The 144,179-nt window shown below is 39.1% G+C and overlaps 1 long non-coding RNA gene across 1 annotated transcript; it reads left to right on the top strand.

Annotated features, from left to right (window-relative positions):
• Positions 1–4,644: 4,644 nt before the first annotated feature.
• LOC111768598 (uncharacterized) lies at positions 4,645–58,357 on the top strand. The gene is made up of 5 exons (XR_002801041.2): positions 4,645–4,711; positions 32,311–32,553; positions 47,438–47,687; positions 48,939–49,010; positions 58,141–58,357. It is a non-coding gene; the product is annotated as an uncharacterized lncRNA (long non-coding RNA).
• The last annotated feature ends 85,822 nt before the right edge of the window (positions 58,358–144,179 follow it).

Below are 144,179 nucleotides of genomic sequence, written 5' to 3' on the forward strand. Positions count from 1 at the left end.
GAATGGTTATCTTTGAGGGGGCTGAATACTCACTAGAAATAATAGCTAATTGGTATAAAGCTAACTTCAGAAAAGAATCAGGCAACATTGTTTTAGACATCTTTGACTGGCATGGTTTCTAAAAATACTCTAGTTTGCAGAGATTTAAATGCATTATAATGGAAATTGGATGTCTCTGGACTGAGAAATTAGTATTTGTGTCTGGCTTGTAACTTATAAACACAGTGCTGAAAGATTTTTATTTCTTGAGAGGAAATGAGCCAGACATTTAGGATTCTCATGCCTTTCATATTCCAATTTGTTCTTTCAAAAAATTTAAAAAAATTTTTTTTGGAGTTCAAAAAAGATTTTCCAGGGGCAGATGTGTGAAGAGAACTAAATGAGAGTTTTTATTTTAACCTCCCACGTTCCCCTCCTCAGTGATTATTTGAAAACCGTTTATCTCTGTGGTGATAAATAAAATCTGGAAACCTGTCATCTTGCAGCTTAATTAAAAAGTTTAAGAAAAATATTTGGAAGAGCCTGGACCAAATGCCCTCTTGAGGCACCTTCCAGTTTTCTGATGATTTTTCTGCTATAAATACTTAGATTTCAGAATTAGCATCCAAATGATTGAAATAATTTTGCTGGCTTTCAATAGCCTTATACACTGATACAGAGCTGTAATCTCTTATTGAGTGTCAAAAACACAATGGATGGTGTATTGTTGATGTTTCCCAGACTGTGCTCTGGACAAAGGAGTTTAATTAATCTATATAAAAAGAGTCTCTATCAATGGTAATTTTCAAAAGCTATGAAACCGTGTTTAGAGAATACGGTTTTGTCTAGATCCAACTGACTGACTTACAACCAAGTGAAATATCTGGTTGAGTAGCAAGGATAAGAATATTAGAGGCCAATATCCTTCTGAATTTAGAGAAAACATATTCTCTTGAATAATCTGAAACATCATAAACCAGGCTATGTCTAAAAATCAAACAAAACAAGTTTCGAAATGAATTCAATTCAGAAGATCCATGTGGCCGCCAATGCCATTACCACCAGTCAGTGAAATCCATCCTCAAGTGTTGTCAGTCATCATGGTGGCAGCCACATTTATTCTTATACTATTGCCAAACTAATGGGAATCTGTGACTTCTGTGCTGGGTAGTTTTACCTGGATTTTATTTATGTTTTAGACTAGTTCAATTCTAGTTTTAAATTATTGGCTTATTATTTATTTTTTAACTGAAAGAATGCATGCCTACATTAATTATACTAAAAGAATAGGATGCTCTAAGAAGAGACTCAGAGTAACATGGCTTAAAGAACACAACATTTATTCTTTTGTCATGTAACACAACCAGGGTGAGCATTTCTGGCTGTTGAGTGCCTCTGTTCCACACACTTTTTCAGACATGTGGCCTGACCCGTCTGCATCTACAATGCATGCTTTCTAATGCTCGCTTTGGTTACAAGGCAGGAAGGAGAAAGAAAGAAGTCAAAGATCACACCAGGTGCAAGTTGAAAAATACTTCTGCTCATATTCTATTGAAGAGAACTTAGTAACTCTGTCACATGTAGCTGTAAGAGAGGTTGGAAACATGGGTTAGCCAGGGGTGCAGACAGCAAGTAAGAAAAGATTTTGGTGGGCAGCTAGGAATCACACATTGCTTATCAAAAAACACAACTGAGTAGTGTACAAAGAAGAAAGAAAGAATCATCCTAAATTCTACCACTTAAAAATAACTTGGTGAATATCATTTTGTACATCTTTTTCTGGACATATACAGCGTGGACGGACAAATGGTTGAATGGATAAGTAAAAAATAATTTTGAAATAATGCAATCATTCTCTATAAAAATGCTACATTTGATTTTATTTAAATTAAATTTCATTTAAATTTTAGAAGAATAAGAGGCTGACGTGAAGCTTAGGAATTACCAACGTTTCTTAATCAATAAGAGATAGTAAGTCTTATGTTGTTCCACTAATGACATAAAAAGTTGTACAAGATGGCAGTCCTAATTTTTTTGAATTACATATTTCAACTTTAAACAGTATTTGTCAGGCAACCTGGAAGGAAAGATGGGGTAATAAGGACTCTTCTACTTCGTTTTTCCTTCCCTCTCTCTATCTCTTGACTTTTGTTTCAAATTATCGTTCTTTGTCAGCATTGTAGCATTACGTCTTGTTCTGCAAACATAATTCTCTCTGTTAATCACTACGAGTTCTCTATTTAAATGGAAGCAATGCTCAGCACTGGTTCTTTTACCATGACTTTTCTATTACTGAGTTTGCTTTTTAATTTATTACTTGGTTGGTTGGATTTCATTGTCATGTAGTTTTAAAATTTTTATTTACTTTATTTTTTAGCAAAGGGATTATCAGTTCTTCATTCGCAGAGTTCTTTCGTATTTGAGAATGCCGCCTATTGCCTTTCTACTTGAACACTTGGCTGGATGTCTTATTCTTGGTTACACATGCTGCTCCTTAATATGTTGTAGACATTGTTGTGTCAACTTTTGGAATTAAATATTGCTGTGAAAAAGCAAGGCCAGCCTGACTTTGCCCACTGTGGGTAACTTTTTCTACCTACATGCTTGAATGATTTTTTTCTTCATCTTTGAAGCTGGGTAACTTACTTTAGCTGTGCCTTGATATTGATGATAATAATTGTCAATTATTATGTGTAGGCCCTCTTCTAAACATTTCACGTATATTAACATATTACTTATATATTACAGCAGAGATGAATAACTGTGTATCCTGCAAAGCTTAACATATTTACTATTAGACCCTTTACAGAAAAGGTTGAAGATCCCTATTCTAAGTGATTGATTTGATTTTTAATCCTGTGCATTTTCTTTTTTTCTGTTTTTACCTTATTTATTATAGTCCTTTTCATTACATTTTGTTGTTGCTATTTATCACTTTAGTTCGGGCTCTTGTTTTACAGATGTTGTATTCTTACTACTTCTTTGTGTGTGTGTGTGAGGAAGATTGGCCCTGAGCTAACATCTGTGCCAATCTTCCTCTATTTTATATAGGATGCCTCCACAGCGGCTTCATGAATGGTGCGCATGTCTGTGCCAGGGATATGAATCTGCAAATCCCGCGTGGCAGAAGCGGAGCACCATGAATCTAACCACTGTGCCATGGGCAGGCCCCGTTATTACGTTTTTAGTAATGCATTTTATTAACTGCTCTTGTTTTTAGTGCTACTTTTTTTCTTCCAGACTGCCAGTCCCAGTTCTTACTTTGTCTTTGCCTTCTGTGGGCTCTTCTCTTTCTGTCTTTCCTTTTGACTGGAGCACTTTTGCATCGTTGCCATGCTGTTTCTTTCCGCCCTACCCATGTTTGACCCGGCGGCTCCACCCAGATCTTTTCTTTATTCATGATCTCCTCCTCAGAACAGTCAGCCTTCCTTCTCTTAGCTACCGTTTAATGCCTGAGTATTGCTTTCTACCCATTCCTGAGGGTGAAGGGGTGGAACAGGTGGAGAACGCTTGTAAGTCTCAATGAAGCCCTGAATGTGCTCTGCAGGTTTTTTTTAGATTTCATTAAATGTTCTGTACAAAGGCCCTCTCTGTCCAAAGCAGGGCACATCCCATCCTGTGAACTTCAGTGTGTTACCTCCTACTCGGCCCAACTGTTCTGGATAATACTCCCTAACTTTGCTGAGTCCTATCGTGGGACATAGCATCTTCCCCGGATGCCTACTTTCCACCAGGAAGCCTCTCCTCACCCTGGAGGACATTAGCAGGACTCTTCCAATTTGTTGCCAACCTACCTTTCTTCAGAACTGCGTGGAGGTATGAGTGAGATTGAGTCCATTATCTAATTTCTCAGGTAAAGCCCCATAAACAATGCTTTGATGATCAAGCAGTGCTCTGAAATCTAATCATGAATTTTCATTACAACCGCAAGCAAGCGGCTCTGACCCATAATTTTGAATTCTCTCTTTGGTTTGCAAACAATTTTCTCTAGAGTGCATTGCTTTCTACTTCATAGAGATCTTGGATATAAACATGGATCTAAGAAAAATGAAGCAAAACAAAAGACCCTCTTTGAAATGCATGTCTTGTGTCGCATTTAAGACAGTCGCTTACCCTATTTCAACCCTGCAGATCCAGGAGGAAATGAAAGAATGGCCACCTATCAAAAAATAGCAAACACTGAAAAGTTTTGACAAGTGGACTATAATTACCTCAGCTGCTCACTCCATTTTTAAAAATCGCTGTTAAGTAGCGATTAGGAAATACCTATTTTAAGAGTTACAGCCTTTATGAGGCGGCTCTTTCTCTTCCTCTGTCTCATTCCAGGCAGAAGAGATTGGGTAAAACAAATTCCGTTGTCATCTCTCCCACGTTGGAACTAACGGTTGTACTATCTATTAGTGTCAACCGAAACCTAGATTGAACTAATTATGACCTTTACCTTGCTCATTCCAAAACTCCTTATAGCCAACTGTTTCCCAGGAATTGCTGGGAAGAGCGGGAGTGCTACTGTAAACAAAACCAGTTTGGGGTACTTTTTACAGATGAATATTTGGGTCCTCTAACTAGGTATTTGGCGATGGTCATTGTCATCTCCTCAAGTGCACTGCTTGGCTCAGTAGTCCTGGTGTTCACTTCTGCCAGCTTGGCCCAGAGCCAGCCTCAAAATCCAGGAAGCTGCCACCAGTGCCTCAGTGTCAGCACAGGAGCTGAAACTGATCTGCCATCCTTGGTAAGTGTAAATGACTAATTTTAAAAATTAGAATGGATGAAATTAACATTACAGCCCCTTTCCTCTCTTAATTCTGAAAGTGTTGTAGACTCTTGGACTGTCAGGTGTTCCTCTTTATGAGAACAAACTTTGATTGCATCAGAGAAATACAGGGGTAACCATGAATATTCAGTTAGGCATTCACTCTCTCCGCAAATATGCTTTGCATGTCTACGAAGTGCTGAGCAGTGTGATTGCCGTGGGGAAGTTACAGTCTGTCTTTGAAGGTTCTCAGTCTAACAAGGGAGATGAATGCGCACACAAGAATGTTGTCAGAGCCCCAGCTGAGGCTGGATGGATTAGGGGAGCCACTGATTGTACCTCGGAGAATTGGGAGTAAGGAGTCGCACAGTTCCTGGTTCTCCTGAACTGATATTATTATTGATATGTGATTTAAAGACAACTTTAATATCTACTATCTTCTCTTTTTAATACTACTAATTAAAATTCATCAAAAGTAATAGCAAGAGAGCAGTTGGAGATAAATGTCTTTTGGGACTTGCCGTGGCTATAAAGCCTCTCTTAGAACCCTCCAGAGAACCTGCCTCATCTACATACAGCTGCCTTCCCACAAACGCACAGACCTCTCTCTCTCTTCTCAATTCTGTGCATTTTTCATGTCTGCTTTCTTGTTCTTCCTCAGTGGAAGTAAGTAGAGACTTCATCAGACTAGCTCAGGGGCTTTCAAAATTTTTTTGACCACAACCCATAATAAGAAACAAATTTAAAATTTTACCACCCAGTATATATATGTAATTAAAATAAAAATTTCATGAAGTAACAATTGTCCTATGTGCAATGCATTTTAATAATTTTCATTTTTAAAAAGTTATTGGTCATGACCAAAACATTGATTTTTATAACATACTGTTGGTTAATTCAAATTTTGAATAGCACTAGTCTAGACTATGTGGAAAGTAAATTCAGTGGAGAATATAAACCACAAGATACCTTTTAAACCAAATAGAATTAATTTGGGAACTATCAGTCTACTTCTCAGGAATTGTTGTGCTTCTCCTGAACAATGACATCATGAATTAGGTGATGTTTTTCATTGTGTTGATGCCAAGCTCAGTGCCAGATTTAGACTCCGTGGCACACATTTTGTGTGATAATTTCACCTCTGACTTCGTTTTCTTTTTCTTCTTTTTTTCCTGGCATTCTGAAGTTGTTTTGTAAAAATCCTGTGGTGTTACTTGTATTTTGTAAGATGCATTTACAGCTTTTGGATGAAGATGCAAATAAATAAATAAAATCAATATTTCTGGGGCCGGCCCCATGGCCGAGTAGTTGAGTTTGTGCACTCTACTTCAGTGGCCCAGGGTTTTACCGGTTCACATCCTGGATGTGGATGTGGCACTGCTCATCGGGCCATGCTGAGGCAGTGCCCCATGAAGCAGAGCCAGAAGGACCTATAACTAGAATATACAACTACGTACTAGGGGGTTTGGGGGAGAAGAAGAAGAAGGGGAAAAAAAGGAAGATTGACAATAGATGTTAGCTCAGGTGACAATCTTTAAAAGAAAAAATCAATATTGCTATTGCTGCTTTCAGTGCAGACAAGTGAGTCCTAAAAGTCTCTGAATTCTGTATTGTGCTTTGAATTGCTTTGTCTGAATTATGCGGAACGCTCCTTGCTTTTAATGTGTTTGTACCATCATTCCATTGTCACTAGTTCAATTCATGCACTTGAACTTCTTCAGTTACAGTGCAACAGAAATTCAGGAAGATGGCATGAAATCCACACCTGTCTCCCTAGCTAACACTGTGGAGAGGTAGCTCCATATTTCAACATGTTCCTTGGAACACTGTGTTCCAATTACCTTCCTATTGTAATTCACAGGTCGTCATGGTAGTGATTTTGACAAGAACAAAAATCTCTAGTGAAACTTTGATGCATTTATACATTTTTAAAAAACCCTAAGCATGCTAATTACTTCAACGATGACACGTCAAGTGTAGCCCTGAAAAGGGAGTTTGGCGCTTTGGAACATGGGTGGCGCTGTGACTACCCAATGGAAGGGCAGATATCTGCTTACACACAATTACCTATGGTAATTGTGTCCCTTGTGAAAACAGGCTTTATGCAGCCTAGTAGAATAATTAGTGAAGCCAGAGAAAGCACGTTAATATCAAGGTACCGGCTTAGAATAATTCACAGGCAGAAACAAGCACCAGCCTGTCTGGGAGTCTTTGGGGCTTCTGTCTTTCATCCTTGTTGGTTGCCAAACATGCCACAGATATTTTCCAAATGAACAGGTGCCTAAAACCAAAACATTGTATAGGCTATGTTGGGTTTTACCTTGCACAATTCTCATCATATGTGTGGACACCTGTACTGGCTTCAAATTTTTAAGCAGACTTTATAAGTTTTAAAGCATGAGTACTGACAAACAATTCAACAATAAACACTGCCTTTTGATGCCCATCATTGTGTTGATTGATTGCTTAAGAATTTTTCAAAAAATGCACATGTAAATGATTCACAGATTTCCCAGCAGATTATTGACTCCTGGACCAAATTAGGCAAATGTGATGTGTTATTAAACATCAAAGGAAACTTGGGAAATTTATCTGTGTGTTCTCTGAGCTTATGCCACTGTTACTACCGTTATTATCATGAGCTCTTCTTGCAAAAAGAAAGGAGAAAAATCTAAGCAACAGTAACAAAGGGATGAGGATTTATTTCTCTGCATTCTCTTTCTACTCCTCTGTCAAAAGCCTCCTAGTTCTCTGTGGAGGTTTGCTAATCTTGTTCATTTCCTCTGCTTCTTCCTATGCCTAGAAAGAAGTTACGAGAAAAAACTTAACAAATATTTATTGACTACCTCCAGTGTGCTAGCCACTCTACTAACCCTTGGGAAAGAATGATGAACAAGCCAACACTAACATGTTCTTGGAGCTTATGTTTGCAAGGGGATGGCCATTAAATAGAGACTTACAAAGGGGATTTGTACTGCGAAAATCTGTTGTCTGGACTTTGTTCTTATCAACCCCAAGACACTGAAATGCTACAGTTTTCTGTTTTCTAAGTTGATGTTTTCCAGGAGGTTCGATTTCTGATGAGTGGCATTTCGGTTTCATGGCTTAAAGAAATGTTTTAAACAGATGTTTGAATAGTTTCCTGAAGAATCTGCCAGGAGGCCCCTCTAATATATGTCCCATAGATCTTTATATTTTCCTTCTAAATTCCTTAGGAACCTTAGTCAGATCTTTTCTTTCGATATCTATAAAGAAAATGAGGCTTGGTTAATTAGAATTCCACATAAACCCCCCACAGCGACCACAATGACAGTATTGCCTGCTTTTTGTTTCAGCCCAGCGGCTGATGGTCAAACCAAGTTTCTCCTACAAAGTTTCTCATATGTCCTGGTCGGCTGGGTACCTTTGCAATTTTTTTTTTCCTGGAGAATACGATGCTGTAGGAATAGGAATAGACGTTAATATACCTGAGAAGTGTCTTTCCGGACTATTGCAAATAAAGGGGAAAAAAGGAGCATACGTGTTTTTACAGAAGAATCATTTTCCTTTTAGCTAAGGATACACAATGAGATGATTTAATTTTAATGAGTTTTAAACTGTCATTGTCCTTTCTTATTCTTATATTTTCCAAATCAGCATCCCATTGTCTGTACATAAACCTGGAATGTTTTTAATATATTTTTAGAGCCTTATTTTTCAGAGACGTTCTTTTGTTTTGCAAACACCCCTTTCTCCTCTTTTTACCTATCTAGTTACTTTTCAAGAGTCTCAAAGCAGCTGTGGGTTCAACCACCTACAATTTTTAATCAAAAAGCTCAGAGTCTCAAAATAATATTTCATTGGTAGGCTGAGTTTATGCTGCAGTTTTATGAATTACAGTATATTTGGTATATTAAAAACAGTTTCTTATACACACAGATACTTAAAAAATATGTGATACTAGGGCCAGCCCAGTGGTTTAGTGGTTAAGTTCGGGCACTCTGCTTCTGTGGCCCAGGGTTTGCGGGTTTGCAGGTTTGAATCCCAGGCACAGACCCAGCACCACTCATCAAGCCGTGCTGTGGCGGCATCCCACGTAAAAGAGAGGAAGATCGACACAGATCTTAGCTCAGTGACGATCTTCCTCAAGCAAAAAGAGGAAGATTGGCAACAGATGTTAGCTCAGGAACGATCTTGTGCACAAAATATTAAAAAAATCAGTGATACTAAATATTAGTTAGCAGAATTTAAAACTCTTAATATTTTAATCTGATGTTTATTTCTTTATTTTTCGTGTCCTGAGTGATGAAAATAGTAAGAAAGCTGCAATGCCATGGTTTCCTCTTTGCTTTTATTACGCTTCTTTTTACCCACAGATCTTATAAAAAGTGTTTTTTTATATAGTGTGTATATGTGTATGTCCGTAGTAACTATAAACACCTCTCTCACACGTACACATATATTTACACAAAGTTCCCTCTCTTTTATTATGTTTATTAAGAAGAATTAGTAATAATATTATAACAACAAGGCAGTTCAATCATGGGAAATCTCGGATACTTCTAAAATTGAAGAGGTAAGGAAAATATTTTTTTGCCTGTCTCTTTTGTTTATTGAAAAAGTGATTAACAGCACTGATGGTATTAAATAAGGGGTAAAATGTCAATATTTGGTCTGAAGAACAGTTGATTTAGAGGCAGATGGCAACAGAGATTTATTATAGAAATCAGAACAGTCCAAATCAAGCCTTTTATTTACAGACATTTAAGACTGTGTTCATGATTTGCAGAAACAAGTGTAAAGGAATGAAAAGCAACAGATGGGTGCAGAAGGTCAAACTCTTACATATTGATTGATGTTAGGTTTCTTTTTGATTTTGCCATAGATATACTTAAAATGGAGAATAACTTATGAAAAAGTGGGAGGAGAAGGGAGTACGGAACAATGCACTAAGAATATGAGCTGTCAGTTCTAATCTTAACTTTGTTTTCCAACAATTTTGCAGACCTAAGCCCTTTGGCCTTTCTCCTCGGTAACTTGAGAACAATTGAGCCCAAAAACAGTTTTCTTGAGGTTATTTTATACACACTTCCCTTACCCAGGGTCCCCCTGACTGTAGTTTCCTTCTTGGACAGAGCATGGAAGGGCCCTTGTGGGTAGCATGGTGGAGGCAAGTCCATTTGTATTTCCCTCTCCCTTCTAGGTCCACCAAGATTTGGTATGTGTGATCCTGGTTTTGAGAAGTAAGACTTATTTTGTCTGTAAAGCAAAAAGACTTTTCTAATGCATAGAACATGTGTATACTTTTCTAAAGTGTAGACACTTTCTAATGTGTACAGTGATACTTGGGTTTTCCATAGCGGGCTTTAGATTTCTCAGCTGAAGTTAAACATTGCCAGGCTAAGTGTCTACTGTACCAAGCAAGACAGTCTTGTCCCATTTCTTTGGACCACAATACTAGTGAAGGCTCTAAACCCCTGAAGTTTGAGGTCAGGTTCGGCATTGGTCTGGAAGAACATGCTTGCCTAGGAAAACTTGAGTAGAGAGACTTGGCTGGCCTGTCAATCAAGAGAGCCCTTAGAAGGTGTGTGTATGTGTGAGTGTGTGTGTGTGTGTTTGAGAGAGAGAGAGAGAGAGAAGGAAGGAGAGGAGGGGATTTTTTTGGTTCTGGTCCCATTTGAGAGAGAAACTCTGAATTTTTTTGAAAGCTATGGTTTTTAGAGTTACCATCAGAGACCACCTGAAACTAATAAAAATGTTTGGGATGGAAGAGGTATGCAAGAAATAAATGGATGAATACGGGACTAAAAGAATAAAGACATGAAAAAGCCGGAAGTACTCCACTTTATACATAAAACCATCTCTGACAGCATGGATATTTCCCAGAAGCTAGTCGAACAACTCAAAGGTTATGTTAAGTAGGTATTGAGGTATGACTTTAAAGCAATTTCACTACCAGAACTTAAATAAAACAAAATATGGTGACTTTGTTGGAGGAGGTCATCAATGGCACTGAGGGGGCCAGAAAACGTTTGACGTTTACCATGTACTAGAGTACATTCAACCCCAGTGTCAACCAGAGTCATCACCTTTTGTTTATTTCTAGGCAACCAGTGAATAGTGAGCTCAACATGAGGCCTCCCATCACCTCCAATGGCTCTCACCTGGAAGCAATTTTGGCCTGCATCATATACCTGGGGCACGAGAAGCACCCACCCTGAATAGGACTGTATATCTGAGGTTTCTCCTGGAGCAGGTGGAGCATCAGGGATGGTAGGAGCAGATGGAATCCCTGGGAGAGTGAGGAGAGCAAAGAGGAGGATGTTGTGGTGATTGGCAGTGAAACAACAAAATGCCCCAGGACATCTAACCTCTAATACGGAGGAAAGCAAAAGCCTAGCAACAACCACCCCAGTTAGCGAGACAGCCCCCAATTTAGGAGACATTCAAGATGAGACAATATACTCCCACTGAACTTATTGATATAGCTGCCAAGTTCCAGCAAAAGGCCAGAGAAATTATCCAGGCATGGTTAGTGCCACTATTGGGTGGTGGGTGGGAGGATGTGGATGGTACTTCTCTGACCAGGCAAGAGGCAGAGAAAATGAGCAACATCACCATATACCCTGCCCTTCTGCAGCACCTACATGATGCTCAGGGAGTTCGAGGTACTTATTTACTTATAGATGGAATTATTCTATCCTGCAGAGGCTTGGCTCAATGAGGGTGATCTCCCTGGGCATGTGGGACTCTAGAAATCTATAGACGAGGTACAGTAAATTCTTAGTGAGCTGGGAATGAGAAAGGCCATCTACAACCCTGTCTTTGAAGTCCCTGATGAGGCCTCATTCACTGCAAGAATGAAAGCCAAGATGTTCCAGTCCGCCCCCAGCACCTGGTATGGGACACTGTGGGAAAGAAAGACTTCAGACAGAGAGGGAGCTTGAGAAGACAAAAGGTTGTAACGAGCCTGGTAAAAGTAACCCAGAAGCAAACGTGGTTTGTCCTTCTTGCTGCTGGGACCCAACCTGAGAAGATACACTGGCAACCCAATGCTGTGCTGGTTGGCCTGTTGAAATCCTTAAAACCTGAACAACAGTTCAGACCTGCCCCACCTTCCTCCTGCCATCCCTGATTCTCCTCCTGCTCCAGCAGAGGCCTCAGGGATACACTCCTATTTGGGGTGGGCACCTCCTGTGCCCTAGGTATAAGATCAGCCCAAAATTGCCTCCAGATGAGGGCTATTGGAGGTGGTCAGAGGCCGCATGTTGAGCTCACTATTCACTGGCCCCCCCAGAAATAAACAAAAGGTGATGGCTCTGGTTGACACTGGGGTCGAATGTACTCTTGTACATGGTAACCCTCAGAAGTTTTCTGGCCCCCTAAGTGCCACTGACGGTTGCAGAGGGCAAATGGTTATGGTCAGGAAGGTCCCTTTGACACTGCAAATTGGGCATTCTCCCTCACGAGAATACTAGGTCTTTCTCTTTCAAATACCAGAGAACATATTGGGTATTGATATCTTATAAGGCTATCTGCAAACGTCTATTGGTGAATTCTGCCTTCAGGTTAGAGTAATCACACCAGTGCTGAAGGCAAACGCCAACTGGGAACAAGTAAGTCTACTACCCCCATATAGAATGGTAACTGTCAAACAATGTAATTTGCCCAGGGAGTGTAAGGGAGTAGGAGAAACTATCTCAGAACAGCACCAAGTTGTTTTGCATGCCCTGCCCATAGTGCTTTCAACAGCCAGTATCACTAGTACAAAAGCCAGATGGCTTGTTGTGGATGACCACAGACTACTGAGAACTGAACTAGGTAGTGCCCTCCATCCATGCTGTTGTGCCCAACATTGCCACCAACTTAAATACCTTGACCATGGCTCTAGGAGCATACCATGTTGTAGTAGACTTAGCGAATGATTTTTCCAGTATACCCTTGGCCGCTGACTTACAAGATCAATTTGCCTTCATGTGGGAGGGGCAACAATGGACCTTTCAAGTGCTTCTTCAAGGCTACCTGCACAGCTCCAAAATATGTCATGGGATGGTAGCCTGAGATATCTCCCTTTTCTTTTTCCCTGCATCAGTAAAATGGGCCCATTACATTGATGATATAATGTTAACAGTGATGACTGGGGATCAGAGCAGAATACTGCCTTTGAGAACCCCCCCCCAAAAAAAAAATCCCAAAGAAGCAGATTAAAGTTCCGGGCATCTCCCAAGAAGGGCTACCATTTGAATTAGATGTCTCTGTGACTCCAGAAGGTATGGATTGGGCACTGTGGCAGAGACAACAGAAGGAGAGAGTATCCTTAGGATTTTGGTCCCAGCTCTGGAAGGGGGTAGAAAACCTATAAACCCCCACAGAGCAATAGTTCCCAGCAGTGTACACAGCACTCCCCAAGATAGAACCTGTCACGAAGGAACAGCATATCATGGCAAGAACTTGCCTTCCTATCAAGGGGTAAATTGAGACTATGTGCCATCGACCCACCTCTGCCATGGCTCAACTCCCACTTTGACTAAATGGCATGCCTATTTGCAGCAGAGGCTCACCCTGTCCACCAGCCCACTCTCTCTAGAAATGCGGATACTATTAGGCCCTGCAGAGTATGTAGATCCTCCAAATGCCCCCACCCCTATTCCTGTGGCAGCCCTGGCAGTCTATAAAGAGGAAGTGGGGGAAATTCTTGCTGATGCCTGGTACGGAGATGGGTCTAATGGTGGCAATCCGTCCACATGAACTGCAGTCTCTATTCAGCCCAACACTGACACCATCTGAATGGAAATAGAAATGCAGCAGCCAGTGGGCTGAACTCAAAACAATTTCAATGGTGATCACTCATGTACCCTGGTAATTAGTCCTTTGGACTGACAGTTGGGCTGTTCTAAAGGTATTAACCCTATGGCTTGGACAATGGGAAGCTGAGGGGTAGATGATCATGAATAAGCCCTTGTGGGGTCAGAATATGTGGAAAGACATTTGGGTTTGCCTGCAAGAGCCTGAGGCAGTCCTCTCTGTCTCCTATATCCTGGCTCATAAGGCACTGGCACCCCTGGCAATTGGGAAACTGATGCCATAGCTCAGGTATAAGCCCTAGTAGCTGATGGTTCAGTAGATACGGTAGATTGGGTGCCTAGAGAGTGACCACTGTAGCACCGGGTGGGATGGCGTATTGCCAATGATGCCCGATTGCCATTGAAATACAGTGACTTGGTTAATGTAGTAACAGCACATCCTGTGTGTTCTAAACAATGCCCAAGGAAACGGCCAAGAGAATCTTGGGCCATCCACTGAAGTTCTCAACCAGTGAGGGATTGGTAAATTGATTAAATTGGCCCCCTCCCTCCTAGTCAGTGTTTTACATATGCCTTGGTTTGTGTGGACACTGCATCTGGCCTAACCAAACCTTCCCCCTGTTGCCACACAAACCAGGCTGCCACCATTAGGGAATTAGAGAAGCTGAGTACTGTATATGGATATCCTCATCAAATAGATAGTGATCAGGGGTCACATTTCAAAGGCGATGATGTGCAAGACTGGGTAAAAGAACATGTCATTGAATGGAGCTCTCATCTCCCCTATAACCTGCAAGCAGCAGGGTTGGTAAAAAGGAAAAATAAACTATTAAAGCAGCAGATTGAATTACTAATAGGTAAAACCACCTTGGCCCAGTGGACTAAAGTACTGCTCCAGTATTGTCTCTAATGCATTTGAATGATCAACCAGTAGGGCCTATCAGCCCATAAGCCAGGCTAGGGACTCCGGCTGAGACATCCAATACCATAAATCTATGAAAATCGTGGAAAACAGCCATGGCCCCACCTCTCACCGTGGATCAACATGCTATGCTGCTGAGAACACCAAGTCCCATCATGCCTGGCAGAGGTGTTTTTTGCGGAATTGCAGTGGATTGTCCCACTGGGTTCGGTGGGTTACTTCTCATTCCTGGGCGGGGGGATCTACTCAATCTCATTGTCCTCATGCAAGCCAGATCTGTTGAAACACACTATACTTGGAATGGCAGACACAGCATTGAAAGAGGGGAGAAGGTGGGGGTTCTGGTCTGGCATATCCCGCCCCTACTCCATCTTCTTACGCCTGACAGTGATGCCACCCCTGGCCAACATATGTGGTACGAAACCAGGTCAAATTCCTAAAGCTGCAGTCACATTAATACACAAGGATCAGGGCACAGGTGTAATTCTTATAGAAGGGGAAGAACTTACCATACAAGTTCCTGCTAAATATCTGTGTTTTTCATCTTAGACTGTTGCTGCTCTTGTGGTGGCCAGTCAAGAGAGGGGCACCTGATGAAAATACTTTTCGACAGTGGGCCCACTCATATGCCCAGCAAAGGAATCAATCCAACTATTGGGTCTGCAGACAGTTGTCCTCTGTAGCTCATCAGCATTGCCGTAGTGGATGTCACCACTCCAGAGAGAGGATTGAAAGCCCCTAAAGCAGTACATTAAGGAAGAACATGCTAGACCTAGTACTGTTAATTCATTTGGTATTACCAGTACCGATCCAAAAACCTTGCCTGTCACACACAGTATCAATAACCCTGGGCATGGGTATTCTTTTTCTGTCAATCAAATTATACAGGCAGCCCATCAAACCGCTGACCAGAAGGATCCTAAAAATACCACCATCAGAGCCATGGGTGGCTACCCTTAGATTTGGGATGGGTTGATGTAGCTTCTCCGGGTTATGGACATTTGAGTACCCAGCACCCCTATGATGGGAACAGAAAAATCACTCTAAACAGAACCAAACTAATTGCATCAGGGACATGGGATGGATATCACTGGAACTATGTAGTCATTCTGTTACATTAAAGGATAGTGACTAGTTTGGCACTGACTGGTTGTGCCATCCAGGTATTTATTGGGCAGCTCTGAATGGGACCCAGTGGTTGTGTGGCAGAAATCTTTGGCCATGGCTTCTACCTGGGTGGTTGGGCCACCGCACCCTGTGTTTTCCCTGGGCGTGGGGGAGAATCCATCCTGTGGTGACAAAAATTGCCAACTTCCCTCTCCTCAAGACCAGGTGGGCACATTCTGTTTTCCACTGGTGTGATCATTTGGCCACTGTCTTTGTCCCCTCACTTGGCTTGGTGGATGTTATAGCACACGTAGAAGCCCTTACTACCTTCATCCAACAAGCCTTAAATGATAGCCAGTGAAGCCTGTCTTTACTGAACACTGAAATGTCTCTAATGAGAATAGCTGTGCTCCAAAATAGCATGGCCTTGGACATCATTACTGTCTCAGGAGAAGGCACTTGTGCCATTATCCAAACAGAATGTCATGTGTTCATAACGGATGAGTCTGCTAATGTATCATCTTTATTAAATCACATGAGGACATAAGTGAACACGCTGAATGATTCAACCTCTAGTCTAGGGGCTTAATAAATCAGGGAGTCGCATCATGGGGCTCTTGGTGGAAAAAAAGGTTACTTATTTTGGGAAACATTATCCTACCTTGTTTTCTCTTGCATGTAGCTATACTGTCACTCTCATATCTGCCTCCAATGCAGCCAGATAGCCGCCAAACGAGCCGCCTCTGTGCTGATGAAAGCCCTTGCTGACCGCTCAGGGTTCATTGTAGAAAAGGGGCCAGTAAGAAGCAGCCACGAGGGCTGGAGTGTTGGAGGAGGTCATCAGGAGGATGGTACTGACTGTTGACTGGAGCATTAGACCCAGGCAATCAGAGGCTGCTCACCCCCTCCCCTGTCCTTGGAATGTGCGTTCTGTCCGGTGTTCCCACAGTGCGAGCCATTTCAAGGACACAGCCTTGAGAGAGCAATGTGTTGTTGAGACCATCCGGACATGTATGTGACCGAACCCAGGTAAGGCCTCTACCTCAACTTTTAAGATTCTGGCAGACAGATGCAGAGATCTACTTGACTTTAGGCTGCCCAGGACAAGCCTTGTATGAAATACCCTTGCTTATGAAAACTACCACCTACCCATCTGGAGTGGTCTCCATCTTTCTTCTTTGCCCTCTGTGTTTGGGGCCTGGTTTCAGATTTCACTGGGAACTCCTGAGGTTTGGAAACAACAGACTCCTTGAGGTGAAATTTATTCTCTGCTTGATACTGTTCCTATTTAGAATACTGGCTTTCTCCTTCTTGTGGAAAAATGGGAATTAAACAATACAAAATCTTTAAACTCTCCTTCCTATTAATGAGCAGACTCCTCATCAGGACAGACTTCAGTTCCCAAAAGAGAATGCAGAACAAAAATGCTGGCTGAATTTATTGTATGTAGATTAGAAAGTAGTCACCCAAGGGATATGCAGACTAACAGCCAAGTTGGCTTGTCTGCTCTCGTTCTCTCTGGTTTTGCACCTGCTCCTCCCTGAACAGGGACCCAGGGCCACGAGACAGAGTCTTCTGGGAGCAGAAGCAAAGTGAGAATCTGATGCTTGAAAGGAACAAATTCTTAATGAACCTTATCAAACTTATTTACAAGAAACATGAGCTGTGGTTCTTGGGGACTTGGTGAAGAGCTCTGACTTCGCTCAAGAATACTTTTGCTAAGAGAAGTAACTCATAGAAACCAGAGGAGATTTTCTATACAGAAAGTGTAATTTGCAGGGGGGGGGGGGGGGAGGTATGACCACATAAATGGACTCTTCAGGGCATACCACGTGTCAGAATTCCCAGGAGGTGTGGGAATACTGTGGTTTCCGCAGCTCTGCCTACTATGGCCTGGAAGTTATTTTTGTCACTCTTTTGGATTTTCACGACAAATATTTCTAACTACAAGTATTTCTCTGATATCTAGTCCTCTCTGTCATTAGTAGTTATTCCTCCAAATCAAATGAACCCATCACTAAATAAATGTTCTTATTGGCCAAGTTCTGTGTCAGGTCTCACTGCTTTTAGGTTTATTGAGCACCTTACAACCGGTGTGGGCAAACTGAATGGCCCACCAAGCAATCCTCTGGCAAATATAATCGTTATAGCCCCGAGACTGTTTAATTCATTGTAACGGCCCTGGGTTTTCCTCAGCCTGACTGACATTTTCTGTGAATTCTTGAGGTAATTAATTCAATCCTTTATTTGTTTTCCTTTTAACATTGAAAATATATAGATTAGTGAACTACAACAAAGGAGAGAGAATAGTACAATGATTATCAACATCTTTTGCCTGGATTAATCAATTGGTAATATTAATCAATTGTTAATGTGCTTTTGATTACCTTTCTCTCTATATAAATACGTATATTTTTTGATGACTGCTTGAAAGTAAATTACAGATATTATAACATTTCATTCATAAATATTTAGCATCGATCTCTTAAGAATAAAGATGTTTTGCTATTAAGAATAAAGCTGGATTTGCCGACCACTACATCATTACTACACTCGAAGAATTTAATAAAAATCACATGATTCAATATATAGTTCTTTTTCTAATTTCCCTACTTGCCCTAAAAATGTCATTCATAGTTTGTTTGTTTGTTTTTTAATTCCAGAATTCAGTCAAGTTTCAAGTTTTGCCTTTTGTCTTTTTTAATTTAGAAAAACTTCCTTCATCTTTTTATTTTGTTTATTTTCTATGTCAAAGACTTTCTTTTTGATAATCCAGGCTAGATATCTCGTAGAATGTTGTTGATTCTGGATTTGTCTGACTGTTTACTTATGATTAGAATTAAGTTAGGTCTTTGTTTGGAAGGAATATTGCAAAGATGACCGCGGTGAATTAACTTACTGTCCCCAAAAATGTCACTTCACTTTTCCTCCCCTTTCCCACATTCCTTACTGAAGGAGCATATTGCCTACACAAGCCTTAGAGTTTGGCCATGCGATTTGCTAAGGCCAGTGGGGTGTTAGCAGCTATGTCATGAGCAATTGGGCTTGTCCCCTTGTGCTTCTGACATTGACCTGAGAACAACATTTCCTGGATTTCAGAAAAATTGAGTGATAAATAGATGTAACCTCAATTGAAACCACAGCCTGGCCAAGCCTTGACTAGATCAACAGAATCCCAGCCACTCTGCAGATGTGTAAGCAAAAACTTTATTTGTCGTCTGCCACTGAGATTCCATGGTTAAATGTTACACAAGAGAGCTAAATGAGATGGCAAACATGTCTACTTTTTTCTTCTAATTGCGTAAAAAACACATAACGTGAGATCTCCCCTCTTAAATTTTTAAGTGTGTAGTACAGTATTGTTAACTATATTCATAATGTTGTACAACAGATATCTAGAACATTTTATCTTGTATAACTGAAACTCTATACCCGATGAACAGCAACTCCTCATTTCCCCCTTCCTCCTGCCCTTGGCAACCACCATTCTACTTTCTGCTTCTATGAGTTTGGCTACTTTAGATACCTCATATAGGTGGAATAATGCGGTATTTGTCTTTCGGTGACTGGTTCATCTCACTTAGAATGATTTTCTCAAGGTTCATCCATGTTGTAGCATATAAAAGGACTTCCTACTTTTTTAAGGCTGAGTAATATTCCATTGTAAGTATATATCATATTTTATTTACCCATTTATCCATAGATAGACACTGGGTTGCTTCCACATCTTGACTATTGTGAATAATGCTGCAATGAACACGGAAGTACAAATATCTCTTCGAGATCCCATTTCCAATTCTTTTGAATAATTGCCCAGAAGAGAGAGCGTTGGATCATAGAGTAGTTGTGTTTTTAGTTATTTGAAGAAACTCTGTACTGTTTTTCATAGCAGCTGCACCATTTTATATTCCTACCAACAGTGCATAAGGGTTCCAATATTTCCCTATCCTCACAAACACTTGTTATTTTCTGGGTTTTTTGTTTTTTGTGGTTTTTTGATAATGGTCATCCTAACAGGGATGAGGTGATAACTCGTTATTGAAGTTTTGATTTCTACTTCTCTGATGATTTGTAATATTGAGCATCTTTTCATATACCTGTTGTCCATTTGTAAGTCTTCTTTGGAGAAATCCCTATTCAAGTCCTTTGCCTATTTTTTAATGGTGTTATTTGGGTTTTTTTGCTGTTGAGTTGTAGAAGTTCCTTATATATTTTGAGTATTAACCCCTTATCAGATATGTGGTTCACAAATAAGTTCTCACATTTCATAGGTTGTCTTTTCCTTCTATTTATTGTTTCCTTTGCTATGCAGAAGTTTTTAGTTTCACGTTGTACCATTTGTCTATTTTTGCTTTTGTTGCCTGGGCTTTTGGTATTATATCCAAGAAATCATTGCCAAGATCAATGTTATGAAGTATTTTCCCTGTGTTTTCTTGTAGGAGTTTTATTGTTTCAAGTCTTATGTATAAGTCTTTAATCCATTTCGAGTTGATTTTTGCATATGGTGTAAAATAAAGGTCCAATTTAATAGTTTTGCATGTAAATATTTGTTGAAGAAACTACCTTATGCCCATTGTGTAGTCCTGGCACCCTTGTCAAAGATCATCTGGCTGCATTTGCGTAGGTTTATTTGTGGGCTTTCTGTTCTATTCTGCTGGCTTATATGTCTACATTTATGTCAGTACCACACTCTTTTTATTACTGTAACTTTGTAATACGTTTAGAAGTCAGAAAATGCGAGGCCTCCAGCTTCCTTCTTTCTAAAAATTTTTTTTGGCTAATAGAGGTCTCTTGTGGTTCCATATGAATTTGGGGATTGTTTTTTATATTTCTGCAAAAATTGTCATTGGATTTTGATAGGATTGGTTGAATCTGTAGATTGCTTTGGATATTTGTAGTATGGACATTTTAACAGTATTTAGTCCTCTCATCCATGAACATGGGATGTCTTTCCATTTATGCATATCTACTTTAATTTCTTTCAGCAATGTTTTGTTGTTTTCAGTATGTAAGGTTTACACCTTGGTTAAGTTTATTCCTGGGTGTTTTATTCTTTTTGATGTTATTGTAAATGAGATTCTTTTCTTAATTTTGTTTTTGGATTGTGCATTGTTAGTATGTAGAAATACAACAGATTTTTGTATGTTAATTCTGTATCCTGCAACTTTGATGAATTTGTTTTTTAGTTCTAACAGGTTTCTTTCTGTGTGTGAATTTTCAACATTTAAGATCATGTCATTTGCAAATAGAGATAATTTTACTTTTTCTTTTCTGATTTGGATGACTTTTATTTCTTTTTCTTGTCTAATCGCTCTAGAGAGGACTTCCTGTACTATGTTGAACAGAAGTGATCAGAGTAGACATCCTTGCCTTGTTCCTGATCTTAGAAGAAAAGCTTTCAGTTTTCCACGATTGAGTATGATGTTAGCTATGAGATTTTCATTTATGGGCTTTGTTTTGATGAGATAATTTCCTTCTGTTTTCAGTTTGCTGAGTGTTTTTCTTATGAAATTGTGTTGAATTTTGTCAAATGCTTATTATGCATCTATTGAGATGATCATGTGATTGTATACTTCATCCTATTAATGTTATGTATCACATTGATTTTTGTATATTGAAGGATCCTTGCAAGCCCAGAATAGATTCCACTTGGTTGTGGTGTATGGTCCTTATAATATGCTGTTGAATTTGATTTACTAGTATTTTGCTGAGGATTTTTGCATCTATATTCATCAAGGATGTTGGTCTGTAGTTTTCTGGTAGTGTCTTTTTCTGGCTTTGATATCAAAGTAATGCTGTATTCACAAAACGAGTTTGGAAGTGTTCCCTTATTCTTCAGTTTTGGGGAAGAGTTTGAGAAAGATTGATGATAATTCTTCAAATGTTTGATAGAATTCATCTATAAAGCGATCTGATCCTGAGCTTTTCTCCATTGAGAGATTTTTGATTACTGATTCCATCTTCTTACTGGTTATAGGTCTGTTTTATTTTCTAGTTCTTCATGATTCGGTCTTGGTAGGTTGTATATTTCTAAGAGTGTATCCATTTTTTCTAGGTTATCCAATTTGTTGGTATCTAATTGTTCATAGTAGTTTCTTATAATCTTTTTTATTTTGACGGCATCAATTGTCATCTCTTCTCCCATTTCTCATTTCATTTATTTGAGTGTTCTCTTTTTGTTCTATTTAGTGTAAAGATTTCTCAATTTGTTTGATCTTCTCCAAAAGCTAACTCTTACTTTCATTGATTTTTCTATTCTCTATTTTATTTATTTCTTCTCTAGTCTTTATTATTTTCTTCCTTCTAATGACTTTGGGCTTAGTTTGGTCTTCTGTTTATACTTTTTTGAGGTGTAAAATTAGGTTGTTTATTTGAGATCTTTCTTTTTTAATGTAGTTGCTTACCACAATAAACTTCCCTCTTAGAACTGCTTTTACTACATACATCTCATAAGTTTTGGTATGTTCTCTTTTTGTTTTCATTTGTCTTAAGATATTTTCTAAGTCCCCTTTCTATTTCTTCTTTGACAAACTGCTTGCTTAAAAGTGTGTTGTTTAATTTCTATATGTTTGTGAATTTTCAGTTTTCCTCTTGTAATTGATTTCCAGTTTCATTCCTTTTTATTCCAAATATATTTCATAGTGTCTGGAGATTATGCTTGGTATGATTTCAATCCTTTAAAATATGTTAAGACTTATTTTATGACCTATCTTATGATCTATCCTGGAGAATGTTTGATGTCCACTTGAGAAGAATGGGTATTCTACTGCTATTGGATGGAATGTTCTGTATACCCATTTGGTTTATAGTGTTGTTTAAGTCCTCTGTTTTGTTATTGATCTTATGTCTGGATGTTCTATTTATTATTAAAAGTGGGGTGTTGAAATCTCCTACCGTTATTTTGTTGCTGTCTTTCTCTTTAGTTCTTTTAACGTTTGTCTCATATATCTGGGTGCTCTTATCTTGATTCCATATGTATTTATAGCTGCTATATCTTCCTGGTGAATTCACCCTTTTGTCATTATACAATGTCTTTCTTTGTCTCTTGTGACAGTTTTTGACTTAAAGTCTATTTTGTTGATATTCTCGTTTGTTACACGCATCATTCTCCTGAATTCACTGAGCATTTTTATGATGGGTATTTTGAATTATTTGTCAGGTAATCCGTATAACTCTCTTTCTTTATTTTTTTTTTAAACATTGGCACCTGAGCTAACATCTGTTGCCAATCTTCTTTTTTTCCTTCTTCTTCTTCTTCCTCTTCCTCTTCCTCTTCTTCTTCTTCTCCCCAAAGCACCCCAGTACTTAGCTGTACATTCTAGTTGCAGCTCCTTCTGGCCCTGCTATGTGGGATGCCGTCTCAGCATGGCTTGATGAGCAGTGCTAAATCCATGCCCAGGATCCGAACTGGTGAAACCTGGGCTGCTGCAGCAGAGTGTGCAAACTTAACTACTCAGCCACGGGGCTGCCCTGTATAACTCTCTTTATGATCATTTTCTGCAGATTTGTTTTGTTCCTTTGATTGGGCTATGTTTTCCTGTTTCTCCATGTGCGTTGTGCCTTTGTGTTGTGAGCTATGCATTTGGAAAAACAGTCACTTCTCCTGGCCTTTACGGGCTGGCTTTGTACAGGGAAAGACCTCACCAGTCAGCCTGGCTAGAGATTCTGGGGGCCTCTCAAACCTTTTCTGTGGATGTGTCCTCTCTGGACTTGTGCATGTAAATTTCCAGTTGGAGAGGGTTTTGCCATTGTCTTTTTTCCAGGAGTTTGTAATTTCTTGCCTTCCTTGGTTCCTCTTTGCGGTACTGCAGACTTTCTGGAGTTGCTGTAAGCTGCACAGTTCTCTTATGTTGTCAGTGGCCCCCAGGCATGTAGAGTGTACTAGATCTTGTCAGTATTCTGAGACAGGTGAGACAGAATCAAGACCCATGGGCAGCCCCCCAAAATGCCAGAATGTTGGATGCCTGCTCCACTCTTTCCCTCCAAGCAGAAGCCAGGAGTTGGGAGTTTTCACCAACTTGTTCCACCTTGAGCTAGGGGGAGGGACTATACCAAGCGGGTGTGTGTTAGTCCAAACCATTGCCTTTGTTCTCAGTGGCACCCAACCTGAAACCCTTTACTGTCAGTGCTTAGATTTAAGACAGAAAGAAACCAGTCCCTTGCGAAGCCCCCTGGAAAGTCTGAACATCGGACATGCGTTTCAGTCTTTGCTTTCTCTGCCTGAGGAGAAGCTGGGAGCTGGAAATTTTCTCTAATTGAGCTAACTGAGCTAGGGGAGAGACTACGGTAACTAAGTGCCACGGATGTTCCTACTGGCTTTGATGTGGCTGATTCATGCTTTCTTAGTATGTAGGAGCCTCTTAAGTGGTTTCTAGATTTCTCAAAAAGGGAACTGGTCCATGTATTGTTTAGTCTGCTTCTGTCAGAGGAAGGAAGATCTGAGTCTTTCTGTTCTGCCATCTTGCTAAGGTCACTTCTTTCTGATTACTATTTATATGACATGGTATCAGGCTTCTCACTATTGGTGGGGCCAAGTTTAATCATTTGATACAGGTAATGATCAATAGATTTCTACATTATGAAGAGATATTTTCTATTTTATAAATGTTAAGTCATCTGTAGGGTGATATTTTGAGATTGTGTGAACATCCTCTTTCTTAAAAACCTTTCATTCAGTTGTGCTAGCATTTGTTGATGGTCCTTACCTGAACCAATTATTATTTTAGGGCTCTGCTATGACCTGAATGTTTATATTCTACCTACATCATATGTTGAATCCCTAATTTCCAATGTGATGGTATTTGGAGATGGGACCTTTGGGAGATAATTAGGTCATAAGGGTGAGGCCCCCATGATGGGATTAATGGCCTTATAAAAGGAGGAAGAGTTCAAGCTGGCCTGGTGGCGTAGTGATTAAGTTTGCAAGCTCCACTTGGGTGGTCCGAGGTTCACAGGTTTGGATCCCTGGTGTGGACCTGGGCACTGCTCATCAAGGCATGCTGTGGTGGCATGCCATATACAAAATAGAGGAAGATGGGCACAGATGTTAGCTCAGAGCTAATCTTCCTCAGCAAAAAAGAGGAATATTGGTAACAGAAGTTAACTCAGGGTCAATCTTCCTTGCAAAAAAAAAAAAAAAGGGCCAGCTTGGTGGCGTGGAGGTTAAGTTCATGTTCTGCTTCGGCAGCCCAGGGTTCACAGGTTCATATCTCAAGTGTGCACCTCGCACTGCTCATCAAGTCACACTGTGGTGGCATCCCACATAAAATAGAGGAACATTGGCACAGATGTTAGCTCAGCAGCAAACTTCCTCAAGCAAAAAGAGAAAGATTGGCAACAGATGTTGGCTCAGGGCCAATCTTCTTCACCAAGAAAAAAAGAGGAAGAGACAGGAGATCTCTCTCTGTGTGCATGTACCAAGGAAAGGCCACATCAGGACATAATCAGAAAGAAGGCCCTCACCAAGGACCCAACCATGTGACATCCTGATTTTGGACTTCCAGAACCATGAGAAATAAGTGTCTGTTGTTTATGCCACCCAGTCTATGATATTTATTATAGCAGCCTGAAATCACTAAGATAGGCTCCGACTCTCCATCTGACAATGTCCTCTGTAGGTCTTAAAAATGATAATAAGGCTTATGAAATTTATCCCTCTGATTCCTCAAATAAGGAGAGATTAGATTTATGTATATATTTATTCACTCTGGGGAAAAGAAACTACCTCTATCAGGAAGATGAAATGACCTCGAATATAATTAATTTTCCTGTGTTTTCCTGGAGTTGGGTCTCTGAGTCTTGATTCCTGGATGGAGAAGGGAGCTGTGGAGCTGTGGTAATGTTTTCAGAATGATTCCAGGATATTTTCACTCTAACCCTTAGCTGAGTTCACATATTGGTATGTTTAGTAAAATGAGGGTTATTGCTTAAAGACAACTTAATAAGTTCAAAAATAGAGTATTGGTTAAATTATGATACATTCATAGGTAGGAATACTATGCAGCCATTAAAAGAAATTTTGTAAATAAACATTTAATAACATCGAAAGGAGCCTGTATTGTATTATATTAAACCAGTATATCCTTGAATAATACATATTATGTAAAATGTGTATGTGTCCAGTGAAGTTATATTATACAAGATTAAGTCATTTACATAAAATTATGCTTAGAAGTACTTTAATTCACCCATGAAGAATAATACACATGGTTTTATGTATACACAAACCACTTAGTAATTCTGATACATTCTGAAAAATTTGAGAATCATTGGATTAGACTAAAGGAAAGAATTAAAGGAAAGGTCTATATGTAGATGTTTGGGAATTTAAATAATCTTGTCTTTAAAATAACTATCAGATAACTAGAAGTGAATGGGAGATGGGTGAGGAGAGAATGATGAAGTGTGTCTGCTAATCATTAAGCAACATTCCCCACTTTTTATTACTAAGCTTCTAAACATTAATTCAATTAAATAAAATGGTTTGCTGATGCGATAATTTAATGAAGTAGTGAAGATTCATCTTGGGGAAGGCTGTAGATAGTTAGGTCCTAAAATCTGTGCACAAGTTAAATGCGTGAATGATTTAATTCACAGTATGCTGGTGTGTGTGTATATATGTGTGTGTGTGTTAAACCCTGGGAAAATGCACTGAAATTACTAACAATGATTAATTATCTTTAGTCATCATTTTATATGCTTTGTATATTTTTAATAGTATTTTCTACATTGAACATTTATTACTATGTTGATTCTTTGTGTTTCTTTGTGTTTCGTGTGTGTGTGTACATATATATATATATATATATATATTTAATAGACTTTATTTTTTGGAACAGTTTTAGGTTCACACCAAAAGTGCGTGGAAGGTACAAGAGATTTCCCATATATCCTGTGTGTCCATTCATGCGTAGTCTACCCCCTTATCAATATTCCTTAGCAGAGTGGTACATTTGTTACAATTGATGAACTTATTTTAACATGTTATTATCACTCAAAGTTCGTGGTTTGTTGTTAAACATTTTTTTTAAAAAACCCAATGACTGCGATTTCTTTTTATTTTTTTTTCAAATCAAAGTTTCAGTCCTGAGTGAGTTTAGGCAGTCAATAGGCCTTGAGACAAAAATAAATTTTCTCCTGTTGGCTCCCAAGAAGAAGATTTGTGGGTCATGTATTCACAGGCTGTGGGCAGGCTGCTTTGGGTAAAGGGCAGGACAACCCAGGCTGTGGCCACCCTGTGGGTCTTCAGTGATGGCTCTCCTCATCTGTGGCAGTACTTGAGGAAAACACCAAAGACGGTGGTGTTTTCTCCTCTCCAAGCTGACTGTAAATTAATGCTTTCACTATAGCTGAATCAGGAGCTTCTGAGCTCAGATCTAGATTCCCCAAGGTATGTCAAATGCAATATAATTTATCAGGATTTCCAGAATTAACTTTCAACTTGTTGTTATTAAAATAAATACCCCAGTTTCTGGTCCAACTTGTGGGTTGTTTCTTCAAAGTAAAGATCCTGCTTCCTTTTCTACCCTGGCATTATAATTGCAATGATTTTCAACATACATTCAAAAGGTGCATATGGATATAAAATAATATAATGGAGTAATAAAACAATTTTGGGGGAAAATAACAGTATTGAGAATCCTTTCTGTAGATGGAAAATAAGCCATAATTTAAACTCAATGAGAACATGGATTAGATTACAAATAATTGTTAGAAACAATAAATAACGTTGATTGGACGCCAATTATGCACCTGACGTTATGTTAGATGCTTTACGTCTCACGTAATCCTTTCATTAATCCTGTGCAGTAGGGAACTTTTCTTATCCCCTTTTCACAGATGAGGAAGCTGAGGCTGAGAGAGTTTAGGTGACTTGGCCAAGGCTATTAAGCTGAGAAATCATAAGCTGAGAAATCATAAAGTTCATTCTCTTTCTGTTAGTTCTTGAGATAAACTCTTGCATTTTTAGAGGACAAGAAGGACTTGAGGAAATATCAGCATTTGGGGAATTATTTTAATGAAGAGGTGAAACAATGAAAGCCTCTTTGAATATACTAAATACAAAATGAAGAAAACGCCAAGATGGCAGCAAAGAAAGGGGTCAGAAAATGAACTGGAAGTGAGAACAGGATAAACAGAGGACAACAGCATGTTCTTGGGAATAGGACAGGACAGAGCATGAAGGGGAGTTCAAGAAATGCTTACGAAACAGAAGCGAGGGGCAGCCAGAGTGTTATTTAAGGAGGCCGATGATGGAGAGCAGGGAGAAGCTACATAAAATCTAAATTGGTGGTTACAAGAGAATTTATTGATGGAAGTAAAATCTTAAATTGCACGCTTAATGTCAATCTAGTTTACAGTTTTAGGTAATGTAAACTAAGGGTGACAAATTCGGAACAGATGGCAAGAAGCAAGTTTTACAGAGAGCAAATCGCAAATGCCTGTGGAATGGACACCCTGCAGGAACGGCGCTCAAATTCCCTTCCAGGGGACTTCACAGCCCTCATCAGTGATTTACATGTGCAGTCATGGTGGAAAGGACCCGCTAACAAAGTTTACTCCAGTCTCCAGCAAGGAGAGTCTGTTCACTCGTTTGGCGTGATTTGCTGATTGCGTTTTAGGGGAAGCTCAGGAGTCTCCTGATAGGAACATTGTGGCAATGACTTTGAAAAAACAGATGTACTGTGACAATCTAATGGCAAATTCCTTTCCTCAATTTTCTCTCCAAATGTTTGTGTCTGCTTTGGATAACCGTTCGGAAATGTTTAAGCAAGCGCTGTGTCGTGCACACAGTGTTGGGTAACCCACTGTTTGACTGAAATAGGAACTGGAGGGAGATCAGATTTGGAAGTTTTCTCCTCTCACCACAGTTCACATCAAAATTTTAAGGTAACCGTCTGCTTTATAAGACTGAAAGATTTTTTTGATGGTGGGATACAGCACGATGACGCTCGGATAGATGAAAGGCAGAAGACTGTGTAATTTATAGCTCCACAGGAGAGAAGGCCACCACACAGAGACATACAGGGGGTTTACCTGGGGACAGGGTAACAGCAAGTTGGAACTGTAGGAGGTGGCTGATGTGCGGCAAGTCAGGTGGGGATGGCTGTGTTTCCCGGGCTTCTTGAGAATTGGCTATTTTGAATATTCTTTGGAGTCTGGGACACATATGCTGTCCCTAGATGTTTGGTACAACTGGCCCTGGGGAGATTTGCGTCTTTGCCTAGTGGTCTTGGAGAGTGGGAGTATGACAAGGGAAATGGTTGGGTGGAGCTTAGCAAATTGCTGAAAAACAAAAGGAAATTGAGAGCTGTTAGCCACGACTTCAACACGGAGTCAAGATAGCATCTGTGAAACATTATATTGCACTGTTATGGCTATTGAAGTGTTGGCACTTGAACCTGCAGGAACTGCCATTTTTCTAAGCTCTTTCTGCCTTTGAATTCTACACATATGTGGGAGCATCGAGACCTTGGGTGCTAAAGGAGGTATTTACATTCTTTTCTCTTTTGGATTCCAAACTTTTTCCAACTGCTCCTTTTTATCTGTAGTACCTCATTCTTTCAGTCTACCAGGGCACACATTGGTTTTTGAATTGTTCGCCTATCCCTCTTTCTGTAGATGCTTGCCTCTTCTTCTTCAATGTGCCTATGCCTTTCCATTCCTATGGCTGCCATCTTAGCTCAGGCTTATATTCTTTCATAATTAGTTTAACAGCTCTTTAAGCCAGTTTCCTTCCTCCAATCCAGGAGTCAGCCAACTATGACCTACAGGACAAATCCAGGTCATTGCTTGTTTTGGAAAACAAAGTTTTATTGGAACATGGCCATACTCATTTATTTATGTATATCTAACGCTGATTTATGTTATAAGGGTAGAGTAGTTGCAACAGACTCTATGGCCTGCAAAATCGAAAATATTTACTATCTGCCCTTTATGGAAAAAGTTTGTTAACTCCTGTGTCTAGTAGAAGATACTAAATATCCGTTCAAAATTCTGAGTATGTCTATCTAAGAGGCAAGGGGAGAAGAGGAAGAAACTGACATTTGTTGAGCATTCCATGCAAATTCTGAGCTGAGCACTTTGCATAAGTTAAGCCCAGGTCTATAAACTCAGCAGTGTAAGAAATGTAACTTCACTCATTTTTTTCTGAAACTTACTGTAATTTCTGTTATGAAATACCATCTTTTGGATGTCAGAAACTTAATCTCAGTTGATTCAGTCTTCTCCTCTCTTCCTTCCCTGGGATTTTATCTGTGCTCTAGGTGAGGGGAAGTGTTCAGTGCCAAGATGTTGGACAGGTTGTGTTGCATCTTGTCACTGTCCTCAACCTCACTCCTGCCAGGTAATTGTCACTCATTCATGAAGGTCTTGCTACAGTTGCTTCTTGATCCCATTCTGAAGGCCCTTTTGGATATGCCTCTCTTTGTATCTTCTCTGACGCTCTGGGACTTACAGAAAATGTAATGTATCTCTACCTGGTGCTGGGGTTGCAGAACGTTCAAGAGGTTGTGGGAGACTTCATCTGCTTGCGTGTCACTGTAAGTACTTGCGATGCTTCTACTGCTTCTTGGCCACACTGAGTCACAGGAACTTAGTGAGGCTGTGTAAGGCCTTTTCTGCTCTGGACACACTTCTCAGCCATTTCTCCACAGGAGTCTTCTTGCTGCCTGAGAAAGGGGGCACAGGCCTCTGCTGGTCTCAGATCCCATAAGCCTGTTTTTCTCTCCATTCTTTCCAGAGCTCAGCCTTGGATGGGTCCCTGTAAAAGGCTCTACTTTCCAAGCACTGCCACAGCTAGCCCATCTGTGTTCCCCTCTAGCTCTCCCCCATCATCCAACCTGGACATGTGTCTAATCAGGAGTTGAGGCCTTTGAGGTGGGAAAAAGGAAAGTTTGCTCCTACTTCTTTGTATGACGTCTTTCCATGCCTTGTAGAACTTTAGACTCCTAAAACTCAAAACCCAAGAGTAGACTCTTGTTTTGCTCTCTCATGTCTTCCTTGAGGCAATGAACACCTAGTTGATGAGAGTTTAAAGTAATACAGGGAAAATCCATGAGTTAATATCTCATAATCTCCTCCCTTTTTCCCCCACACCATACACACACATTCTCTCATTTGACTTTTAATGTATCACTGACAGATAGAGATTTCTGCTTCTGTTATATAGATGAGGAAATAGATTCAGATGAGTTAAGTGGTTGAGAAGAACATAAATTCAGGTCTGATGGTCCCATTGAGTGTTCTTCCCTTTGTGTGGAACTGTAGCATGAATGTTACACTGAAGTTCAACTCTAATATCTCTGTTCTACTCTCTACTCTGTTCAAAGTCTACTCTGTAGATTACTCATCTTACTGCTCCCTTTGGTTGTAATGATTTTATAGCTTATTGGACTCTATGTGTTAATGAAATTCCAAGTTAAAAATGTAAACTAATCAACCATACATTTTCATTTATTCATTTACTCATGGAACAAATATTCATTGACCCATTGAGTGCAAAGCAGTGTGTTAAGCACTGTGGCTCTAGGACGTGGATCATAACCATAGGGATGTATAATGCTGGAAGGAATTAAGACATTCAAATAGCCTTCACTTACACAAGATACATTGCTAATAGAGTTAAATCAACATGCAAGAATTTTTCTTTTTTTTTTTTTTGGAGAAAGATTGGCCCTGAGCTAACACCTGTTGCGAATCTTCCTCTTTTTCTTGAGGAAGATGGTCTCTGAGCTAACATCTGTGCCAATCTTCCTCTACTTTATATATGGAGTGCCATGACAGCATGGTTTGATGAGCACTATGTAGGTCCACACCCGGGATCCGAACCCTTGAACCCTGGGCCACTGAACTAGAGCACGCAAACTTAACTACTACACCATAGGGCCAGCCCCCACAACATGCAAGAAATCTTCTGTGGTTCCACAGAAGAACATTTAACTTTCCTGGGGCAATCAGAGAAGGCTTTGTAGAAGAGGCAACTGAGTTGAGTCTTAAAAGATGTGTAGAAGTTCGAATGTGTGAGTAAAGTATGGAAGAGCTTTCCAGCTTCAAGATACTGCCTAAGCAGAGACACCAAGTAAAAGAAGAACATGGTCTATTCTTGGTATTTGGGTTGGCAAATAGATTGGTGTGTCAAATCACATAATGAACTGAGGGATGTAGTAGGATACAGGCCTCTAAATATAAATTGGGATGTGAACATGAAGAACTTTTAATGTTTCGCTAAGAAATATGAGCATTATTCCTGGGTAATAGGAAATCACCGATTACTTGTAAAGAGAGGAGTGTCATTGTCCAAACTGAAATCAACATATTTGGTAATTTCGGCATGTGATTTGCAGGGAGAGAGAAGCAAGTGCAAATCTTTGGTTAAAATTCACCATTATAATTGCTTATATAGTCAAGTTCATTGTCCACATTATTCATCTTCTCAGCTAACGTGGGCAAAAGAAAGCTGACTTGTGGTTGTGAGACTGTGATGAAGTAGAGATCTTGACTTTTGCCTGTTTAGATGTCCTCTGTAGACTCTGTGCTCATTAGTCCAGAGGCGTTAGTTCTTCAGTTCCTTTTATAAGTGTTTTGTTATTTTGTCATTGGATAATAATGGATGTGTCAGAGTAAATATGTCTCAACTGTCTGAGAAATGCTTTCCTGCCATAGAATATAGTCACATAATTTTTGAGGTGATGTATACTTTTCTTGTGAAGCCTAAGCTTGTTAGCAAGGTCTGGTCTTTGACTATGTTTTTTTTTTTTTTTTTTCAGGTAAAGGATGGAACACATCCTGTTAACTCCTAATTTGCTCTTCCAGGCAAGACTTTTCAAAACCTTCTGTCATGTTGAGTATACAGCTCAGGAATAGTTGAATAGTTACAAATGGTCAATTTGTTTCATTGTAGAAGTAATATAGGGAAAAAGAAGAGGAGATTAAGTGCAAAAATGATCAATTTCCACCTCTAAACTCAACATTTGAAGTCAGAAGGAGTATATTTCCTTATGCTCAACTGTGTAAGACATTTGGATTTACCTATTGATTCATTTGACTGACTGGTTTATCAAGAAAAACATTAGCCATATGAAGGATTGGAAGGTAAAGTGACGAGGGATTATAAAGCTCAAGCCAAGGGACAGACAATTGAACCTCAAAATCAAAGTTGAACTGTGTACGGCAGATGTAAGCTCATCAACCAAATTTTTTCCCCAAATCTAATTGATATAAAGTTCAGTACTAGGTGCTATGGAGGATACAGAATATGTCAAACAAGGTATATACACTTGAAAGAAAAAACTATCCAGTAAATGTTCATTAATCACATAAGTAGTAACCGACAGTAGACGTAATACTGTATTTAAGAGGTCAGAAGAGGAGAGCGTTTTATGGACTTGGTTGGTCAGGGAATGTCTGTGAAGGAGGTAGTAGGACTTGGCGAGTGTTGACATGACATCCACCACTTTGCTCCCAGGTCTTATCAATCATAAACAATTTCAACCCATTGAAACTTCTTTTTGGACAGTGATCCGAGGTAGTTAAAAATATAAGAAATATTTTGTTTTGTACTGAGTTCTACTCTGATTAGTTACTAAATGAAGACAATTTCCCATAAGTTCTTCTAGAGATGAGAAAATTAGTTATGGGTGAGCATAGTCCATTAATTATTTCATGTACCTGAGGACCTCCAGGGAATGTCATCGCTTCACAACGTAGTCCCAGAGTGTTAAATTTTGCATTTGATTCCCTGCATTTGCTGAAGATGAGCAGAATTGGATGACTCCCTGTTGACTAGGCATCTGAAGCAGCTACTATGCATTGTTTATTTCCCCAGAGAGCAAGAACTCTATAACATCCCTCTTTTAGTCAAATTATGCTTCTTTCTCCCCAAAGATTTTCACATGCAAGTAGAGTGGATAAACTGTAGGAGTTCGTAGTCACAGGCCTCTAGGAATAGAGAAATACCGCTTTATTGCTTTAAAGATTATTTTTAATTATGGGCTATTTTGAACATGCAGGAAAGCATAGAAAATAATGTAACAAAAAGACCATGCACTCTTGACCTTGATTTGATAGATGTTAACGTTTTGCCATATTCTTCTTGCTTCAGATCTCTCTCTCTCCCTCCTTTTAAAGAGAGAGAATAATTATCAATACAGCTAATGCTTCCCTCCTGCATCACTTCCTCTGTCCTGTCTCCAGAAGTGGTTGCTATTCTAAAGTTGGACTGTATCATTTCCCTGAATAAGTAAATTTTTAATGCCTGTGTTGATATCAAGAAACAGAATATACTGGCATTTATGTGTTTTATGATTTTACATAAATGGTATCAGAGGGTATGTATCCCTGGACCTTTCTTTTTACACTCAGCAATTATGTTTTTGAGACTTAACCCTATTGATGCATGTAAATCTAGGATACTCATTTTAACTGTTGTATAGTATTTCATTGTCTGAGTCAGTCATGGTTTGTTTAGACTCTTTCCTTTTGTTTTCTATCACTAAGGCCGCTTTTGCACATGTGCATATTTCTTTGGGGAGAATACTTGAAAGTGGAATTGCTATGTCATGACTTAGTGTAGGCTCTATTGCTGAAAGTCAGCAAATTTGTCATGTCTCTAAGACAGAAGTTTATGTCTTGCTCATGTAACAACCCAGAGCAAGTGCTTATGTCGGTGGGTGGTTCTCCTCAGTGAAGGAACTCAGGGACTTATGCTTCTTCCACTGGTGTCTCCAACTTCCCCTGGGCTCCTCATGGACTACGTGCAGCTGGGAAGAGTGGAAAGACCATGCAGGAGGCACATTCACCCTCCTAAAAGCTCTAGGTTGGAATTGGCACAAACCGCTTCTACTCTTCCCAGAGGGATCACTGATTCGTTGTTTACATATACTCCATGAGCAATATTCTTAGTGTGGAAATCACTCAGAGTAGGAGTTGTCTTTAGCCCTTTACCCTGGAAAACTTTCAGGTCTGCTTCCACACTCTGACCTGGATTATTATGGATGATAAAATTGCCCTAGATTTTCTCCTTGTGGGACAAGGTGGAGTCTGTGCAATAACAAATACATTCCACTGTACCTGGATTAATATCTCAGGCCAAATAGAGAGTCATACCAAAACATAAGGAGAAATGAACCTTGCTTCCTAAGGTAGGCCCTGACAGTTTGCGGTCCTTTTCAGTTGGTTGAGTCTGGACTGGAGGTAGCTGAAATCAATACGGCAGGTCAGCCTCATCTTACCTTAATGAAATACCGCATGCGGCAAATTGACACATTTAGTCCTAGCCTCAGTTGGTATGATTTATCAGTGACTGACTGAGTGGTGTACTCAGAAAAATTTGCCAAAAGCCAAGGTCTTTTAGAAATAAGGAGTGGATATTGTTGGAAGTCAATTCTCTATGGGTCTCTGACATTTCTGCACAACTGCAAGCAGAGGCATTGATTACCTTTTTCTAGACCATCTTGACTATATTTTCCTCATGATCATGATTATCTACCTTGAGCAAAGAGCAGTCATGCTTATTGTCTGTTATAAAATAATTAAATTTCCTAAGCTCAGGGTTCCTCTACCGTAACTCAACCCACTGCGTGTGCAGGTGTCATCTGGCACAAGAAAATGCTGATACTCTGGCTACTGTCATTTCTGTGAGTAATGAAGTCCTTTGTCTCTGATCCAGGAGTCTCATATGTTCTGCTAGCATTCATGATACTGTGGCAGGCTAACTTATTTGCTTACAAGTAGGGGAAAAATTTCAGCTTCTTCAAAATTCTTACCAATGACAAAATAAAGTTAACACAATTTGGGTGATCTTGGGCAAGGCACCTAACAACTGTGGTTCTGTTATTCTATATATTTTATAAGTAAAAGGATTTGAGTTAAACTAGATTACTGTTAAGACCCTTGAGAGTTCAAAGAGCTATGATTCTACGATTCTATGGGACAAAGTCTTAGTCCCTTGCTCAGCATAAGCCCACTAGAATGGGCATTCGAGAGACCCTTGTTGATGCCAGTCAACATCTTTGGCTACTTCTCCACTTCATACTTTATTCTCCTCTGTCTTGATACCTTATGCCTTCATGTCTAAGGCAATAAGTAAATGGTTAATTCCTCAGAGGCAGTTTGAGAAACCATTATTTTAAAAAGGACAGTTCCATAGTTGAAGACATAAAAGGCACTTTAAATCTCTAATCTCTAATTTGGTGGTGATGTAAGGGAAGTCTGTGTTTTGTATGGCCTCTCTTTCAGCAGACAGCAAATCTATGCAGTTCTGCCCATCTTGGCTTGTCTGAGCAGCATCAAGGCAGTAGGAGTCTGCATTTTATTGTTCGCCAAATAGGGAGGTTAGGAAGCTAAGCAAAGGGCACTAACTCAAGAGACCTAAGTTTGGGTGCCCTTATTTGTTCTGAATATCAAATCAGTTGTCTTTCTTGTTGTTGAAGGTTTTGCACTGGCGAACTTGGTTGCTAGTGATATTTTTCCACGTGGGACTCTGTAAGGCTCGACTGAAGGGTGGAGGGCAGTGAGAGAGGCCCGAGAGAGCTGGGTTTCGCAGCGTCCTAAGGCATGACTGTGACTGAGCCGTTTGTTCTTTGCACCTCAAATTATTCTTTAACTCAAATTCTATTGTTCATATACGTGATGGGAGGTGAGGGTCAAATTTGGTGCGGACTTGATTGACAGGACAGCGGCACAAGCCTGGAGGGGAGAGAGAAACTGCAGGGAGAAGCCACTGCTCACGCAGAGGCAGTCCCAGTGCTCTGGAGCTTGCTTGCCTCGCTCACTTCTCTAATCAGTATATTCAAGCCCTAGACCTCAGGGCCTGCGAATCAACACACTTGCTTATTTACTGCTCCTGTGCTGGAACACTGAGCAGCACTGACTGTACAGCTACCTTTTCTATCTCTAAGGCCAGTGCTAGGAGGAAACTCTTGTCATTCTTGGTCCTGAAGTCTTTCACACCAGAGAATTACATGCATATTTTCTAACGTAAGATGCTGCACAATCCTCATAAACTCTGTGACTCTCTTAAATATTCTCAAAGTGCTGCTGCTACCTTTGCACACACTACTTTTTCCCCTCTGAGGGGCATTTTCTTCTGTGTTTTTCAGGCCTGCAATTCCTAACTTAAAAAAAGAGTAAGATCAATTATCAAGGGAACTTGCTTTTTTGTTATTAAGATCCTGAACCACAAGAGGGTCTGATTAAATTAACCGCAAGTTTCAGAGCACAAGCAGTACCCTGTTTAATCTTCAATTTTCTTATTCATACAGGAGTGATAGCAACACTTTCTCACTTCCTATTACATCAGGCTCCCTTTGCATGGGAGACACTTCCTGTTGCTAGCTCTGAAAAGACACGTGTCTCATAAATGGGAGTCAGAATAGATCAGTGTTATATATCTTTGAGGACATTTGTTACCTATAAAATAATGTATGAGAGAGAGGAGGAATATATTCTAGGTAGAAGCAAATATTTCATATTTTTACAATCACATTTTCTCAGAAATATGGCGTATCCAAATATTCAACACATGAAAAGGGAGCATTATGTCTGCTCCTTTTTTCTTCCCTCCTCACTTGACTGTGTTTTTCCTTACCTGTCTTATCTTTTCATTTTAGTTCTGTGCTTCACCTTGTCCTCCCCTCTTATCCCCTACTCTCTGAATTTATTAATCAGGTAATCCATCTTTACCATGTAGGCAGTGCCATCATCACAAATCCTGCAGTTTCTCAGACTGACTATAAAGTAAACCTTTTTGAGAAACCTCGGAATGGTGACTGGTTGCATAAAGTAGATTATGCTGTCTGGAGTACCCCGGAAATTGTTGTATTCCACTTATTACCTGTCTTTGAAATGAAAATATCAAGATAGTTTATCTTCGAAATGCTCCCCTCCAGACTATGAGGTTGAAAACTTAATAGTATCATGAATTCAGTTTAAAACAACAATCTATTTATTCAAGATACTCTCTCTCCAATACCATACCTTGGAAATGTCCTCAATAACACTATATATTTTAGTATTGTTTTTATTACCCTAATTTATTGAGGCCAAAAGTGTAGTTGGGGCTGGGAGGGGCAGGAAGGCAGGGAAAGAGGGAGAGAAAAAGAGAGAGAGAAGGGGATTACCTTTTTAATGGGGTTATAATCTAAAGTCTTCCTGAAGATGGAAGCATTTCAGAAATGTGATTTGCTCTGTAGTTTTGGTCTTTGTCTTTTTCAAATACATGCTACCTTAGTGAAAGAGTCATCTATTACTTTGATGATTCCACTTGATATTCTCTAACAGTAAGACTTAAAGATAGATAAATTTAAGGCTGCTCACTTATTTCTTTCCCCTCAGAGGACTGGTCAGAGTTGCAAGCAAAAGTTGAGTCTATTTCTCACAGCCGTCTCTGTATATACACCGGTGGTTCTTACCTGGGGGTGATTCCCTCTCACTTTCAAGGGGTATTTGGCAATGTCTGGTGACATTTTTGGTTGTCACAGCTGTGTGCAGGGGGCTGTTACTGGCACCTAATTAGTAGAGAATGGAGATGCTACGAAACATCCTGCATTGTACATTATAGCTCCCACAACAAGGAATGATCTTGTCCTAATGTCCATAGTGCTGAGGTTGAGAAATCTGGATTTACACTAACCAGACCCAGAAGCAAATGGTGAAGGCAGGTGACATAGAAGAGAAGACAGTAAGGAAATAAAAATAAATTGGAAAATTACTGCAGCCCTGATATCCCCATTCATATATGCCATTTCTTCCACTTACTCATCATAGAACTACCAGTAAATAAATATAACTATTCTTGCTTTTATTTTTTTCTTCAGTCAAAGGAGGAATCTAAGGCCATGAGAAGTTAAGTGATGTGCTTTAAGTCACTTGGCTTAGCAAGTGTGATCTAAAGCCTATGGTTTTCCTCTTTCCCCTTGTTGAGAGCAGGAGACAATTATTCCATTGAGAGAATTGAGACTGGAGAGAATGGAGGCTGGACTGGTATGTTTTAGCAATAGATTTAGATATGTGGGTGCTCATATTTATATCAAATAGCCAAACGACCATGCATTTCTGGGATGGTTTTAACTTTAAGTACTTGGAAAACTTTTATTTGTCTCCGGATGTTTTCTTTGGAAAAATATGGCCCTTTCTCCTTTTCTATGTTTGTTTTTAAATCATACTTAAGAGACTTCACTAATCACATAGACGTTGACCTGTGGTGTGTGATATATGACATAAAGGGTCTAGACAAAGGACAGCATGCCATTGGTCATGAATTAAGAACACATAGATGACAGATGCTCCAGACCAAAGGCTTTAGCCAGGAAAGAATAAGTTCCTGAAATGAAAGTTATTGAACATAAAATGTCTCATCAAAAGAACTGGATCATCTTTTCTTCTGGCTATCTTGAAGAAGAAAATAGATTTTCATTCATTGGAACAATTTAGTACTTTTTTCCTTGACTATCCTTATAACGAGTTAGTTTTCCTGTTTACAGTCACATTTTTGAATAAAAGGAAAGAATAGGGTAAAAAAATTGGTATCAAAGTTCAACCTCTTTGGGCACAATTAAGCATTGATGACAAGTGATAGTGGAAAATCATTCCTTCCCATTGACCTCTGACCTTCTAAAACAGAATTCAGTCAAGCACCACTTAACAATGGGGATACGTTCTGAGAAATTCGTCATTAGGCAATGTTGTCATTGTGCGAACATCACAGGGTACGCTTACACAAATGTAATGGTACGTACAGTCTATTACACTCCTAGGCTATATGGTACTAACATTCTGAGACCACCGTCATATACGCGGTCTGTCGTTGGCCGAAACATTGTTATGTGGCACATGACTGTTCTCAGGAGTAGGGCCTGGGCATTTCTACTTTCTCTAAGTTCCACAGGAGATTTCGTTTTAGTAAGCATGGTATAGTACTTTGCATTTAGCACTACTTCATAATTACTTCTTGTTAATGGTGGTTACCTTGGTGGTTGCCCAACCTACCTGCTCTTGGGCCAACAGAGATCCCAATCCCAATCTACTTTTATTAGACTTTTAAATGGGTTGTTTCCCCAAATGTTTAAGTAGAATGGCTGTGAATAACTTTTAAAAGCATCAAGCTATTGCTATAGGAAAATAGTACAAATATTTCATAATAGAGTTTTAAACTTCTGGACATTCAACCGCTCTGAGTCTCGGGTTCTTAATCTGGAAAATGGAGATGACAGCAAAATCCTCACCTCTTTTATGAGTTTAAGGATAAAAATGAAGTAATATATAAAAGCACTTAGTAAACTGAAAAAAAATGTAAGATAATGTTGGTATATTTTTTACGATTTGACACTTCATTATACTTATTTTTGGCAACTTGGGTCTTTGAACTTCACCTTGTTTTAGAGAGTCATTCTAAATCTACGTCTTTTAAACAAAATTCTTCACCTGATACAGGAATCCCTTTACAACAGAGATTTCAAACTCTGAGTACACAGGCCTAATCAGGCTCATGGATTTGTGTGGTTTAGCTTGCTCAGTGTTTAAATATTTTTTTAAAAAAATCAGTTGCTAATACTAAAAATCAAGAGATTTCTTATAAAAATTTGGAATTCTGATTTATATTGAGAAACCAGAGTACTTAACCTATGTACCCCCAGGGCAGCAATCAGCTCTAGATGAGTAACCTTGTCAAGATCCTGTAGGCGTGCAAATTTGTCACCCACATGCTGCAACAGAGGTTCTTCAAGTATGGTCCAGGACCAACAGAGTTTGCATCACTTGGGAATTTGTTAGAAATGCAAATTCTAGGGCCTTCCTCCAGACCTACCAAATCAGAGGCTCTGGAAATATGGCCTAGCAAACTGTCTTATCAAGCTTTCTCAATGATTCAGACACACTCTAGAGTTTAAGAGCTACTGCTCTACAATGTGCCAGTCAGATGGTCCGAGGACTTCTTTATAAACTTGTCTAGTGTTGGATAACTCACTTTTGCCTCTGATTGTCATAGAGTCCTTCCTTTTATTGAGCCACATTTTATTTTCCTGTCACTTTCACCATTGTTGGCTTTTCTTTTCTTTGCTCTTTTTGGACCTGAGATAACTAAGAAAAACAATGTCCTTGTGGTCCTTAGCATTTTCAGTAAACAGCAGCAATTTATGGTGACAAGCCCTTCTGACCCCAAACTGATAGAACTCTTGTCACTCTTTGACATCATCCTTGTCTTACCCCTGTCTGTTGAGCACATCCTTAAAAACCTCAACTCCTCTTCTTTCAAAACTAAGCAATTGTAAGCAGCCGCAGAAGGAATGCAAATCTGGGCTTTTATTTTGATATTTCTCCCAACATTGATTAGATAATTTCTGATCTGTTTTATTGTTTTGTACCAGAGTGTGAAAATTTCTAGAGTTTATTCTCCATTGGTGTTCTCTCCTTGAGGGAAAATTCATAGTATAAGAACTAACTGTTATAATATGAAACCAATATTCTTATGAGATTTGTAAATTAAATTTTCTTTCCAACTTTTGTTTAATATATTCAGTGTCACCTTGTATGGCAACTGAGATAATTTTGTGTATCCTATCAATTTGTTTCTTGTCTGACATCTGTGTTTGTTTATATAGCTTTCAGAAGTGGAGAATTCTGTCGCCAATTAATGTTGATGGTTTTGAGTTAGAGAGAAGAGTATGCTTATAAATGAAAGTTTTTGCTTTTAAGTTGTGTTTTATTATAGCTGAGTGTTTTCCAAATAAATTTTCACTGACTTTGTTGAATACTTCAATTGGGTAACAGAATCACAGGCTTTCAGAGAAGTGGGGCTCAAATATAATTTTTATTTATAGGAATTTCCTCTGCAGTTGAACAGGGAGACAATTGAAAATACATTAAAGGAATATCTTTAAGTAATTGACCAAGTATATCTTTCTTTGTGAAGGTAAAATCTTTGGCTAAAGCAACTGCTCAAACAGCTTTAACAAGAACGTTGTTAAGAATATTATCTACGAAAATAAGAATTCCTGATTTCTGATCTTCCAGATTGGCTGAAGAATTACCTAGAGGCCTTATTAAAAATATTAATTCAGGGGCCTGCCTGGTGGTGTAGTGGTTAAGTTTGCATGCTCCGCTTCGGCAGCCCGGGGTTCATGGGTTCAGATCCTGGGCGTGGACCTAGCACTGCTGGGCAAGCCACACTGTGGCAGCATCCCACATAAAATAGAGGAAGATTGGCACAGATGTTAGCTCAGTGACAATCTTCCTCCGGCAAAAAGAGGAAGATTGGCAACAAATGTTAGCTCAGGGACAATCTTCCTCACAAAATTAAAATTAACTTAGGGGCCAGCCCTGTGGCCTGGTGGTTAAGTTCAGCATGCTCCACTCTGGCAGCCCAGTTGTGGGTCTTGGGTGCATATCTATACCTCTTGTCAGTGGCCATGCTGTGGTGGTGTCCCATATACAAAATAGGGGAAGATTGGCACAGGTGTTAGCTCAGGGCGAATCTTCCTCAGTAAAAAAAATCTATATATTAATTCAGTAACTCTGTGGTGGGAACTGGGAAGATTTATGTTACAAACCTTCCCAGGTGGTTTTTAATATGCAGCTGCATTTGGGATCCACCATGCTGAATCACACACTGTCTCCTCTATGAAGGTACAAAAGAGAAAATTTTTCAGTCCATAGGACACAGGAAATGCTACGTTTCTCCAAAGCAGTTGCTATGTTTTGATCCTGTGGACATTACAAATCTTATAAATGATTGCTTTTGCATTTTTGATTTTCACTGTTAGTAAGCTCAGAGGCAATGTTGACAAGCATTAGCTTTTTTTTAAGGATTTTCCAGAAGACATTTTTATATCTTTCTCTATATTTTTTACTCTGGCTTTATTTTAACATTCTTCTCATTATTTTTTTCACTCTGATGTCTCTCTTTTCACTTACTTTATTTTTTATGGTATTTAAAATATTTTTTGAAGTCATAATCACTTTTAGTATAAAACATAATATAAATAAATATAATAACTGTAGCAAAAAGACTGTCATATGAGTCATTAGTAGAGCTATTTTAGGGAGTGTTACTTAGTAATCCTGAATTAACTGCTGATGAACTTAGAACTTTCTTTTCCATATGCAATTCTTCAATGACAGTAAACTAAAGTTAGGAAAAAGAACCATGGTCATATAGTATATGGAATGATACATTCCGTATCCCATTTTAGGAGTTTTATAGTGCACATTACAGCTTCAAGACTCTGAAAAGACTGGTCATAAAGATATTTAAAAATCTTAGCCTAACACTTTCCAAACTTTTTAAAAACCAAACACCATCCCTTTCTCCTCCCAGAGCACCGTTAACATTTCCAGAACAGTATTTTATTTAGGAGATACTGTGTTATTGCTATGTTTGTAAGTGTTGTACATCAATATGAATGAAACAAGGAAAGCTATTGTGTTAGGTGAGCAGAAACGGTTAAGCATAGCTGGTAGAAATAAGCTGAGCTAAGTGAGTAAACTTTAGGTAAAGTGTCCTGGTCAATTGGCACTTGTGAAGGAACAGATGTAATAAGGAGAAGAAAACGTTATAGGATATTTGTATTCTTGCAATTGCAGAAAGAAAAGCACACATTTGAAGTACAACCAAGTGAAGCTGAAATCCTAGCTGAGCTGAACTATGGTTCAGTCTCCTGGTGCTCACGGCATTGCACTAAGGTGTTGTGCAAATAAAGTGAATAGTTGAAGTGGAGTAACATCCAACGGTAGGGGGAGAGTCTGTGTGGGGAGAAGTAGGGAGAAATTTAGGCGAGTTTATGTGTCAGAGGATAAAAGCATAAGGAGAAGAATTTGTGTATGTATGAAAGAATTAAGAGAAGAATTTGTGTATGTATGAAATAACTACAATCATTTTGAAGGCATGAGGTCTCCCTAGGTTTTGCAGACAGGTTGTACCTCCTGACAACCTTTGTCAGAGCATGAATAAATGAAATGTTTTGTGTGCCCCGTTCTACCTTAATTTTCCTATCTATTTTACCAGGGGGAACAGGGAGAAATAGTTCATTCTAGAGAAATTTTGCTCTGTTGAAGGAAATGTTTTATGTGACCTCCTATTAATTGGCCACTTAGTCACTCCAACTCTCAGTCTACTTTAAATCATGTTAAACATTGCCCTTTCCTTTGAATGAACAGAAATTAAAGAGAGGTGGTGCGAAACTGATTTAATACAATCCAGTTTGGAAACATCAAATGTGTGAAGGTATGATCTAAATTGTCCATAGAAATAAACGTTGAGTCCAGCACCTAAATAATTCAGGGAGGACCTAATGAGAGATGGGCATGAACTTAGAAAACCTGAGACAGTCTGCCCAGAGGAAACTGTTGATGGGAGGGACTCAATAGTTACTGTAAGAAGATGCTATATTTTCATCAGGTCAATAGGAGCAAGACCAGTCAATGGAGACTCTGGGGCCCAGAGAAGTGAGTGGGCTGAAATAGTTTTAGTAATCACTTGCAAGGCAATTTAAACTATTAACATCTCAAGAAGGTCAATTCCATGGTTTCTGTTGCATCATCAAGTTGATCACCTGAGCCCATTCTCCTTTCTAGGTGGCCATGTTTATTAACTGGGAATCTTCTCTGTCAATCTTTCCTTTCTGGAGAAAATCTACTTCTTTTATCTCTATCAACTTATCTCTGTTTAAATTAAATTTTTGGTAAAATCTTATCCAAATTGTATTTTTTTAATACAAATATCTGGCTTTGCTTTTATTGGGCATGGAATTCTTTATAATAAAGTTTCTTCTTTTTCATTTATTCATTTATTCAGCATATGGTTTTCAGGAAATGTCATGGGAAACTTACACAATAAAAAACAAGACATTTTTCTCATTTTACGCATATTCCTTAGCTTCTTCTAATTTATGTTTCAGATGTTTCCTGTGCCACTTTAAACTATTTTGGTATTTTTCTAAGAATAGAGATTTAACATAATATTTAGGTAGATCAAACAAAACATTTTTGTATCTTTTTCTTTTTGGTGAGAACATTTAAGTTACTCTCTCTGCAAATTTCCATTGCACAAAGCAGTGTTATCAACTATAGTCACCATGTTATACATTAGATACTCAGAATTATTCATCTTACAACTGAAAGTTTGTACCCTTTTACCAACCTCTCCTTAGTTCCTCAATGCCCCCACCCCCAATGCCCCGGAAACCACTTTTCTATTCTCTCCTTTTTTTTTTTTTGTAGATTCCACATGTAAGTGATGCCATGTGGTATTTGTCTTTCTCTGTCTGGCTTATTTCACTTAGCGTAATGCCTTCCAGGTTCATTCACCTCGTTGAAAATGATAGGCTTTCCTCCTTTTTTAAGGCTGAATAATGTTCCATTTTATATGTCACATTTTCTTTATTCATTCATCCATTGAATTACGCAGATTACTTTCATACCTCGGCTATTATGGATAATGCTGCTATGAACTTGGGAGTGCAGATATCTCTTTGAAATAATGATTTCATTTGTTTTGACTATATGCCCAGAAGTGGAATTGCTGTATCATAGGGTATTTCTATTTTTAATTTCCTGAAGAACCTCCATACTCTTTTCCATTGTGGCTGCACCAGTTTGCATTCCAACCAACAGTACATAAGGGTTCCGTTTTCTCCACATGCTTGCCAACACTTGTTTTTCTTGTCTTTTTGATAAGAGCCATCCTAACAGATGGGGGGGGATATCTCACTATGGTTTTGATTTGCATTTCCCTGATGATTAGTGATGTTGGGCACCTTTTCATGTACCTATTGGTCATTTGTATATCTTTTTGGGGAAAATCTCTGTTCAAGACCTTTGCACATTTTTTAATTGGATTATTTGGTTTTGTGCTATTGAGTTGTATGAATTTCCTGTGTATTTGGGATATAAACCTCTTATCAGATATGTGGTTTGCTAATATTTTTCCTATACTGTCAGTTGTCTTTTCATTTTATTGATGGGTTCTTTTGCTGTGCAGAAGCTTTTTAGTTTGATGCAGTCCTACTTGTTTATTTTTGCTTTTGTTGCCTTTGCTTTTGGTGTCAAATACAAAAAGTCATTGCCAAGACTAATTTCAAGTTGCTTATCCCTATATATTCTTTTAGGAGTTCCACAGTTTCAGGTCTTACGTTCAAGTATTTAATCTATTTTGAGTTGATTTTTTATTTTTATTTCGGGTAAGATAGTGGCCCAGTTTCATTCTTTTGCATGTGTCTACCAACATCATTTATTGAAGATACATCTTTTTCTTATTGTATATTCTTGGCTCCTTTGTCAAAAATCAATTGACCATATGTGCATGGGTTTATTTCTGGTCTTTCTATTCTGTTCCATGGACCTGTGTGTCTGTTTTTATGGCATTACCATAGTGTTTTCATTAATATATCTTTGTAATATGGTTTGAAATCAAGAAGTGTGATGCCTCCAGCTTTGCTCTTTTTTCTTAAGACTGCTTTGGTTATTCAGGGTCTTTTGTGGTTCCATACAAACTTTAGGATTATTTTTTTCTCTTTCTGTGGAAAATGCCATAGGAATTTTGATAAGGATTGCACTGAATCTGTAGATTGTCTTGGATTGTAAGGACGTGTAAACAATATTAACTCTTTCAATCCATGAACATAGAATATTTTTCCATTTATTTGTGTCCTCTTCAATTTCTTATATCAATATCTTATAGTTTTCAGTATACAGATCTTTCTCCTTCTTGGTTAATTTATTCCTAAAGATTTTGTTCTTTTTGATGGGATTGTTTTCTTAATTTATTTTTCTGGCAGTTTGTTGTTGGTGTATAGAAATGCAACTGATTTTTGTAGCTTGATCTAACATGCTACAAGTTTACCGAAATCATGTATTAGTTCTAATAGTTTTTTGTGGGTCTTTAGGGTTTTCTATATATAATATCATGTCATCTGCAAACAGAGACAGTTTTACTTCTTATTTCCTGACTTGGATGCCTTTTATTCCTTTATCTTGCCTATTTACTCTGGCTAGGACTTCCAGCACTATTATGAATGAAAGCGGTGAGACTGGACATCCTTGTCTTGTTCCTGATTTGAGAAGAGGGGAGCTCAGGAGGCTCCTGTGTCCCCATCTTCAAAACTGCATTCTTCTATATAAAGGAAAATTCACTCCTTGGAAAAACATTTTCTAATGAAATCTTCTTGGTTACCCTCCTACTAGCCTACCTCAAGCCATTCGTAATACCATTTAATATTTGTTAACCTAATGATTTTAATATGTAACTGGAATTACGTATAGTTCAGCTCTACAATTTAAGTAGGTAAGGGAAGAGGAAAGTTGAAGAGCTGAGTTGACTGATTGCTGAAGGATTTGTCCAGCTTGGGAGCCAGAGTTGTGGTGTTGCATTAACTGCCTTAGCAGTATGATGCTATTTCTTCCCTGTCTGTTACACATTCAGAAAAAAAGCAGAAGCCGTAAGATAGGGAATGCGAGGTAAGGTGGTGTTATGGAGAGAGAAATGGCCTGACCCAGTTTCCAATGGTAATAGTAGGAAATAGCAGTTGAGTGCCTCAAAAATTTCAGGATATTATGGCATGTTGCTGTATCTTAGCTCATTTAATCTTCACAAGGACCCTTTCAAATGATACTATTATCCCTACTTTATAGAAAACTGAGGCCCAGAGGTTAACTTTCTTAAGGCCACACACAGTGAGCGAAAGGATTCTAATTCAGATCCAGAAGTTACATTGACTCTAACTCTACTCGTATTTTTCCTACTTCCTTTCTTTGCAGATGTCAGGTAAGAAGCGAGGTCAAATAACTATGCAGCAGTGTGATGACTGTATTGGTCATGAAAGGTTAAGTTGTAATAAAATTAGCAGAAATTCTCCAAATAGCAATATTTAAAATAACAAAGACTTGTTTCTTTTTACCCTACAGATCCAACAAGGGTCAACTGAGACTTTTACTCCATGTCTCCATGGTCCTCCTCAGAAACTCAGGTTGAGGGGCTCCATGTCACTTCCAACTCAGTGAAAAATCAATGGGAGGAACAAGTATCCTGACCCATAGTGCTCAGTCGTGGGCCCAGGTGACAAGCTACATGTCACTTTCACTCCCAACTCAATGGAGAGAACCAGTTGCACGGCTCCACCCAACAACAGGGAAAGCAAGAACCACAATCCTACAGGTGCCTGGAAGGAAACAAGAAACGGATAGGGTCACGCAGTGGAATGACAACCACAGTGCTGCTGGCATTGGTTTCCCCTCACCAGCGTGACAAAACTTTCCTCTTCACTGTTTTCAGTTTCCCCTCCCATCAGTTACTGAGTACTTTTAGCTTGAGCTGTGTATAACTTTCTTTCCTATCATGGATTGTCCTACTCTCTGTCCCACCTCTAGCTACCTGTGTGCCCGTGGCCGAATTCCCTGACCACTCTAGGCCAAGTTTTATCAACCATAAAATAAGTACTTGGATTAGGAGATCTTTAAGAGACTGGCCAAATGAAAATTTATATGATTTCATGAAAAGGCAAAATAAATCCTTCTTTGATTATTTTGCACAGACCAGGCAGGTAACAAAGGCTAGATATGGCTCTGGAGACATAATTCACCAATGGAGAGATAAGGAGCTGAGGGGTACTGGTGCTGAGCAAGGATAGAGATTAAGGATAAAACACTGAGGGATACCTTAGGCTCCAATCCAAGAATTCTAAGACAGGTAGGAAATAGTGAGGAAATGATCAAATCTAGGATCCTCTGACTTTATTTTTTGTTGGTTGTTTAGTGTTTACTTAAGGTAAGCCATTTCATATGTATGTATGTGTATAAATATATATATATATATATATTTTTTTTTTAAGGGAAAGACATTCAATGATTAACTTCACAGTTCAAGCAGAGAGCCTCTTTTTGAGGTGTCAGTAAAAAATATGAGGGCTTATGTCTTTTGGTTTGCACAGTATGATCATGATTGTTACAAATATCTTTCACCTAGTACCAAGATAACCACACTACAGCATGAGAATTTTGAAAGTTGAATAACCTCCCATCAGAAAAACCACAGAGATAAGTGACAGCAGTTGTCTTAATAAGACACATTTCCAAGAATTCAGACCACTCTCATTGTTATAACCTGCATTTTTAACTATGTACATCCTTCTCAAATTATGGCTTCCTAGACTAAACACATTGGTTCAAATACTTGAGTACATGGATTCAGCAAAGCAAGGAAAAGCTAGAGCAAATAAATGGGCCTGATATGCCACAACCAGGGCAGTGCTCTTTAGACAAAGGCTCATCATTGGTGATTAAAACAGAGGGGGGAACAGCTTCCAGGCCCTGCAAAATGGCTCTAGACACAAGCAAAGAAAAGGCTCCACTTATGCACGTTTATCTGTTTAGATCTCCTCACCAGTCTCCCTTCTCTGCCTCCTTACAGAGTAATTTTGCTAATCAGCCACCAGTCACAAGGAAACTGCCAGACAGGAGAGCTTACATAAGGACATCAAAGGTGAGAAATGGGGAGAGATTTCTGATGCCAGATCTTGAGAGTCTGGGTCCAGATCTGTGCTAAGGCTCGAAGCTGTTTTGTACTTCTTTTCCAAAATTGCTCCTCTTTCTACTTCTCTCCAATTCTTGCTTTCTTGCAAGTCCAAGCAAAATTTTAATTTTTTTAAGAAGGATCGTAGCCTGATGTCAGAAGGAAAAACATGAGCTCTGTGATGGATAGTTTTATATGTTCACTTGGGTAGGCTATGGCTCCCAGTTATTTAATCAAACACACATCTAGGTGTTACTGTGAAGGTATTTTGTAGATGTGGTTAGCATCTACAATCAGTTGACTTTAAGTGAAGGAGATTACCCTAGATAATGTGGGTGGACCTCACATAATCAGTTGAAAGTCCTTAAGAGCAAAAACAGGTTTCCTGGAGGAGGAAGAAATTCTGCCTCAAGACTGCAACATCAGGTGCCAGCCCCATGGCCAGGTGGTTAAGTTCACATGTTCTGCTTTGGCAGGCCAGGATTCACCAGTTCCGATCCTGGGCATAGACTTACACACTGCTAATCAAGCCATGCTGTGGTGGCTTCCCACATGGAAGAACTAGAATGACTTATACAGCTATGTACTGGGGCTTTGGGCAGGAAAAAAATTAAAAAAGGGGAAGATTGGCTCAGGGCCAATCTTCAAAAAGGACTGCATCAGCTCCTGTCGTAGAGTTTCTAGCCTGCTGGTCCGCCCCACCCGTTTTGGACTTGCTTGCCCGAACACGTAAGCCAATTTCATTCTCTTCCTCTCTCACTAACTAGTCAGTGTTTCTGGGGAACCCTGGCTGATACAAGCTCTTTCAAGTTATCTGCATAGTGATGTGATTGACTAATAATTAAGCTTAAATAGGAGCATCAGTACCGTTTGTGAAATGGTACCAACTTTTTTGAAGAGAAAAATTTGCTTTCATGGTATAGCTCGAAGGATGGTGGTGCCTATTCCCACCTGTTCAAACTGGTTCTCACCTGGAGTGAAATTTGCACAATTAGAATTAGCCGCATCTATTGACGGAGTAATTGGAGTAATTATAGGTGTGATTTGGAGTTGAAAGCGACAGACACTACTGGCTCTCTCTTAAATGTAGGGGAAGACTTTCCAGGTCAAAACTAAAACCTTTCGAATCTTAGAACTAGAGATGGGAAAGAGATACCAGCTATTATTCGGTCCAACTTTCACGTTTCAAAGGTAATGAAATAGAGGCCCAGAGAAAGCTAAGTGTGCTGTGCAAGGACAAATTTATCAGAATAACATATATTTTAAAATTTGTTTCGTTGCTTGAAAATGTTTTAATATTTTTCTGTACTGCTAAATATTTTACTAAAGCACATTGTTTTGGCCTGGAAGTATTGCATCGGATGCATGTGCCAGAATTAAACTGAATACCTATTTGATGTGTTAATTTATGTTCATATTTTCACTTATAGACACTGTGATAAATATCCTTATCTGTAAGTCTTTGTACACATGTTTATCATTCCTGGGAATCAGTTTCAAGAAAAGGGAATTCTGGATCAAAGGATATTTGTGTTATGAAGCCTTTGATCCCAGTTATCAAATTGTCCTCCAGAGAGATCTTACCAGTTTCTGATACTCAGTGATAGTTGAAAGCACCTGTTTCTGGCCCCCTCATCCACACTGGATATTTTCATTAACAAACAAATACAATGGAAATGGAGTCTTGTCTTCATTCACATTACTGTATTTATTAGCAAGGTTGAACATTTTTTCTAATTCTATTGGCCATTGTACTCTCTTTATGCGTTTTTAATATCCCTTCCCCACTACTTTATTGGAGTTTATATTTTATTGCTTTGTAGAAATTTTTTAAAACAATGAAATAGAGTCCACAAAACAATCCCTCCATAAAGGGTAGGTGTTATTATTATTACTGTTATTATTTTGTTGTGGTTGTTGGTATTATTTTGTTTGTTGCTGGGCGCTGTCTTATACTTAGGAAGAAAATGCTAAGGGGGCACTGCTTGGCGGCAAATAGCCTCTGTTAGGTAAAATGTGTCTCCATCTCATTGGGAAAAATTCATCAAAACATATCCCAATTATGCTGTTGATTTTAGAATCTTTCATCTGCATCCTTCAGGCAGGCTCTATTCTCCCTGGAATAAACTAAAATGTGCTTTACGCTTCAGGCACATATATAATGGCATGTAAACCACTGCACCTCTTTAGTTTCTTCTCTAACTAGGCACTGAGATTCTTTCTTTTCTTGGAAATTATGGGGATTGACCTCAGAGAATACATAAATTGCAAAGTGCCTCCTTTTTTATATAGCATTTTACATTATTCTTATTTTTTTCCCTCTAGAAAGTATAAAATTACATATCCTAAAATGGAGTCTGTGAAGCAGTTTTTTATCTTTTTAAATATTTAGCAGTACACGGTGTTTACTTTTTATGTTTCATTCTCGAATATTGTGTTTTATGGAGGACTATCAGAGGGTTTCCTTTTTCATTTTTATGGTAGGCCTCAAGTTTTTGTGGGCTTGTGTTCATTCATTTGCCTGCTGCCATGCTTAAACTCTTCCCCCAGGGCAGAAGTGGCATTTATGATCGGTCATCAAATCCTGCAGCTTTAGTGAGGAGGGTGGGAGATGACTTAGGGATGTTTGGAATAATCCATTGTGAGCAACAACTGAAAAATACTTATCAGACTCTTTCGCATGATTGGTTATGGAAAGTTTTACCTCCACAAATGAGTTAATGTATATATTAACTCATTTGATGAACACGGTTCCTGACACAGAGTAGATGCTCCAGAGATGTTAGTTGTCTTCTGTATCAATCAGAGTTCTCTAGAGAAATAGAACCAATAGAGCCAATAGAGAATAGGACCAAAAGTATGTGTATATATACATGCACACATATACAGGTAAAGAGACTTATTTTAAAGAATGGGGAATTGGCTCACCTGATTGTGGCAGCTGGCAAGTTTGGGGCAGGCCAGCAGACTAGAAACTCAGGTAAGAGTTGATGTTGAGGCCTTGAATCCGAAATCTGCAGGATGGGTCTCAGGCTAAAACCTCAGGCAGGATTTCTATGTTACAGTCTTGAGGCAGAACTCCTTCTTCACAAGGAAATCTAGTTTTTGCTCATAAGGCTTTCAACCAATTGGGTGAGTCTCATCCATATTATTAAAGGTATTCTCTTTTACCTAAAGCAACTGATTACAGATGTTAATCACATCAACAAAACCTCTTCACAGTTATCATCTAGACGAGTGTTTGACCAAACAAATGAACACCATAGCCCACAAGTTGACATGTAAAATTAACCATCGCACCTTCCTTTTCCCATGTGTGAAAGGGCATAGGGCTCTATCGGGAAGCCACCGATCCTGTCCTACCCATCTTGGTTTCATGAACTCACTGGATCCATTTAATAAACACAGGTGGCAAGAAGATTTGGGAACAGGATTGGGTGCCTTTTGGTGTAAGAGAAAGAAAAGGAGGTTTAGTGTTTGTTGGGAAAGTAAGGGCAGCAGAAGAAGAGGTAAGAGCATCCCAAAGATGATGCCAACACCTTCCTGGTTTGGCCTAGTTCTGTGCCATCACCTTTTTTGTTTGGCCTAGTTTTGTGTGTCTTTATGACTTTACAGTAGTAATGGAAGTGTTGGGGTGGAGGGAGAGCAGAAAAAGGATGGGTGTCCTCAGTACAGTGTTAGGGAACTTCCCTGCTACAAAATGGAGAGTGACATAGGCTGAGCGAAATAAGGTTTCCTGGATTCTCTGGAAGCATCCTCTATGAGTTTCCAAGAAATGCTCGGATTCTTCTTCAATATAGCAGTATAGACATGGACCAGGGTCCTCACTGAGTCCAGATTGAGGATGGGCAATGGAGACAGAATTGCTACACAGAAGAGAGTGAAATTCATTCTCCAAGTTGCGGAAGGAGAATGGGCTTGAATGAAACAAGAGTTCATCATGTGTTGGTAGTGAAGTTACTTAACCTTTCAGCTGCACTAAGTATTTAGACATGTAGGAGGATAATAATGTCAACCCCCAATGTATTTAATAGGGCAAATGAGTTAAAACTGTGATATGATTTTAAATTTATGTCAATCAGGAAATTCAAAGCACAGCACTATAATTAGAAACTCACAATTATCCGTAGAATATCCTTGTGGGCAAAATTAATGCATATTGAAAATTTTTAGCAGTTATTTTAATTCCCGATATAGCCTGGTTCAAATGAGTTGATTTCTCTATTCTGAGTATAATGGGCTACCTACATATAAGGTAAACTTCCTTTAGTGATGGAATTTTCTGTTACTTCAGAAATTTGGTGCCAATCTTTCTGCGTTCATGGTCAACAAATTAAATCAGAAAGCTACGAAGTGACATGGGGAGGTTTCTGAGGTACAGCTTGTTAATGAAGGACACTAAAGATGATTTTTGGAAACTGACTCGGCCGCTGACTTTATTAGATCCTGTCACTTTATTGTATCCTTTTGTAAGGGCTGTTTTGGTATTATGAACATATTATTTTTTATGTGGGCAGGTTAACTGTTTTCAGTCAGATAAGCAGAAACAAATCCAATAGCTGATTTTCAAGGAGGATTCTTTTAGGATTTGCTTTTGGGTAGGAAATGTATTTGCTAATACACTTGATTCGTTGCCTTTTGAAATACTTTCTTTTCAATGCTTATTTATTTTGAGCAACACAGAACACACGCACAGTAATCCCCTTCTTTTCAGTGGAGACTTTTCGCTCTTCAGGCCAAGAATCCTGAGACTCCAATAAGATTTCCCACATTGGTGTCAACAAACAATGGTACACTTGACTTAAATGTTTCCTGGGTTATTTACATAAGAGGCAATGATACAGTATGGTAATAATGAGGGAAATGAATTTTGGAAGCTCGAAAGTCACCTCCATAAGTCATCTATGGAACACTGAGCACTACATCTTTGCATTATTAGGCTGGTATTTGTTTAATGTGATTTTTCAGAAAAAGTTATCAGAAAAGCTTCCCCTGTAAGCAGCCATATGACCTCCAGGAGGCAGTTAAGAGAAATGTAATGGCACTACTTGATGTAGGTTATATCTTTGGCAGTGATCCATTTTTTTCCAGTCTTTATTCACTCGGGAGTAAAATTATTGCCTCATAAAACAAGAGGAATGTCCAGTTATTTCTTAAGTAGGATCCTATTAACTTTACCACTGTCACCAGTTCCTTCCACAACATTAAAATCTTTCAGCCTTGTGGCAGGGAGGATGCTACATACCCAGATTTAGTGATCCAAGGACAATTATTTTGAAAACATACATTTCCTTGAAAGACCCAATTTTGAAAGAACTAATTCTTAGAATGATGTTCCGATGAATCACTGTATTCATAACAGCATTTTTCTTAGAAGAGCTTTTGCCTACATCAAAACTACCAGCCAGGATATAAAAAAGTGAGTCAATGTTAAGGAAAATTTATTATTGAGAATGAGAGTTTGATTATTGAAATGTACTATAATGTTTCACCATAAAATCAGTGAATTAAAGTTTCATTTATTCGAAAAATCTGCATAATTGTCCTCGGTTTCTATCTGAATATTGCTCTTGTGTAGAATATCCCTTTAGGCCATACTGAGAGTCATAGTTCCCATTTCTGCTTGGTAGGCAAATAAAAATGTTATTCTTGCCCATGTGGTTTGAGTGGGAATGATTTGAACCCATTTGAGGAGATGTGATGGTTCCTACAGAAGAAGAGAGAGGGTCATTTAGACTGCTCCATTCGGCCTTGGTTATATATTGTCAAGAACTGGTCAGGGACTAAGATCAGACTTAATCAAGCATGATGTTAGTCTTCCATGCACATCATCTATTCCCTCTGGCTCTTAGGTTGAGCTTGTAATAACCAAACATTTGTATCATTTGCAAATTTGTTTGCATCCGTTTCTAATTGTTTCTTAGCTGAGATTCTTGCATTCAGCCAAATCTGAGCTATTCTTGGCCAAGCTGTAAGTAGCTGAACTTGGTTAGGCTGTAAGCCACAGTGTCTTAGCTAGCTTCCTTCAAGACCTGACTCAGAGACCAGGACTTTTGTGATTCTAGGAAGCATAAGTGAGTTGGTAAGGAGAGTCAGACAGGGAAGAGAGAAATGACAATAGAGTGTATGTTAAAGAACGATTTACCTCTTTGGGCACCTGGTGCTCAATTCTACTGGAAGCCTCCAAGAAACCAAGAGAAACAGTCTCAGAATTGTCCCCTGGAAGGGCAAGAACTGTTGCTCATTAGTGGAAGCTTGCCTGCAGGGGAGGAACTGCTCCATAGCACTGAGTTGTGTCTGCGGCCTGCTAAGTTTCCATGGGGCCAGAGAAAAGCCTCAGACAGAGAAGCAGGGAGACACAGGCTCTTGGGTGGGACACTATCTACAACGATTGTAGGTGGACTCAAAGATGAGCTGAGAATATGGGGAGGTGCGCGCAGAGTGTCTGCCACAAACAGGAAACTCAAAAATAACAGTGCTTTGGAAGAGCAGAGGGCTACATCTCTCACATAAAAGCTATCCGGAAGTAGGCAGTCCAGGACTTATTCTGGAGCCTTCACAATCCTCAGATGCCCAAGCTCTTCCCAGTCTGCTATTTTGCTATCTCTAAGGGGGGTTCGTCTTCAAAATCCAAATCACCGCTAAATCTCTGGTAATCATATCCATACTCCAGGTGGTAAAATCTAGGATGGGACCAAGAAGGCCTGTTCTTCCCTTTTAAAGAGATATTCTGAAAATGCAGTAAAATATTTCTATCTATATCTCATTAGTCAGAACTTAGTAACATGGCTACATCCAGGAATAAAATATTCTGAGAATATTTTGTATTGCATATATATATTCAGAACATAACAAATATTATACTTATGTCATATATATTTATGTTATATAATATGTTAATTATGTACTAATTAATTATATTAATTAATATATAATTAACATATATTGATTATATATTAATAATTATATTAATTTATATATTATACATAACATAAAATAAAATATTCTGAGAATATTTTATATTATAAATATATATTCAGAGCATAACAATGATAATAAATATTTATGTAGTGCTTCTTATACATTGGGCCTGATGCTAAGTGTTTTATATAAATTAATTTACTTAACCTATATGATAACTGAGTAAGAGATTATATTCCTCATTTTATGGAGAAGGAAACAAATTTAGGGAAATTGAAACATGCCCAAGTTTTTCTTGGGAACAAGTGAGGGCAGCTGGCTGATCCTGGAGTCTGGCTGCTTGTGATATGATGCAGAAGACAGGGAGTACCACGTGTGAGAGATGGACAAGTGCTGCGGTGGTCCCACGTGCAGATGCAACTAGGGGCTGTAGGTGATGCTGGGGAAGTTCTTTGAAGGGGCCCTTCTAAAGTAGAATCCTCATCTCCACCTGAACAAATGGAGATGTAAATCTAAGCATGGCAAGTAGGGGCTAAAATATCTCTTTGTTATTGATAGAGGCCTGGAGGAGGTGGCTTTAGGTCGGTTAGCCAAACAAATTAGCTAAGAGAGTTAAGCAGACTCAGCCATCCAATCACAGCACACTGAGCCAGAGTAGGCCTCCCCCTTCCTATGGGATGGAGCATCTGGAGGAGCTGAGGAGAGTCTGCTCCCTCTAAGTCTGAGGCTCACAATTGGTAGAATGTTGATGGAACCAAGCTGAGCAAGCCTGTTACTTTTCCCAGATCTAATAATCAGGTCCCTCCATCTTCTCACGTGGTGGAGAGAATAAAATGGGCAGATAGCTTAGGAAAAATCCCTGTCCCTGGAATCCAGTGATGAGAAAAAGGTGTTCCCAGGTGAAGGCTACAAGGAAAGTTTTCTTGATCTTGCCTAGGCAGCTGGGGAGTCTTCACAGGTATAGATAGTCATCAACATTGAAGCTGACGCAACGGAGAAGTCATTTTTTTCATTATTTGTGAAAACTTTTTTTATGGGATTAATTTTGTATTGCTTGGGAGCAATACAAATTATTCAAATAATGTTAAGAGGCAACTAAGCGTGGGATTGTGTGTCAATGAGTGGCCACAGTTTGCAAATAAATGGATGCTTTGATAATACATTTAAGACATTACATTGCGAGTTATAGAAAAGACCAAAAAGCAAATCTCCCCCAAAAGAATCCAGCATATTTCTTGAAGAACTGACTCTTCTTTCAGTAAGAAAACTAGTAGATATCATCAAAGGAGTCCGTCTAAACAAAGAAATCAGGGCCAAATAGAGGAGAGGAGGATTTTAATCATTCTGCTTGATATGTTCAGCCTATGATGATATTCAGCAACAACTGATCGATAAGCTATTTTTCCTATTTCTTTAACTAGAGTTGAAATAAAAAACGAAGAAGAGTAAACATTTTCTAACTCTCCAGAAGAATAAAACCCACTGCCAATAAGTTCAGCCACCTTCAGATGTAATACACATACCTTTTTAGGGCTGCCTCCTCACCCTCCAATATTTCAGGTCTGCAAAGGCAAACCAGAATGGAGACTTGAGGCACTTATCCAGAAAAATGAGGCAAAAAAATCATGTTTCCCCAAAAATTGGTTATGGAAATTAAAATTTATTATTGGCCCTGCTCTAGACAGCGGACTGATTGAGCATTCACTTTGTGGGTTTAGAGCTGGCTCTGGCTTCTCCTGGAGAACATCTCCTTGTTGGGCAGGTGTAAAAGTAGAGTTTTAAATTTGTTGTATGTCAAGTTGAGATTCTCAGATTATTTTTTTCTATTAATTCCTCTTCTCTAGCACATTTTGCAAATAGAATGTGATGATGAGGTTTAGTCATTTTATTTGATAGTTCTAAATAGCTGATCTAAATAATTCCACTCCAAACAAATTCTGAGGGCTTTTTAATTTTGTGTTTGAAATGTTTGGTTGGTATGTTAACCTAGCTTAAATAAATTAGACAGCTAACAAGCTTCTCCTTGTCTCTGCACTGAATAGATACAATGTTATAGGATGATAAATAATAGTTCATGCTTGAAATAGATTTTTGTTTTGTTTGCTTTTCATTTATCCAGGTAATTTAAGGAAAATAAAATCTCTCTCTTTCTCTCCTCTTCCCCCCCTTTTCTTAAAAGGAGCCGTCTGGATTATACTGGCGGGTTGAAAATATGTACTGAACTCTTAAAAGTTTCCAGAAAGTCATTTGAAGTCAAGATACTGGGGAATTCTCACTTTTTTATAAATGTTGATTTTTTTGTTTCTTTTGAGCTTCTTTAATAAACGTCTGTTAGTTTTTTCTTTAAAATATGTTTTTCTTAGAGCTACATCATTAAAAAACCTCTTGAAATTATGGTTCTATGGTTACTTTGTTACTCATTCATTTCTACAAGTTTGAGATGCTCTATACATGTTTTTTGCTAAATAAAAATAATCTTTTGCTTCAGTCTGTGACAATGAAAACAGAGAATTCTCTGGCAGCAATATTACCAACATAGACTTTATATAACTGCTTTTCTGCTTGCTCTCAGTATTATCAGGACTGGTATCCACTGGGTTTAGTAAATTTTGAACTTTATAATATAAATCCCATCTTTTTTACTCAGGACCAATTTCTCTGTTCTTTGGATTACTGGTTTTGGAAGCTTGGAGTGAAAAATGCTCTTAAAAGTAGGGCTGTTTTAACTGGAAATGTTGGTTTTATGTATGCTCTTAGCATTCCCTAATGACTTTTAGCAGAAGGATTTGAAAGCAAGTGAAAAGATTGAAGTGGCTTTTACCTATGTGGTTTGGGGTGGAGTGTCTTCCAAACACAAGTGTCTTTCTCCCTCTGAATGTGGATTCAGTGCTGATGAAAGAGGTCATGCAGATAGCAGTTGGCCCTGTAAAAAGTTTTCTGGAGAATAGATGATGTATGGGTAGAAATTCCACCCCTTATCTTCTGATTTACCCTGAATTTAAAAGATTCCCACTTCGTTGACCAAAGGAGCAGTTTTTTGAGAGTGACCACAGATTCTTGAAAACCTCAGCTAAAGCTTTCAGAAAATAAGTGCGATGCTTGAAAATGATGGTAGAAAGCAACAGCCTTCTGAACTTCCAGAGCTAGACACCCTCAGAATTTTACTATATATAGGAATAAATGTATTTCCTTAAAATGTGTGCTAAATATATTCAAAATATACTGTTAACATATATATATATATACACACACACATATACACTTGTTATTTTGAATGAGCAAGTAGTTAGTCAAATATCTCAGAAAAACTTTGATTTAAAGCATTTTCATGTTTGCAACACAGTCTGAAAGTCATGGTGACCTTAGTTTAGAAAATTAAAAAATAGTCAAGAGCCCTTATCTTCCCACTTTGAAAATGTTTGTGGTTAAGTTGATCTGAGTACCTAGAAGTGATGTTCTCAGCATTTCAATGGTATTTCCAAACACATGCAGGTTTTTGTTTCTTCTGTGCATTCTTTTGTCTTTTGTACTAACAGTGGAACTTATGCTCCCAAATTGTTCATTATGTTCTTCTGTTGGGATTTGTATGACAACTAATTACTTGTTTCTGAAAACAAAGGGACATTTGCATAAGGAAAGTGGGGACCTAGTAAAATCCCTAGGACATATCTTTTACATATATCATTCCATGTCTGACAGAGTCTGTAGCTGTTATTCTTTATAAGATATTCGAGGCTATACGGGTGGGTCAACACCCCTGGCTGGAAGTGGGGGATGATAGAGGTTTGGCCTGGAATACAAAGCATGAAGCTTAAATGTTGATTTCCTCATTAAAATGGTTTCTGGCTAGTACTTTCTCCAAAATTTTTGTTAAAATAGCTGTACAGACATTGGGAAAGGTGAAATCCACAATAACATTAAGAACTAAGACTCACAATTGCCAGAACCTTGGGGAAAATTCCACTGAAGGCCAAACAGGTACAACTCTGTTGAAAACCATATTCGGTGACAGAATGGATAAAGTGATTAAGAACATAGACAAAACCTGGCACTGTCACAAGACACAAGCCCTGTCTTGCTGTGTGCCTTAGGCAGTTTACTTAACCTCTTGAAACAGACTCAGTTTCTTCATCTGTAAAATGGAGATCCTAATAGACTGTCCTTTATGAGCTTACTATGAGGTTTATATGAATTAATACATCAGTGGACAATGCCTGGAACATGGTAAGCCACAGAAAATGTTAGCTATTATTATTCAATGGCCCAACTATACTGTGTCTTCTTGACATTGGGTGGCAATACCCTTTATCACTGTCTTCTTGTTCAATGGAAAAGAGCCAAATCTATCAGAAACCCAAGAAGGCACTTATGTATCACATTGTCTTTCTGAAGCAGTCACTATGTTCCCTGCTCCCAAATGTGTACAGCTCAGCAAAACTCTGTTTTGGCACAAGACAAAATGAACCTCTCTTGACAGTATTGATTTCTGTTGTTTTACCACTAGGTTATGCCCACTGGGACTCTTATGAATGTCTCTATTCCTATTATTTCTTCATCACACAGGCATCTTTTATAATAATTCTATAACCAAGCTCTGGAAAGTCCCCATTGTACCTGAGGGGAACTGAAGTTCAATATACACGGTAAATTAGTGCCAGAATTGGGAAAAGAACTTGACTCAGAGTTCAGATATCTCTTCAGAATGTTGACCTTAAAGGAATGTCAAGCTTCACCCTTCCTCTCTATTATTTTTGGTGCCTTTCAATACAATCACGTTGAATATCTTTAGGTGAGTTAGCAATATATCCATTTAAATCTTTCTTTCTATCTCCCTATATGTCCATCCATCCATCCTATTTTTCACCTTTCTTTAGGAATGCAATAAGGGAGTGGGTGCTCTACTTATGTAAGGGAAGTAAGTTATAAAGAAAAGATAACTCATTATGAAATGTAAATTCTGCTTCTGTATTTGGACTGTCTTGAGTTTGACTGATTTTTATCTACCATGGCTCTAAACAGCTGTGCTCCAACTTGAATCTCCTTGACATTAACATGCATATATGTTTTTATTTACTCCCTTGACGTAAAATATATGTTGTCAATAAGGTATAGCTAGCAAGAGGTTAAAATTAAGATGGAAATGGTTACACACGCTTAGATTTTTTCATATAGATAAATTTATTTTTTCCGTCTGTTTCTTATTGATCCATCATATCTTCTTTTCTCTCCAGATAACTGTCCAATAGAGCAAAGTTTCCTTTGCTTCCTGAACCATCCTCCCAGCAGAACAAAGTTCGTTCTTGAAGACAGATCTGTTAGCGCTCCCATGAGTGAGCTTGGAGCTGTTAACTCAAGAAGGACTGTGTTACAATGAATTTGTAACAAATTAGACATCAGCATAGATTAAATATCAGATGAGCTGGTTTGGCCCCATTATCAGTTGTCAACTCAGCACTATCTCTGCTCCTCTTCTGTGCTCTGCTTTTTTTGCAGGAGTTTAAAGTCTATTAACTATGTTTTTTCAGAATCTCTTGCCAGTAGGGTTCTAGGTTAGATTTTGCCAATAAGAGCCACTAGTGAAAGACTTTTAAAAGTAGGAGAGAGGCAGAAAGTATCCTATTGCTCCTCAGGTAGCAGAGGACTGGCAGGTAGGATTCAGATAATGCCTCTGGGCCTTTCTCTATGAGCCACTTAGTTTATTGCTGCAGGCAGCTGTTTCCCTTGCTAGTAATTTCTTGTTTTCCTGACTCTGAAAGCCAGCAACAAGCCTGAGAACTAGAAGCAGTTTTTCCAGACATTCACACTTTCACCCTTTTCATCACGCATTTCCCTTTATTGAATCTCTTCTTTCTTGAAAAGCTTAAATTATTCTCTGCTTTCCTGACCAAATTTTCATGCTAGGCTGAAATTAACCAAGGTTAATTCACTATAGCTTTTTTCAAGACACGTCAGCTGTCTGGCTTCTCATTTTTAAATTGAGAAGATGGGGTTGCATGATCTTTTTTATAGAATTTTGATTCTAGCTGGAATGCACTCCAGAAAGATGTTTCCTAGGAAGAAAGAGATGAGAGATAGGTCTGTACCAGTGGATAACTGTCTAGATACGCTTATAAGGGAGTTTTATTTGGCTTACTCAGTCTGAGTATCGAAAAATATTGATGCAACACTTAAAGATTTCATTTTATCTAAAAATCTGGAGTTCTGGATCGTCTTTAAAAGTCAGAAAATCCAACAACACTGGGCCTGTGTTCCTCCATGCCAGCAGTTGACTGGAGCCATTGCATGGCCTCCTTATTCATGCCGGGTGTGTGCTCCCCGAGTCTCCACATCCTCATCTTGTCCTGTTGTGTTCCAAGGCTGGGTCAATTGTCATGTATCATCATACAGGTGCATGTTTTTGCCTTATAGTAGAGAGTTATTGTTTTGAACTCACGTTTCTACCAAAAGTGGTAAAATTAAGGATGGAGAGGGCAATGTGTTCCAAAAAAAGTGAGAAAGAGCATGGTGTTTTTATGCAGAATATTTCTACCTATTTACTTGGAAATTCCCCACCCAATTCACTCATTTCCTTCATTTGGCTGTCTCCCATAAGTATTTAAGCTTATGAGCCCTGGTTTAGTCTCTAGCTCTGTTTTTCCCACCTTATTTTGGTCACAAAGACTTTGAAGAATATCATGAGAACTATGGGATGCTTCCCTAGGAAAAAAGTGCAAGAACACAAACATATAATATTCTGATCACAGGTTTCTTTGGAGTCTTGCAGATAACTAAGTTTAATAAGAGGCTTTGCTCCAGAGACACACTTCTTGAGAAAATGAAGATTCGGATTCATTAAGTCTGGGAGGTGTCTGACATTCTGCATTTCTAAGAAACTCTGGTCTTAGTGTTTTGGTTTGGGGGCTGCACTTTGAGCAGTAAGGTTCCAGTGGTTCTTAAATTTTCTGTGGACTTTAGAATCCCCTGGAGACATCTTTAAATAAAGATCGATGCCCAGGCAATGGTATTTTTAAGAAGCTCCCATCTGTGAGGTTTGAAACGTCTGCTCTACATCAAAAGTCATTTACTGAAATAAACAGAGACAGGTAGTGAGGGATATGAGAGGAGTCTAGGCATCAGGTGGATGTTGAAATGGAGACAAGTGGTGCCAACAAGCAGGTAGGACATTGCCAATGACTAACAAGTTTGTTTGTCTGAGACTGACCAAATCCTTTTTTGCTGCAGTGAAACAGCAGTACCCTAATGCCCCAAAGACATTTTCTAATCATCTGCTCTCATTGGAATCACACAGATTGCTTAGCAGAGGCTACTGATCTTGGCCCCCCCCCCCCCGTGTCCCCCCGCCTCGTTGGTTGGTTTCAAAGCAGACCATGAATTAGGGGAAGAAAGCAGAGTTTGGTAGAAAAGAATTTTCTAGTCGTTTATCATTTCCAAGGAAGTATTTTCCTCTTATGATGTGGCCATTCCTAAGCCACCAAAGAGCCACAAAAGTTGCCACAGTAGACTATATGTCAAATGAAAAACTAGTTTGAAACTGTGTCCACTGCTGGCATTGGGTGGATATCTTCTTTCCCAGGTAGTCCAAGGCAATTTAGGGAAAAACATGAGTGTGTAACACAAAAGACATGTGTCCATGACACTGCTTGATCTGGGCTTCAAAGACAGAATTGAAAGCTGAACTTCAATGGGTGTCAGATCAGTGGAAAGAAGTCCTCACAAACGATATCACAGCCTGGGTCATTAATGTTCCTCTCCCTTCACCTTACATCGCAACCTCCATGTGCATGCCTCTAATTAGTGAAGCTCGAACAGCAGAGACTTCTGATGCCAAATGTGTGGAAAATTTCCAAAGAAGCATTTCCATTTTAAAGAGATCTTAAAACATTATCTGAATCAGCTCCCCCTTTAAAAATTCTATTCCTGCAGGGGAAAAGGTAATTATATGCATTTAGATATGGATGGCTTTTGCAAAAGAAGAAAAAAATCCGTAGTTGACACTGCCTAATCACAAGGAATTATTTTATAATCATGAAATAATAATAGCCCTAAAACTCTTAGGTTCAAAGAAATCTCTCAGTGAAATTTAGCTCCTGATGCTTATATGTACTTACTAAACTATGTTTTAAAATACCTTTTGCAATAATTTCTTTTGTTAATTTCACAATTAAACTTCTCTATCACGCACTATCAAGTCATTAGTCAGCCATCATCTTCTGTTCTTTGGTTTCAGAACATCTGGTAGAGTTATATAAAAATGGACAAGACATTTAAAGCACATCTCAAAAAACTTTTGGAATATTGCTCTTCTCCATCTGATTCACATTTCAGAGAGGAGGAAGCCGGAGATGGAATCCCTCTGAGCAATAACAAATTGGGCCACTGGGTGACAAGTCGTGAAGCCTTGAGGAGCAGCAGCTGCCAATGATCCCTTTATCTGTGAGGTCATCATCTCTAATACACACCATTTTCTTCATATAATAGACTTGCACCTGTCATTCGGTTGGGAATGACAAAGAAATATTTTTCTGCTCTCATCTTCTCTGTTTTCTTGTGATTTTCTCTTTTATTCTGTCCTAAAGAACAGATGTTCCACATGCGCTAAGGTCGGTTTTACATTGCTTTGGTTTTCAAGGAGTGTTTTTAACATTCTTGCTGATGATTTAGCATAAATTGTTCTTGCAATTAGTGTGGTTAATGAACTCCCCACCTATCTTTTAGTAGGTAATTATGAAGCTGCTATATATTAGCAGGTACTGTATAAAGAGGAGAGGGGGCTGGTGATTATGGATTCCAACCTCACGTCTATAAGACCAGATCCCAAATGGTTTAATCATCGTCAATGTCAACCTTTGCCATATCTTCATTCTACATGCCATATTTTATAATGTTGCATTTATATTCCATCTTGACTTGGATTTTTGCTCCTTCAGAATAGAGGTGCCCTGATTAGACAAGGCAACTGGCAGTTGAAAGAAATGTTTTTAAAATATGCATGTACCATCACCAATTTCCCACTAGCAGTTCACTGTATCTTCCACTGTCTGCATTTACCAGAGGCATTTTTTGTTTTGTTTTGTTAGATATAATTACAACCAGAAAAATTTGGGTCTATGGCAAAAATGATAATTATCAACAGCTTCTTTTTCTATGAGGTCAATTTTTTAGGCAGGGGCAGGAGATGAGGTGGAAGGGGATCTCTTCACACAAAATATGAAGTCCTTGAGTATTTAAATGTACAAATATGCTATATATGTACATATGTGTGTGTGTATTGATTTAACGAAGTCCTATTATAAGAATGCCTATTCAACCTATAACCTGCCCTGGTGGTCTAGCAGTTAAGATCTGGGGCTCTCACCACCACAACTCAGATTCGTTTCCTGGTCAGGGAACCATACTACCCATCTGTCACTTGTCACACTGTGGTGGCTGCGTGTTGCTGTGATACTGAAAGCTATGCCACTAGTAGTTCAAATACCAGCAGGGTCATTCATGGTGGACAGGTTTCAGTGAAGTCTTTGACTAAGACAGACTAAGAAGAAGGACCTGGCCATCCACTTCCAAAAAAATTGGCCATGAAAACCTTATGAAGAGCAGCAGAGCATTGTCTGATATAGTGCCAGAAGGTGAGCGGATGATGCAAAAAGACCGGGCAGCGTCTCACACACAAAGACGGTGCAGGATTCTGCTCTGCTGTACACAGGGTCACTAGGAATTGGCATCGACTCCACAGCACTAACAACAAATCCAACCTCTAATTATTGCCATCTTTTTTCTATGATCCTTCTCTCTGGTCATTTCATGTCAACTGCTGCTTTAATAATATTGGGCAGTCATTGATGTCACAGATCTTTTCTGAACCAATCAACCGCCGGTTTTCAAATATTTATTACTCCTCCACTATGTGTAAGTCACTGTACTAGCAGATAAGAAAATATAAAAGGAGAGTTGTAAGGTATATAAATAAACATAGAATAACTGGTTAGTCTCAAACTAGAAGAAATATTTTTGCTTCAAATTTACAGAAGAGTGGGTACCTTTTATAGGCACAGGCTCTTGATCTCTATAGCACGGTTGGTTAGAAATACAAAAACCTAGTATCCATCCCTGTCTTCTTCCAGTTTGTCATGATTCTAATTAGGAAAATTGGATGATAGTATACGAAACATTTAAGAGCCAAATTTAAGGATATATTTAAGATATAATGCTAATGCAAGAATTGTCATAAGACAATATGTGGTGGCTTGCCAGATGATGCTCTACACATTAAGTGTTATGAGTTCCAGGGAGAAAGCACTTACCGTATGCTGGAGTGGTCTTGGACAATTTTAGTAAAAAAATTATAGCTGGTCCTTATAGCCTATCCTTGAATTAACTCCATATTATGTAATGCCGAAGAACAAAAAATTAATGTATACAGACTTCATGGTAGACTTCTGAATATAAGACACTGTAGTTTTTCTGATTTTCAGAAAGGGGTATATTTGGTATTTGGAACTTTATCAAATATCAAATATAATTATTGGAAGAGGCTGAGGGTGTTGGAAAAACCCCTGATATTAAAGTTGGACAATTGAGTGTGTCATGCAGGGTTCTTAACTGCAAACAATAGAAATGGACCCTGGCTAACTTAGCAGAAAAGGAGTTATAGAAGGGCCATTGGGTAGCTCACACAATGGGTAGTAGCCAGGGGAACTTGAGCTCCGAGGAGCGGGGTGGTTATATCTCTGTGCTACTGTGTTATATCCCCGCTACTGTGTTGGGCATGGAGCTCTCCACTATGGCTCTGAGTGGTAGGTGAGGCTCTCTTTGCCCTTCATTCCTCCCTCAAGTTTTAGGGACCAGAGAAGGAGATTCTGATTGACTAAGTCTGTGTCAGGGGCCTGCATCCAAATCCCAGAAAACTGGGAGAGGGAGATCAACCACCTTCTGCTTCCTTGATATCTGTGACTATAGAAATTTACTTAAACAATAGTGAGAGAGAGTCCTTTGATCAGACAGAGATAGAGTAGGGAGAAAATAATAATCAGAGGTGATGGCTGACTGGATAAGGAATTCTTATAAGCTTTGCAAAGGGCATTGTTACTCATGGTACATTTATACATATAAAACGTCTACTGATTTCACTATGTTGCACAACAATGGGGAATTGGGGCCATGCCTTCCATCCAGGAATACACAATAGTGCATTCCCCACATTTCTGGATGGCAAATGCTGGTGAGTAAAACACGACAAAAGTCCATTGCACCTGGGTTCAACTGCATCTCTTATTTCCCAGCTGTGTGACCTGCAGCAAGCCACTTAAATTTTCTGAGCCTCAGTTTCTTCTTCTTTAAAATTAATAGTTTGTGATTAAATAAGGTGATAAGTGTAAAAACTGTTTGCAAACTGGAAAGTGCTACAAAAATGTAGGAATAATGATTACCCTAAAGAAATATTTCTGTATTTCTTAGGATATCATAAACGTCAAACTTCACAAGGTCCAAAAATGGTAGCTCCAACTGACCATTTCAGAAATTTATTGCATGCTCTCAGATGTCTCCGAATATGAGATGCTAGGGCAAATCTCACCAGTTGGTGGATTCTAATTGATTTTGTATGCTGATTGAAAGAGGAAGTTTTTTCCCCCTACCTTTACCAGTTATTCAATGGAAGACAGCTGGAGAAGTGTCATCACACTCTTCATTGGAGCCATAAGAGTAAACATTTGGAACAGGGTACAGCATAGAAATAAAGCAAGGCCTTTGGAGACACACTGATCCAAACTTCAAACTCTGCTCCTGGAAAATGGGCATCTCCACAGGAGCTTCCTTGGGATACTTCTCTTGGTGTGATTCTCATGGGACTATACAAAAATTATCTCCATGAAAGTCCTTCAGTGTGTATTTTGATCCCAACTTCTTATGTTTTATTTGGCACGGGTTATGGGAAGAAAACAGGGATGCACTATATCACCACTTGTGTTTACTCTTTGCATTGACATGGTTATTTTCATTTGCAGGAGGTTTATATTATCCACTAAAGGGGTCCCTTTAAGAAGGGGATGCCTCGTATGAGGTTCTGCCAGAGCAGATGTGCCTTAAATGACAGCTTCAGAGCATGGGCTTTTCTGTGTCAAGCTGCTCAGTACAAAGCTAGCTGTCAAGTGACACCGTTGCATCCGTCAGCTTACTGAGGATAAGACGAGTGGCCTTCAGCCCTCTATTGCCTGCTTAATTTTTTTTTGCAGTGTCTCCTTACAGGGGCTGGATGATTAGAATCTCTGTAGGGGTCCTGCCCATGATGAAACGCAGCCCATTACTGTCTATCCAAGGCTGGCAATACTTATCCAGTGTGTTTTGTCCCTAATAAAAAGATGAGGAGACAGTGAGTTTCCCCTTTGTGAAGACCTGAAAAACTCTGGGAACTGGCAGGTTCCCAATTTTGATTTTTATTCTAATTATAGAGTGAAAACAATTCACAGAATTTAGTATCTAATTTGAGATATTTTAATCTTCGTCTCATCCATTAATTTGTCAAGACCATGTTGAGAGAGAAACTTGAAAGCAAGTTCTCCCTGTCAGGAAACCCTTTCAGGGCCCAGATGAAAAATCTGTCTTAATCACATACTCACTTTGCCCCGAGCACCTGAACAAAGAGACCCATAACACAGGCATGAGTCTGAGCACAATTCTTAGTTTAGATGGTGACAGGTCATACTGGATGCAATCTGAATCTCTTTATACAGTTAATCATTTCTGTATCTCGCAGCAATTATTTGTGCAACATTAGGAAACTCAACCCCTGTGGTTCTCAGATTGCCCATCTATAAAATGATAATGTTAGATTATTTGATCTTTGAGGTTCCTGTCATATTTTTAAATACTTATTGTTTTAAAAAATTATTTTATTAAAGACAATATTGGGAAATAAAAACAATATTATCATTATCATTTATTCAAGTTAGTCTAACATTGTTTCAAGCTAGTACTTAAAGTTTAGGGTCCGTTATTCTCAGACTTTACTATTAATACAAACACTAACTCATGCAACATAGTGAAATCTAAACCCCCTTATTTGGGGATAAACTAGAATAATGGACATCTACGTTGGGGAAAAAATTATCCAAGCTTACTTTGGTCTTTTAGATTTAGATTTTAAATGCTTGTCTATGCTCTCCTTATCCACCCCCAAACCATGCATGCACAATCTTTGTGTCAGTAATATCAGAGGCAAATGCACATAGCATATGTGCATAGTAGACACTCAGTATATGCTCAGTGAATTAAATAATGAGTGAATATTCAAACAACATATTTCCATGTTAGCAGATGGTCTTTGATAGAGTCAAATAAGAGCCACTGAGCAAGGCAGTTCTTGTGATAATAAACCATTATCAGTTCTATTATAGGCACTCTTTTTATTCATGGGTAAAATATATGTCAGTGTGACAGCATAATTCTTCTCTGCCATTACCATTGGTCTTCACCAGCACCATCAAAGGGCACTGAGTGTATTTCAAATTTAGAAAGACAGGAAATGTATAAAGTCAGTATCTGAAGTTTTATAACTCCCTGCTCCTCTCCCACCACTGCCAAAACCTATACAAGTCTCTGTGCTTTCAGTTTTCAAAATAGAAGTTTCTGATGTGATGTGGGATCTGAGGTGTGAGAGATGGTCTGTATTAGTGGATAAGCTCGTGTTTTTATATAGAAATCAGTTACGTATTGTAGAAAATCCTTCTTGCTGCAGAGCCCAAGTAGAGTTGAAGGGCAGATGACAAAAATCAACACAGAATGCTCTGTTTTGTTTTTTTTTTTGTCCTCCTGTCATTTTAGGAAATTTCTTTTATCACTTTGATCATGCTACTTTGTGGAGTTGTTTGAGCAAATCCCCACCGTTAGACAGGCCCACTGACTTCCACCTAATAGGGTCATATTTATGTGGCTAGAAGGGCTGCCAACTGACTTCATTCCCCGGGAAGTAACTCTTGGCTAGTTCTGGCAGGGACATTATAAGCTCACAGGCTTTATCAAATCTGTGAAACCAAGTGTGATTTACAACTAGAGTTGGGGCAAAGAAACATACAGCAGTTGGATTCTAAAATCAGTAGCTTCCTCTCTGAAGAAGTAGAAGGAATTTGAGTCATAAGCCAACAAAGAAGACCGATTTCAGCTTATCTTGAAAATTTCCAGACTTATTCATAAATTTGACAGGAGTGCTATCAGAGAGAAACATTTTGAAATGATAAAAAGTAAACACTCGATGTGAGACCGAGAGATGTGGATCTCTTTCACATGGCTGGCTTGGTGCAGAGGGCCACAATGACAATAGAATATCATGGCTGCAGCCCCTCTCTTTCATGTTTCTTTAAACTGCCTGTGGAAGTGTGGATAGGATGAAGACTGTTTAGTCAAAAAAGTACCTTGAATTTTTAAGATTAAGGCAGGAAATAAGGTGGAGTCGAATAGGAAGTGATGAGGTGTTTTTTTTTTTTAACGTACAAAAATATTCGGAGAACAGAATAGGCATAGGTTCTATTTTGAGTATATTGATTATTTTTCTGAGTAGTAAATGATTGGGAAATAGAGGGATTTCTTTTCCCTTTGGGAGTTGATAAAAAGGTGGTATCACCTGCTTTATTGGCAGAATTAAGGAGAGATGGAAGACAAGCAGAATTTTCTGTGATTATCCCATTTGGTAGTTTAACAGTATTATCAAGAAATTGTTTAAATTATCTTGGGATAGAATCTTAAAACCTCCAGAGAAAATGATAAGATTTATCCTAATTTTTAAACAACAAGGAACTTTATTATTTTCCATCATTCAGTATGTCCCTTGTTTTGAAAAAAATATATCTCCCAAAAATAAGCTTCACTCAGTAATAACTGATTCTCTTTCAGAACCAAGTTTCTGGTTGGTTAAACTTCTGACCAGCTGGCACGAGGTAACCAGTTTTGCTACGCTGAATTAAAATAATTCTAGCCTAAGGAAATTTATATCTGCTAACCTGTGTGGTCATCTCAAGAGTAAGTGTGTGTGTGTGTGCGCACACACATGGGCATGTGTCATTTTGAAATGCCAAATGTAGTTGGAGAAGCCCCTTCATCACCTTCAGGGATATTTAAGTCACTTAAAATCCACATTGAAAATCACTGAGCAATCTCAGTTAATATAAGAATAAGTAATCTGTTTCAAAGTAGTCCAAAGCAAACATTTAAAAATATTAAATGAATAATTATGATAGAAAGCAACTTTGCCGAGTGCTGTGGAGACCTCTTTGTCTTTTAAAAAGGATACTCTCAGCGCTGGCCCCGTGGCCAAGTGGTTAGGTTCACACGCTCCACTGCAGGCGGCCCAGTGTTTCATTGGTTCGGATCCTGAGCGCAGACATGGCACTGCTTGTCAGGCCACACTGAGGAGGCGTCCCACATGTCACAATTAGAAGGATCCACAACGAAGAATATACAACTATGTACCTGGGGGCTTTGGGGAGGAAAAGGAAAAAAATAAAATCTTTAAAAAGGATACTCTCTGTCATGAAGGAGGCAGGGCAAAGGAAAATATAGCCCTCTGCCAGGAATGTCTAGACAATTCAGACAAAAGGAAGAATGAAGAGGCCTACTCTACGTAGAATGACAAAAATAATCTTGACCTGAGAATCTTGGATGAGCTTTGGGTTCTGAAATGTTGAGTGAAATACTTGGAAAAGGAGAGGTGAACTCGATGCTTGGTTGTTCTCCTGAAGCTCATGGGTCCTCAATACCCAGCATATATAGACTTCCCTTGTGCTGAGAGTGAGTGTGTGTATGTCGGGTGGGGTGGGGCTAGGAAAAGGAACAGACTTTATTGCTACACTTGGCCTGGCAGCCAACACATCTCCAAGAGTGACTTTCACCTGTGGCACACCTTTGAGAGTGGGATGGCAGAGCTTTTTTCCTCTGACATTTTAATTTTCACTTCTCCTGAGGAATTCTGCCATATTTTTAAGTGGGTACAACACATAGTACTTAATTTATGCATTTAAGTAAGCAGATCTGACAAAACAATAAAAGCTGCCTAAGGTTTATGTGGGAAAATTGCCACTTCTTGAACTTTGAAATTTGCATGCACAGTAAGTTAGGAGTTGCTAATTAACTCTCTGCACATGACCAGAAATACTCACAAATATTGTTTCTTGTCACTAAGAATGTATTTAAAATATGCCCAACAAAATGAACCTTCAGATGATATACGCAGGTCAAAAGAATACTGTGTATCATAATATTTTCAGCTTCATGACCTCACCTTTTTTCACTATTTAGCACAGTTGTCCTGAGAACATTTTCTATTGGTGGTTGTGATTTGTGCAGGATAACAGAGTGGAGTACTTGCTTTAACCCATGAAATCCTCTTTAGAAGAAAACTTGTAACCAGTATAGATGAAACGTTTTTTGCCTATTAGATATATATGAACTCACAGAACTTTAAAATATGAAGTATAATACTTAGGTAAGAGCTAAGGTACTGAAACAAAGAAGTCATAAATACAGGGACTGAAACCAGGCAAAAATTTCTTTCTTCTCACATGACAGTCCAAAGGGGAGCAACTCAGCCTCGTGGGGAAGGCTCTGTTCACCGCAGTCATTTGAGGACCCAGGTTCCTTCCATCTTGTGGCTCCATCATCCTCTGGGGTGTTGTCCATGTGTGGGTCACTGCAAGTCCACACACCATTGCCATCCAGTGGAAAGGGAAAATAGGGGGAGGCAAGGACAGGCAGCTTCATTTTGAAGATGATGATACAGAAGTTGGCCACAACACTTCAGCTCCCATCCCATCAGTCAGAACTCTGACACATGGCTAGGGAGGTGCCATAGGTATTGAAGGCTGCCAGGAAACCTGAAATATGATTCTCCCTGTCACTCTGACTGACTGGCAAATCCACAGAAGTGGGTGAATCATGCTGGATATACTGGATACTCCTTGAGCTTTTATACACCTTCATTTCTATTGACAATAAAGAATTGATAAAATTTAAAAAAAAAATTTAAAAACTTAAAATAGCTTTCTTTTGATCTATGAATCATGTGAATTAATATGACATTCATATAGTTTAGATATAGTTATAGGTTCTTTGTAGTATCCATTTATTTTGAAAAAAATTGGAAGAGGCCCTGCAAAATTTTTCCTCATAACCAATGAATCTGTATTCTCCTAATAACTTTAAAAGAGGATGCGGGGCTGGCCCCATGGCCGAGTGGTTAAGTTCGTGCGCTCCACTGCAGGCGGCCCAGTGCTTTGTTGGTTCGAGTCCTGGGCATGGACATGGCACTGCTCATCAAACCACGCTGAGGCCGCGTCCCACATGCCACAACCAGAAGGACCCAAACGAAGAATATACAACTATGTATGGGGGGGCTTTAGGGAGAAAAAGGAAAAATAAAATCTTTTAAAAGAGGATGCGTTCATTGATTTGTTAAAGAAATGCTATTTATTGTACATCTCCTGTGAACCTGTCATTGTGATAAGCATAAGGTGAGACACAAAGAAGAGGAGTCTCACAGGTCTCAAAGGTCACGGTGGGCAAGATTCCTGGGTCCAGTTGTTCCAAGACACTATGAAACTTGGGCTTGAAGGGCTCTCCACTCTGATGTCCTTTGTATTGCCACTGACTATAGAATTCTTAAATCTTCAGTCTAACCTAAGAGATGGTAATAAATGATTGGAGGCCTCCCCGTTCCCTAATTAGTTCAATGAATGTTTTGTGATCACCCACAGTGCATCAGACACCACGTTAGGGTCTGGAGAAACAATGATGGAGAAGACAGTTCCTGCTCTCATGAATCTTACGTTCTGTATCAATGATTTCCAACCATTGAGCGTCAGAGCTACCGTGCATGTATGCTTGCTACGTTTCTCATTCAGCAGTGGCAGCAGACTCTACAACTATAAACATAACGATCCTCCAAATTTTGTGGCATTAAAATGAGGGTCTTACACTCAATCATTGCACATAAAACATGCTGATTCAGCCTGAAAAAGAAGCAATGGCTCTGAAATCTAGGAAACATCCTGGGGTCCACTGTGTGGTTCTGATTTGGTAAGTGTTAAGGGAATCCTAGGGTCTTTTGTCTCAGAAGTTTCCCAGTTTTTAATTGGGTTATTTTTTTCTTTGTTGTTGAGTTGTATGAGTTCTTTGTATATTTTGGATATTAACCCCTCATCAGATACATGATTTCAAATATCTTCTCCCAACCAGTAGGTTGCCTTTTCCTTTTGTTGATGGTTTCCTTTGCTGTGCAGAAGCTTTTCAGTTTGATGTAGTCCCACTTGTTTATTTTCGCTTTTTTCTCCCTTGCCTAAGGGGACATATCTAAAAAGATATTGCTAAGATGGATGTCGAAGAGCATGCTGCCTATGCTTTCTTCTAGGGGTTTTGTGGTTTCAGGTCTTACATTCGAGTCTTTAATCCATTATAAGTTAATATTTTGTGTATGGGAAAAGGTAGTAGTCTAATCTCATTCTTTTGCGTGTGGCTGTCTAGCTTTCCCAGCACCATTTATTGAAGAGACTTTCCTTTCTCTTTTGTATGTTCTTGGATCTTTTGTCAGAAATTAGCCGCCCATAAATGTGTGGGTTTATTTCTAGGCTCTTAGTTTTGTTTCCTTGATCTATGAGTCTGTTCTTCTGCTAGTCCATGCTGTTTTGATTACTAGCTTTGTAATATAGTTTTAAATCAGAGAGTGTGATGCTTCCAGCTTTGTTCTTTTTTCTCAGGATTGCTTTGGCTATTTGGGGTCTTTTGTCATTCCATATAAGTTTTGGGATTCTTTGTTCTAGTTCCATGAAAAATGTCATTGGGACTTTTATAGGGAGGGTCTGAACAGACATTTTTCCAAAGAAGATATACTGATGGCCAACAAGCAAATGAAAAGATGTTCAGCATGTCTACTTATTAGGGAAATGCAAATCACAACCACAATGAGATATCACCTCACATATGTCAGACGGTTATTATTCAAAAAAACAAGAAATAGGAAGTGTTGGAGACAATGTGGAGAAAAGGGAGCCCTTGTGCACCACTGGTGGGAATGTAAATTGGTGCAGCCACTATGGAAAATAGTATAGAGATTCCACAAAAAATTAAAAATAGAATTATCATATGATCCAGCCATTGCACTTCTGGGTATTTATCCAAAGAACACAAAAACACTAAATGCAAGAGATATGTGTACCCTATTTCATTGCAGCATTATTTACAATAGCCAAGACTTGGAAACAACCCGAGTGCGTAATGACAGATGAATGGATAAATAAGATGTGGTATATATATATACAATGGAATACTACTCAGCCATAAAAAGATGAAATCTTACCATTTGCAACAAATGGATGCACTTTGAGGGTATTATGCTAAGTGAAATAAGTCAGATGGAGAAAGACAAATACTGTATGATTTCACTTATATGTGGAAGACAAAACAACAACAAATAAGCACATAGATACAGAGAATAGATTGGTGGTTGCCAGAGGGGAAGGGAGTGGGGGAATGGTGAAAGGGGTAAAGGGAGATATTTGTATGATGACGGATGGAAACTAGACTTTGGGTGGTATGATATAGTCTATACAAAAGTTGAAATACAATGATGTACACATGAAATTTATATAGTGTTATAAACCAGAGTTACCTCGATAAAAATAATGAAGATCACAATGTACTGTGTCTAAAATAAAGTGAGAAAAGCAAGTTGCAAAATGAAAAAAGAAGCTTCTTGTGATTTTCATGAGCGGTCAGTTTGGAAAATTACATTTATGCATGTAATGTGGTTCTGTTTCAACACTTTTTTTTTTTTTAAAGATTTTATTTTTTCCTTTTTCTCCCCAAAGCCCCCCGGTACATAGTTGTATATTCTTCGTTGTGGGTCCTTCTAGCTATGGCATGTGGGACGCCGCCTCAGCGTGGCTTGATGAGCAGCGCCATGTCCACGCCCAGGATTCAAACCAATGAAACACTGGGCCACCTGCAGCGGTGCACGTGAACTTAACCACTCGGCCACGGGGCCAGCCCCAGTTTCAACACTTTTTTAACCTCTGTCTTGCTGGTATGTGACAGGTGATGAGTCCACTGTGTTTTATTGATGAGAACTTGAAAACTCTCCCAGTGCTCTGTGGCTGTGAGCCCCATTACCCATTACTGGATTTTCCTCCAATGTTGCTCAGTCTGACACCATCTTTAGGTTTAGCTTTCAAATGAATTCCAATATTTAAAGCATTTTTTCTTCACACTAAATATGTAGATTCCTTAGTTCTCTACCATCAAGCTATGCCTTGGTTTTGAGTAAATCTTAAAAACACTTTTAACTTCCTACTGTATGCAAAGCACAGTACATTACAAATGCATTTATATGTTCTCTTCAAAAAGTGACTCCAATTAATCTCCTATGGTTCAACACGGATCTAAAAGAAAAACCATGAAGCATCCATCAGTCAGTTGAAGCCCTTCTCCCAGCTGGAGAACTGATCAATTTAAGAACATTCACTTATTTTTCTGTGCACGGAGAGTATGAACTTTTCATTGCATTTTAATTCACGTTTCCCCCCCTTTTATTGTCACATTACCTGTCAAATATGAACTTTGTATCCAAAGGTTCTTTTTCCTTATATAGCAAAGTGAATATTTTGTTAGCTATTTTTCTTTCTTCTCACATGACTTTCCCCCAAAGATACTGTATAAAATGGTATTTTGATTTCCTTTATTTGTTTTATAACAGATATAGTGTTAAATTGAAAGAAAATAAGAGTCTTCTTCCTGAAGTTTCTTTTAGAGACCATTGAAAATATAGAGAATCTATTTGCTTAGCTTTAAAGCCCCCAAATGTGAACAGCATTCTGAAGTGAAAGCTGTTCTTGAGGACCGATGACATATGATCTGAGTAACAGCTATGGTACTCAGGTACAGCTGTTCTTTCTGTGTGGTTTCAAAGCTAGAAGCTCAGAAAATCCATCAAAGCCAGAGTTAGAGCAGAAATAAAGGTGATGACATAGCCATTTGAGGTGAGAAAGGTGAGCTTCTTCAGAGGGTTTCCAGAAAGTGCATAATGAAAACAATTTTGGAGCCATGTTTCTTTGGTACTCCCAGCTGCCTAACTCAGATCTCCCAAGGATGAAATGCAATGTGACCTGATTAAATCCTTATGATGTTCTCATCGTCCCTCCTCTGTCTCCTGTCCCCTCTTAATACTGCCCTCATTTAGTGGGTTGGATTAAACTCTGCTAATTTAAGGGCTGCTTCACAATGCTATTCAGAGAGAAGGATATAGAGCAGCAACGTGAACTGCTCCTTCTCTCCAGGGCCCAGCATAGAATGTGAAAAAAATATCCTCACTATTGCCACACAATGGGAAGGGGTTATATCTACTTGCAGCATCACTGCAGAAGTTACATATGAACCTCCATTAGAACTCATTAAGTCTTTTTTCCCTTGGCTCCCAGCCTCCTTGACAGCTTTAGCTGAGCAAGATCTCCCACCATCCTCAACAACCTACGTGCTCCATCAGCCCCGACATTTAGACTCTTCTATGCGAAGCACAGGGCTCACTTGTATTGTACTTCTTATTCCAGACAACCAGTATCATCCGTCTTTGGGGGTTACTGTTGGTAGTCTTGTCACTCAGACTCAGCAACAGGCATGAAGGCTCCTTTGATTATATTTCAGTTCCTTGAAAAGAACCATTCTGTACCTCATTTGACTGCTAAAAACCCATAGAGGTTCTTGTCTTGTTAAATGTAATTCTGTTGCAATTACTGTCAAATATTGAATTAAAAGTGGTTAGCTCATTAACAGCTCCCCCCAACAATCGATTAAAAAGTTTTCTTTTTTTATATGGAGATGGTTGGCATTTACTTACAAACTCCTTTCTCATCTTTGGAATCTAATTATGGTCGCTAGGAATGCTCATTTTTTACTTGGTCTCTGAATTCCTGGGGCATGGAAGGGGCATGTAGTGGGAACAGATGGATGTGGCATGAAACTACCACCGGGACAGAGGCCAGGTCTGGAAGAGATCCAGCTGAAGGTGTAGGGTACAGTATCGAAGGCAGGGCAGTCTCCAGCCTCCGAGGGGCTCATCAGGCTGTAAGAGGGTGGACTTCCTGATGTGGCGGGCAGAGCTGGGATCTGGGGAATACAGGAACAGATGACACTTGAAAAGCCAAGGCAGGCAGGCTGCAGCACTGAGCAACGCATAAGCAGAAAGCAGGGCAGTAGGCACTGGGCTGGACTTCAGGTGGAAGACGGCCAGGTTACAGTAGCACCCAGTCTTGGAAGGAGAAGGAACAGTAAACTAGGCATACGACTTTGAAAGTAATAATAAAACAGCAGTGAAAACACTCCCCTCTAATCCACTTCCACCATAGCCTCTGGAGTGATCCTTTTAAAAATATAAAGCAGATCACACCACTGTGCTGCCTAACCTTTCCAGTAGCTTCCTAAACCAGTGCTTCCTTATCTCAGAAGGACAAAGGGATCGCTCAAGGATCTTGTTAAAGTGCAGATTCTGGCTAGGAGGTCTGGGGTGGTACCGGAGTTTCCGCATTTCCAACAGGCTCCAGGTGATGCCGGAACCACACTTGGAGTAGTGAGAACTTGAAGCACAATCAAAATTGCCTGGCCTCCCTTCACTCTGTTTTCTCCCTTGTGCGTCCACATGCCAACTGCTCTCATCTCGTCGCTGCCTCACAGACTTTGCAATTTCTGTTTCCTGCGCATGGAATGCCACTCACCCGCTGTTCTAGCTTCTCCTTCTCTGGTCTCAGAGTAAAAGTCACCTCCAGAATGGCTTCCCCTGACCACCCTATCCAAAGCAGACTCCTTATTTCCAATCATTGTCTATTAGACTATTTCTTCCATCATAACTAGCCCTTACTCATTCTGTTACCATTTATGTATTTTTCCATGTTTATTGTATGTGTCCCCAATTGGATATAACCTTCCAGGAAAACAGGAACCATTACTGATATCATTTCCCTCTACCATTTATTAAGTTCTACCTATGTGCTAGACGCTCTACTAAACACTTTGCATTTATCCCATTTACTTCTAGCATCAATTCTGTAAGTTAGGTCTTTTTAATCACTACTTTACAGACAAGATAATAGACACCCTTTAAAAACACCAAACAGAGACTTCAAACATTTGAGCAGAATAGAGATCCAGAAAAATGGTTATTGCTTGTGCTGCCTCTGATTCTCTGTCTCTGTTTCACCTACCAGGTGGAGATATTCATACTGGATGATCTCTACCATCTCCATATGGTCCCCATGGGTGCACTGCCCAAAAGGGGATAGCAGCTCCATTCCTTGATCTCTCCTTGCACAGCTGAGCTAGTCTGATGCCAAAGACAGTTGGCAATACTAAGGCAGAACTGAAAGAAATTCAATAAAGAAAGTAACTAGTTTATCAACATTACCAAACTTACTACCAGCTGCTATGTATTGTGTTCCAACCCCAGGCCACATGCTTTAAAAATGAGATCAGTCAAAATGACTAGGGGGAGGTTTCTATTCCCAGGGCAAAGCTGTAGCATACCTTGGACCAGCATGTGTTCCTCTGAACCAGCTCTACCATCAATGACCAGGGGCAGGATGCTCTGCCTGGGCTTGTTTTCTCCTCTCTGTAAATAGAAATTCCAGCAAGAGTGCATTTCAACAGTGTTTGGCACTTGGGATCCATACATAGCTTTTCCATGCAAGACAGGGCATGTGTAGCCCTCTCTTTATTGAGGAGGACATTTCAGGGTTGAGAATTAAGGATTCAGTTTCTATTGCCCTGAATGATCCTGAAAGGGGCAGGATGAGGTCACTCACATAATTCTATGTATAAGTAAACATTTCATTTCGTATTATGGAGGGAAGAAAAGAAAAGTGGGAGATTTGGGGTTTGATTCTAAAGGCCCTTCAAATACCGGCTTAGCTGCTGACCCCCCTCGAAGGCAGAAGTGCAGAGGGGCCTGCCGCATGCTTGTTATTTTTGATGGATTGCAGTCTAGCTGCAGGGCAGGAAGCTCAAACCCCCAGGGTCACATCGTTGTAGCTTGCAAAGAAGCTGAGGCTTGAAAGATTTTATTGTAGCCAGACCCAAGGAGAGTTTCAGGTACTGTCTTCAAGATCCTTACTCTTGCTTCTTCGTGCTCACCCTAGATAGAAAGAATCCTGCCAAATTGCACTCCGCTCCCACACCCTTCCACACATACGCTAGAGCTGAATATGAAAATTGGTCTCTAATTGTTGGATACAAGCTTGACTAGCTTTGAATTAACAGCTAAAGCTGTATTCATTAATCTGAACAGGGAAGAGCAGGCAGACTGTCACAACACGGCTCAGTTCAGTAGTCATGCAGAGCAGGTGAGCGAACGGGAGGCACTTTGAAAGTGCGGCAGCCATCTCCATCAGCCCCATCAACCAGTGATGAAGAGGGGAAGGCAGCCAGCCACAATATCGCCACGAGATGGATGGCATATCTCAAAGTCCACCGTCCCAGGGGCAGCCCAGCAATGATCGATGGTTATCCACAGCAATTAAACTTCAGAGCTTTTAAATGTCATTCTAGAATGGAATGCCATCTCATAAAGGTGTTGTTTAACATTTATCAAATATGTGGATGGGGTGGGGTTGGGGGACTGTGGAGTTATTCTTTGGGGAAATAGGAACAAATGTTATAGCTTTGGAAGTGTGAAAACCGTGAGAATAACATTTGATACCATTCTAATATGTTCTCTTCAACATTGGAATCAACTGGAGCAGAATCCTTTTTGCACACTCTAAGATGTTTTTTAAATGCTGGGATTTAGTGGGGGTGTGGTGGAAAGAATATGTAACAAAGGGTCAGGAGAAGCAGTTTTAAACCATTGCTTTTTCACTTATGGTGATGTACCTTGGATAAATGACAACCTACCTGTGTAAATGGGACAGGTAAGCAGGAATGGTGGTTCTCAATCTCCAGCGTGTATTAGAATCACCTGAGAAGCTTTTAAAAAACAGCAATGATTGGGGCCCACCTGATCCAATTAGTCTGGGCATGGGGTGGGGCATATATGTGGTTGTGAAATCTCCCCAGGTGATTAATATGTACTGTGAAGACTGAAAACAACTGGATTATATAAGCTTCAAGTGTCTTCAGCCTTATATTTCCACAATTCTTTTCTACTTATGGGGATATTCCCAGAGCAGAGGATACTGGTTGATAAGAAAACTTTCCATCAGAAGAACATATGTCATTGAAGGACAATAATATGGTGGTAATATTTTTTCTGCTACCAATTTGTATTCATTCATTCAATAATCAGAGACTGAACAAATCTTGGCAATTCTTGTCAAATTCAAAGTTGGACGTATGAGGCCTGGGTTTACTTGCACATCGTGCAGTGGGGACCATGAGTGTGGAGGTGTGTCCCATGGATACCAACCTCTATAAAAGGCAGTTGGAGCAAAGTTCTTTGAATATCAGAAAATTGCTGATAAAGTTCTTGATCCTACATTCTACATTGTCGTCTTTTCTTCTGTTTATTCCTCTGTTCTATATCTAGTTCAGTGATGGCATGATATTTTTGAGATAACAGATACTTTTAAATGCCTCCTCCCCATGTTTTCTTTTCCCTCCTCCATTACCACATTCAAGCAGATAGCTAGTTTTATAACTTTTGCCTTAGGGGTAGGATGGACCAAAAAAAAAAAAAAGGGAAACATACACAGCTTTAGGTTCCCCAAGCCTGGTCCCTTTAAGGAGATTATTCTGATAGAGGGAATGTTCTCTAGATTATGGAATTCCTCAAGGAGGAATGAAGGGGAATGAAGAGGAAGGAAGGGGAAGCGTGAACAGAGACCTCAGTGGGCTCAGGAGACCCCGGCGTTGTTTGCAGGAGGAGTGCTGGGGAGGCAGGACAACCCAGGGGTGTAGGAGACCAAAGGGCCAAGGTGATTAAGCCCACTTTTTTGATGGAGATGCCCAAAATGAAAAAGGCCAGTGAGGATGTTACCCGGCCCACCCACTCCATAAGACATTAACCACAACCCTGCTCAGAATAAACCTAATGTGTTCTCTTTAACTTACAGGAAACCACAAAGAGAGGAAGGAAAAGATGGCTGAGACATAGCTCAAATCCAGTTAAAACCGGTAGTAGGCAATGAGGCAGTCCAACTTGACCCACAGCTCATTATATGCTCATTTTAATACATTACCATATTATAGGATACACCCAGGATGTCAAGACAGTTTACAACTGCCATGATAATGGAAGGATGTAACCAAATAAAGAAAAGAGGTGGCACCCTTGCTCCCCAGAAAAGCCTGCCCATTTTCCCAAATAACTCTGAGTATTCCTCCCCTTCGTTACCTAGACCCCTTACAATAGCTGCTTAATCACCCCGGGAGCCAAGATGTTGATTTGTGAACATAGTTCCTACTTCTCCAGTCTTTGGGCATTGAATAAAGCTGTGCTGATGAATGCTCAGCTCAGGTTTCTTTTGAGCTCTGCGACACCAAACAGAAAAGAACACTCTGAGGAAGAGAAGGGCTGATTGTGGGTTCAAGGCCCACCAGAGGGAAGTAAAATTAGTAACAAGGGGATGGCTGTCAGGCCCATCAAAGAGGACATGCTGTAGACAGTTCATCAGGTCTCCCCATGTCTACAGGCAACAGAAAGAACCAGCTGAGCTGAAGGGGCTGTGGGATGAGGTCATCTCTGTAGTGATTGAGTAGAGCAGAGCACCAGGACGGAGGATGGATGGTAGGTGGATGCTTGTAAAGACAAGTGACATAAGACCAGATAGGCCACCTCTTTGCCTTGACATTGTGTAAGTTCCAAGGAACAAATGAAACTGGAATTGTATGGTGGACTAGAGTACTCAAATATAAATTGTCACCCTTTAAAAATCTTTGGAGATATAAACCCTTATGGGATCTCCTTTGGACAGAAATAGAAGATAAAAATGAATCATGAGGTGTAGTTTGGCAAATATATACAGCCATGTATGATTAGTGTGGCAGTCAGAATTCTATGGAATATTAAAATGGATTCCCATTTAGAACAAGTCTTCACTCTGCTCAGAGAATTCCATTGCTTTAAATGAAAGGCAAATAGGTAGAGAAGCCGACCTGTAAGAGATAATTCCATTTGCAAGAGAAGAAGTCTAATCTATTTTCATGCCAGTGTGTAAAGGACTTTTCACTTTATTCACCACTTCATTAATCTAATTTCAAAAGGGAAGGCCAGGACTGAAAACAGAGGTTATTCACATTTCAAACGAACTCCTTAGGCATAATGAGTGAGCAAAGCCTTCAACTGTTAGACTCTGTTGCTTTTCTACCAGCTGGAGAGAAGCACAATGAAGGTCATGCTATTTAATCTTACAAACAGATGTATATAGTTGGGGTTGAAGAAGGAATTATTTTGAAAAATGGCAAATAGATCTGTTATGCACTGAGTATCAGGGCAGAGTTTGAAATAACATGAACAGTTCGATGGTTTCTATTTCCATCTTGTTTCAATCTACAGAATGAGTGAATGAATGAAAAATTCCATGGTGAACCATGAGACATAGCTAGAGTCATATTTACCAAATACCATTCTGCAACATAACAGAGGGGTTTGGAACGACTGGAAATACTTCCACTCCAGGAATTTCCAGGACATCTGGTAAGTCAACACCATTATCACAAACATTATGGCCAACAATGTGAGTTCTTGCAACAATGTATTCATTTTCCAAATGTTCCAGCTGAGAAAGCCACACAGAACATTCCCACCACCTAGCAGATGGCTAATGGGGAAGCCAATATTTTCTGTGGAAACCAAAGGTTCTTCTTCTAACATCAGACATTTTCAGCAGAGAGAACAAATAAGCATTTGTTTTTGTATTCTATTCTTTCACACTCATAAAGAGAATGTATTACAGACTATTAATTTAAAAAGTGCATAAGAAAATGAGTTTTGTCTTGTGATTATACAACTAAGGGGTTTTTAGATCCAGAAATGCTTGGTGCTGGGACCAGGGCTACTTGCTTTCTTATCTAGCACGAGATGGAGGGGTAGGGAAAGCTTTGGGCTTTTGTTGATTGTAGGGGAAAGAACTTTAAAATATGTGGGTGGAAATGAGTTTGCTCCTGCCCACCTCAGATTTACAACAGACTTGTAGGATGTGGAGAGTGTGAATGGGATTTTATTTTCATAGAAAGCGAGCAAAATGAACAAGGTACAGTTGCCCAGTTTATGTTAGGGGAGAGCGGGAGGAGGTGACAACAAAAGATAAAACATGTTATTTGAATAACATTGTTAATACATCAAGTTTCCCAGACGACATTTACTGTGCCAGGAAAGTGGGTCGATTTGCCTTAAGCTATTTTGCCTTCACTTGTTATTATCAAGCATTCAGATAAATGTATATATAACACATATAACAAATGTAACACGTACTTTAAAGAATCGAACTTGTTATAAATAGACGGTTTCATTTGTTTGTTTGTTTGTTTTTGTTTTGTTTTCTAAGCTGTTTGGAGTCCAAGTTGAAATTTCCACTTTTTCTGTAATGAATGTTTTTATGTCGCTGCTGTCTGACTAAAACACTTTCATTTTTAAATTAGCTTTGATACTGCCATGCAAAAATATTGGCATGTAAAATTAACACCTACTGTTATAACAGGCTAATTCACTCAGTCAATAATATTAAAGTTACTATATACCTACTATGTAGAAGAAAATATGCCAGGCTCTGCTGGAGACATAAGAAACTTACATGAAAGTTAATGGTGCAAAGACATGCTTAATTTCAGTAAGTTATCAATCATGTCAGTCTCCCTCCTTTAAAGAAATGAGTAGCTTAGCTGAAACACCTATTTGGTGGTTGCTAGGAGTTTGGCTTTCTGAAACTGGTACAAGCTGGAGTCCATGATGTTGTTCAGGGGTGGCTAACAGATGAAGATGTGCTCTTCTTGGTGTAGAGTTTGGTTCAAGAATCGAGAGAGCTGAAAATGTGTAAAGAACTCCTTAATCACTGTGGTAGGTGAATAACGCCCCCTCTCCTTGCTTAAAGATGCCCATGTCCTAATCTCCATAATCTGTGAATATGGCACATGGCAAAAGGACTTTGCAGATGTGACCAAGTTAAGGATCTTGAGATGGAAAGATCATCCTGGATTATCTGGGCGAGCTCAATGCAATCACAAGCATCCTTAGGAAGGCATGACGATCAGAATCAGTAAAGAAGTGACTATGAAAGCAGAGATTGGAGTGGTGTGCTTTGAAGATGAAAGAATGGACCATAAACAAAGGAAAGCAGGCAGCCTCTAGAAGCCGGAAAAAGCAAGGAAACAGGTTCTTCCCCAGAGTCTCCAGAAAGGTAGATAGCAGCCCTGCTGACACCTTGATTTTAGCCCAGTGTGACCGTATCATATTGCTAACTTATAGAACTGTAAGGTAATAAATTTGTGTTGTTATAAACCACTAAGTTTGTGGTACTTTGTTACAGCAGCAATAGGAAACTAATACAATCAAATTCATAAACAGCTATTGTAAGTTCTTCTGGAAGGAAGATGTAAGCCTGAGTATAAAAGAACTGTGGCATAGCAAGAATTCGTCATCTTTCTCAACTCTAGCTGGGTGGTCCCCAAGTAGAGCAGCATCAGCCTTACCCATGAGGAGCCAAGGGATGAGAGGAAAATGTGTGATGGCGTTTCTCCTCCTGCTGTCTGCAGCCACCTTATCTTCGCTCGGATCGATATCCTTTCTGAATAAATTGGGAAACTACAAGACAGAAGCATATATGGTCTCCTCTTGACAACTTGTACTTGTAGATAGACCTGAAATGATGCAAAAATAATCCTAGAAAAGGCTCAGTTAAGAATTAATGGGGTACTTACTTCTGATTATAACACAACTTGTTTCTACATCAAATATAACTTGCTGGAGGACTGGAAGTGATAATGATTTGGAGCAGATAATTCCTGAAGTTCTATGAACTTCTTTGAGCTCAATGATTTTTATTTCCTTGTAACAACTCAAGAAGTTTCTACCTGTCATTGGATATCTTAGTAAACAGATAGCAGAGAGAACAGAAACTGAGAAAAACAAACCTAAACAAAACACTTAGCATGTAAAAGGAATGAATCACCAGAGAGAAAACAGTCACCTGGTCCTGGATGTTTTCCATGACTTCTGCACACATCTGTACAATAAGCAAGAAGAACTCCAGTCCTGCATCTGGGGCCTGTTTGCAGCAGGACTAAATGTTGGTCCTCCCTCTGATTTGCCTTTATTCTGTGGGACAAGATGTCAATAGAGGTGGTTTCTCCTGAGGGTAAGCCTCCTGAATGCCTAAAGCGGGAGTCACTTCTGAACTACTCCAAAGGAGTCCACCATCTTCCCCAGGATTCCCCCAGAGGATCTTGGTCATCTGAATTATAGCCCTTCTCAAACTGTAGTTTGTTTAACTGTTTTCACCCAATAGACTGTGAACTCCTGGAGATAAGGCATGGTGTGTCATTCATCTTTGTGTTTCTGGTGCCTAATGAAGTGCCTCCACTCAGTGAGCACTTCATACATGTTGACTTTCATTGTTGAAAGGGGAAAAACCATTTTCTCCCTCTGAATCATTCAACTTTCTCATCAACCTTGCAGTCACTAAGGCTTGAATCCTACAGCCATACCTGACTCCCCCTTTTACTTTTCCTTCCGATCAAATATTCCTTAAGTCTGGTTCATACATTCTTCACAGTCATCCCTCTCTTTGCATTGCTAAGATTTTCACTAAAGTCTGATTCTTAGCTCTTCATGTCTGATTGCACTCAGAGTATTCCAACCACTCCTAAACCCAGCGACAGAAGAAACTCTTCATATCATCTCCTTGCTTCTATCGATTATTTCCAGGTACAAGTCCATGGACCAGTGACAGGATGACTGGGCCAAAATTACCCAGGGAGTTTATTACAAAATTGGCATAATCTCTGGAGGTTCTGAACGAACATAGAGCTCTTTATTTTAAAGAGCTTCCCAGTTATGGGTTGAACTGTGTCCCTGTAAATTCATATGCTGACATCCTAATCCTTGGTATCTCAGAATAGAACCTTATTTGTAAATAGGATCATTGCAGATGTAATTAGTTAAGTTTAGATGAGGTCATACTGGAATAGGGTGGGCCCTAATCCAATATGACTGGTATCCTTATAAAAAGGGGAAATTTGGACACAGACACACACACAGGGATATCACCATGTGAAGAAGAAGGCAGAGTTTGGGGTGATGCTTCTTCAAGTCAAGGAATACCAGAGATTGCCAGCAAACACCAGAAGCTAGGGATGCAATATGGAAGAGTTTTTTCCTCACAGACCTCAGATGGAATTAGCCCTGCTGACAGCTTGGTCTTGGACTTCTGGCCTCCTGAGACAATACATTTATGTTGTTTTAAGTCATCCAGTTTGTGGTGCTTTTCTGTGGGAGCCCTAGGAACTAATATACCAGATAATTCTTATATATAGCCATGGTTTTGGAACTGGACTCTTATCACTCCCCTTCCTTAAACCTTCAATGGCTTAAAGGGTAATCAAGAGCAGTCAATGAATTTATATTTGTAAAATGCTGAAAACAGTCTTGGCACATAGTAAGGAGTTACACGCACATTAAATTTTCAAAAATCCTTGTTGCTGAAAGCAGCAATATTAGTGTACGTGTTCACCATGAAATAACTTTAGATGCTATGAATATGAAAACAAATTCTTGCTAAGACTATAATTGGCTTCTGAATTCCACCATTTTTCAAGTTTAGGTTGGGGCTAAGATCAGTAGTTCAGTAGTAATCCATCTTAGGAGACACAGCATCTTAGAGCTCTGTGCATGCTCATGAATCTTCAAACCCTAAGTCACTGGAGCGTCTGTGATATATTGTTGGAATGTAGGGAGAGTAACAGTGATGCAGATGGCTGGGATGGAGTCTTGTCAACTGAATCTCCTTAGGTATCAGCGCATTTTCAGCGATAACATGGCACTTCCTTTTGTTTATAGACAAGAAACGTAGTGAAGATGCGACTCAAATGAATGCAGTTGGGGATACACAGGGGCCTGCAGAGTTAATATGAACAGATGCCAACAGTGAGTGTTTGCTATCTTCCAGGCGCTCTCTTAAATGGTTTACCTGTAGTGTTTCATTTAGTTCTCATGACAACCCATGCTTGGTAGGAAATTACCCCCATTTTTACCAAGGAGAGAACTGAGGTTCAGAGGACTGAAGTGACATGCTGTGGAGCACACAGGTTCTAAGTGGCAAGGCTGGCATTTAAACTCAGGCCGTCTGACACCAGTGCCTACCCTCCTAACCTCTGCCTTTAAAAAAAAACATGCTTTTTCTTCTGAATGCTAGCATACACTCAGAAAAGTATTTAAAACCTATATATACAATTTAAAGAACTCCTGTAAGGCAGATGCTTGTATAAGCTGCAGCCCTAAAAACAAACAGAACATTGCCAGGGCTCTGGAAGCTTTGTGAGCAGCCTTCTATGTCATGTTCCCTTCTGACACCACCTCATTACCTAGAGGTATCAATTTGTGATAATTGTGATGACCATTTTCTTGCTCTTTTGTAATTTTATCATCAGCGCTTATAACCCTTGATAATGTGTCATTTTTTTTAAACCAACATTCAAGTCCTTCCACAGGAGAGATTCTGTTCTCATTTCCTATTATTTTCCTACTTGAAGTGTCTATAACTTCTGGTCGATTTATATGACCCTCAACATGTAACGTACATTGCTTCTTCCTTCCTTTATATTTGTTCCAGTAAATCCCTTCCTTCAAGCCTCTGTCCTCAAATTCAGACTTTTATATGGCCCACCTGCCTAAGGGGGGCCGTTCTGATGGGTTTGTCCCTTAGGGAGTCCTTCTCCCCTGAACTGCTGTAGTCCTTGTGTCTATTCCACCCATTTTATACTTTCCTCCCAGTGCTGTGTAACGCTGTTCTTTAATAATATAGAGCCTCAAAGTGTTTGTTACTACTACTGTTTTATTCATTGTTAATTTATTCATTCAACACACACTTATTAAACATACTGTGTGGCAGATGTAGGTTCTGTATATACAGCAGAAAATAGGATATACAAATTCCCTGCCTTCATGGAGCTTACATCCTGGAGTAGAAAGACAAATAATAAACAGCTAAATAAGATAATTTTAGTAAATAAGATATCACAGTGATAAACACTGAAGGAAATGAAACAGGGATGCGAGTCGTGATGAAAGGGGGATATCCTTTGAGTCGAGATGTTTTCTACCATCTGGGAAACAAACGTCAAGTCAGAGAACACAGACAGTACAAAGGCCCTGAGGCAGAAACAAGCTTGGTACAAAGAGGGTAAGGAAAGAGCAGGAGGACAAGAGGGTATAGAAGTGGTCATGGGTAAATCATGTAGAATCATTTAGTTTTAAATGGTAACTAGTAATGATAACTGGTAACTGGTTTTGAATTTTTCTAGATGCAATGGGATGCCACTGTAAGGTTTAAAGAGTGGAAGAGGTGTTCTTTCACTTCCTTATGAGCTCTTACCTCATATTGTCTTTCTGCTTTTTGTATACATGTTTTTTCCACTAGAGTGTCCAATCACTGTAGTTCCTTAAAATTTTTACTGTTCTTGCAGCCAACATTGTTGTAAAACCTGTGTAGATGTCCCTTCACGCCTGTAAATATACTAACACTTTATTTTAGTTTTTAGCAATGTTAAACTTTTCTGAGTACTGAGTATTCTCCAAAACCCATCAAATCAGTAAAGTTTCACTTGGACAACTGAAGTAGCTTCGTGTGGTTATTACGTTGTCAATAAACATGACCCACCTTGTGAGCAACTCCAGAAGCGCCGAAACACCTGTGAGCTGTTCAAGATCTAAAGTGTGCCTCCTCTACGATTAGGGATAGCTTGACGCGACTTGAATTCCAGCTGACCTTTTGGGTGCTTCTCAAAGCAAGACGCGCAGAGCTGGGAGGAGGAGCTGAGGTTTCTGGGAAACCCAGCAGTTGCAGCCATTGCCTTTCCACTTCAGTTTCCCAAGGACTTTTGTCTTCTTACGGTATGCGCCTCTGAGAATTTTAAACCAGCAAAGCAACTGTCAAAAAGGGAGAAAAACCCTGAGCAAATGTATCAATTTCTACAAAACTGAGACATGAATGTGTAAGGTGGGGAGAGATCTGTTAGTAATAAAGAAATCTTTTTTTTTTTCCTGTGACGGCTGAAAGCATGAATTTGTCACTGAGTATTCCACATGATTGATGCCTTAGATTGCTCTTTATCATCTAAATAAGCAACAATGCACTTCAGAACCTGAAAGAATGTTCTGTAAGTCTGTGAAAGGAGTCAGGCAAGGAGCAAGGCATATGGCTTGTTGGCCTCAGGCAGTTTCTCAGAGTCTGAGAGAAGGGGCTCTGGTGCTAGTAAGTTGAGGTTAGCGATTGGACGGTGACCCCAACGAGGCGGCCTCTGGAGGAAAGCACTGATGCCCACCCAGATCACACTCCATTACTCCTCGCTGTTGCTAATGAGCCAAGTTTCCAAAGGGAGTGCTCCCTTTAAGTACACACAATTCTATACTCATCCAAATGACCTGAAATGTTACTTACAAATGGATTGTATTTAAATGGCTCAACTGTCCAGGTAGCCAGTCACTTGGTCCTCACACTAGAGATGAATGACTCATTGCTCCAAGAATAGTCTGAAAAACGTGGGTCAGAGATGCTTTAAAGCAATTTTATGTAAAAACGTTCCCTGGAGATGGCACTTTAGAAGGAAATAGTAGAGTTCCAGTTGCCTGGCACCCGCTCTTCAATTTTAAAATCAACAGATGTTTATTGAACGTCTACCATTTTCCAGACATTGTGCCGGATGCTAGGGATACAACGGTGAACAGGACAGAAAGGGGCCCTGCCTTCCTGGAGTGGACTTTCTACTGTGGGAGACAGAAAATGCACAAAAGTACACACATACAGTAAGGACATCCATAAGTAAATGGATTGGAAAGTTGTATTTAAGGCCATGGAGGAAACAAAAAAGAGGCTGAGATTGTGAAAGAGGCAAATAATCAAATAAAAAAACATAATCTTTGGCTTGATTTTGGTAATAAAAGATCTCAATGAAGCATTGACTCTGTATTTAGATCCGTAATAAAAGAAGGCCTTAGTCATAACAATGTTGGAATGGGGAAGATGAAACCTTCTGTGCAAAGGTAGCAGCTAGATTCGTTCCAAGAACCGAGATGTACCAGAATGTGCAGTGTGTAGGAGAAGGAAAGAGCGATGCATGGTGGACAGAGGGTCTGATCAGGCAGGGACTTCTTAGCCATGGGAAGACGTCTGGATATATTCTAAATACAATGCAATACGAAGCCACTAAAAGTCTTTAAGTAGGGGAAGATACGCTCAGACTTGTGTTTTGGAAAGCCTGAGTATTTTTCTCTTTGTTTCTAAATACACTTGATGTATTGATATTACTTGGAGTCTTGACAAAACCAATACTTTTCTAAGTTCACAAATTTCAAATTTTTCTTCCTCCCATACTGTTTCATTTTATGTTTATTGAGTGCCTACTATATGCTACGTAAGAACTATGGACACATAGAGAAGATAGAATGTTACTGTTTAGGGTGGAAGACCACGCAAAAATGGAAACTCTTCACACATGTGGTGCCTGCTCCCCAGCCTGAAGTTCAGAGACTCTAGGAGTCCAAAGAGAAGCCAGTCCTTGAAGCTGGGAGTCAGGAAAGTTGCCCTGGGGAAGGTGGCTCTACTTTGCCCCCGTTATCCCCACAGGCTCCTAGGTCAGTCAACATCTTTTAATACTTAAGTGCTTTGGATGCATGTCCACAAAAGCCCAATAGGAATAACACAGAAGTTGTTATGTATTTTACTTTTTGTGTGTGTTAAAGGCAGGTAGGTTCAGAGTAGCAAAATTCAGATAATCGCATTAGGGCCTGCTCTAGCACTGTAGCTTGATGAAGTTCTGAGAGTCTTTCTAACAAACTAGTGCTTAACGTCCTCAACAGTGTTTAGAAACATTAGCACAGAAATGACATCATCATGGGTAGTAGGGAGACACAGGGGTGTCAGGACTGTCCACATTAAAAATGTTGAATTATGTACAGTGAACGAAGGCAACTACTAGCAGATTTTAAAAAGGAATTTAGGAGGAACGGCAGTCTTCCTTAAGGGAATTTTTGGTGTTATTTTTGATTACTTAAAATCTCTTTCTGTTACGTCAACTAGAAAACAGCTTTCTAAAAAGCTAATAAATGGGCTTCCTGCTATCATAGGGTAAAACATATGTGCCTAGAGCATAAAGACTTATTTTCACCTTTCCTCTTATCTTGGTAAAACAGTCCACTGACTGTATCAGCCTTTGTCTGGCCGAGGTTTAGTGCTGCTGTAGTCGGCATTAAAGCCAGGAAAAGAGAGGGCCACCGAGGTACTTTACCTGCCACAGGCAGAAGCCATTATCTTCACCCTGTGAAAAATTGCCCGATTTCTCCTCTTGATAAAACTAGACATGAGTTTAAAAACATTACTTAGAAACATAAACCTCAAATACCTAAGTCCTTACTTCCCTTCCTTTATCACTCACCAGAGCCTTTGAGAATTGGGAGGGGAGGGTAACTATTTGTAATGAAATGCACTTAAAGAGGGGAAAATGTAAGAATTCATTTTTGACACACAGTTTATAGAACCATTATCTCTGGAGGGCTTATTCAATCAAGAGCCCAAGATGCTGAAGCAAGAAGAGAGTAAGAGATGTGAAAAGCCTTAAGGCGTCAAAGCAACTCTGCCAGCCAGGTCCTCTGTTGGCTCCCCTCTGCTTTGGCCCTGTTAGGGTATGCACTTCCACGTGGACCACACATCCTTCCCTCTGCTGAGGGGGCCATTCCTTGAGTGCCCTTTAAGTCTGGCCTGAATACCTTGGCAGAGCACTAATGCTCTCTGCTTTCAGTCCCCAAGCCACCTTCCCAGTATCGTTCCCATATCACTCCCATTGCATACACCCAATGTCATATGCATCCCAAACTCTCCATCATTCTGCAGACTCTCTTGTACTTACCTCATTCTGTGCCTTTGTCCCTGATGTTATTATCACACTTAATGACCCCTTTCTAATTTCACCTCTTTTCATTAAATCTTCTCCATAACTCTTCAGATCATTACTACCTATTTTCTATTTCTATCCCCAGTTTTTGCATTTTGCTTCCATCCCCAGTTTTAGCATTTTCACATTCCTCTCTTATAGTTGTGTTTCTAGCCTCTTTTCCCTTTAGACTGTAAGCTCTTTGAGAACAATGAATCATTTCATCACTGTGTCTCTTTCAGAAACTAGCACATCCAAAGGACATTTAGTGAGCACATTCTAATTGCATTATTCTGGGTGCCAGGGAAACATAGAACAAAACACACAAAATCCGTGTTCTCGTGGAATTTATATTCTGGAGGTGGGAGAATAACAATAGACACATAGACAGATAAATAATTACAAATTGTGATTCATGCTATAAAGCAAGCAAACAGGATAATGGGATAAGAGAGTCTTTGAGGAAGTGAGATATTCCATTAGATAGGGTGTAAGAGTGGCCCCTTTGTGATGGTGACCTGGGGGATGAAAAAGTGCCACTCTGGGGAATGGCAGTGGTCAGCCCAAGTAGAGCATTCTGAAGAGTGGGATCAACAAAATCCTGAGGCACGAGAAAGCTTGGCTTGTTCTAGGAATGGTCTGAAGTCATTTCATGTAAGGCAGAGAGAGAGAGTTGGACAGGCAGGCAAGAGCCAGATCATTCAGGACCAGAAGTTTGGATTCCGTTTGAAATGCAGTAGGAAGCCATCGGAGAACTTTAAGCAGGAATGTAATATTGCTTGATTTATACTTTTCAAAGATAATATAGACATTTGTTGAATTAAACTATGTCTTATAAGAGCAGAGCTTTTTTACTCTAAATGAATATTAATGGTCTTTGTTTTTTCATATGAAGCATTTCCAGAGGGTTCAAGGACTCAATGAGTAAGACTAGACAACCATTAAAAATAAAAGAATACTTAATTCAATTTTTCAGATTCGTTGTCTTGGCCAGTTCATTTTAATTGTCTCATTTCTACTAATCTATGAGAAAGGGTTTTGCTAAACAAACTTTTAGTATAAGTAGAACATTGGGGGAATGGGGTGGTACATATTTGTGTCAGTATGGTACCCCTTTAACTGAATTCTCAGAAAAAATATTTAAAAATTAGCACAATAACTTGTCCTTGTAATTAAAATGTCCTCGCTTTATTTCTCTCTGCATCTTGGATTACTCCTCATCAATGCAAGAAACCATTTATTGCTCTAAAGAGGAACCTGCACATACCTGGGAGGGATTAATATAACTTTTTGCAGACTTCTTTGTGGTGCAGGGCATCTTTGCTGGCCTTTCTTCCATTTAGAATGAAAAAGTGAAGTGGTACTGGTTTCCCGACAGCAGCTAAAAAGAGGGGACAAGAACTGCGAACAACTTTTAGACCCAAGTGGTGGAGAGGCTGAAGAGTAGACTTTATGTTTGAAGAGATTCAATTCTATTGCTCTTAGAAAACTTTTCTGGTAGTAATTCAACTTCGAGTAAGGCAGCAAGTTTATATTGGTAGCCACCTATCTGTAGCTGAAATGACTGGAAATAGTTCACACAATGAAACTCAGCTATAAGGCAAACTGACATAAACCAAATGCTCCTGATGCTTCCGCCTACTCTTCACAAACAGAATGGGTCTGCGACAGTGGGAGTCTGGTGCAGATCTAATTTTATTCTCTTACTGATGCTCATCCTCACGAGATTGGAGATGGAGTAAATGTCTCAATTAACTTAAACCTGTAACCACTCCAGGATGGATTCTAGGTTCCAGACTCTCTGGGAGAAAATGAAGTGTTTCATTTAAGAACTGTGATTGATAGCATAATGTATCATGCAGTTGGTCAGCTGCAATTTCTAATATTTTTGAAAATAATTCTTGGAATGATAATTAACGTAAGAGGTGAAAGTGTTATATACATATATGTACGGCCTTTCAGCGTTTTATGAAGCAATCCAGTAAAATTGACTTCTACCCTATCCCCGCTATCCTGACTTCGTTGGAAACATTTCATCTGTGGGTTGCTGTTAAGACATTTTTACTGTTTACCAGATGGGGTAAGATTTTACATAACTTAAAACATCTGCTCTCATTGCAGTCCAATATGATCATCTCTTTATATTTTTGAATTATATTATTCATTTCCTTTTAAATGATCATGAAAATGTTTTCAGAAGGACAAGTTTACATGATATTTGCCAAAGACATTTAACTTTTCTCCGTCTTTTTTCCTTGTTTATCTGCTATTAGGATAAGCCATATTGTGAGTCAGGAATGTAGTGAAATATTTAGATATATTTCCTACTTTTGAAATATTTGATTTCATAAATTAACTGTTGTTAATGTCACCTTTGCCTTCTTGTACACACCTTCAAATAATCCTTTCAATATAAATATAGAATACAGAAAGCCATTTTGGATCATGCCAAGGGTCTGACACAAAATAAGAGTCTTCCAAAAATACTGTGGGAATAATACTGATTCTGAATGAATGGAAGCAGGAAAAGCTATGCAAAATAAAAAAGGAAATGGAATGTTTTATTTGGACTTTGAACTGGCTAATAAAATTACTATTGTATAAAATAAAAATCACTTTAATATATAGTAATCAAAATTGGATGTAGATGTTATTATTGTTGTCCCATTTTACAGACAAAGAAAATAAAGTTTAAGGACATTTAGCAGCTTACCCAAGGTCACAGTGGGGAAGCCACTGGGGTTCAGACCACAGTCTCTACTATCAGATCCTTGGAAAGCCCAGTGGACAGCACATACATCCAGGATTCTGAGAGATGAAGAGGAAAACTCCTCTTCTTTATGATTACGACACAGTATACAGAGTCTGATGCTCCCATGGGATTAATCGCCTCATGGGTCACAGCACCTTTGCTGGCGTAGTGAGTTGAATTGTGTTCCCCCAAAAGATATTGCAGATCCTAATCCCCAGTACTTAGGAATGTGACCTTCTTTGGAAGTAGTCTTTGCAGTTGTAATTCAGTTAAGAATGAGATTACCTTGGAGCTTGGGCCTTAAATCCAATGACAAGTGTCCTGATAAGAGACAAAAAAAGAAGAGGACATAGAGACATAGAATCTAGGTAAAGATGAAGACATAGATTGAAATTATGCAGCTAGCCAAGGAATATCAAGAATTGCCCACAGCCACCAGAAAACAGGAGAGAAACATGGAATGGGTACTCCCTCAGAGCTTCCAGAAGGTTCCAACCATGCTGACACATTGATTATATACATCTGTGCTCCAGAACTGCAAGAGAATGAACTTCTGTTGTTTTAAGCCACGAAGTCTGTGGTGATTTTTTCATGGCAGCTCTACGAAATTCAACTAGCTAGGCTCTCTTCTAGAAACCATAGAAATAATAATATACAAAAGTCATAATTTTGGCTACCTTTGTTTGATATAGAAAGCTGGCAAAAATGGCAAGTTGATTAGAAGATGCTGACAGAAAACAAAAAAAAGAAACCAAACCATTAGTGGAAGCAAATGAGCCTTCTCCAGTGCTCTTAGGGGCCAGGTTTCCACGTGCTATTCGTCTGTCTTCCCTGACCTGCAGGTTTAAAAGTTGGTGCGGATGTGATTCAGGAGATTACAATTGTAGGACATCCACTAATTAATTATGTGACTCTGGGAAAGTCACTTAACGTCTCAGAGCCTCATCTATAGAACTGGTGCAGTGGGGCCTCCAGCCAGCTTTAAAACTGGATGATTCACTTTCTCACCTTGAGGCCTGCCAGCTTGGCACTGCCATTCCCCTGGAAGTGGAAGTGGAGTGGAAGGTGTCTTGGCAGAACCAAGACTTTGGAACAAAGGCATCTGGATGTGGCACTTACCCCGTCACTTGGTTGCTAACCCTCAAGTTTTCTTCTCTATAATAATGAGCATTATGCCTACTTTAGAGGGTTAGCGGGTGGCTTAAATGGAAAAATATACGTAAAACATATTTTTGGCACATAGTAGGTATTCAAGAATGATTTTTCTCTGTCCAATAAACTTTAAATTTTGTTTCGAATACTTCAGGGCCAGTTTACCATCATGTTAACTCAATCCTGGAGTCCTTTCTGGTGACTGCCAAGTAGGTTTCTTAATCTCTTTTCTTAAAATTTCCATTTTTCCCCCCACTTTTCATCCTTTACGGGCTTCCTGGCTCAGTCTTCTACATGTCACCGACAGACAAGGATATGTGTGTTGGATTCTCTCTTTGTTTTAAGAAAATATGTTGAATGTAAGTTTTTTTGTTTCAAACTATATTCTCATCACAACCCACCCTCCCAATTTGAAAATCTCTGAATTAATACTCTAACCATGACTCACCGGAAATGGTACCCTGCCGTTGTCTGACAAATATGAATGATTGGCATTTCTATGATTTTGGAGAAGAGCTTTTTAAATGAGACAGTCTTTAGTATACCCCTTAAAAGCACCTAGAATCACTCAGTTACATAAAGGTCTTTTAAAGTTACATTTAGGTAACCTAAGTTACATTTAGGTCTTTTAAAGAGTAATACTATACAAACAAACCAGGGACTCATTATGATAACGCATAATACCCCCTTAAAAGCCTGGATGAACTATGACGTTCAGTCTTTATTGGTCTTTTCCAGTTAAAAGAAACAAATTCCAGTAACCAATGAATTTTGAAATAACAAATCTTTAAGTTGCATTTCCCAGGCTCGGGAGGATGGTCAAATACATCATCCTGAGCGTCATTTATGAAAACCCTAATTTCTCTCTTCTCTGTATCCATTGCATACTTGAAGCTGCTCTGCAGCTCCCAGGCTTATCTCAGGCCCAGTGTCTTCCCTGCCTCCCCCCAGCTCTCCCACTTCATTCCTTTCCAATGCACATTCAGCTGTCCTGGCTCCAGCTACACAAACTCCCTTCTGTTTAAAAGCAGGGAGGAGGGTGGAGTCGGCCTGGGCAATTCCGGGATTCTCTTTCTTGGACTAGGGGAAAGGTTGTGAACTTTCATGTAAAAAGTAATTTTTAGCCCTGTCAAAATATTAATAACTTTATAATTATAAACATACAACTTAAATGTACATTCAGATATATTGTCATATTTCCTCTTATGAGATTCTCATAATATATTATTATTTTTAAGGGTCTGAGATTTCAAAGAGGTACGTGACTTGGCTGAGATAAGTGCAGAGACAAAACTTGAATCCAGGTCTTCTAACTCCTAGTCCTGTGCTTCTCTCTCTGTCTCTCTCTCTCTCTCTTTATCTGTCTATCTTCCATCATCTATATATCTCCATTCATTCATCTAGTCTTTTTGCTTTACTGTACCCATACTAGATTGGATGCATGTAACTCATGGTCTGAGAGTAGAATGCAAGAGCCAATAGTCACGGATGGTTGACATGCTCCCAACTTCCCAACTACATCGTGCTGTGTGCCAACCCTTAAGGTCTACCACCACTGAAGCTGCCAGCACTTTCTAAAGGGTCATAACAACCAAGGAGAAACTATCAGAAAGGAAGACCAAAAGGGGAGAAATACAGTAATGAGACAATTTTATAGGGTGGATATGCTATAAAATTTTACTATCACGTATTCCTAATTCCACCTTTCCTGGGTAATGTGTCTGGTCCGAATGTCATGTGATAAAAATAAAATGAAATAATTAATTTCCAAGTCCATAAGTGGAAATCAAAAGTCAGTGGAAAGGGAGCTTTTCCCAGTCACAAAGTCATCCAAAACATCAATAAATTGTATCAGATTTTTGCTATTAATTAACCATTCCATTCAAGACCTCTCTTCAGTAGAAATAGCAGAGGTTTAAGAGTCATAAAGCCTTCTCGGAAGGCCAGCAGGTCAGACTCTGTTCTATGCTCATTGTAATCCTCATCCTAGTTTTCATACTGAAAATTATTTTCAAAACACATGCTTTGTTCACATGAATTAAATAGAACCAATAAGATCCCTTTTCCTAGATTAGAGGTCACAAAACCTTTCCTGTAGAGGGCCAGAGAGTAAATATTTTAGGCTTTGTGGGCCACAGTTTCTGTCACAACTTCTTAACTCTGCCTTTGCAGCTCAAAAGCAGCAACAGACATAAACAAGTAGGTGTGACTTTATTTCCAAAGACAGGCAGTGGACCGGTTTGGCCTGCGCCCTGTAGTTTTCGATCTCTTTCCTCGATCAAACTGAGAAGTCAGGAGATGAGACGTGATGTTAGGAAAATCTGTGTTTTTGCTGAACATAAAATGCAAGATAAATATCTGTATGTGTTGCTGGACATGGCTACATTAATCCATCCTTATTCATTGATACATGTAAACACTATCAGCTCATGTTTCCTTCTATGTGATTTCAGAAATCTACTTTACTCTTCTATAGCAAGGACACAAAGTTCCAGTTCTCTTCCAGGCTTGACCTGCTCTATAGGGGAGTGGAAACAATTGCAATTGGAAAAGCAAATATTCTCCCTTACCAAAGTTTTAAAATAGAAAGCGGAAAAATACAAACTTCATTAGTAGCCAGAACTGAGCCTTGGACGCTCATTGGTTTTGAAAGCACCAAATAGGTGAAAAAATGAATGCATCAGTCTTTCAGAATCAATGCATCTCTCTGCAAATAAAGCTAACTTTCCATTTCAACCCCACTCTCCCTTCATCCACCAGAGAGACACCAGAAATCAGATCCTCCCTGAGTTAAACTGCATTACAGTGCCAAGCAAAGATTCTTGGTATATGGATCCTTAGCAAAATGACAACCACACTGCCAACTTTAGAAAATGTAACATGCAATCCATAGAGAAGCCTACTAAATAGATGGGAAGCAAGCAGCTGCGAGCTGTCTCTTTCAGCACCTGACCTCCTGAGACGCTTAATAAAACAGCCTACAAAGTATTACTCTCTCATCAGTGCCAAGAAGCATTTGTGGAGAGATAAATAAAGCTATTTTCCAAAATGGGGAATATTCTGGTGTGCTGGTATTGAAATGACAGCTTCTTTATGGGATAGGAGATGGGCAGGGAAGCATCAGCCAGGTAGTTGCCCCTGTGCCCACCACCAGTAGAAGGTCTGTAATGAGATTCCAAATTAGATTGCTGAACCTCACAGACAAGGTGCTTCACATCTGTGAGATGCTCGGCTTGACTTTATAATGAGTTCACCGAGCAGAATGAACCGCACTTGAAATCAAACACTTTGCATTCAGGATGAAATAAGTGGGGATCAATCACAGTCAGGGAAGTAGCATTTGCTCAGAATGTAATGATATACTGAGCTACAGAAAAAAAAGGGAGAGTGGACCGTGGAGTGCATGAAAGAACCAGTTTATGGCTGACATGGGTGCCAGGCAAAGCTGCATGTTTTAGCCTCTAGAGATGCTATCTGAAGAGGGCGAGATGGGGAGAAGTATAACACATTCATACTATCGATCGAGACAAATCAACGTGCCCAGGAAGCAGCCCTAAACACTGCCATCTTAGGAAGCATTTTCTGAGTGTTTTCTGCTCAGAGGGTTTTATCTGGTGACAGCCTTGGAGAACCAAGCAAATCAGTCTTGGTAACAAGGTTGTTTTGTCTTGCATGCAGGTTAGGTTCTAGATGAGGCCTGCATAGCCCATCTACAGCATGGCTGAGGGTCAACCTAAATGCCTGGGACAAGCCTTAGAGCTACCTTCAGCCCTGCAAGTGACTGAAGAGCTGCAAAGAAACACAGAGGCTCCCAGAGAGCCTGCACCTTTCACTACACAGGCAGCTCACTTGCAAAATCCCTAAGATGAGTATCTGCAAAAAGCTCTGTAGACTGGCATGGCCAACACCCCAATAATCCAGGGCCTTTTATCCCAGCCACTCCACCATGATTAGTGTACCTGCCAGGGCCAGGGTACCCCCAAGGTGGGGGTTGGCTGCTGGAAACAATCAGGGATGCCCCAGGTGTGACCCACCTCTCCTTTCTCAGAACCAGAATCGTTACCTGTTCCACTGTCTAGGGGGGAAATGTCACTGGAGGCCTCATTAACAGCAGACAGTGCAGAGAGTCATAGTATAACTTCTGGCCTTTCTGCAGGATTTAAAGCTTATATTATAGAAGGAAGAAAAAGAACAGGTGTCATGACTTGTCTTTTTCTTTTTCATCCTGCAGCTGTCACTCACAGGGTTCCAAACAGAAAGAAAAGTGCCAAAAGGAAGCCCATTGAGTCGCCTGGCCTGGGAGGTCATGCTGGTTTGTTGAAGTCATTGTTTTTACCCAAAAGGACAGCAATCTAGTATGCCTCTCTCCTACTTTCTCTTTCAAGATTCTCTTGTGACTTGACTTAGGCTTTCAGCTGCCAACCCCCATCCAGATCCCAGCAGGCACCTGCCTGGCTCAGTAGCGGACATAGTCCTGCTGCTAGCCTTAGGCTGCCTTCTGGAATCTTCCAAAAGTCACAGGGGATCAAGTGAGTGCATTTCATCCTCTCTGTTCCTCGCTGTGTCTGCTAATGAAAGCTTTCTGCTTTGAAGGGGAGAGGCCGGCCAGTCTGGTCCTCTTGCTCCCTAGTAAGAGGATAGGAATAGAGGGGGATAGATTTTGGAGAGCAGCCTCTGGCTGCTGCTACAGTTCCTTCTCTGGCCTCACTGGGCGTTGCCGAGAAGCATTTCTCAGCATGACAATGGATGAGAAATGAGTGATATGATGGAAAGGTTTCAGGGTCAAACAAGGTGGGGATATGCGGTATATAACAAAGTTAAACAATGCTAATGTGGGATGTGTCTACAGGAAAAGGTGTTTCCCAAACTGCCTAATCAATTAACTTGTTCTGGAGCATTTCCCAAGATGGTTACTCTGGGGGGAACATTAAGGGTTAAATAGTGAGAATGATCATCACTGTTTATTATATGTACATACCAAGGTACAATACTTACAGCACATACCAGTAGCGATTACTGTCAAGGATACAAGGAGACTATGGTCTCTCATTAAGACAAGTACAAATTGATCCAGGCTGTTCAAGGGCAAACCATTAAAAGAAGCACTATTCTTCTGCTATTTGTCTCCCTTTTTTCTTTTAAATTTACTCCTCTCCAATTCATTGAATCTTTTCCCCTTATTCTTAGACTCTCTTAGGGAAAATTCTGTGCACTTTTCCAAGTTGAATCTCATTTTGCTATTCTTACCCATATCCCTGTTCCTAGAGGAAAAGACATGGCTAGAATTCTTGTGTGTATGACTGATACAGCCTTTAGAAAAAGAGATAATGAGGCAGAGACCAACAGAGACTCAAAGAATCTCCAGCATAGATATAACACAACAACTATGTCATCTCAGGAGAGATCCTGTCATTAATATGCCGGGGATGGGAGTCCTTGTCTGAGTGGCCAGGCAGGTGGGCAGCATTTACCGAGTACCTGCAGCGTTGCAGACAACTGTCCCCGTCGCAGTAGGGAACTATGTGAAAGCAAGGCACTCTGAGAAAAATAAGAGGGACAGAATAAGAAAGTACTGAAAATACACAGGAAAAAAACCTTATTCTCAGAAACATGTGTAATCCAGTACGTCGCTACCTGAGTGCTAAGGATGTGGCTACAGTGACAGAAGCAACTAGAACCCGAAGGGGATTGGTAGGGCCTCTTCAGGTGGCAGGGAGGTGGCCCTTGAATACCAAGAAAATTTGCGTCTGATAGAAAGAGACAACAAAGGGGGTCAGGGGGCTGAAGCAGTGAGGGAGCAAAGCTCCAGGAAGGCCTTACCGGTCAGCTGTTCTTACTGCAAACTCTTGGCTCAGAGCCCTTTCCTACACATGTTCCATCTTAGCTTGGGACGGGCTGACGGGTCAGTGAGTGCCAGAAAACTTGAAGCTTTGGGAAACAAAGGTTGCCTTCACTTAACACAGGTGGCTGACCATGTCTTTCTCTTTCTGAATAGATATTGGAATGAAGAAGTTTACTTCCTTTTGCTAACCGAAGTGCCAATAAGATCAGATCAGTATGTCATTATCCTCTCTGGCCCTTTCAACTTTGCTCACCAATTTAGACGCCATGTGCCAGCTGACAAATAAAAGCCATAGGCATTGAGTCTTTCAAAGCAACACTCTTGGACGTTTCCGCATTTAAGTGGTATGCTTGCCATCATCTTCCAGGCTCTGCCGTCCTGCTTTAATCCATGATTCTGGCCTTTTTGTCTTTGGCGGATCAATGGACTCCTGTCCATAGGGAATTGAGTAACAGCGCCTCGGTTCCTAGCTCCGTTTCCTTTCCTGATTTCCGTGTTTCCAGCACGTTCATTGATGGGAGTGCTCTCCCTTTCTCTGCCTACACACACTACCACCTGTACCCCACTACTCTTCCCCTCCCCACACACCCCACCATGGGAGGACTGATACAGACATCCCAGAAATTAAAATTCTCATACTGATTGAGGAAAGAATACTGTTACAATAATTTCCCAAAAGTGAGAAAGTAATTTTTACAAAGTTAAAATACTGGTAGAATAGGAAGTGGGGCAGGTCAAGGGGATTCATGCTTTTAATTACTCCAGTAGTCCTCAACTGAGGGGGGAGGATTTTGCGCTCCACCCCAGGGGACATTTGGCAATGTCTGGAGACATTTTTGGTTGTCACAACAGCTTTGGGAGGAGGCAGGTGATTGCTACCAGCACTGGAAGGTAGAGGTCAGGGATGCCCCTTAACGTCCTTCAATGCACAGGATTGATCAGGCCTAAAATGTCAGTTGTGCCCCGGATGAAAAAATTTCAATGACCCTAACTGTGACAAAGTCGTATTATTTACATTTGGCAATTTAGTTTATTTAGGAAGAAGGAGATACATTTTCCCTAGCTAGGCAAATGGATGCAGTTTTCTTTGGAACAATTATTTTATTCTTGGCTCCTCCCTTTACCCAATTTCGAAGAAATGATCTATACCAGGGATCAGCAAGCATTTTCTGTGCCAGATAGTAATTGTTTTAGACTTTGTGGGGCCAAGGGGCAAAATTGAAGATAATTATAGAAGGGAGAAAATCCCTGTTGCTTTCTGCTACGTTTGCTTGGAATGGGTGGTCCTAGGTGGTAGGCAAGCTTTGCATCCAGTTGCTGTTCGCTAGAGGAAGAGCTAACCAGCTCGAGGGTGGGGCCTGGCAGTGAGGCGACTCCTGGACTGAGATTCCACCACTCGGGGCTAAGGGCAAAGTCCCCAACATTCATGGGGCAATGAGTGCTGGCCCTGGGCAGTGGCAAGGCTCAGCTGCCAGCTCGGGAGGTGGGTGCTGGGGGTGGAGCCTGGGACACGGGGTGGCTGCCTCAGCTTGGTTCCAAGAACCTCTGTAGTGCTAGCTACTCAAGTGGTGCTCATGGGCTGTAGAGAAACAGGACGAGAAGTTGTCTTGTGGGCTGTAGTTTGTCAACTCCCTACCTACACCATTCTGGATCTTGTATTTTGCCATCTTCATTTTTCTAGGAGAGGGTTATTTAGTCTCAATCTGAAGGGAATTTCCAAATGTTTTTGAGTTTTTAACAATAGCAGAATTTAACTCAATCATGGAGCAAAATCATATTTAAGGGTCATTTTCCCCTAAATGGAATCAGTTCTGTCCAGCTTTACCATGTAAAGCTTTGGGTTGCTAGCCTTTTGGGGGACACTTTGAATCCATGAAGATTTCTGCATTCAGATCCCTTACTACTTGAAAAAAAATCAAGACTACAAGGTATAAACTGCTCTCCGTTCCCTAAACCTATAAACTTACCAGTCAAACTGTTGTTCTGATTTTACCGGCAGAATGGTTATGAGAGTTAGTCTAAGTAAGTTAAATATCTCATGTATTTTATATAAAACAATGGGACATAATTATTATAAAACAATTAAAGACCCTTCCCACTTCCTTCTCTCCATTCTTGAAGGAAGTGGTACATTCTTCTTTGTATATTCCTTTGTTCAAGCTTATTCCTCTACCTGTGTCCTTGGTCCAGTTTTTATTTCCTTGCAAATAAGCTCTTTAACAATCTCTGCCTTCCTATCCACCAACATTCTCAAGAAAGCATCATTCTAAATGGTGAACATCTTAGAAGTATTCTCATTATATTTGGGAACAACACAGCAATGCTTGCTATCCCTGTTATATAACACTCTAGTGGAGGTCCTAGCAAATGCAATAAGACGAGAAAAAAAGAAATTATCCATTTGCTGGTTTATCTTCTGCTGGTGCCTGAATTGGCGTGTTCTCCAGGTTTATATCCTCAATGCTTTAACTTCTTACTGCACATGCTCCCCGTAGGTGAATTCATTGCTTCCTCTGGTTTTAGTTATAGTGTATAAATTTAGCACTCCAAATCTGTACTGAAAATTCAGACTTTGCTCCTGAATCGCACTCTTAACTCCAACTTTTTGTTAGACAGCACCACCTATTTGCTTCAGAATCATCTCAAAGTTGACATATTCAGTATATCCAACACTGAGGTCATTATCTTCCCCTTGTAAATCTGCTCTTTCTCTATATTCAGGGCTTATTTATGCCAAAATGTCAATAGCGCTTGCACTGAGAAACCTCCTCTTTTTCTGTATTTCCTATCATGGGAACAGTGTCCACATTCACTCACCCCTTAATCTTAAGTTCTGGGAGTCATTCCAAGCTCCTCATTCCATATATGATTGAGCACCAAGATTCTATTTCCTTACTATTTTGTCATTTCTGTCCCCACTTTTCCTTCTCCACTACTATTGCCTTAGTTTAGGCTTTCATCATATTTCTTCATAACTACTGTAATAATATATCAGCTGGCCTCCCTGCTGAAACTGTTATACTCCTTCCAAAGTACTACAGATAGAGGGGTCTGTCCAAAATGAAAACCTAATCATGTTATTTCCTGACTTGACCTTTTTTCTGGAGCTCTCAAAGCCTTTACAGGTAAGGCAGAAACTATTTAGCATATATACAAGGTCCTCCAGTTTCTGGTCTCATACTACTAACAGTCAATATTTATTTATCATTTGGATTTATCTCAACATTTACTTAGCACTGTGTACCAAGCACATGCATTTACGTATATTTAATTTAATCTCAAAATAACCCTAAAATGAAAGTATTGTTTTTACCCTCCATTTACAGTTGAGGAAACTGAGTCACAAAGTCTATAAGGAATTTATCTGAGACCACACAGCTCAAAAGCTGTATGTTTGGAATTTGAAACCAGAAGGTCTGATTCCAGAGCACAGAATACCCCGCCGCCCTCTCCCACTCCCAGTAGAGAGCAGGTGCTCAGGAACACAGTTTTTCCTCCTTTTTCTTCTTTGGGCCTCAGTTGCACAAAATCAGCTTAGTGTTTGTTTGATGACATGTTCTCAACATTGCCGTGCATGGATAATTTCTTACTTTTAATAATGTAACAACACTCCAAAATGCCACCCAAAACGTGAGTTAAGACCTCGACAATAATATAAACCTAAAAATGTGATCCATTCATTCTGTTTCCTTTCTCCTGCTTCCCAGAAGTTACTGTCATTCTGACTTCATTTTTCTTTTTATATACACTTATTGCTATATAATGACTATATAATAAACAATTTTGTGAATATACTATCGTTTATTGATCTGCTCTTTAGTTTATGGGCATTGGGTTGCATCCAGGACTTTGTTGTGAACAGTGCTGCCACGTACATTCTTATACATATTTCCTAGTGTATGCATGCATGAATTTCCTCTGGACAGAGCTCATGTTCTTCATCCCTACACTGAACCACCTTTTTCCCTGACTACAGTTAGAGTCATTCAATCATTCAACAAATATTTATTGAGCATCAACTATGTGGACATCACTGTTCTAGGTGCTGAGGAAAAAGAAGACAAAATTCCCATTCTCATAGAGCTAATGGGGAAGACAGAGGAAACACACATAAGCAAATACATAACTAAGGTATAACTTATCTTTTTCTGTTTATCACTCTGCAATTAATGCTACAGCAATTCTAAACTACTTGCACATAAGCTTTGATTCCTCCAAATCTTTGCTCATATTTTTTGCTTTGCATGATGTATCCTTTGAACTCCCATTTTTCTAGTTAACCATTATTTTCTTTTGTCTTTCAAGATTCAGCTCAGGTAATACCTCCATTATGAGGCATTCAGTGATACTTCTCTGACTGGGATAAGGGCCCCTCCTTCGTACTCACATAGCTCCTTATCATAACTTTATCATGTCTTTCTTCCACTTTCTCCCTCCTCCAGAGTATAAAATGAAATCTTATTAGCTTCAAATAGCTCTAGTAACTAGTGTGATGGCAGCAGATAAAAAGTGTTCAATAGATGATTATTGGGGAAAAAACTGAAATAATTCCAAGATTCTAGGACTATATTTTCTGTAGGCATTCATACTTGGGATTTTGTGTAAGAAGGAGCTTTAGTTCTGCATATGAGGATTGTAAGCAGTAGTTGTGATGAGAGAGTTTCTTCACTTATAAAAAGCAAATACAGTCTAGTCATGCCTTTACTCAAAGAAATGACACAGCTTTATCAGTAAGTAATTCAAGAGACATACTGTTCAAAAGTGTTCCTGTTCCTTTCGTACAAGAGATCAAAATGGATTTAGAAAAAGAACTCCAATAAAGTGGTTTGGGAATCAATGTAATTTAGTGGGAAGAGCAATGCCCTAGAAATCAGAAGACCTATAGGTAGAGAGACTTGGGCTCATGTAAAGAGAAAGAAAAAATGAAATCCTGGAGAACGTGATCTGAAGGTCAGGAGAAGACGTGTTCTATAGCAGGGGTTTTTCTCATTTAGGAGAAAGTCTTCCCTAAATATTTAAACTTTAAACTGGCTTAAAGTTAAGAAAAATTGATACTTACAATTTTTTTGATCCTTATTCATAAATGAAGATAAAGGTTATATTTCTCACATTTGTATTTGTTATTCTTTACATTAATGAAACTTTTGATTGTGAAAGAGACAATAGGTTCCTCCCCACTGCCCCTTCACTTCCTAACCTGGACTGTAACAGAGGATTATGTCAAAGAAGACTATAAAGTGAACAAATTACTTTGATTTGCAAACAAAGTAGTAGGAATTAGAGGACAGTCTCTTGAGAGCTCCAAAAGAAGATGCTATCTCAGGGGTCAGGATGATGAGGAAAAGAGAAGAGAAGGGAGAAATCCGTAGAAAGTGGAGGCCAGAATGAAAAAGATGGGCAGTAAGAAGTTTCTATGGTGTTTATGACCAGAAATTTGACCTGCAACACACAGAACAGGCTTGTGTGTGCAATTCTTAAAAGAATGAATAGGTTTGATGTCCAGTGTGGCATAAAGCAGAGAAGAAAGGGAGAGATGGGCCTCAGAAAGCAAGACCAAGGTGGAAGTCGGGGAGTCAGCAGAAGCAAAAAACTGGAGAGAGTTAGATGATGAGGAATGCGAGAATTCTGAGGACTTCTTGAACGTCTGGTCTGCTGTTCCTGGGCTGCAGAGGATCAGAAATTTTTGTTTACACATTCAAGGAAAAGGCCACCCAGGATGACAAGCGTTCTTGAAGACATTTGGGTGGGAGATAATTGGTTACACCTAGAATTATAATAGATACTTGTGACTGCACATACTTAATGAATTGGGGGTTGTTCAGAATACAAAATAAAACGAGGATGTTTCAGTGCAGCCCTGAGAAGCAGGAGCATATAGGTTTAGTGGGATCAGCATCACACAAATTTCCTTTTCTTTAAAAAAAAAAGTACATTGTTTTGCTTTTGGTTATTCTAGAAACATAGTGTATTAAATAGAGTTCAGAAGAGGTGACCAGAAAGGATCAATTTAATCAAATGACAAATAGAACGGAATGAGTGTTCTTTTCTTAAGAGTACTCATCATTTGGATATTGAAAATTCCATATCCAGACAAAAGAAAGAAATTCATTGAACTCTTATATTTGTATCAGTTAGAATTAGTTTGGCTGCATGTGACTGAAACTCTCAAATAACAATAGTTTAGTTAATGTAAAGATTGATTTTTCTCTCATAGAAATAAAGGCAGAAATAAGCAGCCAAGGGCTGATATGGTGCCGCAGTTTGTTTATCAGAGATCCAGTTTCTTTCTATCTTCTTGCTTCATTATCCCCAATATATATCTTCCACCTCACTATCCAAGATGGCTACTTAAGATCCAACTGCTGCATTCTCATTTCAGAGTGTATGAAGAAGAAATGGGAAAAGGGGCATTCCCCTTTATGAACACTCCTGGAATCTTTCCTTTTCACTTTGCTTACATTCCACTTAATACAATGTAAGCTGGGAGAATGTGGTTTTATTCTGGGGAGTCATGCACCCAGCTTAACATCAGAGATTCGGGGAAATTTATAGTCTCTGATATCATGTTTCATGCAGCCTTCACTCTGGGGCTGTATTACCCAATGGGGATAACATTGACAAGAAACAACCAAATGTTGAGCATAACTGACAGATATTTTTACTTGGATAGCATCCGATGTATGATTTTAAAATAGTAGGCAAATAGATGCTAGTTGTCACTATGTTCTAGACAGGACTTAACTAGTCTTTGGTGTTTAAAAGTATATTACTCTGAGGACAAAATTTTGGTCATTGCAACGAGAAAGAGAAAGAGAGGGGGAAAAATATTTCAAGAACAAGGCACATTTCTTTCCCTAAAATATTGATTTTTAATTTTAAGTTGGAGCCAAATATCAATATAGGTAAAATTGGTAATTCCAAGAACTGATGAGAATTCACAGAGCTTAACAAAATGAATGCATGGCTTGATCTTACTGCAACATATTTAGAGAGAAAACAGAGTATTGATCAACTCTTGCTTTAGGACACCATCTATAAATAACTATTGTTTGAAATAGCCTTATTGCCAAAAAGTTTATCTATGCTACATTTTGTTCATTGTAAGGGAATTCAGACCTTACTGGTTTTGAGAAATAGTCTAATATTAGGAGTGTCAAGAGGATATGTTTTAATATATAATATGAGTTCCAGTTGCTGAATCCTAGTTTAATATTGTATAAAACAGTACAATATCCCTGCCTCAGTTACACTCTTAGGAACATTAAAAACATTATGGGTTGTTCATTTCTAAGCTCAATGGAAGAGGATGTTGATATAAAAATAGTCTCATGGTTCTAGCTTGATTACCAAAGGGTGAAAGCCAACCTTCCTAAAAGTAGAGTGATTCCTAGGGTATCCTCTCCTTTGTTCCTTCTTTGACTCACTTTTGAGGCAGCTTTTATTATTTTGAGTCACAATTTAAAAAAAAAAACAGCCTGTAGTTACAACAATGTCTAAAAGCATTTATACTTTAATTGCTTCACATATAACATTTAGTAATTACTGAGTTGACACACTTCATTTATCTAAATTTATTCAGCTATAATGAAAGCTGCCCACATAATTTTCTATTGTGAATGATAAATACATAGTTATATCATAGCTCTACTTATTTTGGAGTGGCCCCCAGGAAATCTACATCTAAGCTCTGTATACCTTGAAACTTCAGGCAATAAAGAGATTCCTATATCTATTTGGAGCTATTGAAGATTAGAAAAAAATTAAGTTTGCCTTATTAAGTTAAATTCTGCAGGAAAGAATTAGCAGAAAATCTATAACATGGTTATAAGTAGATGATGTCTAAGGTTATTTTGTTTTTTGTTTAATCAGTTTTGTAGAACTGTAAAATCTTAGAGTCAGACAACGAATTCCAGGTTTCTAAATGCTTAAAAAAGGAATTCAAGAAAACACAAGACAGGAATCCAACATTCTGGAGCTCTTTTCTGAATGTGGAAAATGTAATTTAAAAGAATCAGTTAACAATTAACTCAGATTTGAAAGATATTAGTAATAATCTTTTATAATACAGTCACAGAATTATTATAATTAGTAGGACAAGTGCCAAATGAGTGCTAAAGATACAAGTACTATAGGAATTGAGGGTTTTTGTGGATAGAAAGATTGGGGAAGCCACCATAAAGGAAACTTCTGCTGGATTGCAATAGATAGAGGAGTCAGACGTGGATTAATGGAGAAGACAGAGAATAGCGTTCTTGGAGGGTGCAATGAAGGAGCAAGAGCTTGAAGATGAGAATGACTAAGATATATTCTGATGTCCATGAAAAATAGAGCATGCATCCTAGGGGATAGTAAGAATGGAAATGATTAATTTGGTGGGAATGTGATAGATCTTGAACTTGATCCACGAGGCTATGGATAAAATTCTGAGTATTTGATCTAGAAAAGACAATAAAAGTCGTGTTTGGGATGATTAAGCTGCAAATATTGCATAAGATGGTGATAGGAGACGTCAGCAGACTGTAAGATCACAGTGAGTTTCAAACTTACTGAAGTTAAAATCACCTAAGTCAATTGTTAAAATCTGTAATATCTAAAACAGTGCCTGGCACATGGTAGATAATAAATATTTATTGAATTGAATTGAATTTTTACCAGTCTTGAGTCTATCCTAATCCATGTGTTGTTTGTTCATGATTTATGAGTGACCATAATCATAGATATCATAGATGTTGTGTTTTGCTTTATTTTTTTGTATTCCTTTTTTTTTTTTTTTGGTGAGGAAGTTTGGCCCTGAGCTAAGCTCTGTTGCTGATCTTACTCTTTTTCCTTTTTCTCCTCAACACCCCAGCACATAGTTCTATATCCTAGGTGTAAGTCAGTTAAGTTCTTCTATGTGGGATGCCACCACAGCATGAGTTGATGAGTGGTGCCTGGGTCCACACCCAGGATCTGAACTGGCAAACCCCGGGCCCCTGAAGCGGAGTGCACCAACTTAACCACTCGGCCAGGGGGCTGGCTGAAGATGTTGTGTTTTACCAAGAAGGCTAGAGGACTACTAAATCTTTCAAGATTCAAATGAAAAAAGTTATGATGGTAGAATTTTTTCATCCATACATTTATTGATTCCTTCAGGTAATGAATATTGAGCATCTATCATGTGATTAGAACCCTTTTTGTTTCTAGGGTATAGAGGTGAATGAGACAGACAAGGTCTCTGGTCTTATGGAATTTATATTTCAATGTAGGGGACAAATAATAAATACCTATGTAAAATACTGTGACATAATAACAAATATATCTGGTCTTTGTCCCCAGTTCCTACCACAGAGCTTCAAAAACCCTTGGAACTTCCTGAGTGACAGGAGTATCTTTATTATGCTAATAAGATAAATAATAGTGAGTCCCTTAGGTAGCTTCAGGATGGGGTCACCAGAAGGACCAACTATGTTATTAGAGGGTTGGAACTTTGGGTAAGCTTGACCTCTGGAGAAGGGAGGGAGACTGGAGATTAAGTTCAATCTTGTGGCCAATGATTTAATCAATCATGCCTACATGATGACACCCAATAAAACCTCTGGACACCAAGGCTTGGTGGTGCTTCCCAGTTGGTGAACACATTGATGTGCAAGGAGGGTGATGCACCCTGACTCCACTGAGAAAGGGAATGGAAGTGTTGTGCTCCTTCTCAGACCTCATCTATGTATATCCTTTAAAATAAAACTGTAATCATAAGCATAGCCCTTTCCTGAGTTGGTCTAGCAAATTATTGAACCTGAAGGGCTTGTGCAAATCCCCAAATTTATAGCCAGTTAGTTAGTCAGAAGTGTGGTGGCCTGGGGATCCCCAGAGTGTGGCTGGCATCTGAAAAGGGTAGTCCTGTGGAGGACTGATCCCTTAATATGTGGGGTCTGCACTAACTGAGTAGGTATTGTTAGAATTGAATTGAGGTACACCCAGTTGGGTATGGAAGTAGAATATATATAGTGTTAGATGCTCATATGCATTAGGTGTGTTGCATTTTAAGATAGATACTAATTGGTAAGGATGGAACTCTGACTGACTTCTCTCAAAGTATGACACGAAAGGGGGCACTCAGTACACATCTTATAGGTCCTTTAGGTGCTGCTTTAAGGAGAGAATGGAGCATGAGTTAGATCTTGAAGGATTAGTGGCATTTGGATAGGCAGAGAAGGAAGGGTAAGGAAGAGTCAAAGTTGTCTGAACCCCTTGCAAGTGCTAGAGCAGGCCTGTGGACATCTATTCATAGTCTTAAGCTATTTTCCCTAATGGGCCAGTCACATTGGGGTGGGCATCCCATTGGCTTGAAGTGCTAAGGAGGATAAAATTTTTGCTGATATTATTACTAATAACAGTAACTCTCGTGATCCTCACTTGCTATAGTTTGCCAGTGTCTTTTACATGTTACCTCAAGATTCTTCCAATAACACTCCAAGGCAGATTATTATTTTCTGCGTTTATACAAATAAAAAAACTGGAGAGGTTAAGAGATTTGCCCATGGTTCTAAAGGCTAGAAAGAGACAGACTGAGATTGAAACTCATGTCCTTTAACAAGAGATCCAAATTCTCTACACTAGACCAAAGCTTCCCTTTAACATTCAGAACCATCATTTTCTAGTTCTGTTGTTTTTCCCACCCCGATTTACTTGACTTATAACAAAACTCTAAGTCATTAGTGAATAGAATAATTAATGAGTCCTGAAGGAGGATGGAGACAGAATCTGTAATTCTGCCTCAGGAACAGTGTCCTGTTTTCTCATTGACCATTCAAGTCCATTCCATGAGGGCCTGAAACAAGAGGAAGCCTGTGACTTGAACACGGAGGGAACAAGGAATGAAACAGGATTTTTTCAACAATGGAAGGCATTTTATCAGATATGTGTGCCAAGAGACAATGACTGTAAATTGTAAACAGGGGTTATTTGAGAACTGGGCATAATTAGGGCTCTTTTAAGAGAATGATTCCTTTAGAAAATAATTTCCTTTTTTTTAACCTTGCGAAATGCCCTTCAGTGAACATCTAAGTAAATATCAAAGCGTTGAACCTATGAATTTTTATTAGGCATTTTGAAACTGAGTGGGATTTTGCTGAGTGTCAGGGGCTCCATAGACTCATGTTGGTCATTATCACGAATGACTCCTCTTTATAACAAAATGTAATGATGGCTCCTCTTTGTGACCTGTAACGTCCTCAGCCATTTCTCTTAAAAGTCAGAACAATTTCCCTTTGAATAATATCACTTTTAAAAATATCTTGATGGTGAATTTTTCTTATCTTCAAGCTTTTTGCTGCTGAGGTGAGGAACTAGAAATGGTTTTCTTACAGTAGAAATTTACTTAATGTTAAACATACGCAGGAAAGCAAATTTACTCCTTTTCCTTAGAATTAAACACAGAAGCAGATGAAATGTGCTAATGTGCTCCCAATTAGCACATTCATTAAGGACTATTTTGAACGTAGTAATGAACTTTTTGCTTCTGATTGAAGATAGAATTCACAATGATTAATTAGCGGGTCTGTCTGCTCAAAGTTGCCAAATTATAGGGCTGAATGAATGCTCCTAATAAAACCATTTACCACTCATATGAAAATGGTAAATATGAATCTAAAATCCTGAAAAATATCCTTCACATGAGTGTAAATCTTTCTGTGAGGAAATGCCAGGTAAAAATTAATCTTGAGCACTAATGTGGCTTCAGCTGGTTGATTTGTCTGCCCAAGAGTTTGGTTTTGAGGCATTTGCTTTCCTGTGTTCAGACAAGGGTGACTCCTATTAAACCGACAGTGAAATGAGAGAATCTCTTATTTCAAGTTTATCAGGTGCTGCCTAACGCCACAGGAATCACTGAGCTTCCAGCATGTTAGCGAGCGCGGATGTGAGCTGGTTAGAAGAAAAACTTCAGCGCAGATCTCAGGAGAAGTGGAACAGCAGAAACTGCTACCTATTAAATTCAATTCTGTTCCCGGCAGTAGGGATAGAGGTAATAAAAGTAGGTGATAAAGGTGTTGACAATGATGATGATGATAACTATTAGCAATTATTTCTGTTTGTTGAATCGTTACTCGGTCTGACAATGTGTTATATATATTACTTTATGTACAATCATATGAAAAAATTAATACTATTCTCTTTCTACAAAATACATCAATATTATTTTTATGAAATTTAGTGCTTTCCTGGTCTTTTAGATCCTCTCTATACCTCCCACAAGATCAAAGGCCCGCTTTCTTCTCCATCAATCTGCAGGTCTTTCTATATTGGCTCCTCAAGACGTGTTCACTGCCGTGAATGTCTACTCTCCAACTTACAGTTTGCCAACTTGACTTTGATTTGGTATTTTCTGATAATTTTCTAGTTGGGTTTTCACTCCTCCCACTCAAAGTTCTTCAAAGTTAGAGAACGCCTTCTATTGCCTTTGAATACTCCCAAGACTCTCTAATCCAGTGCTCTGCTTACAACAGAAATCCAATAAGTGTTGTTGTTCAGTGAGATGAGAACCTCTCATGTTTTTAAATATTTCTGAAAAATGAGATTCCTCTGCCTCCCGTGGTAACACATCCCGAGGTCCATCAGCATTAACTGTCAAGAAATTTGCCCTCAGTTCTTCTCTGAATCCCTCATGCCATTTCCCCTCTCCACTGAATCCTTCAAACATCCTCTGTGTGATGGCCCTTTATGCACTTGAAAGTTTGTTTCACGTCTTCCTTCAGCTGTTCCTCAAGACAAAATAATAGGCCTTCAAATGATCGCTATAGATTTTTTAAGAAAAAATCTGGATGTATTCTCTTTAATTATGTTCCAAAGAGTTTATATCAGAGGAGATATAAGAAACTAAACAAAATCAAAACTAAGTTATTATTTTACTTCTCTTGTATTTTTGCTTATAGAAAAGTCATGACGTAACTTCTGTTCTCCGGCATGGTTGTAATGATTACGCGGGAGGGTAGTGATTTTGTTGCAAGGCTTTGTGAACTTGAGTTTTCTGAAAATTACATTCATAGATATTTTTCTTTTTTTTCTGTAGAAATTTAGGTTTTGGTTTTCCTTTAACAAATTTTTGATTAAGAGCGAGAGGGCATAAGTCATAAAGGTGCCAGACTACTTCTAGCCATAAATGTTGATCTTTTTATTCCAATTTAGGTGTGTTTTTCCCTAAGAATATAAAATCTATGCTTATAAAGCTGGATTTTCTCATGGCAGTAGATAGAAGTATTGGTGCTTATAATGGATATGTTTCGGTATTTCCCCTGAGCAGTCCCAGCCCCTAATCCCTGTTTTAAAGTGCTCCCTTTAGTGTCACGTTGCAAAATTAATCTTTCCATTTGCTTCACTCCACCCCGTTTAATACCGCTTGACTCCGTATAAAGCACCATGACATGAGCTTTGAATAAAAGCCGGAAAGGGCTAAATTGTGTGCACATTGTGTTTGGGATTAAGAAACTAAATTCGACAGGTAATGGAGTCAGATTTAACTGCTCCATGATGCTAACCTAGGAGGTGTCATGTCAATCATCTGTCCAGGAAATCTAAGCTATAAAAGGAAAGTGAGACATATTTCAGATGCCTAATCACGCAAGCTAAAGGTGAGCTCCTCAAGGATGGTGAGTCTGCAGGCTACTACCTTCATCTCTCAGGGGACGCTAGGAGTTAAGGCCGTCACACAAATAGGCTTATTTGCCTGAGCATTAGATATGTTTCCTAGGAGACATGATAAAGAAACTTCTGCAACAAATGGCAAGTCTCTCCTATTAAATAAAGGGAAAACAAAACTTTAAAGCAGTGAGGGAATGGATGTGGATGTTTAGAGTTTCCTACATACTTAGAAAAAGCGTGTCAGGTATACAAGAGAAATAGACTTTGAAATATTTCTTGCTAAGATAGTTACCAATAACATTAAACATTTGCTCTTATCCTTGACAACCAGGAAGTTTTGAACTCAATTTTATATTCAATCAAAATAACTATATCAATCTAATTCTTTGATAAATTTGATTCTTTCTCTGTGCCGTAACAATATTTTTTTCAACTATTTTAACTGACCTATTTTTATTGTAATTCTTTCTTTGAAGGAAGTAAGGTATAATTAATAAACAAAAAGTAAAACATCCTCTGCAAATAAAGATAATCTATCTATCCATCTATCTAGTCTGAAGGATGATACAAGAGTGCTTGGAAGTGAATTGCTAAAGTGTACGATTACACATTTAGTCCAGTCTCAGCTTGACGTGCTGTGATTTTACTGTGCAATTCCCATTAACGCTGATTGTCCAATTTAGTGCTTCATTAATGAGGCATAGACCACTTGTAAATTTCTGACTTACAGGATCAACCACAATTAAAGTTTTATTCTCCTGAAAATGTCTCACCTGACAAGCTGATAATAAATACTTAGCATTCTTCCATCCACTTAACCCTTCTTCCATGTCAATTTTGGCAGTCAGTTGGCATTCTCTTTTCTTAAATGTAGATAGCATTTATAGCAATAATAATTGTTAGAGCAAACATTTTTATGGTGTTTACTCTGTACTAAATTTAGCCTTTAACATCATTGATTGATGCCTGATGCTCTTCCAGTTGCTGTTGCAAGCATTCTACATGTATTACCTCATTTAATCCACATAACACTGTGCTCTTGCTCTTCTTACTATCCCCATTTCATTGATAGAGTAACTAATAAAGGTTAAGTCACTTGCTTAGGGTTACAGATCTGGTGGGTTTATGAGCTGGAATCTAAACTAGAGAGGTCTAGCTTTAGAGTATGATTCTAAAGCTTGGTCCTATGGTCTAAGTATATTTTCATCCTCATGAAGTGGAAAAGGGCTTTACAAAGGAACTGAAGGGCTCATCAAAATACCCAAGGCAGTTGCACAACAAGGAGCCCTTATGTAAAAAGTTTTACTTTTTGCTTTGTTCCTAGAACCCTTACCAGTTATACCCACCATGATTCTGTGTGCTGTGTCTTATATTCAGAAAACTGACAATTTGCAGATTAGCACAGATTAGATCAAATTTGGAATAAAGTAATTGAAAATTTTGTCATCAAAAATCATAATATTGTCATTTGGGTCAAAATACTTTGAGAGTAATTAATAAGTGATGATATGCAAATATCACTAGCAGCTGTGATCAATCAAGTAAACAGACTGAATAAAAACATATAAAAATATTGATAAGACATTTGAGAACTTGACTTTGATAACAGAAAAAGACATAGAACCATTCCATGCCTGAAACCAGAAGAAAAAGTAATTATGTCTGGAATGTGCTTTTGCCCAATTCTGCCTGTCGAGTCACCATACTCGCACATTCTTCAAAGTCCATGTCTTCAGAAAAGCTCTTCTCATTCCTCTGGTCTTCTACAGGATTTTGTGCTTCTCTCACATCGCCTCTAAAACAGTGACTTGTGTATCAGCTTTTGTGTATTCCTGTCACATACTCTTTTGTAAATTCTCTGAGAGCAGGGGCTATATCTTCTCCACTTTTGTGCATATTTATAGGCAATCAACAAATATACACTGATTGATTGACAGGCAGCCTCAGGTGGTCTCAATGGTTTTCTACCTTTGAATTAAGTCATTAGTACATTGGGGAACCACTCCGTAAATCAAATGTATTCTGTGAGTTGTAATGAGTGGATAGATCTTAAAATTATCAGAGAAAATTAAAATGGAAAAGTAATCACATATGGACAGCCTAATAAGGAGAGTTGCCTCACCTCGCAAGGCAAGTTGAAAGAACAAGTTCTCAGCAAATCCTCAGAAATCATCCATTACAAAATGTAGAATAGGAATGTTTTCCTGATGAGTCAAAGATTCTCTATTTTTGTAACCAGAAAGAAATTAAACTAAAATATAATCAGATTCCCATCATCTACAAACTTGGAATTATAATATATTATGAAAAATGAAGGAAAGTGACTTAATGACAAGTACAAACAGAAGTCACCTGTCTTTTTTTTTCTTTTAAAGATTTTATTTTTTCCTTTTTCTCCCCAAAGCCCCCCAGTACATAGTTGTATATTCTTCGTTGTGGGTCCTTCTAGTTGTGGCATGTGGGACGCTGCCTCAGCGTGGTTTGATGAGCAGTGTCATGTCCGCGCCCAGGATTCGAACCAATGAAATACTGGGCCGCCTGCAGCGGAGCGTGCGAACTTAATCGCTCGGCCACGGGGCCAGCCCCAGAAGTCACCTGTCTTAATGATATATTCTATAATGAAAATCAGAGGGTGAGACCACATCAGAAATAACCTTCGAATTATTCTAGTGAAGGAGACATTATTTACTAGAAGTAACTGGAAGGGCAAACTTCGTTTGAAAGTTCAGATATAATAAAAATTATATATCCTGTTTTACTATCCAACTCTTTCTGTTTTGATTCTTGGTTCTAAAACAAAACCTTCAGATTACAATTTTGGCTTTCCACAGTCTTTGATACTGTTTGTGGGTGTCTGGATTTAAGGCTTAATTGTTTCAGTTCCACTTTATATTTATATCCTATCGATCAATACTCCTTAGGTTTATATTCTGATTTATCAAGAATTCTCTTGTAAGAATGGATAATATGGGTCAATGAACAAAATCTGTTCATTCTCAAGTGAATGGATAAGTGTTGAGTTTTGTGAATTTGCAAAGCCAAGAATTAATTGGAGTCTTGCTAGAAAGCTTTACTAACCCATTGGTGATGCTTGGGGTCTGGAGTGAACTAGCAGACCAGGCTGATGTATCCCATTTCCTTACATCTCATTGTCTTAATTCATTTATGTTGCTTTTTAGGCTCATGTGGGCATGTGAGATTGTGAACAATATACTAAATTAATAAAGTCACCTATAGGTGCTTTTCACTAGATAGCAATGTGGTAGATTGTGTTATTGTTGCCAATTGTTTCCTCACCACCTCTTTACGAGGGTTATACTCTCCACTATGCTGACATAAGTCTTGGCCATGTGAATTTGTTTGATCAATGAAAGCTTTAACAACCATTGCTTGGTTCTGCTGTTCTTTCCCTCTGCCATCGAATGGTATGTGTTATATACTTGCTGCTCCTTCATCTTGGACCCCAGAACAGAGGCACAATGGACTTGCTGCTGTAAACTGAGGGATTTTGTAAAACACTGAAATTTGGGAGTTGTTTGTTTCTGCGGCTTAAAGTAACAAAAGCCAATACTAGTACTCTTCCTAGAAAATAATTTTGCATTGGGGCCGGCCCCTTGGCTGAGTGGTTAGGTTTGCGTGCTCTGTTTCAGCGGTCCGGGGTTTCGCCTGTTCGGATCCTGGGCACGGACATGGCACCACTCGTCAGGCCACACTGAGGCGACATCCCACACGCCACACCTAGAAGGACCCACAACTAAAAATACACAACTGTGTACTGAGGGGCTTTGGGGAGAAAAAGGAAAAATAAAATCTTTAAAAATAAATAAAAATAATTTGGCATTTATTATAATCTCCTGCAATTTTCAAAAATTCTTTACATCTTCAATGTTTGCTCTTAATTTTCAAAATATATCACCTGCAAGAAAGTTTACAGAGAGAGAGGAAAGAGGTCTTTGGGGCACTCTTCTCATATTTTATGTAAGACAACGGCTTTACTTGAATTGAGATCTTGATAGTTTGGAAATTATAGCCTTATCAGCAACCAGCCCAGTACGGAGAAAAGACATTGAAAGTGGTACCTCCTCTGATGGAGAGGTAGGAATGAATGATGACTAGGGTGCGACTCTCCCGATCTTACTTGAGGGGAATTGGTGCTGTGCTATAGTTGAGAGGGGAGGTGAAGGACTGAAGCAGAGAGGGGTCAACTGTGTGCATAGCCATAGTGATACCCCTCCCTCCTGGAGAAACTCTGTGTGCAGCATTAGATTACGCAGAAAATCGAGGACATGCATTTCGGGAAGAGTGAATGAATCCCTGACCTGGCACCTTTATTGCTAGAGCTTGTGAGCACTGCTTAGAGGAGCAGTAAGCTCTGACAGATTGAGGCAGGAATTTTTAGAATTCTTTTACTACTATTCAGTGCACACAGAGAGAACTGGTAGTCATTGAACGGCCAAGAAAAGACACATGCCAGAACGCAGGCAGAGAACGAGGCGAGCCCTACTCCATGCTGGTGAGGAACGGGGAGATTAGAAATGCCATGCACAGGTGTTTTCAGCAGGTGGCATAAAAACAGCAGGATGTATTGCGAAATATCCTGGGAGACTCACAGAATGGTCTCCACTTCCAGAAGCATTCCTGATGGAGGGGCTGTGTCTCTTCATGGAACTCTAGGGTTTTAGGATCTTGTATTTTATCTGTAACTGAACAGCGATCTATTTTATCTGAATTATCTTGTGTTTTAATGCCTTTTGTTTTTGTTACATTTAGCAAGTATAGATCCAAGTTTGGGAGTAGATTCCAAATTAGGAGATTTGCTAATGGAGAGACGATTCCAGAATTTCTTTTTGGGGATTATGGCTAAAGGAAACACACCCCCTTCCCACACACCATACACACACAAACCAACCTTTAACCTTTTTGTAAAGAATATTTCTTACGGAAGAGTTGCGTTTAATTTTTAAAATTCTTCTATGAGATAATCGATATTACTGAGATCCCACAGAACGATAGGCCAGTGTCTCTGGGAAACACATAGAATTAACAGAAAACCTGGAATTTAGTCATATGAGTAAGTTTACTTAACTGTCTTATATTGCCAAAATTAATACCTGACGCTTGACCTTGGCTGTGGTGGTACAAATTTTCTTTCATCTTCAATCGGGAGAAGAACCCAAGATCAGTTCTACTGTGTGAGTGTGTGTGTATTTAATGCTGGTTTCACACAGACAAATAATCCCATTCGTAGGTAAACCCTTTTGTTACAATCCACAGTGTGCCGTTTTTTTTGGATATAGTTTAGGAAACAAAACATATGCATAAATACCCTCAAGAGTTTCTTCTGTGCTTTTATGCACATTCAGCCAGACCATGATAAGGTAGTTGCCAGGTACGGCCATTATATCTAGGTAGATTACTTGGGTACTCTGAAGACACTCTCTGAATATTATTTGGCTTTTACTCAATTACAGCTAAATCGCTGTACCCTTCATTTCTGCCTGTCCAAAAATCTCTTTCATCAGAGAGAGATGTATGTTTCTCTAATCATAAGAAAACAGAACTTTTCTTCAAAAGACAGAGCACATGTTCAGTGCACAGTTTTGTATCTTAGCCAAAGTTTATCTCTTAAATATAACATAGAACATGTGTGTATCCTGAACTCATATTTTTGCCCTTCTTTCTGATCCCTTTTAATTGCTACCATTAACAACAGTTTTTTATGTTAATGTTAACAGAGTATTCCATTAAAACGTATTTCGGTTGGTAACAGCTGGGTAGCCAGTGCTTGGTACATGACTTTTGCAAAGATAAAACCAACGTGAGCAATCCCTGAAGCTATCTTGAAGGATAGTGGGAGTCATGAAGAATCATTTGGATATAGCTGACAAAGGGGCACAGTTTTCCTCAATGAACGAGAGAGGTGAGTTCCAGAAGAAGTGGGAATCTCTAAAGGTCCCCTTGCATTTCTACATTACAGTAGACATGGTAAAAGGCACAATATTGATGCTATTAAAATTTAAATTGGTTATGTGATTTGCACAGAAAACACCTTGGTTTTTGAGTTGAAAATCCTTTGGGAATAAGTCTGATGCCAAAAAGGATGTGTAACTTGGAAACAGAAATGTACGTTTCCTCCCTAGGGTGGAAGGAGAACAGAGAACGTTTTGTAAAGCGCCATCTGCATTCACGTCCATAGGAGGTGGGAGAAAAAAACCCAGCACTCTAATCTTTTGTCTGGTTCGTTAGTCATATTAGCAATGTTTAGGGAAAACCCAAAACAGAAATGGAACACAGTTCCAACTGGCACAGTGCAGCATTTAGGGTTTCCAGAATACAGCCTAAGACTCAAAAAATATACTGTAAATAATTTCCGAGAAAGAAGAAACCTTAATAATTCTACAGAATTCAGTATTTTAAGGCTCTTAATTAAGGTTCATGTTAAAGAACATAAACTTGCAAAAGTATATGGGAGTACAATAATATTTGAAAATTTTTTAATATATTATGTATGTAACAGAATAGTATCAAATTATTAAGAAATTAGAAATAGTTAGCTGAAAGAAAATATATATAGCATTTATGTAGAGTATGATAATTTATTTTTCTGATTCATAGCTTTGGTTATCTGCTTTATGTGGCTGACTACCAAATCTATATCTCTAGTCTGGTTTATCTTTCAAGATTCAGGTTCATGTTCCAATTATTATCACATAGTTTCACAACTATTTTTCTCATCTCAAAGCACAACTCATTATCTTTTTGGTATCCCAAATGGACATCCTTCCCTAATTTCCTGTTAATGGAAATGACTAAGCCATTGTCTGTATTCTGCGGGCCTGGAATCTTGAAGTTATCTTTGACTGACGACTTGTCTTCAGCTCCATCTCACAAATCCGTCACTAAGTCCTTTTAATTCTCCCTGCCAAAGTTTCTTCCCTCTCTTTCTCTTTACGCTCCCACTACTGCCCTCTTTTGAGTTATTAGTGAAGCCATGCTGTGGCAGGTGTCCCACATATAAAGTGGAGGAAGATGGGCACAAATGTTAGCTCAGGGCCAGTCTTCCTCAGCAAAAAGAGGAGGATGGGCGGCAGATGTTAGCTCAGGGCTAATCTTCCTCAAAAAACAAAAAGATAGAGTTGTTAGTAAGAGAAAAGTTGATTCAAATGGAAAGAACAGGATCACTAGTTTTTAGTGATGTTTTTAAGTTATTAAAACACATTATAGGAAGATTATTGCTTTAGTAGGTAGAGTCTGCTTTTTCAAGCAGTTTATTCATTCATACATATTCTTTCATACATGTTAGATATATTTATAGATTATGTACTTTGTGTAAAGCATTCTGAACGGTGTCTGCCTTCAGGGAGCTTGTAATTAAGCAGATAATTGTTAGATAACAACTTGATTAAAGAAAGAAGAGAAATGCTAGGTGCTTTGAGAGGGTATATGAAGGGGAGCTCTGTAGTCTAGGGAGGATCACAGAATACTTCACAGAGGGAATAAAATTTAAGTTGAAATTAAAGAATGGGAAGCATTTATTAGGATAGAAAAGCATTATCCAGGAAGAGAGAACCATGTATGCAAAGTGCTATAGAGGAGAGAAGACTTGGAACTCTGAGGGACTGATAGCTGTGCGGAGTGACTGGAGGGGAAGTAGGAGGGAGAATGACATGAAGACAGGAGGGAGATTGAGGCAGGGGCCAATTAGTCAAGGCCTTTCATCCAAGTTAAGGATCTGGGACTTTGTTCTAAGAGCAACTAGAAGACACTGAAGGGATTTAAGCAGAAGAAAGACTAGACTCTCTTCTCAGTTCAATGTTTACCAAATCAATGCATTGGATTGCTGTGTTACCTTAGATAAGCCCATACGTTTCAGTTTTCTCAATTTTAAAACGGAGGTAATGATAATGAATCATGGAGTTCTTCCAAGGAGAAAACTGGATAATTAGTGAAAGCATTTGTAAACAAAACAAGTGGAAAGGGAGAGCGAAAGTAAGAGGCAGACAGGGAGAATGAGAAAGTGTAGAGTACTGTTCATACATCCCGGCCCATGCCCTCAAAGGATTTAGAACGCTTACCTATAACATTAACACTATATTGCAGGACTTGTGAGGTCAGAGGTGGGAAGAGGAATATAAAAAATTGTGAATGATGGACAAGAATACAGGGATTAAATTATTCCATTTATGGAAATTAAGAAGGGGAAAATTTTTGTGTTACTGCTTCCAAAGATTTTAGATTTCTGAATTAGCTAATTTCAGTTACAAAGAGAGAACAACCTATGACGTTAAAAGGATTCATTATTTGTCTTTTTCTTGCAGAATAGATACCTCTTAATGCACAAACCAGAATCTCTGTACAGAGTAACTCTGACCGGCTTGCTGAAGGGCCCACTTAGAAAAAGTTCTGTGCAGAACATTAACTTTATGTCTGGATTTTAAATCAGAAACTCACAGGACTATAAGGAAGGGCAATAAAAATATATTTACTTTGGGTCTCTGGCCTGCAGTAAAGATAGCACCTAATTGTTTTGGTCAGATGGGTCTCCCTGTCCAGTTATAACAGATCTCCTGAGCAAGACCTATTTTATTGAAAGAATTTTCAGATGAACTGCCAAGTCAGAAGAAAGCACTAAGCCAAAGTTTAGAGTAATTAAGGATACAATGCCTGCTCTATAGAAGTAAGAAAGACCCCAAGAGAACAACGTCAAAGGTCATGCTGATAAGTTGACTTGTCCTGAAAAGACTGTAATGGATTGGACTGGAATAATCCTAGATGTATTTATCGAGCACCCATTAGGTGACTGGCACTGTTCCAAACAAACCTTTTGGGTGGTAGAAGACTGGTCGGTTTCTGTAGGGCGAGAAATTGATTTCCTCCCTAGGATCAGCTTTATGGGGAGCAAGCTATTTGTTTTATTTATGGCTTGAACTCAGCTCCCTGCTGTAATAATTCAAATTCTGTAGGTACAGACCTCCTTCTTATTTATATATTGACTGTAAAGGGAGCCAGCTTAGAGCTGGCCCTGCAGCTACTTGTAAGGGGTTTGGATTTATGCTAATGAAGGGGCTGAGGCTTTCAAGGATTTGCTTTCATTACTAAATCCTCAAGTCAATACTTCCAAGATTCTTGGTTGGGCTTTGCAATAAGAGCAGAAGTCTGTGTGTTCCATGCTGAAGGCTATTTATTAGGCTCAGAACAAAACTAAATAAAGAAAAATCTAATGGAAAAGTTTGGTTTCTTAATATAAAATTCTGTATCTGAGTAAACAGAAAGTAAAGAAGGAAAGTCTAGGAAATTCAGAAAGCATATTCATGGAGAGGTGACTCCATTGTCTTATCTTGGGAGTCAGAAGTTCCAACTTAACCTCAACTAAATTGGAAACTAAATTTTCTGCTTATTAGCTATTGAGTTATAGAGTCCAAGCATCTAGATTTCAGGAAGCAGTCTCAAAGACTTTTGATATTTTTCTAAAGTAAGAAACTTACTTGAGCCTTTACCTTAATCATTCTTGGAGCTTCTATGTTCTCTTTACTGACAGCAGGAAACCAAAGACCTTTGTACAAATCAATTCTCAATGGGGACAGGCACATTGCTGAATTCCAGTAAGGTTATGGACAAATCCACTCAGAAATAAATCATAGTAGAATTTAAGAGAAACTACAGAACCAGGTATGATATGATTGGCATCCACATGAACCGTAAAGTCCTTTAGAAATGTAAATATAAGTATCATTGTGGTGAAAAACAAGTATTTCATTTTTAAGGCATAAAGTTGATTCTTGAATTTTTTGAATAAGTTTAGAATTATATAAACACTGCCAAAACTTTATCATTCTGGAGATTAATTGCTATGGAAATAGTATTCTTTTTTCCTTCATAGAGAACCTTATTTACCTTAATTTTAAAATCCCTTCTCTGTGAGTTTTACATCATAGTTTAAATTTGTTTGCATGTTTGTAAAGTACAGGAGAATTTTACAACTGAAATTTGGGGTAGGCTATTAATAAGTTTAACTTACTCTTGTTTTTCTCATGGATTCTTTTGAAGAAGACTGTTACATTTTCTTCTAACTCTGTCCTTTATAAATTTACACTCAATTAGGATATGGACCACACCAAAACTATCTTATTCTTTTTTATAACTCTAGATATCATTCTTGAATATTAAATTAACTATCTCATCCATTTTATGGGCTGGTAGGTTATTTAATTTTCTCACTGCCTTTGGGTTGAGCAACAAACTTCAACAATCCAGCAAAGGAAATATAAGGCCTTTTCCATCTGAATGTTGAATCTGGAGTCCTATATGTATGTTTGTCTAAAGATTTCTTTAAAAACATTTTAAAAAGCTAGCTGGTCCACAGAAAACCATGGTGGCAGTTTATCTAAAAGCAGTTATTTAGTGTCTACTGCATTGACTGCTAACAGAAAGGCTACAGGAAGAGTCATCACAAACATTTATTTTTGAGTACTTGATTTTGAATTTCTAAGTTAAAAGTAGTAAGAGAAAGGATGCAAATAGGCCCCCTCCGCCCCTGGGATCTTACCACATTACACAGGAAATGACACAAATACCCAGATCCCAGGAGGGGAAGGGCATAGCAGAATTCTTTCAAAAGGACAAGTAAATTATGAGCAGATATTCTCAGTTCTCGTAATTTATGTCTATTAGGATATAGCAGTGGTCAGCAAACATTTTCTTAAAAGGGCCAGATAATAAATATTTTAGACTTTGCAGATCATATGGTCTCTGTCACATATCATCTCTGCCCGGTAGCTGGAAAGCAGCCATAGACAATATGGAAATGAATGACTTTGGATGTATTCCGGTAAAACTTTATTTACAAAAATAGGCATTGGACTGGATATGGCCCGTGAGCAGTAGTTTGCTAACCCTTGTTGTGTAGTATAATATGTCCCACTTAGACCTGAAAAAAATGAAACATTGCTTTTGAATATTTTCCGCCAGATCCGGTTTACGAAGCATACAGATTAACCATCAATAGGCTGTGTGACTATTGCTTTTGTCACAACTTCAGTTTCTTCCTTTGTAAATAGCACTACTTCTCAACTATTTCAAATGTGATAACACATCAGCAGGACACAGAACATTATAGTGGTATAAAAATGTGTTGAAGGAAGAAAAACTTCAAGTTGCTTTGCAAAGTTTTGCTCAAAATTTACTTCTCTCCAAAATTTGCTTTTCATATTTTTATTACAGCATTTACCATAATGTCTTATAAGTTATATTCGACTGTCTTCTTTAGACTATGGGTTCCTCAAGAGCAAGGTCCACATAGGTTTATCTTTGTATCACTAGAACCTCCCATAGCATCTTCCTCACTCACCACCTTTCAAATGAATGACTGAACTCACAGCCCTGTGATTTTTCCCAGGCACTCTCGGGTAAGGGGCATTTTTCTCACCCTGTCTTCCTTCTGTGAGTTCTAAAATAGTGCCTGAAATGATTGGCTGGAATTCACCCAGTTTGAATAGATGTCTTTAACAATAATTTAAAAGATGATTTAACTTGGGACGTTATGAGAGCTTGACTGAGAATGACTCATACCAGGAATGACAACTGAATGCAGTGTACTAAATGTTCAACTCAAACGAGAATGTATACAACTAAGTGTAAAAAATATATAGCATGTTTTTATATTAATTTCTAACCCTTCCTCACCAGGGTAGTGAACATAGTTACTGCTCTTCCACGATCCTAGAATTCCTTCCAGGCCCTTTCCTTGACTTCTGTAACTTCTGTATTGACTTTTAATAACTCACACCACTAGACAACTGTCTTTGGAGGTAGTTAGTGCTGTTGAGTTGGTTCTGACTCCTAGCGACCTTGTGTATAGCAGAGCTGAACCCAACCCAGTCCCTTCGGGCCATCCTCTCCCCTTCTAGTGTTATGTCAGATAATGCTCCGCTGCTATTCGGAGGGTTATCATGCCCAATTGTTTTGGAAATGGGTGGCCGGATCCTTCTTCCTAGTCTGTCTTAGTCTGGAAGCTCCACTGAAACCTGTCCACCATGGTGACCCTGCTGGTCAGCATCACATAACATGCAGTTGCCACCGTATGACAATCGACAGACAGGTGGTGTAGTCCCCCGACTGGGAAACAAACCTGGGCTACGGTGGTGGAAGCGCCAAATCTTAGCCACTAGACCATCAGGTCTGGCTCTTTTTGGAGGATGGCCCTCAAAATCTTCGAGCTGCTTTGCCTGAACTTGTGCGGAGTTGGTAATGTTTGGGAACTTACACCCCCCTTGATGTGGTCCCTAGGAAATGACAGGAGTGTGTCTCCTTCCAGCTGCCTTGCCCTGAAAAGAGACAAGACTCTAAGGTATAATTTACACCCCAGAGCCCCCCTGTAAGATCAGGCTGAGGCTGGGACTGCCTAAAATCATAACCTTGCTTGGCTTGTTGCCCTTCACTGTCTTACTTCCCCTACTCCCTTACTGTTTCTCCAAGGAGCCTTTTCTTAATAAATCACTCGCACACAAATGCTCATCTCAGAGACTGTTCTGGGAAATTCTAAGACATGAGTCAATATTCAGCTAAAGAAATATTTCTACTTGGTCTTCTTTCTCTTTTATTCCTTTTTTCCCTTCCTCTTTTTCTCTCTCCCTGCTTTCTCTTCCTTCCTCCCGCTGACTCTGCATCCTTCATTGATATTTTCTGGGCCACACACCATTTATGACCTATGCCATTTTGGGCTGAAATGGTCTTTCAGCACCTTAACAGCAGGAAGGTTTCACTGCAGCTGTTTCTTTGGCAGGAAGAATGTAGCTTCTGTGTTGAGTTCAACCTGAAAAGTGCTTCCCTACTGGGTAGAAGCCATGGATTGTATAACACTCCCTGTTTCACATTATTAAATATCTGCTCTGGCAGAGCAGCATCTCTGGTTTTTTTTTTTTTTAAAGATTTTATTTTTTCCTTTTTCTCCCCAAAGCCCCCCGGTACATAGTTGTATATTCTTCGTTGTGGGTCCTTCTAGCTGTGGCATGTGGGATGCTGCCTTAGCGTGGTTTGATGAGTGGCGCCATGTCAGCGCCCAGGATTCGAACCAACGAAACACTGGGCCGCCTGCAGTGGAGCACGCGGACTTAACCACTTGGCCATGGGGCCAGCCCCAGCATCTCTGGTTTTTAAATTTCTTTCCCCAAGTATACATTTTTATTAAAGTATAACACACATACAGAAAAGCACACAAATCATAAAAAAATACAGCTCAGTGAATGTTACAAAGTAAACAGACTTGTATAACTACCACCAGGTCAAGAAATAGCACATTACCCACATCCTAGATGTTAGCATCCTACTCTTCCTGGCTCTTAATGTAATGACCTTAAATGTAACTGCTGTTCTGACTCCCATCAATATTGTTTAGAGAGAAATTAATCTTACCCAAAGAGAGATCTGGACTTTGTCCTCACCTATCAGGAGGTGATCTCTAGGTCCCTAAATGTCTGGCCTGAGAGCAATGTCTTTATTTGCCCGGGAACTTTGTCCACTAGAAGGTCTAACCATGTGATTTATGATGGGGGTTTTGAGATGTACCATGTCATATCTGATCTCTGGGGGAACTGGAGACTAAAGGTATTAGCTCAAACCTACAGAAAGGGCTGAGGCTAAAGGTTAACCATGCAGGCAATATACAACCAAACCCCAATAAAAACTCTGCATACCAAGTCTCTAGTAAGCTTCCCTAGATGGCAGTACTCCATGTGTGTTGTGATACATCTATTCCAGGAGAGGACAGTGTCCTTGCAGAAGGAAACCTCACATCTGGAACCTCCCAGATCCTTCTCTATGCTTCTCTTCCTTTGCCAGTTCAAATCTGTAACTTTCACTATAATAAAATTGTCATCGGAAATATAGTGCTTTGTGAGTTGTGTGAGTCTTTCTAGCAAATTATGGAAGCTTAAGGTAGTTGGTGGAGACCCCTGAATTTGCAGCCAGCTGATCTGAAGTGAGGGTGGCTCTGGGGACCTTGAACTTGTGGCTGATGCTTGAAGTGAGAGCAGTTTTGTGGGGACTATGCCCTTCACCTGTGCAGTTTGCACAGCTCATTACAACTATAGCTGTTTTGATCGATTTTTGAACTTTATGCAAGCGAAATCATACAGCATGTACACTTTTATTTTGTAGCTTTTTAAAAATGACATTCTTAGTCTATATTATGTGTAACAGTAGTTTACTCTGTATTCCAAATAGTAATTCCACTATATGAATGTATTTTTTTTAAAGATTTTTAAAAATTTTTTTCCTTTTTCTCCCCAAAGCCCCCCGGTACATAGTTGCATATTCTTCGTTGTGGGTCCTTCGTGGGACACTGCCTCAGTGTGGTTTGATGAGCAGTGCCATGTCCACGCCCAGGATTCGAACCAACGAAACACTGGGCCACCTGCAGCGGAGTGTGCAAACTTAACCACTCGGCCACGGGGCCAGCCCCATATGAATGTATTTTTAAAATTTATTTATTTATTTTACTGTTGATAGATGTTTGGGTTGTTTCCAGTTTGAAGTTTCCTTAAAAAATAATTCTGCTCTGAACATTCTTGTATGTGTCTTTTGGTGGAAATAAACACTCATATATCTTGGGCATAGACCAAGGAGTGCAAATTTTGGGTCAGAGTAAATTTGTAATTCCAGCTGTAGGCAATCCTGCCCAGTATTTTCCAAAGAACTTGTATAATTTTCCACTCCTGCAAGCAGATGATGAGAATTCTGGTTGTTCTACATTCTTGTCATCCTTGTCAACACTTAGTATTGTCTGTCTCTTAAATTTTAAGCCATCTTAGCAAGTGTGAATATACTCAACTTAAAACTTCATGAGAGAAATAAGAACACTGATATTTGTTCAAGTGGAACAGTTCAAAGAAAATGTGCACAGGGATGGCAATGAAATGGTTTGTTGCCTGAGAAAGGTGGAGTGGCACCTCAGATAACTTCAATTAGTGGACAGTTCCTTGAAAATTCTCCATGGAGAACTGAATGGCTTCCAAGAAAAGTCTCATCAGTGTTCTCTAACCGACCAAATGTGAGAATGCTAGTTAGAGACAGTAAAGCTCACAAGAAATTGACGGTGAAGCCTTCTGGTATTGAGGGGTTTTTGGGTAAGAAAAAGTAATATTGCACACTCAAATTCTTTAATAGATATAGAATTACACATATTTTCTATTTTCTCTTGTGTGCATTTAAAAACATTTTAGCCACTTAGTCTTGTCTTCTGACAATTCCAGTTTATTTTTTTTTTCATGTTCTTCATTAGGATGGAAGCTTTTTCAGGGTAAGATATAAACTATATAATTGCCCTAGGAGCAAGTTCAATTTTTCTCTTAAACTTATTCTTGAATCCTAACCAGATACCTTAAATACACTTGTATTTGTCCTTGTAACTTGTATACACGTGTTGAACTAGTGTTCATTCTTTCCAACTCCCGGTTTATCTCTACTTCAAATATTGATTGTAATTAAGACTTTACATTAATAGACTCTCTATAGACATAGGTTTTGCTTTATTTGCTCTTTTCAACATTATTATTATGTTCTTGATCAGATAATGCAAGTATAAGATAAAAAGTTTAAAAGACACAAAACAAATGGAGTGAAGGGTAACTCTTTCTCTCACTATTGTTCTACGAACCTCTTCCTCACCCAGGAAACAATCACTCTTACGTGTGTTTAATGTATCCTTCCAGAAAATACAACATTTGTATCATTTCTTGAATATTAAATATAAATTTTAGTATGCATACACATAGTTCATTACCTTGCTTTTCTTTTAAGCATAACAATATATCTTGGAGAAAGTTCCATATTGGTACATAGATATGTTGCCTCATTAATTTTAGCTGTTAAATGAAATTCCTTTATTTATATATATATATATATATATATATATACACACTGTATATATATGTATATATAGGTATATATAGGTAGGTATATATCTATATATACACACTGGATTTAACTAGCTTTTGATTGAGGGTTTAGATTATTCCTTATTTATTATTATAAAATGCTACAATAAATATTCTTGAATGTTCACTTTTGTGAACATGTTACAGGATACCTGTAAAATTAGTTCCTATAGGTTAAATTGTTGGGTCAAATGTTATGTGTGTTTATTCATTCCATGTCTGTAGAGTCTTTAACTAGTTTCCCAGAGTTGAACTGCTTGATAAATTTGCTTAAGTTCTGAACATGATAAAGCTTATATCAAATTTTACGTCACAAAGATTGTAATCAAGAAGTCTGTTTTATTGAGGCTTGTTTAAAAATTTTAGCAAGTCACATGTAACCTAATATTTTTCTTTGTTTAACCTTACCAATACTGTAAGAAAAATGATTGCAGAAAAAAGTAACTTTATTTCATTTTTGTTGTTCTCTTTTTAAGAAAATTACCTTAAATTTTGGTATCTTTTAAGCTGAAATTAATTGTGTAGGCTAATCATGTCCAACAAAGTGAACCTGTTATCTTGTAATATATTCTCTATCACCCAATACTTTCCAGATCCAGTTCCATACCACCAAGGACATTCAATTTTGATCCAAATAAAATTTTATTAGGTACAAATTGGAAAAAATAATTAGTTAGTGATTGGAAACATGACTGAAAAGAAAATGGTCCGGCAGATCTGTATACCTCACCAAAAATTGGGGACAATTTATGTCCAAGCTCTGTGGAAGACAGAAATCCAATCAAGAAATGCATCCTTGTTTAGAACCCTCTGATAGACTTTTAGTTTTCAATTGCACAAGAGCCTGCAGACAAATAGCCGACTGGTCTTTTTCTATGGTGTTAAAATGCTATGGTCCTCTAGCAGGGTAGAGAGTTACCCAAGGGAAAAGAGCAAGAAGGGAGTCGAATGTGAGCTACCCAGCATTTAATGATGACATTTCTGTATCCCAGGGTTCCTATCTCTTCACTTGAATAATAATGGAGAGTCACCATGTGTCTGTGTACTTTTTCCTTATTATTTTCATTCATAGTTTTAGGAATTTTCATTCAGCAAACAATACAATATTTATTGTGTGGTGATTCTTTGCTGCACTCTCTACCGGTTGATGCATATATGGTATAGTGATGAAGAAGAAAGACAATTCCTGCCCTCAGAAAGATACCTTCTAAAGGAAGTCGGAGAGTTAAACAAAGAAACATAGTACAATATGATAAGAGCTATGACAGAAGAATTCAAGTACGTAATCAGAATGTATAGTGACCTCCAAGGGTTAAGTGGAGGAGGCTTTCCAGAAGAACAGAGGGGAAATCTGATTAGTAAAATGAATTGTTGCATGAAGAGAGTATTCTAAGGCATTCTAACCCTATCCATCCCTGTTCCAACTGCATGTGAAGGCCTGCAGACCTTGAGTTTCCAAAGATCAGCTATATTTTATTCTACTCATGGTATCAGTGAGTCTATCATACTACTAGATGTCCTGGCCTGATCAAAAAATGGGCACAATTCTTCACACTTCCCAGTGTTCAGGTTCTTTGCAATGTGACTTTTGAAGCTCTTCCCATCAAGAGATGAAATCTTTCTCCCCACTTCTTGAATCGGGGCTAACCTGCTTTGGCAACATATTGTGGTGGAAGAAAAGATGTACTAGTTCCAAGCCCACGCTTCCATTCTCTTGGAACCCTGCCTGCACCATGAGATCAAGCCTGGGCTAGACTCCTGGAGAATGAGAGACCATGTGGAACAGAGCTAGGTCAGCCCAGTTGTCCTAGCCAAGGCCCCAGGCATGTGAGTGAGCCCAGCTGAGATCAGCTGGCCCAGAACAGCTTGGCCCTAGACTCTTTGGAAATTATAAGTGGTTATTGTGTTAAGACACGATATTTTAAAACGGTTTATACAACCACAGCTAACATTGGAGTATGGTTACGAAGATAGATAAAATAATGCACACAAAATATTCCACCAATGACATAGTAAACAATGAAAATTGTTATTTTTGAAGATCCAGTTAAACTGTGAGAGTTAGTTTTCTTCTGAATGTGCACAAAAATCCCTGGGAAACATTCGACTAGATAGCTCAGTGTTCTCAATCTCAAAGCCTGCTGACTACAGTTTCCCTAAGAGATTTTTCTTATTAAGGTAATATTACTTAATAATTGTGATATTGTGATCCTTAGTTTGAGGTCCATGATGAGGGTCCTGGAGTGAAATGAATCACATGGCTCATGGCTGGAATGGTCACTCCCCTTTTGTTTTTTGTCTTTATTGCCTGGAGTTTGCTACCATTACCAACCTTCATGCCTATCTGCAAAAGGTAGGCTTGACATTGCTAAGGGAGCTGGTTGTGATCATAACAGATAAACCAACTTCTTACAAGCTTGAAAAATCCTTATAACCCCACAGCGTTCCCCTTGCTGATTAGCCATGACATGCATAGTCTCACTCACTGCCATGAGTGCCCCTGAATTCTATATGTAAACCTATATAACAGGATGCGTCTTTATATGGCTGGCTACCTTGAAATATTGGAGGACAGAGGAGAAGCCAGTTCCTGCTAAGTCTGGAGTACCAGCAGAGTCTGGGCTTGTGTCCTAGAGGGAAGCACTAGCATTTGGCTTTTTTGCAGCTTCTTTAATTGCTTCAAATAATTTATAGACAACATCTGCTGCTATCTTCAGGTCTTGCTTGGCTTTCTTAACAGTCCAGATGACTTTTCCTTTGAATCTAGTTACCTTTTATTTTACCCATATGGCTACTCTCTGTTTTTTGTACCGGAGAAAAATGATGAACACTTTTTATTCCAAGTTTTATGCTGGAACAATCTTTAGAGTTCTCCTAGATACTGGAACAATCATTAGCTTTCGTCAACTTATTTTCTTTAGTAGGTATAATAGTTTTTGTCATAAATCATTACTTCATCAAATATTTGTTGAGTGCTGACTATATGATAGATATTGTACCGTGTCTTAGTTTGGGTTCTCCCCTAAGCAGAACTTGAGATCAAGGTTTCAGTGCAAGTGGGTTATTCCAGGAGCACAAGGTGAGAGGAACTTAATCTTCTAGGAAAATCTGGGAAAGAAGTAAAACCCAAACCTCAAAATTATTTTATTGAAAGGGTGAAGAAGCTGGAGTATTTATGCTCATCTATGGAGTCATTGTCTGAGGGCTACTGTGGAAGGCAGGAAAGTGTTACTTGTGCATGGGCAAAGGGACTGTCCAAGATGTTGGAAAGAAAGTCCTGAGGCACAAAATGCAGTATTGTCAATTGGAAATCTGTCAGGAAAAACCGGCAGCTATGAGGGCAATGGGTGGAGCACCAATAGCATCCGCTACAACTACGCACTTCATATTTATTATCTCATTTGGTCCTTGCAATTCTATAGGAGGCCATTATTATTTCGATCCGTTCAAAGAGAAAAACTAAGGTTCAGATTAGTTGTGTAAGTTGCCCAAGGTTATATATTAATAAGGAGCGGAGTCAGCATTTAGACCCAGGACTGGGATCACAGTCTGTTGAGAAAGTAACAACTTCCCAAATGTCACACAGCAGCTATTTAACAGAGCCAGGAATATGACTCAGGTCTCCAGACATGCAGCCTAGTGGCCTTTCCATAGATGTATCTGGCCATTCTCCCTCCCCGCACGCCTCCCACCTCTAACTCTGTACCCTGGGAGTTGCATTGCCGGAGTCAGTTCTTCTTCTACCCAGGCATTTGATGCTACTGCTTTGTTGAGATACTCTGGAATCACCAAGGGGAAATCTGTAAGTTCCTCTTTCAAATTGTCAAATACCTGTTAGCAAGCCCAGTGTTTCGTCTTGGGATATCCCTTCTGACTGAAGACACTTTATTATCTTTATTGATAATTTTATTCCCTTGAAATTTCTTTGTTTGCTCCAACCACAGGGTCTTTTTACATGTTGTTCCTGCCTCCTGAAAGACCTTCTTTCTCAACTGTCACTTAGCTGATTCCAATACCTTCTTCTGATCTCGGGTGTCATTTCCCAGAAAGCCTCCTCTGACCTTCCTGACTACATTAAATTGAAGTACCCAGTAGCACTTCTTCATAGCCCACTTTGTGGTGACAATTTAGCTTTCATTTCTGCGACGTTTCCATCCAAGCCTGAAAGCTCTACCAGGAGAAGGGACCATGTCAAATTTTGTTTACTACTGCATCCTCCTCACCTAAAACATAGAAGGGGCTCGGTAAACATTGTTGAACAAATGGACGGATGAATGGATGCATTTCTGGCACAAAGCGCTCAGGGCGTAATGTTTTCTACTACGTCTGCTAGGAAATAACCTTAGATCTTGCTTTAGTACAGACTTAACTCTTGGCCACAGCCTATGCCTAACCCTTAAAAAATACAGCCTGTCCTGGGCCACACCCTTTCACTGCTGCCAGTATACCCCTGTTACACCGCCAAATTACCCCAGGATGCAATAAGCTAATTAGGCAACAAATCCAGGTGAATCTGTAAAAATTTAAAAGGATAGATACTCTGACTGTTTAAATCACTCTGTTCATAATAAAAGAGACATGCACATGAGGGAAGAGGCGTGTCATACAATATACTTCAGCAGTAAAACTGCTAACCTCCATTTCGTGAAATGCTCATACTGAGGCTTGAGGCTACAAAGTTACACTCCAGTATGTCCCGCACTCCTGCACCCACTAGTTGACATTTTGTCTCATCAAGAGTCAGTTGGGCTCTTTCCAAGCCTATTCATGCCATTTGCACTTACTACAGTGCTTCATGTTTTAATGTATCATTATGTGAACTATTAAAATATGAGCTCTACAACAAAAAAGGGTGTTTTTCCTTAAACACTAAGTTGAATGCTTTGAAAAGACTCAATAAGTCCAAGAGGCTAAATTTAAAAAAATCTTGTTGAATTAGTTACGAGCAAGATGATTGTAAAAGATGGAGGGAGATGTAATCATAAATATCTAGATGTTTTCTGCCCATCACAAGTCTCCTTAAGAAACAGAAACGGGAATTATGGAATCATGTATTTTGGTGGAGATTATGCAGAAATCATGAGGCAAATTCCATCTAGGAGAAGCATATTTCATTTTCTTTATGTGTTAAAAGAGAATAGTAAAACCCAATGGAGCGTTTTGAAGATTAGATATAGTAATGCTTGTTAAGTGTCTTGCCTAGTGCCTGGCTTATAGCAAGTGATTAGTTTATTTTGGTTCCTATTGTGTGTGGAAGCACTTTGTAAATGCTGTATTTACAAATGTATAAATGTCAGCGTACAATTGTCAGTTGTTGTTGCAAGGGGCCAGGGAGGAAGCAGCCAGGAAGGGAGGCAGATTTGGAAAGCCTGGAGATGAATCCAAAGAGAAATAGATCTAGGGTCATTTGCAGTGTTCTCCAATATCTAGGCTGAAACTACTCAAGAGAAGAAGCTGGCTTAGTCTCAGGCCTGTAAAAAAGTTGATTTACTCTTTAATGGAGGAGTGAGCTCAGAACTGAGAAGCTGAGGGAAGATGGGCTCGGTCAGGCTCACCAGAAGGAGCAAACGGTTCTTGCCATACTAAGAGGGTTCTCAGCAAAGGATGTTGGCATGACAGTCTTTACAGTTATGTGCCACATAATGACGTTTCAATCAACAGTGGACCTCATATAGGTAGACGGTCCCATAAGAACAGTACCATATAGCCTAGGTGTGTGATAGGCTATACCATCTAGGTTTGCATAAGTGTACTCTATGATGTTCGCACAACAATGAAATTGCCTAATGACACATTTCTCAGAGTGTGGCCCCGTTGTTAAATGATGCCTGACCGTATTTGGAAGACAAAGTACAACACACAACCCTTGATTAAAAAAACAGGTGAGAGGAGCTGGCCCAGTGGTGCAGCGGTTAAGTGTGCACATTCTGCTTTGGTTCACTAGCCCGGATCCCGGGTGTGGACCTATGTACTGCTTGTCAAGCCGTGCTGTGATGGCATCCCACATAAAATAGAGGAAGATGGGCATGGATGTTAGCTCAGGGCCAATCCTCCTCAGCAAAAAGAGGAGGATTATTGGCAGATGTTAGCTCAGGGCTAATCTTCCTAAAAAAACGCAGGTGAGAAAGCTAGTGATGTATCAAATGAGACAGCTCTCTACGTGCACAACAGAAAAACTTTTAAAAAGTAGAGAGTTTGAAAGTAAGCTTAACAAATTCCTATGGGTCAAGAGCTCATTCCTAAAAACAGATTTCCAAGTGGAGAGCTCTCACATTTTTGCAAACCTACTTATTTCCAGATTCTCGATGGGAACAGAGCCTAACCACTCTTCCTGCTAAGAGCATTTAAGCACTAAGTGGAAGCAGAACGTTCTGCCATGAACTTCACCAAGTGTAACCTCTGGAGTACGGCAAGCAGGCTGCACGGGGACTACATTTTTGCATAGTGCCTGTTATGCGGTATCAACCATTTAAAAAACTGCCAACAGTGTTGTCTCTGAGGAGAGTACAGATTGTGGGCAGAACAATGATGTGTCGATGGTTGTGCCTGGCTTTTCAGTGCAGTGAAGAGCCTAAACTCTGCAAATACATAAGTGTGAACAAGTCAGCTCACTCTGGTTGTCTGCTATGCACTGTGAGACGAGTATGGGGAGGGGGGAATACATTAAGCAGCTTTCTTTGAAAAACTGCTTTTGTATCTGGTTGACTTAGAAAATTTCTTGAGGACTCTCTCAATGAACTTTGTGTCTTAGTCAGTTTGGGCTGCTGTAACAAATTAAATACCATAGACTGGATGGCTTATAAACAACAGAATATGCTGCTCACTGTCTGGAGGCTGGAAGTCTAACATCAGAGTGCCATCATGGTCAGGTTCTGATAAGAACCCTCTTCCGGGTTACAGGCTGAGTTCTCACTGTATCCTCACATGGTGGGAAGAACAGAGAGATGGAGCAAGTCTCCCGTCTTTTCTGATAAAGGCACTAATCCCATTTGTGAGGGCTCCACCCTCAGGACCTAATCACCTCCCAAAGGTCCCACCTCCAAACACCATCACACTGGGGGTGAGGGTTTCAACATATTCCGTCCACTACAATCAGAAATTTAGTAGAAAGTAGTAAAATTGTTTGAAAGAAAACACATCCAACTGAATTCTCATTCGTAAACATCTTTTACATTTTCCTCTCTTTCATCTTCTCACTTTTGCGTCAGCAATGAATTCCTCTGCTACACTTTCTGAAGGCAAGCATGTGTTTTACTAACCCACATAATAGCCAGCACCCATCAAGATACCCAGCACACATTGCTTCCTCAAGGAAAAAAAAGAAAAATAACAGGAAAAAACCCTAAAGTAATCCTAAAGAGGAAGAGTTCAACCAACAGAGGAGTTACGTGCAAAATCTATGTTTGTAAATCAGTTGTACCGAGATCACAACTTCTGAACCCTAATCCTTTGTCAGTTGTATGTTTTGAGAATGTCTTCCCCAGGTCTGTGGCTTCTCCTATAGCACAACAGCTTGTAGAAACCCTGGTACGAGTTAATTTCATTGTGTATTTGGTACCCAATGCATCTCTACCCCTCACGTATCTGAAGGACTGATGGCAGAGACCTAAATTCTGTTATCTGCTATCAAGAACTATGCAGTTTAGGAGTCAGGAGGAGAAAGAAAGAGAAAGAGACTATTTTTTCCCCGTCTTCTTAACATCTGGTCTGAACTTAAGGCAAGAATTTTTTTTCATTTTTGGTGAGGAAGATTGGCCCTGATCTAACATCTGTTGCTAATCTTCCTCTTTTGCTTGAGGAAGTTTGTCCCTGGGCTAACAACTGTGCCAGTCTTCCTCTACTTTACGAGTGGGATGCTGCCACACCATGGCTTGAGGAGCAGTGTGTAGGCCTACACCCAGGATCCGAACCTGCAAACCCAGGGCCACTGAAGTGCAATGTGCAAACTTAACCACCACGCCACCAGGCTTGCTCCAAGGCAAGATTTTCAAGTAGATGAAATGTCTTTGGCACTTTCTCCTTTGTATGTTGCACCTACTTTGCCTGTTGTACCTACCTTGCCTAATTTCCCATTACTTTCATTTCTCTGTATCCACTTCCCTCTTTTCATATTCCAAAATTATTAACCCCAAATCCTCTCCCTTCTAATCCCATTCCCATCCACAAATAGCAGAGACCTGGAATCAACTGAGAGGTGTTTGCACATTTAGACACCTAACCCATTGAGTCTTTGATTGGCAGCATTTTAAGCCATGAGATCAAGTGGAATTTGTGTGTGTGTGTGTGTGTGCATGTGTGTGTATTATTTTGGACAGAGCGATTCAGGACATAGTGAAGGCAGCCCTGCCTAAAACATTGTCCAAAATTTCATTTTTCTTGAGGTACTTCTGACTTTTTTTAATATTCCATTTTCATTAATAATTTAATTTAACAAACATTTAAGTGCTCAAATAATGTTTGTTCAACATATTTACCTTCCCTCTTCAAATTACGAAACTACAGATTCTCTGAATACTTCATGGTGTTTTTCGAAGTGGTTTCCACAAGAAAGGAAAGTGTCTGAGTGTGTGAGGATGGCAGAGCTGGCATTGGTAGCCATTTTTATAAGTGAGTCATTTCTCTGTTCAGTGTTTAGAAGTGAGGGACTACTTGTAAACGCCATTTTTGGAAGAAATTGCCCACCTCTGAACCCATAGCTAAAGTAATCAGATTTTTAAAATGCAACAGCAAGACACAAGTGACAAAGCAGATGCAGTTATTGGGAAACATGCAAGGGATTCATGATAGGCATCCATCCAAGAGTGAGGAGATGGAGCCTTGTCCTCGGAAAGAAGGTGGGGCAGGAGAGAGGGACTCGAAACGGCCAAAGGGAAGAGAAAAGCTGTGAAAAGTTTACAACCAAGGTTAAAAGCATCTAAGGATTGTAGGTTGAAAGCTAAATTTGACTCATATAATAAGAACCACTATTGTGTCTGTGTGTGTGTGCATGTGTGTGTGTGTGTATGAGGGAGAGACAGAGAGAGAGAGAGAGAGAGGCCTTTTATTTCCTACCTCTGGAACTTGGCTTAAACTCATACCTGTGAGAAGCAGAAAGGCACAGGGCACTGGTTCTCCATGTCTGGTCAGTGGACTCTTGGACATCCTGCGATTGTTTCAGCAGGTCCATGAAGTCAAAATTATTTTCATAGCAATACTTGGTTGGTATTTAGTATTATATTAGTATTCAGTGTTATATGTGTTGGCATTTGCCCTGATGGTGCAAAAGCAATTGTAGGTGAAATTGGTACCTTAGCAGAAATCATGGCAGTGGCACCAAGCAGTATGAGGCATTATACTCTTTCACTCATATACACTCTTCACAGCTGCACACTTTCAGTTGACAAAAAAAAGGACCACTTTTGCTTAAGAATGCCCTTGGAGAAGCAGTGAGAATTATTAAATTGATTAAATATTGACCCTTGAATACATGTCTTTTTAATATTCTATGTGACAAAGTGGCACGTTTGATTAAAGGACTTGTGCATACTGAAAGATAGTGGTTTTCTCGAGGACAAGTACCCGTGCCGTTGTTTGAGCTGCAAGATGAACTAGTAGTTTTCTTCATGGAATACCATTTTTACTTGAAAGAACTGTTGGCAGACTATGGTTATTCAGACTCATATTTAGCTAACATTTTTTTAAAAGTGAACAAATGTGCCCGTCTCTTCAAGAAAAACAATTGGCAGTATTTGTTGCCAGTGATAAAAATGGAGCTTTCTAGTGAAAATTAGAATTTTGAAAAACGTGTGTCCACTGTGGTGAGTTTTCGCAAAACTTAAGGATTTCTCATGAGATGGTAGTTATATTAATGGATGTGCTGCTTTGATATTGTCTAATGAATAATGTCAAGCTTCCAGATAACTAATACATGATGTTACAAAGTCATACATTGGTAAAAGGTCTATTCAAATTGCATGAGAAAAAATGGATTTTAAGAAAACAGAGTATAAAAAGTTCACTGAGCCAGTTAGAATTACTCGTTTTCTATTTCTATTTCTCTCTTCCAGTCTCTCTCTCCCTCTTTCTCTCTCTCTTTCTGTGCTTCTCTCTCTCTCTCCACATTGCAACTAACCTTTAAGAAACATTACTTGAGTTTTATTTCTGTTGAGGAGAGGAAGTGAACAGAGGATCAGGAAAGCGTTTGTACTCTAAATTATATTTATATTCTCCTTAAAGTCTCTTTAATCTGATATTAATAATGATGTATAAACATTACTTTAGTTACTTTCTTGTTTTCTTTTATTTTCAAATTTTTATTTGGTTAACTTTGTAAACCTGATTTTAATCCACTTACATTTTTAAATTTCTGAAGTATTTTAACTATCTTTTTTACTTTTTTGTTTCACTTAGCGTTTTTTTCCTTTTCCTTTCTTATCTGTGATTAAAGGTTTTTTTGGTGCTTTCATTGTTTCCTCTGCTTGTTTGGAATATATATACTCTTTCTATTTTCTTAGTGATTACTGTTATATATCTAGCATACGTATTTAATCTTCTTTTCAAACAGTGGTTAAAGGTACTCAGCATCTCTTTCCTCCTGCAGAAATAAGACAAAGAACTGAGCATTTCAGAGTTTCGTCATCACAGATTTATATTTCTGATATTTTCAAATGAACACAGTATCATAATAATAGCTTTTTAAGATAGAATTTGTTAGTTAATAGATTTGCCAACATTTTCAAACTAATTTATTTACTCTTCATTGCTTCTTTCATCCAAATCTTTCTCTCTATAATCATTTTTTTCCTCACCATACACTCTGAGAAGTCTTATTTCCTTTCCTAATCCTTTCACCTTGTGACCATTTTGTTGTTATTATTGTTTGTTTCTGTTTTAATCTGTCCTGTATTTCATGTATATACATATTCTCGTGTCTTTCTAACACAAAACATTGTACATACACTTTATAATCTTCTGTGCTTTTTTCACTTAACAACACATCCTATAAATCAGTTCATGTCACTTCTTAGATTTATCAGTTTTTTATTGTTATTATTGGAGTCATCGTGGCTTACAACATTGTGTAAATTTCAGGTGTACATCACGATATTTCAGTTTCCGTACAGACTGCACTGTGTTCACCACCGAAGGTCCAGTGTTTATCCATCACCATACATATGTGCCTCTTTACCCCTTTCACCCTCCTCCTGCCTCCTTCCCCTCTGGTAACCACTAATCTATTCTCCTTCTCTATATGTTTGTTTGTTTATCTTTCACACGAGTGAAATGATATAGTATTTGTCTTTCTCTGTCTGACTTATTTTCCTCAGTGTAATATCCTCAAGGTCCATCCACGCTGCCACAAATGATACAATTTTGTCTTCTTTATGGCAGACTAGTATTCCATTGTGTATAGATATCACATCTTCTTTATCCATTCATCCAATGATGGGCACTTGGGTTGCTTCCACATCTCGGCTATTGTAAATAATGCTGTGATGAACACAGGGGTGCATAAATCTCCTTGAACTGTGGATTTTATGTTCTTTTGATAAATACCCAGTGATGGGATGGCTGGGTCATATGGTATTTCTGTTTTTAATTTTTTGAGAAATATCTGTACTGTTTTCCATAGTGGCTGCACCATTGTGCATTCCCACCAGCAGTGTATGAAGTTCCCTTTTCTCCACATCCTCTCTAACATTTGTTCATTCTTGTCTTGTTAATTATAGCCATTCTGATGGGTGTGAGATTATATCTCATTGTAGTTTTGGTTTGCATTTCCCTAGTAATTAGTGATGTTGAACATCTTTTCATGTGCCTGTTGGCCGTCAAATATCTTCTCTGGAAAAATGTCT

This window comes from Equus caballus, chromosome 17, assembly GCF_041296265.1.
Source record: "Equus caballus isolate H_3958 breed thoroughbred chromosome 17, TB-T2T, whole genome shotgun sequence".
Taxonomy (NCBI): Eukaryota; Metazoa; Chordata; class Mammalia; order Perissodactyla; family Equidae; genus Equus; species Equus caballus.